This window comes from Culex quinquefasciatus, chromosome 1 (assembly GCF_015732765.1).
Source record: "Culex quinquefasciatus strain JHB chromosome 1, VPISU_Cqui_1.0_pri_paternal, whole genome shotgun sequence".
Taxonomy (NCBI): domain Eukaryota; kingdom Metazoa; phylum Arthropoda; class Insecta; order Diptera; family Culicidae; genus Culex; species Culex quinquefasciatus.
Genome location: NC_051861.1, coordinates 120,773,529 through 120,913,102, shown reverse-complemented (window position 1 = coordinate 120,913,102; position 139,574 = coordinate 120,773,529). Strand labels below are relative to the sequence as shown.

The window sequence follows — 139,574 nt, the reverse complement described above, 5'->3', positions numbered from 1 at the left end:
CGCTAAAGTGATTTACTATTTTTTTTAAATCCAAGATGGCGGCCAATATGGCGGTGACGAAATATTGAAAAAATGCAGTGTATTATTTAATAAGCAATCAACTATGGGTAATTCTCCGCCAACTCACACAGAAGTTGCCCCGACCCCTCTTCGATTTGCATAGAGTTTGTCCTTAGAGGTAACTTTTGTCCCTGATCACGAATCCGAGGTCCGTTTTTTGATATCTCGTGACGGAGGGGCGGTACGACCCCTTCCATTTTTGAACATGCGAAAAAAGAGGTGTTTTTCAATAATTTGCAGCCTGAAACGGTGATGAGATAGAAATTTGATGTCAAAGGGACTTTTATGTAAAATTAGACGCCCGATTTGATGGCGTACTCAGAATTCCGAAAAAAAACCTATTTTTCCTCGAAAATAGCACTAAAAAAGTTTTAAAAATTCTCCCATTTTCCGTTAAATGACTGTAAAAAATTTTGCAACATGTCATTTTATGGGAAATTTAATGTACTTTTCGAATCTACATTGACCCAGAAGAGTATTTTTTTCATTTAGAACAAAAATCACATAACTTAAAATCTAAAGATTTAAAATTACTGATTTTCACGCTCCATACAAACAATTTTTTTTTATGTCCACGAGGGGGGTTGAGATTTCCAAAAAACTGTCGACGTGGTTTATGGCTGGTCCCCATCAAAAAATCAAAAAATCTACGCAAAAATATTTTTAAAATCTAACAATTTAAAAAATCCAAAATCATAAAATCTAACATCTAAAATTAAATCATCTTATCATCTGAAAATCTTCAGAAAAAAATTAAATCAAAAGATCTAAAATTTTGGAATATTTAAAATCCAAAGATACAAAAATTCTAGGATTCTATATGGCTAAATAATGATATTTTAAAATTTAAAATCTAAGGATTTATTTAAAAACCTTTCAGGTTTATTTACAGGTTTTATTAACTAAAAAAAATAGACCAACATAAAAAAGCAACGTTTAACCTAAAATTAAAATATAAAAGTATTAACTACGCTTCGGCTATATGTACAGTTAACAAAATTTTCATTAAATCTGGAAAAAATATTTAAAAATCTAAATAGATTTTTAGACTACACTTTTAGAATAGACTTTTAGAAATACGTTCATCGCTTAATATAGAAACAGTAATGCAACAAATGATACACAAAAGACTAAAAAAACATTATTTATTCTAACATGTATTCACCCATACCGATAACACACTCACCACTGCTATAACAGTCCCAAGGGGGAACCAACTTTAAACTGAATTTTTGTATACAAATGATAACCCTACCAGGAGGGCATGCCCAGCAGTAGGGCCACGTGGCTGACCGTTTTACAAAAATGCAACGTTTGTGTCCTGCGCACACGCACGAAAACACACACACTTCAATTTCGTCCTTTGTCCAATACGGTCGTCTACCGTTGGAATGTATTCAACAAAGTAGGGAGAATTCGTGAACGACCGTATTATGCCGAAAAAAGACACGATATCGAAAATGTGTGTGAAGAAGTTTGAAATTGGGCCAGGATCGCAGAACTGTCAGAGTGACAGCTCTCACCAATACAGCCGTTCAACTCCCCGTCGTCGTCGGGCAACTCCTTCAGTTTCTTATCAATTTCGGTTAACAGACCAAAAAATAGGATTCTCCTTCCCCGTAGCATTGCGTGTGTCCTAGTGCAACCGAGCCTCCTTAAGAGGCCTGACCCCGTTCCTTAAGACGGTCCAAGAAGGCCTCGGAATCGTCTTACAATCGAAATTTTACCAGGGCACCAGGACCGAACCGCGCCGAAATCTATCGACAGTGTTTAATTTTTATTGGGAAAACGCGGAATCGCGCGTATCGTCACCTGGTCTCCCGATTTCCCCCCTCCCCTCCCGGTCCCAAGCGGGTCGCTTCCCTGCTTCAACGGTCCGCACAAAACTCAAATAATATTCTCCCCCGCTTAAAATATAGGACCAAAATAAGGGGCTGAAGGGAGTGGGTCGAAAATTGATTTCGCGAAGCCGCGTCCGAGTCCCATCAATATTATTTTATTCGATTTTCGGCGAAGCTGGATTTGAGTTCCGAAGGTCGGCGGCGGGGGTTTCCCCGGGAAAAACAGTGCGCAAACGCGTACGCACGCAGCAGGCCGTGGAAAAACAAACAGGACCGCGTTGCGATGCAACGACCGCGCGCGAAAATTGCGAACTGCGTTTCTTGAATGGTACAAGTACATGAATGGCCTACTCTGTTTTGGCTGGTGTGACACGTGGTTTGAACTAGAGATCCTAAATAGGGAGACTGGACGAAATGAATTTGACGTACCCAAACAGACGCGAGTTTGACGTATCCAAACGAGCATTTGCCTTTACGCCCAGCAAAACTTATCAGTGTTGCCAAGCTCAAAACATACGTTGCCAGATCGATTTAGCAAGCTTAGACCAGTCTCCCTATTTAGGGTCTCTAGTTTGAACGAATAAGGAATGTTTGGATATGTTTATTAACTATAATATAAATAACCATGGGTAGTCTCTCAAGCTCAAACTCCATTTATTTTTGGAGTTTGACACTTATCTTGATGGCAAAAAAAAACAATCATGCGGGAAACAAAGGTTACTTCTTTTTTCATTTTTATTAGGATAAATTCTCATATGTTTAGCATACTTTTCGGTCCTAATTCCATCCAATTCATAGATTTTTACCTATGGTCCTGATTACTCCAAGAAGACTCATTCATTCGCGAATACAAATTGACCGCGAAGTAAAACTGCTCAGATGTGTTCCTAGCCGTTTGTCATTCTCTCTCTCTCTTTTGCTCTCCCTCTCACTCCAATCGGGTAGTACAGCGAATGGCTCGGAGAGACCGATTGCGCTTTGTCGCTCAAAGTTGACACAAAAAGTTTGCGATCGGCTTTGTTTTGATCATTTTTTAAAGTGCTTAAAATCAATGCTAACGAAAATATTTAGCAATTCTGTGGTGTAAACACCATCAAAGGCATATATGACAGTAATATGAACCATGCCAAGTTCAAACTGACGGCAAACTGTGGTTGTGCAGGCCAAAAGAGCGCTACGCTGAAATTTTGTTAGGGGAAATATACCCATTTTAATCACACTAAGCGGTTCGACCAATTCTCATCACTTTTGCCGTTTCTGCTATTAAATCAACATTTTCAGATGTTTCAGCAATGGAGAGTTGCTTGCTAACTTTTATTTGAGATATTTATTACTTTGGAACAGTCAACAACACTTTATATAAGCTGTAATTCATGATCAAAGTGCTGATAGGCCGATAATAGAAATAGGCTGAGAAAGGGTATAGTTCCCCTAGTTAGGGACCAACAAAGCTTCAGTTTAAATTGGTGTCGAATCTGAAATCACATACGAGGGCACACAAAAGGCTTCAACCAGATAAAAAAATACAACTAGTGAGCAAAACATGTGACTAAAGTTTAATTTTTTAACATTTAAAATCAAGCCGGAGTTTCGGAGATATCATAAGGGGAAAAATGAGAGCTAGGAGACACTGAATTAAACTCATTTTTCACTCAATTTAAACATTAATAGGCTAAATCGCAACAACCGGCTGTCGGCCGATCAACACAGTTAGAAAATGAAAATTATGGGATATTTTCGGGTTGAAAAAATATCTGACTGTTTTTCTTCCTTATGGCCATCGTTAATAAGACAACGAAATAAACAATTATTTCTTAAATCATCAAAATATATTTGGCAACACTTCCAACAAAACTCCCCTCATTTACAGACCGTTCGTGGAGAATCCAATTTCAAAGGTGGTCCACATGGTGGTCTAGCCATCCTTTTGTGATAAACTAGAAAAAAAGCATTTTGCAATTACATTTTGAATTTTTTAAATTAACCTTTTCTTACTATAATCAGGAGGGCCCACATCCTGAAATTGTTCAAAACAAGTGTTAGTGTAGTTTCTTGCCCGACATTTTATCGCCTCGTTTCTACAACAATGTCTACTTACCGCCGAAAAAGCTCCAAAGTTTAGCACTACCAAGAGCATAAAAGAAACGACCATCAACAGCGGAAACTTCATTTTGAAATGATGAACTCAAGCGGGATTGGCGTCCTATTTAAGCAAATTTTTACTTTTACCAAAAAGCAGTGCAGCACAGATTTATTTATTACCATGAAAATTGATTGTTTCAATCTAACAAAACGTTATTGCTAAAATAAGTAAGACTAATTCAAAATTACCACACTTATTTTAGCGTTGAAGTTACCTTAATCTGAACAACAACAACAACAACATCACTAATCCACATTTTATCGACAATTTGAACAAGAAAAAGTCGTCGAAAGAGTTGCATCGCCTTATATACCCATTCCCATCAGTCTAAACAGTGGTGTCTGAATGATGCTCGATAATACGAGGATTTCCTGGAAATTTACTAGAACCAAATAAACCAACCAGTTGAGCAGCTTTTTGTGAACAATTCTGAGCATGTTGATTTTTCTAAAAGTTATTCCTATTACTTTTTCTAGCATTCTACAAAAATATTTCCAAAAGCCTATTTTCGTCTGGCTAACATGAGCAGTTCTCTCTGATTTCGGTCACTCGATTTTTTTTGTTGTATTTTTTAATCCGACTGAAACTTTTTTGGTGCCTTCGGTACGCCCAAAGAAGCCATTTTGCATCATTAGTTTGTCCATATAATTTTCCATACAAATTTGGCAGCTGGCCATACAAAAATCTGTACCTTTTGAAGGATTTTTTTGATCGATTTGGTGTCTTCGGCAAAGTTGTAGGTATGGATAAGGACTACACCGATAAAAATGATACACGGTAAAAAAAATTGGATATTTTTTATTTAGCTTATGTCACTTAAACTTGATTTACAAAAAAAAAACACTTTTTTTATTTTTTGATATGTTTTAGAGGACATCACAACCAACTTTTCAGAAATTTCCAGGTTCTTCAAAAACTGTTTGCCCGAGTTATCAATTTTTTAATCAAAACAGATTTTTTTTTTCCTAAAAATCGAAATATTGGTCGCAACAATTTTTCAACTTCATTTTTCGATGTAAAAACAAATTTGCAATCAAAAAGTACTTTTGTGAAATTTTGATAAAGTGCATCGTTTTCAAGTTAAATCCATTTTAGGTACTTTTTTGAAAATAGTCGCAGTTATTATTTTTTTTAAATTAGTACGCATGTTTGCCCACTTATAATTTTTTTTTTTGAAAAGCTGAGAAAATTATCCATATTTTGCTCCTTTGAACTTTGTTGATACGACCCTTAGTTGCTGAGATATTGCCATGCAAAGGTTTAAAAACAGGAAATTTGATGTTTTCTAAGTCTCACCCAAACAACCCACCATTTTCTAATGTCGATATGTCAGCAACTAATGGTCCGATTTACAATGTAAAAATATGAAACAATCGTGAAATATTCCGATCTTTTCGAAAAAAATATTTTCCAAATTTTTAAACCAAGACTAATATTTTAAAAGGGCGTAATATTGAATATAACGTTGGGTGAGACTTGAAAAACATCAATTTTCATGGCTTTAAACCTCTGCATGGCAATATCTCAGCAACTAAGGGTCGTATCAACAAAGTTAAAAAAAGCAATTTAAAAAAAATAAAAACTGCGACTATTTTGAAGAAAAACTTGAAAACGATGCGCTTTATCAAAATTTCACTAAAGTACTTTTTGATTGCAAATTTGTTTTTACATCGAAAAATAAAGTTGAAAAACTTTTGCGACCAATATTTCGATTTTTTGAAAAAATCTGCATTGATTCAAAAAAACATAACTCGGGCAAAGATTTTTTGCACAACCTGGAAATTTCGGAAAAGTTGGCATTTGATGTCTTCTAAAACATAGCAGAAAATGAAAAAAGTGTTTTTTAACAAATCAAGTTTTAGTGACAAAATCACCAGCATTTTTTGCCGTGTTTTTTTTTTCAGTGTAGTCCGTATCCATACCTACAACTTTGCCGAAGACACCAAATCGATCAAAAAATTCCTTCAAAAGATACAGATTTTTTAATTTTCATACCTCATTTTTGTATGGACGGCTGCCAAATTTATATGGAAAATTATATGGGCAAACTAATGATGCAAAATGGCTCCTTTAGGCATACCGAAGGCACCAAAAAAGTTTCAGTCGGATTAAAAAATACAAAAAAACGAATGACCAAAATCTGAGAGAACTGCTCAACTGTCAAATGATCTACTAACATTATTTTAAGATGAAACATTTCAGAAATATCAGGGTATTAAAATGGATTGCAAGTGTTTATGTATTTTTTTTTGTGAAAAACTTTATTCATCTAATTATGTTTACATCAAACCTCATTTGATAGATCGCTGGGATGAAAATGAATAACATTATGTTCGGAATTCATTTTCCACTTCATTTATTCATTTTCAGCATACGAAAACAAAGTGTACTTTATTGCTGTCGGCCACCGTTGCTAATACCGACTACTAGTGTCTTCCTTTTATCTACAGGGACTTCTAGCATACAATCTAATACTATTCATGCTGAACGGGGGGACATGCCCGGAGATTCCCGGGGATCCTTTGACACGTTTTAAAAAACCGTTTAGTGAACACTGAAAATAAACCATTACCTAATATTCATCCATTCATCAGCAACTCCAAGCAACACTTACCGACAGGGGGCCCAGCGATGTCTTCCTGGAATTTATGACAGAAACAGTTACCGTTTTCGAGGTTCTCGTCAAAATATATCAAAAATACTCACGGCCGAGCAAACATTCAAGTTTAGTGCCAAAAGCGCAATCGAAAAGATGAGCAGCAATGGGAACTTCATTCTGAAAACGTTTTTTCAGCGCAAATTAATTTTTGTTCGGAGGCACTATTTATACCAAAATAAATTTATTGAAATGCCCTTTTAATTTTCAATTCAAACTGAAACTAATGTGTGAGTCGGAATAAAAATCTGTAACCAATCAATTTGAAGCTTGCTATTTTAAATGATTTTTCATACATTTCAAAGCTTTCGTTTCACAATTTTCTGTAAATTCCACTCAATACATATCATAAATTGCGCTCCATCCTTTGAGCGAGTCCTGCGAAATGAAGTTGTTTTTTTTTATTATAATTTCATAATTGTCAATAAATAGCCAAATTCCTCACCCTGTAAACCCACTGTCCACCTTTGGGCAACTCGTACCGCTTCCGGCACCGGCAGTAACTTTCGAGCCGACATTTGGGGAATAGTTTGCGCGCCATTTTCGCGTTCCCCATGCGGTCGTCGGCCACCCCATAATTCCGGAAGCCCAACTTGACAGCTGTCAAATTCGGCATCAGTGTTGCCAGCTTTTCCCACTGTTTGCGACTGATGTCGCAACTGCTCGCCACGGTTCGAATGTTGGTCAACGCTGGGGTGATGTTTTCGAGATGAAATTTTTGAAAGTCGATGATCAGCTCGGAAAGAGCTGGAAGCGACTGGAGTCCGGACAGGAACTTGCAGTGGAGCGATCTCCAAGCTTGTTGAGGCGTGAGGTGCTGGTAGGCGTCCGAGCGGTCAATTAGATGAAGGGTTTGAAGGTTTTTGAGGTTAGGGAAGGGAACATTTTCGGGTGAAACGATCTCCGGACTGCTCATGATCTGTAGATGAGTCAGCGCTGGAAAGACGTGCTCCAGGAAGCGGTTTAGACTGGCAACATGGGAGACTTTGTATGATCTTAGCGCGAGATGGCGCAGAGAAGTCAGCTTTGGTAAGGTGTTAGTAATGGGTGGGATTGTTAGTACAACGTCCCCTAGTTGAAGGCCGAATTGTTCCAGGTGTTGCAGAGCCAGAACGTAGTGCCAGAAGTTTTCGCTGAGGGACTCCGGAAACTTGCAGCACGTCTCCAGTGTGAGTTCTTTGAGGTTAGGACAAATCAGGGCAAGATTCTGGATGAAGTTTGGAATTCCAGTGACGCGCTTCAGCGAAATTGTTTTCAAGTCTCCACATCGTGACAGGAAGTGTTCAACCTTGGAGCTTTCGGTACTCGCAGAGTCATAGAAATCTGCATGTAGTTTAAAGTGTTCCAACCTTGGGAACTCCATGTTCCAGATCGAATCATCATGCTTGAAAGAACAATCAACAACTTCCAATCGTGTCAAGTTCCGGCTGTAATATCCAAGATCCACTTCTCTAATCCCATGTCGAATCGTCAACTCTGTGAGGGTTGGGAAAAGTATTCGAAAATCATGATCAGACAAATTCCTAAAGCTGTAATTTGCACGCAGCTGTTGCAAATTGGTCAACGGACGAAGCGCGACCTTTTCGTGAAATTCCCAAATGAAAATACTGTTCGTAATATCCAGTGCTGCCAAATTCGGGCACAAATCCAACACTTCCCGGACGTGCTCCTTCTCGAAGCGACACTGCAGGCGAAGAAACTTGAGACAGTGCGAAAATTTCCGCAAAATGTCCACCACAAAGTCACGCTGGCAGACTATTAGGTCCAGATTACGGTACGGTCTGCGACTCGCAAGAAGCCGTCGTCTGAACGTTGCTTCCGGAACGATGTTCCGATGCGTGAAGGGATACAGATCGACCGTGAGGATGACCGTTTCCGGGTGGAATGCCAGCCGATTCCACCGGTGACACACCAGGGTGGCAGCTTTGCGACTCGCGAAGTCGAGGTTGAGGAAAATTGTTTGCAAAACCTGTAAAACTAACTGTTATTTCGGTTCAAGATTTTATTCTGAATAATACTCACTCCATCAGGAAGACTTTGTATATTAGGGATTGAATACCGATTAGAGCTGCCTTTTTTTGAAATACAATCCCAAAATTTTCGCATTTTCAAATGAAATTCGGAGAGTCACTGCAGAACAACTGATTTGTAACATCTGCTCGACTAGTGAATTTCATCCGAGGAAAGGTAAACAATGTTTTGAAAATGAAGTTCATGCGCATGCTCAAAACTAATTCACGCAAGCTCACGAATACATGTGAAACAACCTGTTGCACTCGAATGCACCAATTTTCGATGTATTTGCCAAAACAAATGAGTAGAGTGTTGCGGAATGAATTGTTTTTTTTTTACGCGAAGTTTTGTTATGTGAAAATGTTTCGGTCAAAATTTATTATATTAATCAAAGAGTTATTTGAACTTTTGTGAGCTTGTATCGTGTTAAAGAGTGAACAAACGTAAGAGCTCACCGGTCTTTTCGGGGGTTTTCGTAAATCCCGATTTCCTGTTGAAGATGAAACCGCAGGATCGTGTTCATGGCTGCTAAGGAAAATCTTCACAATACGCTCGCCAGGATATGTGTTGAATCGGCATGAGGAAGATCAAGCTGTCCGTGATTGAGGACCCGCAGCTGGACGTCCGGACCCCTGCGACTGAAAAACGTTCGGATGCTTTGAAGCAACCGATAAAAAGGGCTACCGGAAGTTCCAGAAACTTGGTGAGATCTATCCAAACTGAAACTGTGACTTTTTGCCTACTGATTAACCATTAAATACGCGCTGATCTCATGTTTGCCTTATGAGATTGGAAGTCTAAAGATAGGTTGAGGACTCTTCTGGTTCTTGGTCTATGTTTGAGCGGGGCCAGACAATGCCCAATGACCTCGGAATTGGACCGCAAGGAGCTCTGTCATTCTGAAACGGGTCATTGGAAGCAGCGCGAGGGCTAACACCACCTAATGTCCGAGACTGCGATAAGCTGTATCAGCATACTCAAGACTGATACAAATTATACTTTGTAACGACAGACTAGCTGGTACTTTGTAGAAAATAGAGTTTTTGGGGAAAATGGTTCTAATTATGAGCAACAGGAGCTAATTTGCACGGCTAGCTACTTCTCAGGGCAATTCTTGGGGAACGAACGATAATTTGGCACTTACCCGATCATTATCAACCTCACAATCGTCTTCTCTCTCGTGTGCAGCAAATATAAAAGGCAAAATTAACGATCGCACACGCACGGTTTATTCAACGCACTTTACTTTACTTTTAAGCAGAAACCTTAGTGATTTTTCGACGGTTTTGCACTTAAAACTAAAACTAATCTAAATTAAAGATTCAAAAAAGAGAATTTAACACGTTTGGGATGGGTTTTAGGGTTTATTTTAGCTGGAACAAAACGGAGCGCGAACAATCCCACGATGGCATGCACGTTGGGGCCGTCCCGCGGTTGGGGCCCTTCTGCAGGTCGCGATACACGACCGGATAGCTGAAGGCCGGGATGAGGGTATTGAGAGAGCAAGCAAGTCAAAGGGGAACAGACATACCTCGATCAGCGACTCGTCCGTCGCAAGATGGCGGATAACGGCGGCGTCCACGCCTGCCGGGCCTGGGTTTTCGTCGACGACCGTGGCTATGGTCGGCGGGGCATTCTCACTAGTGAGAACAAGGGTTTCAGGATTGTGGGACCATATGTTGATGGATGGTCTTAACGGCCTCGAACGGTGACACTAGATTTTCGGTATCACTCGCGCACTTTAGTTCTTCGGGGTGGATCCAAATGATCCAATTATTTGGTGTGGGAAAGCCGCTTAAACTTGTTTTAAATCAGGCATACGCGACAGGATCGTCCCTCTAACTCTCACCAGGTGATCATCCGGGTCGAAACGCGCGCTTTACGTGTACTCTCCCCGCTGACCTTCCCAACACACTATCCACTCGGGTGGATTTCGTGATTACCGTTCAACTTAACGCCTGATTTTAACTTTTTGTTAATTCAACTCGCACACGCGGCTAATTAACTCGTTCGAGGAACCACAATCTGGATCGTACTAGTGTCGGCTATTAGATAGCAAAAGAGGACGAGTCTAGGGCTTCGGGGCCCTTTTATATCCTCCGCTCTCCGAGGTAGTCTGTCCCAGCGGGTCCACTTCTCTCTCTCCCATAGTTTCTGCTGGTCATCTTATGCGTTGCGAAGTCCAAACGCAAAGTTTGAATTTCCCAATCTCGCCATACTGGAACGCCGCAACAACCTAACTCCCTACACCTAGTGGTTGTGCATGAGAGCGGCGCGTCTTTGTTAGTTATCCTAACCATTAGCTAAGAGGCCTTAATTCTAATGTTAGTTTAATACATGATTTTCTAGTCGAATCATGATTTACCAACCAATTAGTGATTATTGGTAATAATGAACTGCCCTTTTAAATCTAAGATCTGTTGCTCAACTCACTCTCATGCATTGGAAATGAACCTTTATCATAGTGAAGTGGGCTGCGATTTCGGTACGCAAGCAAATCAAATTTTATAGCGAAAAGAGATGTAATGTACTTAGTCTATAAAAAAAAAACAAAATATTTCATATTTGGGCAGATAATGATCGAATTGGAACCCATCGGTTACAATACTCCCTGGGTCAGGGGGAAAAATTAAAGAATTTATTTTTTTTGGGGTTAATATGCTCGTAAACTAAACTTATATCGGTTATATACTAAATCTTATGATTACTCCCAGAACGACTTAGTCAAGACCACATTTACTCTACTGTCTCAAACCTCTGCATTTCTGAGGGAAAAGTTCATATTCATTTATCCAATCCAATTTATACTACAAATAAAAAATCTTCTAATGCACTGGGGCAACAAAAAAATAATTCTCGCTCTCACAAGTGCTATATCAAATAATTAACACGGTCAAACGTATCATTTCCAAAACCAAACATTCTATCACTTTCATCCAAATTCGAATCCTAGGCTATTCAAATTTTGTCTCTTTCACACTCATCGCAATTATTCCAAATCCCTTTATCGTTCACACTGGACTCCTACCATCAATTTCTTAACTAATACCAATTCGGTCGCTTTATTATCAGTCGACCCTCAACACGATCGTAATCGTTCGCTATCAGCTCCGCGTCCGGAGGCTGAGGCGAAAACTATTGTTTCATATTGGAGAATACCACTACTGTGTATACTGTAACATTCTTATCAAAAGAACAAAAAAAAATACACCGTGAGGCTTCTCACACATATTAACATATCTGACTCGGACAATCATCGAGGCAGACATGTAGAGTACCAACATCGGGCATTTAACAGATGTAATGCAATTATTTTAAATAGTTTGCTCTTAACCATCGAAGTGCTCGCATTTAAGCAACATCAATTTATTTCTAATTTTTTTTTTTTAGCTTTTTTCAAGAAGCAGCAAAGTGTTATAATTAAATTATTCTAGTTGGGATTTCGATCGAAGGATCTGGGTCTCCAAAACCAAATTAATTCCAAAAAAGTTAACTTAAGTTATTGATGATAAACTAGATATTTTTACCCTGGCTTAAGATGTGCTGCGGGCCAAACGCCGAGTGCTTTTCCATCTAAACCTTCTAAATCATACGAAGATGTTCCAATCTTGGCCTTAACTTTACAAGGCAAATATTGAGGCCCGTATTTAGCATTATAATTGTCAACGGCACTCGAAAGACGCATGTTTTTACGGTAAACTAGTTGTCCTGGTGTGAACGAATTTGGAAAACGACGGTGTCTAAGATTGTATTGTTTCCGACAAACTTCATTCGCTTTCGTCAAATTTCCTTTCACCTGGTCATAGATTTCCCCAAACAGTTTCTTTCGATTCTTTTCCATTGTCTCTTCCGGCAGTGGTTCTTGATTAGCGACTAATTGATGATCTTCTCCTTTTATAAACATTTCATGTCCGTGGGTAACGAAATATGGAGTAAGTTTTGTGGAACTGTGGGTGCTAGTGTTCAAAATTGTCTCAAGTTCGGCCAAACGGGTGTCCCAAAGGCGTTGATCGTCCCTGACATAAGTCCTAATTGCTGCGTTTACGGTTCGGTTCACACGCTCTACTGGGTTCGCTTGCGAATGATAACGAGAGTTTAACCAATGGACTATCCCAAATCTGTCCAACAAATTCTTGAATTCACGCGATGTAAAACAACTGGCGTTATCAGAAATGATAACTTGTGGCACAGAGTTCTTATGGAACCACAAATCTTTTAAAACTATACATAAATTTGAACTATCAATTTTCCTAACAGCATGTAGTGAAACCCATTTACTGAAAAGGTCAACCACTACAAGAAGGTGTTGATTGCCTTTCTTGCTGCGGGGGAGGGGCCCGATGAAGTCGACGGCGATAATCTGCCACGGATGATCGGCCACCCTCATTTCTCCCATTTTTGGTACCACTGGAACGGTAACACCTTTAACTTCTTTACAAATTCCACAATTTTGTACATATTGACGAATATCTTTTGCCATTTTCGGCCAATAAAAGCGCTGCCGTACGCGCGAAAGAGTCTTCTCATAACCGAGATGCATGGTATCGTCGTGGTTGGTAGTTATAATAGATTCGCGATCTCCTAAAGGCACAACGATCTTCCATTCATAACGGTGGTCGTACGGAGAATCGTTGGTGGAAACAAACTTGAAAAGTTGCCCGTTGATCACCCGAAAATCTACAAAATCATCGGGATTTTCCAAAACACTCTGCTTCATTGACCCGTACCATTCATCTTCAGCACCCTGAGAGACCGCCGCGACGCTGCGTGACAGGGCGTCGGCTACTACATTATCCTTCCCTTTTCGGTGTATAATTGTCATATCGTATTGCTGGAGGTTTAAACTCCAGCGGCTGCAACGTGAACCCACTTTCCACGAGGTGGTTAAAATGTGAGTCAACGCTGACGAATCAGTAATTAATGTAAAGTGACAACATTCAATGTAACCTCTAAATGCCTGAATTGAAAGCAGGGCAGCTAGGGCCTCTTTCTCAGCCGGGTGGTAATTCCGTTGAGGTGTTGTAAGTTTATGTGAAAAATATGAAATTACTCTCTCCTGTCCCTCTTGAATCTGCGTTAACACCCCCGCTACCGCGACATCTGAAGCGTCTGTTTGAATGACAAACTCCTTCTCAAAATTCGGGCTACATAGCACTGGGGTACTAATCAGACACTCTTTGACAGCAATGAATGCCTGTTCAGCTTCATCCGTCCATTGAATAATTTTTGACTTGGTTTTGAGTAGTTCAGTTAATGGAGCTACTATCCCACTAAAGTCGGGTAGGAAACGGCGATAATAATTTGCCATTCCTAAAAATCGTCTTAATTTAGTTATCGTTGTTGGTCGTTCGTAATCTACGATCGGTCGAATTTTGTCCGGGTTGGGACGCAATCCTTCAGTGGATAATAGATATCCTAAAAATGGTAATTCAGAAACGCCAAAACGCGATTTATCCACATTGATAGCCAAGTTAGCCTCTCTTAGTCGCCGTGAGACCTCTGCTAGAAGTCGTACGTGTTCCTCAAACGTTTCGCTAACTACTACCACATCGTCCAAGTAAACGAAAACGTTTGGTTCCAGCTCACCAAAACCCAACACTCGGTCCATCAGTCTCGACAGCGTAGCTGGACTATTGATTAGACCGAATGGGAGTCTGGTGAACCGGAACAACCCTTTACCCTGGACACAGAAGGACGTGTACTTCCGGGAGTTCTCATCCAACGGGATTTGAAGGAAAGCTTCCGTCAAATCGATCGTTGAGAGATACCTCGCCTTTGGTAACTGTCCTAAGATTCGACCAGGGTGGGGTAAAGGGTAGGAATCACGCACAGTTCTTTCATTTATCTTTCGAGCATCTAAGCAGAGCCTAACCTTGCCCGTGGGTTTGATAACCGGCACTACATTCAAAGCCCAATCTGAATGAGTTCGCTCAATTATTCCCAGTTCGAGCATCCGATCTAATTCCTCCGCTACGAGTGCCTGAACCTTAGGTGACATAACGTATGGGAACTGACGAACGGCTGGTTTCCCTATCCATTCCTCTTTCAGTTCAATATTGTGTGAAATAAGTGGTGTTGTTGAAAGTTGTCCTGGCATGGCAGTTTTGAAAGTTCTTTTAATATTTTCGATCATTTCCTGTTCGGAGTGATTTAAAATTGTATCTTTCGGTGACGCAGGGGAGATTAACTCTTCTGCGAACGCGGTGTATTGAATAATTGGAGAAATTTGAAATTTATTCCAAAAATCCATTCCACACAAACAATCTACTGCTAGCCGTGGAACGACTAAAGTTGGTATTATTTTAATTTTTCCATCAAACGAGAAAGGAATCATGAATTGACCCGAAATCTCAAGTGAGTCGCCACCCGCTGTTTTCAGAATGATCTGGCGGTTGAGTGGCTTTAAATTTTTCGATTTTAATTTTGCAAATAAAGTATCATTAATCATGGTTGACTGACTTCCACTGTCTAACAACGCTTTGGTATGAACACCGTAAACCTTCACGTGAGCGTAGGGTCGATTATCATCTGAATTTAACAAGGAAATTTGATTCACTTCATCAGGAGCTGCATACATTTTTTCGGAGGCTAGTTCCCAAACTTGAGAAAACTCCGACTCCAAAAGCGAAACATTTAATTGCGCTGCTGATTGCTCGACGGAGCGCGACTTGCAACCGCCTGAATCCCGTTTTTTCGACAATACGGACAATTTAATGTTTCAAATCCCTTGAACCCACAAATTAAACAAAAAACCCTTTTGGGCTCGCGACACTCTTCGTGATAATGTTGAGTTCTACCACAGTTGTAGCAAACGTTCGGATTCGGAGGTCTCCACTCGTCCACCAAACGTGCTAAGACCGACGGAGTCGAAGCGGTCCTGTTCGAATTGTTCAGGCCTGAGCCACCTGGTTGAGCAAGATTTTGAGTAAAAGTATTTGTCGCGTTGGCTGCAGGGTTAGCCCTGTACTGATTTCCCTGGTTTGGATTACTACCACTCCCACGTGCTTGGTAATTATCCTGATTTCCACGAGGTTGATAGTTATTCTGATTCCCGGGTTGTTGATTCTGTCGAGAGTTGTTATTATTAGTATTAGCCGGTTGAATATGGGTTTGTTGGGGCGCCAGCTGAGGTGTCTTCTTGACCTCAGTCTTCTTTTCGGGGGGTTCTGAAACCATATTAACTGATTTTTCAGACCCAAACATTTTGTTGTATAATGAAAAATTTCCAGCATCGATCATCCTGCCAACGGCGTTAAGGGTTGGTAAATCAGGAATCGTAAGGAACGTCAATTGTTTGCGATAGTCTGATCGCATGTTCTGCTGAACCAGTTTCTTTTTTTCTATTTCGGGAATTTGAACCGTCATGGATCGAAACAATTTCTCCATGTCATGGTTATAAGATTGAAAAGATTCATTTCGTTGTTGTTTGCGAAGATAAACTTTAACCCTGACCATACTGTCGAGGTCGGGATGAACAAAAGCATTTCTAAGTTCCCACACAAGGTGATCCCAATTGTACAATCTTCCGGTGGAACGCATTGATTGATACCAGTTTAAGGCCGGTCCCGAAAAAAGGTGGAGCGCCGAATTAAATAGTTCATCATCTGCTACTTTTTCCGACATAGCATGACTTTTCACAATAAACAAAAATTCATTCAAGTTCAATCCTTGGTCGTCACCAGCATACTTTTCAATGCCCCACTTTGACACAGGTAAAGATTTGAGATAGCTTGTTTGTGGTACTTGATTTTGTTGATGTTCTTGGGGTTGTTGTTGAGGTTGTTGTTGGGGTTGTTGTTGAGGACGTGTTTTGCGAGGGGGTTGGGGATTGGGTGGTTGAGGTTGTTGTTGTGGGGGTGGTGGTGGAGGTAGGGGTAGAGGCAGGGGAAGTGGTTGGGTTTGTTGATAGTACGAATAATTAAAATTTTGGTTCTGAGGGTATGGTGGAAAATTTGATGGTGGTCTGTAAAACTGTTGAGGATTTCCAAAGGGTGGATGGGGTTGCTGGTATCTGGGTAGGGATGAATTTTGGTAACCAAATGGAGGTTGGGGGTATGGAGATGGGATAGGGTTGTTCAACAGTGTGTAGCTCGGATAACTAGAAAAACCACCCGAGTACGATGTCCCGAGTCCGTAAGTGGATGGCACATTAAAACTAACGCTTTTGGGGACTTGCTTAATTTTTGGGTGTCCTAAAAATCCTGGACTAGGAGAAAAGCTCGACGTTGTTGTTGGTGTACAGGTTGGAATAGTCAAACCTGCACTTGAAATTTGCCACTGTTGAAACAAAAGGTTTAAATCATCTGTCTGAACCCCTTGATCTCCCATATCAGACTGCTGGCGTCCCACTGAAATATCATTCTGTAAGGCCTGCAATTCATTTCTGAGACGACTTTCCTCTTCGTTTGCTTTTCGAAATTTTTCCAGCTCTCGAAGTAGTACTGCTTTGTCTACTTGAAGAGTCTCCGCAGCACCAGCTTGTTGAATAATTTGTTCCAAGGTTGGTTCTTCGTTTTCACTTTCTGTTCCTGATTCTGTTTCATTCCCTCGGGCCTCATCACTATAGTAAAAGTAATACAAATGATCCATGACGATTGAAAAAATCGTCGTCAGATCATCTTTTTCCATTTCAGCTGCACTTAAAAGTGCCAACCTAAGTCTAGCACCCAGGTGCAACAGTCTGCTTCTCATGTAGGCGATTTGCTCAGCACTACCATTTTTAATCTGAGTTTCAATTTCCTCAAGTTTCTGGCGGGCAATTTCGATTTCTTGTCTTACTGGATTCTTCAAAGTTCTGTCTGGTGGTATTTGACCAGCTTCTTGTTCACTTTTCAATTTAGACCGTAAGCATCCTCGCATTCGAGAACGATCACGATCAACCAAAATGTCTCGTACAATTAATTCGAAATTCAATTCATCTTCAGTTAACATATCAGCACGCAGGTCTGAATACCACGTGTCGATAGCTTCCTCTCGATTTCTTTCTTCTGGAAATGATCCGTAAGACTCCATTTTAAAATAATCTAATTAAACTACTAAGCGATGAAAACTAAAAGTTCCAAAATTTGACTGAATCAAGCAAAAAAATAAACAAATCTTAAAGTGAAATTAATTAAGGATTATGGATAAGAACTTTTTTCACCCAAAAATACCTTAAGGGAAACTTAAAACAAAAAAAGGGAGTCAAATCGACTTGTAATTCTGAATATAACCTATAAGAAAAAAGCATATGGTTGACATAACCTCCATTTACGAACACACATCCCAAAGCGTGGATAATAAATCCAAAAAAATCGCGATAAAAGTGCCAACTATCGTTCTTCCCCCACTCGAAAGGATAAAAATCTTTGATTTTTGATTTTACGCTGCGCGCCAATTGTAACGACAGACTAGCTGGTACTTTGTAGAAAATAGAGTTTTGGGGAAAATGGTTCTAATTATGAGCAACAGGAGCTAATTTGCACGGCTAGCTACTTCTCAGGGCAATTCTTGGGAACGAACGATAATTTGGCACTTACCCGATCATTATCAACCTCACAATCGTCTTCTCTCGTGTGCAGCAAATATAAAAGGCAAAATTAACGATCGCACACGCACGGTTTATTCAACGCACTTTACTTTACTTTTAAGCAGAAACCTTAGTGATTTTTCGACGGTTTTGCACTTAAAACTAAAACTAATCTAAATTAAAGATTCAAAAAAGAGAATTTAACACGTTTGGGATGGGTTTTAGGGGTTTATTTTAGCTGGAACAAAACGGAGCGCGAACAATCCCACGATGGCATGCACGTTGGGGCCGTCCCGCGGTTGGGGCCCTTCTGCAGGTCGCGATACACGACCGGATAGCTGAAGGCCGGGATGAGGGTATTGTAGAGAGAGCAAGCAAGTCAAGGGGGAACAGACATACCTCGATCAGCGACTCGTCCGTCGCAAGATGGCGGATAACGGCGGCGTCCACGCCTGCCGGGCCTGGGTTTTTCGTCGACGACCGTGGCTATGGTCGGCGGGGCATTCTCACTAGTGAGAACAAGGGTTTCCAGGATTGTGGGACCATATGTTGATGGATGGTCTTAACGGCCTCGAACGGTGACACTAGATTTTCGGTATCACTCGCGCACTTTAGTTCTTCGGGGTGGATCCAAATGATCCAATTATTTGGTGTGGGAAAGCCGCTTAAACTTGTTTTAAATCAGGCATACGCGACAGGATCGTCCCTCTAACTCTCACCAGGTGATCATCCGGGTCGAAACGCGCGCTTTACGTGTACTCTCCCCGCTGACCTTCCCAACACACTATCCACTCGGGTGGATTTCGTGATTACCGTTCAACTTAACGCCTGATTTTAACTTTTGTTAATTCAACTCGCACACGCGGCTAATTAACTCGTTCGAGGAACCACAATCTGGATCGTACTAGTGTCGGCTATTAGATAGCAAAGAGGACGAGTCTAGGGCTTCGGGGCCCTTTTATATCCTCCGCTCTCCGAGGTAGTCTGTCCCAGCGGGTCCACTTCTCTCTCCCATAGTTTCTGCTGGTCATCTTATGCGTTGCGAAGTCCAAACGCAAAGTTTGAATTTCCCAATCTCGCCATACTGGAACGCCGCAACAACCTAACTCCCTACACCTAGTGGTTGTGCATGAGAGCGGCGCGTCTTTGTTAGTTATCCTAACCATTAGCTAAGAGGCCTTAATTCTAATGTTAGTTTAATACATGATTTTCTAGTCGAATCATGATTTACCAACCAATTAGTGATTATTGGTAATAATGAACTGCCCTTTTAAATCTAAGATCTGTTGCTCAACTCACTCTCATGCATTGGAAATGAACCTTTATCATAGTGAAGTGGGCTGCGATTTCGGTACGCAAGCAAATCAAATTTTATAGCGAAAAGAGATGTAATGTACTTAGTCTATAAAAAAAAAACAAAATATTTCATATTTGGGCAGATAATGATCGAATTGGAACCCATCGGTTACAACTTTCCCATAATTTCGTAGCCGGCCTACGGATATTGGATTGGTTGAACACACACACACACACACACATTTGCCAAAACAAATGAGTTCTTTTCTTACTAGTTCTTACTAGTAGTTCATCACATAAGAAGGAAAAAAATACGTAAATTTCCTATCACAATGTTTCAAGAGCTTCCCTATCACGGACGTCAAAATCGAGGTACCTCAGAAGATTGCTGTACTGAATCATGGTTAAACAGGGGTAAGTACATTGTGAGCGGTAGGTGGTGACAAAAATGGTAAGTACAGTGTAGTATAAGATCTGTCAACTAACATCTGTCAACTGTCTACTGTCAAATTTTCTACTAACTTTATTTTAAGCTGAAAAATAAGTAATTAGAGAGCCAGGGATTTTATTAGCTAGCATGATAGAATCATAAATAAAAAGATAACATATACTTAAAAAACGGTTAATTATTAAACTTCATAAACTTCAGAATAGCAATCGGCAATTAATGATGCGTAAAAAAAGGTTGCGATTAAAGTTAGTTTGAGAATATCATTTAAATTCTTTTTTACGCTCCAAAAAGGGTAGATTCGAAAGGCAAAACTGTTCACGGGATCCATAATAGCTATCGGAAAGATTTAGAATTATTAGGGCAGGAAATGAAGCGCTGACAAAAGCGTTAAACTAGGAAAAACTAGGATATTCGTCAGCATTTAATTCCCTCAAACCAGCTACTTGGAAGTCCTTAGGAAAGACTATGTTGCGCACGACCAGTTGCTTAATTTGTTCCATCTGTACAGTTGATATAGCAAATCTTTATCAATCTGAGCTGAAAAACATTTCTGTTCCATCGGTGGCACACTAAAGACGCTTGCAAGCAATCCTTACGGTTGAGGAATCTGAAGATGTGCTGCAAAATCTACGAGGAAAAAATGTGTAAAACTTTCATTTGATAGATCGTCTATTGTAATTTTCTGAGAGGCAGTCTTTTCTGAATTCATTGGCTATGACGCATAAAATGGGGTTCCCAATCACGGACGTCAGAACCGAGGTACCCAAGTTGATTGCGAGGGAAAGACTCGCTTCAAACGGGGTAAGTACTGGTGATGATGTGTAATATTTCGAGGAGAAAAATGCATTTCAAGTGGTGATAAAAAATGGTAAGTATTGCTAGGAAATAAATTTTCGTTTAACATCTGTCAACTGTCAAGTTTGTCAGCAACTACTAAAAAGGTTGAGTTGAGGGTTGTAGTGCATACAGGTGCACCTTTTACGGTTCACTATTTCGGTTTACCCCGCAAAATGTCTTTCATGGTGCCAAATATCAGACATACCGAATTTTTTATCTTTATGCTCTCAAAAATACACCGTGAGCTAGTGTAATTGAAACAAGGGCGTCTGCAATCAGCAGCGTGAAGTAATTTAACTTCAAACTGACAGGCTGGCAGTAGCTTCCGAGCCGCTTCGAATCCGGTTGTCGTGCAGTACGTCTTTCCGTTGAAGCAGTACTTTGAAACAGTACTTTGAAAGCTGGGTGAATCAAGCCGGATGTCGAGCGCAACTGGCCTGATCTGAAATGCGTTGCAGTACCAGCGGTGACAAAACAGCGACGCCTCCAAGCAGTCGTCATGGTCGAGGAAGCTGAAAATGTGCTGGAGAATGTAAAGGAGCGATCTTTAGTGTAGAGATTAATCACTCGAATTGAACTTGCCTCGTACCTCATTTGGCAGATCATCAATCGTAACTTCTTGAGAAGCATTTTGGCCGAAATTCATTTTCAGTTAATTTCAAGCATCTAGGAATTACAAAAAAGTGTTGATGTATACACAAGTCAGTCACCGAACAATTCTAAAGAAGTGACTCACAAACTAGCTGCATCTGTAACCTTGATCAGGTCACTCTTGACTCAAATCATTTCTTTCAAACACACGCACACTGTCTTATTACGATCAACTAGTCGTATTCAAACCAGCTAAGTATGTTTTTTTTCGGTTGAGAAAGGGTTCCCAATCACGGACATCAGAATTGAGGTACCTAACTCGATTGCAAGGTGCAAACTCCCTTTGAACATGGTAAGTACCAGTGATGTTGTGTTAAATTATGTGAAGATAAGTGAAGCGGTGAACAAATTGGTAAGTACTACTTAGGATAAGTCTGTCATCTAACATCTGTCAACTGTCAAAGCTGTCACTTACTAACAAAAAGTTAAGTTTAGTTCAAGCATGCTCACTTTTCACGATGCATCCCAGCCCTGTGTGGATGAATTTGAGAGGAAAGCACGTGTCCAAAAACGTAAACAAATGCATTCACTCAAGCACACTCACACTAAGCTGGGAATGCAATTCGCGAAAAGATTTGCATCGGTTTGCGTGACACTCTTTAGTGAGAGAAATCAACTTGTTTTGATTGAATGTGCAAGGTATTGCGACGCGAATAGTTCTGTAATGATGCGTTCGACGAAAACTTCTCCAGCTCCAACCACAATCGACGCACTTCCCAACGAGGTAGGTTTGAAGTGACGGTTATTTCAGTAAACTTTTTACTTTTCTTCTAGCAGATATTGTGCAGGATTTTTCAAAATCTATTCTTTCGAGATCGCAAGAATGCATCGCGAGTTTGTCACCGATGGAACGAAATTGCAATGGATCCCAGTGATATCGTATTTCATGTGCGGCTTTACGATACCAAGAATACTTACACTATCAGTGAGATCATGAACTGCAAACGGCCTTACAAATTCCTTCGGGTTTCGTACAATATGTTTCCATCACGAATATTGAATAAATTCTCTATTTTCGCGGAAACTTTGAGGATTTCTTCCATGAACGCATACATGGCATCGGAAGAACCAAATTTCTTGGGACAACTGTATAGATTGAAAAATCTTAAGGTATGTACGGAAATCAACTGCAAAATATAACTTTTCTTTACATTTTCATGGTTTTAGCGCATAATCTTAGACTGCACCTTTGTTCCCGACAACTTACAAACTACTAAACACACATGCTGTAATTTGCGAGAGTTGGTTGCTTACGAAGTCTCATTTGCGAACTTCGTAAACTTCAACGAATTCATTGCTGCAGCACTCCCCAAACTCACCAAATTGGTTTTTACAGAGTGCGACTTCGATGTCCCGCTAAGTTTTTCGAACCTGCCAGCTTTAGAACAACTGGTGATTGAATGTGGGGTAAGATTAAAATTTCAAAAGTTTTAACTTAAGTTTAATTAACCCTTTTTTTCAGACCCCATTCGACTGCACCGTGCTGAAAGACCTCGGATCGCTTCGGAACCTTCGCGCTTTTAAACTTTGCTGCTCGCAGCTCGACGGGATCGAGCAGAACTTCCAGCTGCATCACATTACGAAACTTGATCTGACAGTTCGTGCGGATGACTGTCATCTGGTGCGATTGGCGGAGATATTTCCATCGCTGACCAGTTTGAATGTGGCGGCTCGGGAATAGAGCGTCCAATTTCCCGTCCCGGGAAAAAAATTCCCGGGAATTCCCGGGATTTCCCGAAAAAAAATATTTCCCGTTTCCCGGGAAATTTGTAAATTTCCCGGGAATTCCCGAAATTCAAGCGGAAGTATATATTTTCGTAAAGTTTTGGAACTATTTTTTTTAATTGCTCTGAAAAATAATAAATAAAAAAACTTAACATGATTTTGTGCAATTAAATGTATTGTTTGGTTTATATATAATTAGTCAGATTGTTAGAAATTATGATAACAGAATTATTTCTGATAATATTAATTTTGGACACAACTGGGAAAAGATCTTGCTTAATGAGTATTACATTATTACAATTATGTAAGCTTTTAACAGATTGATGTTATTTCATCAAAACAATATTAACTCCTTACCTCCAAATTAAAATTGAGATTTTTTACGTTTTTGTTTACCATGATCAAATGAGATAAAAATCGAATTTGTGCAAAATGAATTAATTCAATTGGTTGAATACCTAGTACTAAAGAAATTACAATTTGAAGTAATAGAATTATGGAGTACTGGTGCAACTACAGGTGTTAGAAGGTTAAATGTGAAAAAATAGAAGACTTTTTGTGGAATGATGTTATTTTATCGTATAATTTAAATCATGTTGCATAATAAAACAAAAAAAAATCCTTGAAAAATTACTTTCTATTGTTTGTTCTCAAAAAATGCAAAATATATTCAAAGCTTGCTTCAAATATTTGAAAACATTGGGTTGTTTAGAGTAAAACAAACACTAAAACGCTTCACCATTTGTTCAAGAGCTGAAACCAGTTTTTATCATGAAAAACATAATTTCTGCATGTTTTTTTCTCATTTCAATAAACTGGCCACATAGGCAAGTTAAAATTTCTCATAAAAAAAAATACCAAAAATACATTTTCTTGTAGTTGAATGGTTTTTTACATGTAGTCAAGCTGTTAATTGATCTTCACACTTATCTAAACACTTAATGTTGATGTCCTATGCAATTTTGTTGCATAATATTAATTGAAACCAAGATCATAACAATTTTCAAAAAAATTAAAATTTCCCGGGAATTCCCGGGATTTCCCGGGAAATTGACTGAAAATTTCCCGTTTCCCGGGAAATGTGTAACCCCGGGAAATTGGACGCTCTACTCGGGAAGAATATTTAAGCGCTGGCGTCGAAGAGCTGGTTGTAGAAAAGTTGCCACGAAGTTGTCAGTTGAAGGTGCAAAAGTTTGCTTTTGCTGTCACGGATGGCGATAGCAATAACGGTTGTGATTACTTAGAATGAGACTAATTAAAGTGTAGTAATGTTAAATACCTATATAGAATAAAACATCATTAAAAATAAATCGCGATTTCTTATGTTCCCAATCACGGACGTCAGAATTGAGATACCCAAGTCAATAGTAAAAGAATAATCGTACTGAATGGGGTAAGTACTATAGTGATAAAGTGTTTGTGAAAGTATAGTGAAGTGTATCTTTGAAGGGGTGCAATGGTAAGTACTGCTTTAAATAAGATCTGTCAACAAACATTTGTCAACTAACATCTGTCAATCATCGAATCTGTCTGCTACTAACAGATCATGGCCTATCTACAATCACTTAACATAGAAAATTGAACTTAGATAAGTAATTCGAATCAATGGAAAGGAATCTAATCTTCTACAATGCAAAAGTTAGTTAATTGGTGACGTTTCCATATCAAAGGTAAACAAGCAACTGCATAGCAACGTATACTTTTTCTTAGCAAAGTATTCTTGAAAACTATTATAAGTTAAGCGATTGTAGATGCGCCATCTCTCCAGCTGCATGTAAGTGAATTCGAGTAGAATAACAAAATGTAAACATTCACCCTATGACACGCATACAGACGAAATAATGCATTCTGTTGGATTTCTTGCACGACTGTCACTATGAGGTTTGTGAAAAATATTCGGTTGACCAGTACACTAAGCATTTGAAGTGCAAACAGTCGATTCAACGATGAGTTTAGCGCCAATTTCAACTCAACCAACAATAGCAGATCTGCCAAATGAGGTGATGCAGTTCTATTAACGATTATAATTCATATAACAAAAATCTTCGAGCCCCTTCCAGATGTTGGAGGAAATTTTCTCCTACCTCGAGTTCACAGAACGTCTGGTAGTTTCGCAGGTTTGTCGCCACTGGCACGGATCCGCCCTCCAATGGGGTGATGTCCGACTGAGCTTGTGTTCTTCTGATAAGTCAATTGGCGAGAGATTCCTGACCAGTGGAAGGCCCTATCGACATCTGGAAATGAACAGTGACCTTCTAGCCGAGAAGTTGATAACGAAGTTTGGTGCCAGTTTGGAAACCATTGTACTAACCAACGTTGAGTCGTGGGACTGGCTTGGTTCACTCGGTGGACTTCCGCATCTGCGGAGTCTGAGCATTAAATGCAACTATCGATACGATGCTTTGGAGGATGTGCCCCTAGTTCAACCCTGTCCAACGTTTCGTTGGCTGACGCTGGAGGAGATTGGCTCGAATGCGTTTCCCGCGCTGAATAGATTCATTAGTGCGACCTTCCCCGCACTTGTGTACTTGAAGGTGGAATATTATTCCGGAATTTTTCGTCTGTCCAATCTTCCGAAATTGCAACACTTGGAGATGACCGGATACGTAAGCGTAACCCCAAAATAAATGTCTTCAGCTAGACCATGTTCTATCCCACAGAACCAGATCGACGACGGGCTGCTGCAGGACTTCAAAACCCTGCCAGATCTCCGCACGATCATCCTCCACGGAAGGCGACTCGAGTGCGGCTACCCGGACCACGTTCTCCGCAGTGACCACATCCGGACGGTGCAGATCGGCACGGATGATCCGCTCGACGACGACGAGTTGCTCCAGCTGACGGAGGCGTTCCCGGGGATGACCAGCTTCAACTTTACCCGGTGGTCGCTGTGCACGGTCGCCGGAATCGACGCTGCGAGACGGAAGCTGCCGAACTGCGCATTCGATGTGGCGCCGACGGAGGATTCCATGGAGCTGGGGTCGGGATCGGATGGGGCGGACTCGAGCTCCGACACTGATGGGACTGATTCGAGTTGATTTAATTTTTTCTGTAAATGAACATGTTGTTTACAGTAATATATTCTTGTTTTTGAAAAGTTGTACTGAATCTTATCACGAATGTTCATGATTTGCTAAAACGTAAACAAACGAATTCACTGAAGCGCATGCGTTCGACGAAGTGCACAGAGCTGCACCAATACATACGGATGAACAAGCCAATTAGCTCTACGCAAATACAGTAGTTGCACCACCCTCAGTGCACTACTGAATGCCAAACAAGAATGTCTATTCTACCAGACGACAACATCAGCGCAGAGCTCCCAACGATTTTGGATCTTCCAACCGAGGTTTGACAGTTCTACGAAACACGCAACTTGCTTACACAATTCCTTCCAGATCCTGGAGATCATCTTCTCGCACCTGCAGTTCAAAGATCGCATGTCGGCGTCGCTGGTTTGTCGCCGCTGGAGCGGCACTGCGATCCCCTTGAGAAAGGTTCTGCTGAAGATCGCCGGCTGTTGGGACCGATCGGTCTACGAGACGTTCCTCGCCAGTGATCGTCCGTACAGACATCTGGAGGTGCACAACATAGTTAGTGAGATTCGCTACACTTCGAAGCTGATTTCCAAATTCCGCGACAGTCTGGAAACGTTAGATGTGGAAAGCGTATACGAACGGAACTGGATGAACGCACTTGGCGGACTTCCGAGGCTCCAGGAACTGTGCCTCAAGTGTCCGCTCGTTGTCAAAAGTCCGGCGGCTTTGCGAGCGAAAAGACCTTGCCACTCGATGCGATCGCTGACGATCGATGAGATTGACGGCAGCGACTTTGCTTTTTTGAATGCTTTCGTGAGTGAAACCTTTCCTGGCCTGACATCACTGAGATTGACGGATTTTGTTGGGGATTTACGCATTAACGGTTTACCAAATTTGGAGATGTTGGAAGTGGTTGGAACCGTAAGATCAACAGTTGTTTCTGTAATCCTGTCGTATGATTGAACAACAGTTTTTCAGGGCATCTTGGACGACAGACTACTTCAGGACTTGAAAGCACTGCCAAAGTTGCGAGACATTAAGTTCACCGGAAAGATGTTAGATTTGAACGACCACGCGGAGAGCGGGACCATCGATAAAATTCAGAAGGTGGAGCTACGTACTAGCGTGCGGATCGACGACGATCAGTTACTCCAGCTTACGAAGGTTTTCCCAGCGTTGGACAGCTTTTTAATCGGTTGCATCACTAATTGCACAGCAGCCGGTGTCGAAGCTGCCAAAAAGCAACTTCCAAAGTGTTCTTTTCAAATATATGGCCATAGGGCACCGGTTTACAGTGTCAAGACTTGGTCCGATTCAGAATCAACAGATCTGGATACGGATTCGGATTCTAGCTGAAAATCTGTCGATTTTTTAAATGTAATTTATCAGTGAACTTCCAGCTCAGAAACGTTTCAAACCAAAGCCATGAAACATTTCAAATTCATTCATTCATCCGTCGTGTAGTAACTCTTGCTGGAGCAGTGAATCAGTGCCAGTAGTTCTCGAGTAGTTTGACGCGCAACAGGTGTATTCTGGAAATATGGAACCGACTGAGGACGCCGTTTCGATCCAAAATCTACCGGATGAGGTAAATTTGCAAATGAGTTTCAAACCCCCACATGATGTCGTCACTTTGCAGATGCTGGAGAAAATCTTCTCCAAACTCAGCCTGGAGTATCGCAAATCCGCCTCACTAGTGTGTCACCGCTGGAACCCACTGGCAATCCGTCCAGCTGACGTTCTTCTGGTAGTCGATTGCCATCGTGACACTGTCGAAACTTATCGTCAATACCTGCTGACCTCGAGCCGGTCGTACAAACATCTCCTCATCGCTGCCTTCAATAACTCAGAGATGGAGAGCTTGGCACAATTGCTCGTCACTCGGTTTCGTCACGCGCTGTTATCTTTGCAACTAGATAGGTTGAGTGATTGGCGCTCGATCTGGAACCTTGGCTCGCACCTCCACTGTCTAAACATTGCGAAATGTTTCGGCGACCACTGCGACTTCCAAAACGACCAAGCGTTACACCCCTTACCCAATTTGCGCCACCTCAAGATCACCGCCGAGTTTCTGCACCTTCCCGGCGTCGACCTACCCTCGCTAACCCCCAACCTAACCTCACTCAGCGTGGAGTTCCAGAAGCGACCCGTAGACTACGACATCCCGGCAAACGTCCTTCAATTCCTCTCCCCCCGTCTAACACAGCTCTTCCTAAAAGTCGACTGGTCCCACGACAACCTGGACTTTATCCGTCCCATCTGGCAGCATCGCTTCCCGCTGCTAACCCGTTTCAAGTGCGACGTCCTACGGTCCAGCGCCGGCGGTTACGCCAACAGCTACGAGCTGGAACACTTCCTGAAGAGCTGCACAAGCCTGCGTGCCATCTCGCTGGATGGACTCACCCAGGAGGCGCGATTCTTCCGGAACCTCAGCCTGGCGTGCGTAAACCTCCGCGAGCTGTCCTTCCGGGCGGCGATTCTCGGGCAGGAACACTTTCTGCATCTCTGCCAGATGCCGCAGCTGCGGCGGTTGTACGTGTGTCAGGCAAAGCTGACGTTTCGAACGGCGAACTTCCAGTATCCGACTAGTGGCGTCCGAGATTTAGTACTTGAAAGGGCGGACATTTGGAACGTGGAGCGATTCAACCGCTTCATCGCGATGGCGTTTCCGGCGTTGGTCAGTCTACGGATGAACTACTTCAAAAGTTCGGCAGCGGGATCGCTACGGCTTGCAAACTTGCAACGGCTTGAAGAGCTGCACCTAGAGGAGCACGTAAGTAACCCAAGAAATCCGTTGAAAAAGAACTAAACATAACTCCACCCTACAGGGCGCCCTGGACCTGCACCTCCTGGAAGACTTTGCAACACTACCCAAACTTCACTCCGTCAAGCTCGGATCACCTCAATTTGACGTCCTGAGCTTCCAGCCCCGGCCCAGGCTGGACCACATTCGAGCGCTCGGCCTGCGGACCCAGTTCAACGATGAGTACCTGCTGCGGCTAGCCGAACTGTTCCCGCGGCTTGCTAGTCTGCAGCTCTGTGGAAGACCACTACATACGGAAGGAGGTCGCGAAGCGGTCCGGAAGTTGCTGCCGGGGTGCGATTTACGACTACCTGTCGAAGGGGAGATTGTCCCTCTGCGATACTTTACGCCATTTTCCATGATGGTGGAGAGGCGGTGCTGTGATGATGATTAATTTTCATCGACAAAATAAAAACAAGTTTTTCTTCAAAAATAAACAAAAACAAAGTTAAAGTTCATTTGCGATGAACGCAAGTTCATCTATTTGACAGATTGCACGCGCCAACGAGACATAACCACGCTTTCTTTTGTTGTCAACTTGCGTGAACACTGAAGATTCATGCTTGTTTTCGAATGTAGAAATTCATCAATCCGCGTAGAGCTACGTGTTGCAGTTTGTTTTGCCATGGAGTGGAAGACGTTTTTCCAATCCAAGAACGTAAGTTTGAATCACATAAAGAGCATTTCACAGCTCAACTCAACTCATTTCCAGATATTGGGACTGGTATTGTCCTTTCTCAGCTTGAAAGACCAGAAATCGGCCTCATCGGTTTGTCGCCGGTGGAGTCGACTCGCAGTTCGTCCGGCGAACATAGTTCTGGTACTAGATTCGAACCGGGACATGGTTGAAAACTACCTCAACTACTCGATCACCTCGGACAACGCCGAACTCGCAGCAGAGGGGGTGATCAACAGGTTTCGTCACAGTTTGCTCTAGTTGGAACTCCGCGATTTCCGGCACATTTGGAAACTTTGCTCGAACAGTGCTTCGGTGACGAATCTCACGACGCTCAACGTTGACTCGGAATCCTACGACATGCCTAAGAACGTTCTGGATTACTTCGCTCCTCGTTTGACACATTACACATAAAGTACACCTCCGAAGAACCTCTACGGCTGTCAAACTTCACCTGGAAAACACGGTAAGATACCAGCTAAGATTAATCTTCCTCTTTCATCGACACTAATTCCGTTCCAGAACTTTGGCTTAAATTCTGACCTGCATATCGGTAGGATCTCTGGAGTTCAACATCAACAAGCTGAAAGTCAAGCCTGACTTGAGTCACATCAAGCGGTTCAGCGTCTGGACCCAGCTGGACGACAATCGACTTAAGCTGCTGACAGGACTGTTTCCCGCGCTGACAATTCTGTAGCTCTGCGGACGCCTCAAGAGCACAGCGAAAGGACTCCGAACGGCGAAAAAGTTGCTTCCGGCAAGCTGCGAGGTTCATCTGTTTGCCGATGGGGAGCTACTTCCGCGACGTGACTTGAAGATGCGGAAGGATTGGTGCTGTGAGTGGAGAAATGAGCTTAACGACTACGACTAAGACTCCGACTCCCCCAAAAACCTGAATTCATCGACTACGACTCGACATCTCTTATCAGTATAACCGCGATGCCGCGATGAATCAAAACAACGCATTCACTGCCACCTGTTGCTTCAGGCAGAGAGTTCATCACAAGTTCATCGGTTTGACAGTTCGCCTAGCGGGGATTCACCATGCAATCGAGCGGTGATTCACAGCCTGTGAATGTTTTGCTGCCTATTTTAAGAAAGTTACTCAAAGTTATTAAATTGTGATAAATCGTAGTTTTATTTTTCAACAAAATGAACTGGAAGGAAACTGTGTCCCGTGTTTTACATGGCATGAAGAAGTCATCTCATGAAAAAAGTAATAATGTGTATCAACCAATTACAATGCAGGATCTTCCAGATGATGTGAGTTTAATACGGTATCTGCAATAAAATCAACTGAAAATTTTGAAACTTCTTCAGATACTACTGGAAATCTTTTCTTATTTGAGTAGTGACTATTACAAAGTAACATCTTTAGTGTGTCGTCGGTGGAACAGTGTGACCTTCGGAACCAACAAAGTTCAACTCAACGTAACCGTTCTCAACAGGGATCGTTCCTCTGAGAAATCATATCTGCGACTACTTTCAAAAAGCAAACGACGCTACAAAAATTTAAAGCTAGCTGACTGCCAACGCTCTTTAGTTTTAAAATTGTTGCCAAAGTTTTCCTCAAATTTGAACTCGCTGACGCTGAGCTGTAACTTCGAGCTGAGGCATTTAGCCAAAATCTTTCAACACTGCTCAAACCTCAGGACGCTGGACATCAAGTTCAGCAATTTCGATCGAACGTCCAAGAAATCGAACATCCTGCCATCGCTGCCCAATCTTCAAACCCTGAAAGTGGACATAACCTTCCTGCACCTCCCCAAAGTCAACCTCCACCAACACGTTCCAAACCTAACCTCGCTAACGCTTCTCTTCAGCGAAGATCTCCCAGTTCCGCAGCCCATCCTGGACTTCATCAGCCCTCGCTTACGTGAACTAGATCTCCAGGTCAACTTCCCCCATGAACCCGCAAGTCATTTCCACCAAATTTGGCACGCCAAGTTCCCCCTGCTGACGCATTTTACGTGCTACTTGGAGCGCATCGACAAGCCATCCCAGCCGTACGATCCGGCGTCAAAGCTGGAACGCTTCCTGGACCAAAGCTGGACGCACTTGGAATCCGCCAAGCTGTACCGAGTGCTGTACAACCGCTGGCAGTATCTGGACTTTTTGCCGGCTAGCGAAGAAGGTCCGCTTTTCTCGCAGCTGAGCCGAACCTGTTCCACGCTGAGGGAGCTATCGCTCGGAATGCTGAAGCTCCAGGAAGAACAGTTTGTTCAGCTCTGCGAGCTGCCGCACCTTAGGGTGCTGCACATTGAAGAATCCACCGTGCATACTCCAGGGTTGGATAGCTGTCGAAAAGTGGAGAGTTTGGTGGAACTGTCGCTTCAAAGTACGGAAATTGATGACACGACCGCGTTCAATGAGTTTATCGGACGAACCTTCCCCAACCTGGCAAGACTTTCGGCTCACAACTGTAAAAACTTGTTCGAGGTGGCGGAACTCAGCTTTTCCAGGCTGGAAGCGCTGGAGCATCTGTCGGTGCGACAGATTGTAAGTAGACTCGTGCCGTCTACGTCAATTACTACAAATTCTACGTTTCCACAGCTTCCTCTCAGTTGGGACTACCTGGCCAATCTGTCAACCTTCCCCGTGCTTCGCACCGTTACGATATTCTGTGACAGGTTTGCGGATAACAGCCCAGATCAGCGGCTAGCCGGAGTTGTTTCCGGAAGCATTCGAACGCTAACGGTTACGGCCGAACTCAACGACGAGATTCTACGACGATTGGTTGAGTTTTTCCCAAACTTGACCACCCTTAAATTGCGAAGAATCGGGAGATGTACTCCGAAGGGCATTTTGGAGACTCGGAAATTGGTTCCGAACTGTTGTTTTGAGCTTCCACGGAACTAAAATCAAATAAAAAATATGTTTTAATTGAAACTCTTTCATTTTAAACATCCTTGTTCAAATTTGAAATCAAAGTACGGAAACGTAAACAACAACAAATTCATGCCTCACAAAATATTCATCTGCAGTGAACACAACGCGTTCATCCGCTTTTTGACAGCTCTCGGCGGTGATTTAAAACCGGCAGTGTGTTCGATACCAGTTGAACGCGAAACACGTCGTCGGCGCTGCCGTAAATTCTGAGTCATTTAGGTTTATTAAATAACGAGGTAAATCAGTCTTGTTGGAACAAACTTGTAGTGACTAGTGATCAATAGGTAGCTCTTTGGTAAAATCAAATGAATTGGAAGAAAGGTGCAGCCCAGCTGCTGTGTGGTGTCAAGAAATCTACGGACGCGTTTGATAACGATGCTTATCATCGCACAACGATACATAATCTACCCGATGATGTAAACAGATGGATTTAACCAAGCTGAACCATCACTAAATTTCGAATTTCGCCCTCTAGATTCTACTGGAAATCTTCTCCTACCTGAGGGTCGACTATCGCCGATCAGCCTCACTGGTGTGCCGCCGCTGGAACATTCTAGCCTTCGGATCTGGCAGCGTCCAGCTGAACGTGACCATTCTCAACAGGAATCGTTCCATGGAGAAATCGTACCGTCGATCGCTGTCCAGAAGCAAACGAGCTTACCGACATTTGAAGCTTGTCGACTGTCGACACGCGTTGGCATTACAAGTTTTGAACAAATTTTCATCAAATTTGAACTCGTTAACGCTAAGCTGTGATGTCAAGCTGGAGCATCTGGCAGAAATTGTCCAACTCTGTTCAAATATCCGATCGCTGGATGTCAAGTTCAGCAACTTTGAGCAGATATCCTAGAAGTCAGTCTTGTTACGCCCGCTGGTCAACTTGGAGATCCTAAAAGTGGACATAGGCTTCCTAAACCTGCCCGGCATCAACCTGTCTCAACTAGCTCCAAACGTCACCTCCCTAACGATCGTGTACAGCGAAGATCTGGCCGTTCCAGCACCCGTACTCGATCATTACGGTCCCCGATTGAGACAACTGATACTGTTGGTAAACATTTGCCTCAAACGTGAAACCAAAATTCACAACGTTTGGCAGACCAAATTCCCTCTTCTCCAGCGATTCGAGTGCCACTTGGGACGCCACGACGGCTCGGATGACCCGTACGACCCGATTACGGACATGGACGGCATTCTTGAGCACTGCGAACATCTACAAGTGGCCAAGTTCTACAGAGTCACGTACCTGCCAAGACTTACGCTCAGATTGAGCCAACTGTGCACCAACTTGCGGGAGTTATCCCTCGGTATGATCCGGGTTACCGCGCAACACTTTGTCCACATCTGCCAGCTGCTGCAGCTCAAGTATCTCCACATCGAAGAATCTTCGGTGGAAACTCCCAACTTCCAGTGTTACCAAGTGCTGGACAGCTTGACGGAGCTATCGCTCCATGCCGCCTCCTTCGACAGCAGCGACCAGTTCAACGACTTTGTCCGGCATGCCTTTCCAGCACTGTCCAGCTTCCGGGTGCACAACTGTCGCGATTTGTACTACATTGCCGAGGTCAAGTTTTGGGGTCTGCAACTGCTCGAGCAGCTATCGGTGCGACAAATTGTAGGTCCAGCACTAAAATTTCACCGTTTCTTGTACTAATCAATCCTCCCCCTTCCCACAGGACCCAATCAGCTGGGAATTCATCGTGAACCTGTCCTACCTCCCGCTCCTAAAAACCGTCACCCTAATCTGCAGCAACTTCCCCGAGTACACTCTCGACCACGTCCCGCATGTCGTTTCCACCAGCATCCAAACGCTTTCCATCCTGGCGGAACTGACGGATGCCACCCTGAGCCGGCTGGTGTGCTTCTTCCCGAACCTTAGGCTGCTCAAACTACGCAACCCAACCGGATGTACGGCGGACGGCATCCGGAGCGCCCAAAAGCTCGTTCCGGAATGCCTCTTTGAAGTGCCGGCGCGGTTTTGATCACGTTGCCTGTTGAACGTAACCTTGATCGTGAAATGTTTCGTGTGGAGTTTAGTGAAATATTTCAAGCTAGTGTTCATGAGTGAATTTAAATTCACGCGCTTATCGACCGGCTTCGGATGAATGTAAACGGAAAACATCACCAATACATGCGCAATGTAAAAGCTCAAGAATAAAACAAAACAAATTTTGCTGCACGGGTTTTGAGCGGTAAGGAGTTCATCAGAGCACGTGGTCGGTTATTCGAACGTTGGAGAAGATGAATTTAGGTCGCTTTAATGACTTTTAAAAGAAGTAAAATTAACGCTAATATTTTTTCAATTATGGCTTGCATTTTTCGAAGAATTATTTTAAAATAAATAATAAGATTGTAAACTTATATTATTTATAAATCATCTTCTTTCTCCTACATCAATAAAAAGAGTTCGAATTTTGAAATTATTGAATATTGAAATTTTTGACGATTAAAAAAAATTAGAATCATTTTAGAATTTGAATATTTAATTTCTTTTGAATTTTGGATCATGGTATTTTGGAAATTTGGAATTTTGGAATGTCAGAAATTTAGAATTTTGGATTTTTGATTTTTTTTTTTAATTTATATTTTGTTATTTCGAAATTTTAAAATTTTGGAACTTTGAGATTATGGAATTTTGAAATTTTGATTCCAAAATTACAAAATTTCAAATTCTAAAATTCCATAATTCCATAAGATTAAAATAAAAAATACTTAATTCCAAAATTTCAAAATATTCAAATTTCAAAATTCAATAATTCAATAATTCCAAAATTTCAACATTCCAGAATTCCAAAATCTTAAAACTTCGAGATTCTAAAATCAAAAAAATAAAATACAAATAATCCAAAATACATAAATTACAAAATTTTAAGAATCCAAAATTAATAAATTTCAAAATTCCATAATTCCAAAACCCACACATTAAAAATAAATAAATTCCAAAATTTCTAAATATTAAAATTCCAAAATTCAATAATTCAATAATCCAAAAATTCTAAAAATCCAAAATATCAATCTGGGAAATAAAAAAAATAATTTTAAAATTTTCATTTTTTTTAAATTTTGGAATTTTAGTGCTTTGAAATTTTTGAATTTTCAATTTTACTGAGAAATTTTGGAATGTTGGAATATTGGAATATTAAAATTTTGGAATTTTACAATTCGGGATTTTTTTAGTTTTTGATTTTAAAATTTCTGAAATTTGGAATATTGGAAAATTGTAATATTTAAAAATTGGAATTTTGTTATTTCGGATTTTTAGAGTTACGGGATTTTTGTTTTTTTTTATTTTGGAATTTCAAATTTTGAAATTTAGTAGAAAATTAGAAAATTAGAAAATTAGAAAATTAGAAAATAACAAAATTACAAAATTACAAAATTAGAAAATTAGAAAATTAGGAAATTAGAAATTTAGAAAATTAGAAAATTAGAAAATTAAAAAATTAGAAAATTAGAAAATTAGAAAATTAGAAAATTAGAAAATTAGAAAATTAGAAAATTATAAAATTAGAAAATAAGAAAAATGGAAAATTAGAAAATTAGAAAATTAGAAAATAAGAAAATTAGAAAATTAGAAAATTAGAAAATTAGAAAATTAAAAAATTAGAAAATTTTAAAATTAGAAAATTAGCAAATTAGAAAATTAGAAAATTAGAAAATTAGAAAATTACAAAATTACAAAATTAGAAAATTAGAAAATTACAAAATTAGAAAATTACAAAATTAGAAAATTAGAAAATTAGAAAATTAAAAAATTAAAAAATTAGAAAATTAGAAAATTAGAAAATTAGAAAATTAAAAAATTAGAAAATTAGAAAATTAGAAAATTAGAAAATAAGAAAATTAGAAAATTAGAAATTAGAAAATTAGAAAATTAGAAAATTAGAAAATTAGAAAATTAGAAAATTAGAAAATTAGAAAATAAGAAAATTAGAAAATTAGAAAATTAGAAAATTAGAAAATAAGAAAATAAGAAAATTAGAAAATAAGAAAATTAGAAAATTAAAAAATTAGAAAATTAGAAAATTACAAAATTACAAAATTACAAAATTACAAAATTACAAAATTACAAAATTACAAAATAACAAAATTACAAAATTACAAAATTACAAAATTACAAAATTACAAAATTACAAAATTACAAAATTACAAAATTACAAAATTACAAAATTACAAAATTACAAAATTACAAAATTACAAAATTACAAAATTACAAAATTACAAAATTACAAAATTACAAAATTACAAAATTACAAAATTACAAAATTACAAAATTACAAAATTACAAAATTACAAAATTAGAAAATTACAAAATTAGAAAATTACAAAATTAGAAAATTAGAAAATTAGAAAATTAGAAAATTAGAAAATTAGAAAATAAGAAAATTAGAAAATTAGAAAATTAGAAATTTAGAAATTTAGAAAATTAGAAAATTAGAAAATTAGAAAATTAGAAAATTAGAAAATTAGAAAATTTGAAAATTTGAAAATTTGAAAATTTGAAAATTTGAAAATTAGAAAATTAGAAAATTAGAAAATTAGAAAATTAGAAAATTAGAAAATTAGAAAATTAGAAAATTAGAAAATTAGAAAATTAGAAAATTAGAAAATTAGAAAATTAGAAAATTAGAAAATTAGAAAATTAGAAAATTAGAAAATTAGAAAATTAGAAAATTAGAAAATTAGAAAATTAGAAAATTAGAAAATTAGAAAATTAGAAAATTAGAAAATTAGAAAATTAGAAAATTAGAAAATTAGAAAATTAGAAAATTAGAAAATTAGAAAATTAGAAAATTAGAAAATTAGAAAATAAGAAAATTAGAAAATTAGAAAATTAGAAAATAAGAAAATTGGAAAATTAGAAAATTAGAAAATTAGAAAATTAGAAAATTAGAAAATTAGAAAATTAGAAAATTACAAAATTACAAAATTACAAAATTACAAAATTAGAAAATTAGAAAATTAGAAAATTAGAAAATTAGAAAATTAGAAAATTAGAAAATTAGAAAATTAGAAAATTAGAAAATTAGGAAATTAGAAAATTAGAAAATTAGAAAATTAGAAAATTAGAAAATTAGAAAATTAGAAAATTAGAAAATTAGAAAATTAGAAAATTAGAAAATTAGAAAATTAGAAAATTAGAAAATTAGAAAATTAGAAAATTAGAAAATTAGAAAATTAGAAAATTAGAAAATTAGAGAAAATTAGAAAATTAGAAAATTAGAAAATTAGAAAATTAGAAAATTAGAAAATTAGAAAATTAGAAAATTAGAAAATTAGAAAATTAGAAAATTAGAAAATTAGAAAATTAGAAAATTAGAAAATTAGAAAATTAGAAAATTAGAAAATTAGAAAATTAGAAAATTAGAAAATTAGAAAATTAGAAAATTAGAAAATTAGAAAATTAGAAAATTAGAAAATTAGAAAATTAGAAAATTAGAAAATTAGAAAATTAGAAAATTAGAAAATTAGAAAATTAGAAAATTAGAAAATTAGAAAATTAGAAAATTAGAAAATTAGAAAATTAGAAAATTAGAAAATTAGAAAATTAGAAAATTAGAAAATTAGAAAATTAGAAAATTAGAAAATTAGAAAATTACAAAATTACAAAATTACAAAATTACAAAATTACAAAATAACAAAATTACAAAATTAGAAAATTAGAAAATTAGAAAATAAGAAAATTAGAAAATTTGAAGATTAAAAAATTAGAAAATTAAAAAATTAAAAAATTAAAAAAATAGAAAATAAGAAAATTAAAAAATTAGAAAATTAGAAAATTAGAAAATTAGAAAATTAGAAAATTAGAAAATAAGAAAATTAGAAAATTAGAAAATTAGAAAATTAGAAAATTAGAAAATTAGAAAATTAGAAAATTAGAAAATTAGAAAATTAGAAAATTAGAAAATTAGAAAATTAGAAAATTAGAAAATTAGAAAATTAGAAAATTAGAAAATTAGAAAATTAGAAAATTAGAAAATTAGAAAATTAGAAAATGAGAATGCTAGAAAATTAGAAAATTAGAAAATAAGAAAAAAATTAGAAAATCGCAATCGAGAACGCCAAGCAATGCTGTAGAGCGAATAATTTGATTTTGATTTTGATCAATTTATTTTGACGTTGTTTGAAAATGGTACAGATTTGCTTTTAGTAAAAAAACGAAGTTGACCTTATAGCTGTCGGCCACCATTGCTAGTACCAACCACAGCGCCCACCGCGGGATTCGAACCGGCGACCTCTGGATTGTTTGTCCAGTGCGCGGTCCGATTGATCCACACGGGCGGGACGTTTTTAATAAGGCTGTTTTTTATATAATATTGCTTTCATAAATTGTCTTTTTAACAAAATTATCCTTGTGTCATAAAAAGTGTAATAAGCGAACAATTTAAAATTCAAAAATCAACCTCACGAGCAATTTCATCCCGAAGGGATGCAATCCTATGAATGTATGCATTCTCTTCGTCAAATCTTTCACACTCTCATACGTTAACGCGTATGAGCGATGTCTGAAAAAGATATCGATTTTTTGGGCGAACTACTTTTTGGGGAGGGCAAGTCTTTGAACTAAATTTGAAGCCCATTACCTTTAATGACTAATTCATCACCAAACAGCACGCTTCGTGGGAACCATTACTTTACGAGGTGAAAAATTTATGCTTCTGAAGGTGAAACGAAATTTTAGCCTTTTTTGACGTCGTGTAATGAAGGTTTCGTACTTAGAAAAGGAGCGAGAAACACACGGGAATTCAGGAACCCGTAATGGCTCACTTAATAACCACCTCGTAAAAGGTGATTTATGGAAGGAGGTCGCTCCTTGAGTGTGTTTGGATTTGCGAAAATAGGAGAGTGGGAGCAAAATTTGCGAAAGGTGAATTCTGAGAAAAAATTCTTAATCGTCTATAGGAAGTTTAAGCACAAATTGCCCTAAGGTTCAAATGCAAACTAACCCTTAAACCTAATGACAGTTGACTGGTAACAGTTGACAGATGACAGATAAAAACTATTCACTGATTCTACTCTACATAGTACTTACCGATTGTAATTTCACTCACAACAATTCGTACTTACCTTGATAATGACGTTTTACACAGAATACTAAAGCAATATCTTAAAATTGAAGTCCGTAATCGAAGTTAAAGTAGAACACTTCAATTTAAAAACGCCTACTTTGCTCTTGATTGCCTCAAAGCTGACGTCCCTACTGGAAACGTCAATCCCCAAGTTCTAATCCCAAAAAGGGCCTAATTCGATTTGAGTCCGAAACCACAAAATGGTGGGTCTCGGTCGGGCTGACCCTTGCCCACAGCCGAACGCGAATTTCCCGATTTAATTAAGGGCCCCACACACAACAGCACTGTGACTGTTTACATTTGCATCGAAAATCAACCCCCTGAATGTATGCAAATAATAATTTACTGCCAGCATGTGGGATTGGCACCCTTCAGGGTACGCCCGTTATTAGCCTTCGAGATCTCGGGCTCCGGATTTGTAACCTGAATTTTAAGCTTGTTGTAGATTTTGAGAATTTTGTCTGTTTGTTACGAGAAGAATTTGCGAGACTTTAAATTTTCAATTTTAAAGCTTGAAATGGTACGAAAATTTCTCCCCCTTCAAATTCAAGTTTAAAATATGCCTCGCAGATAAACAATGTCCAAGCGATAGGGTTGGAGGACCCTTCGCAACAATGGCCAGCATCCTTCAAACCCCGGCCCGAAAAGAGGGAAAACCAGTAACTCTAAATCACCACGATAATGGCCTTTCACTACCCGTCCGTCTGTCCGTCACGTGTAGACAACAAACCTGGATGCAATCCGAGCGCTGCAGTCCTCCTCTGTAAAAGCAAAAGGGGTTCGGATCGAAATTAATTTGCATCCGACGCCGCCACCACCACCACACCACGTGGACACGACCCGAAAAAAGAGGACCAACACATGATGGACGCGACTTGGACGTGAAGTATGCAACCGGAGAGCAGCAGCATGTTCTGGCTCGATGTTGATTTGTACTGGAGTTTTTCGGGAATGTTAGAGATGCTCGAAATGAACTGTTGCCTACTTTTCGGCGTTTTCTGATTCAACTTGCATGCAAAGTTTGATGCAATTCTCGTAACTTGGAGTGCTTCCATCTGGTGACAAAAATGAAAAATTCTCCTAAATCAAGCTGAACATCCCTAGCGGTTCATCCTAATGCAAATTTACAAACCCTTCGGTCTCCGCATAACAAATTCCGGATACGACAGCATCCCCGGTACGACGATGCTTCTCGTCTGACCACGTTTTCGGCGTCGTCCAAAAAGCAGGGTGGTGAAAGTGCGTGCATGCATTTTTGCTATTTTTTTCCGGGAGAATTTTTGAAGGGGTTGAAATTTTCCCGATTCCAGACTACCTACACCAAAGGGGGAGAGATGATTCGAAAACGGGAAATTGAATAAATTTTTAAGGTTATTAAAATTGTACGAAGTTCGGCTGAGGCTTTTTCGAGCAACAAAAAAAGGGTTGTTATTTTAGTGGGACTCGCGATCTCGTTCCAAACTTCTCCTGAACGTGACATTTGAGAACGAAAGCTGGCCGAAAAATTAATCAAACCTCAATTACGAAGGAGCAACACCCCCACTCAGCTCCACCTCCAGGACGGTGGCGATATCGATTTGACCTGTGGGGCGCGGCGTAAAAATAACCTTCTTTTTTTTTACTCTCGCGCATATTGATCAATCAGATAACACGGCGAAACCGGGTGGGGGGTGGCACGCGTTAAGAAAAAGGGGTTTGGCTATACCTTTGGAGCTGGAAAAGGTGCTAGGGAAGTGCTTAATCTTAGAGCGAACTATTAAGGCGAGGAGGGAAGAAGTGACCTACAAACGAAAGGGTGAAGGAATCACGAACGCGAATGAGTATTGATCGGAGTTTGAGATTATTTCTTTTTGTTAGGAAAAGGAAATCTTTATGGTTACCTTAAAAAGATGAAACAACTAACCAGAATACAATTCCTAAATAGATCGCATGCAAAATATAACAACATTTTTTTCATGATAAAAAGATTTTAGTACTGATTTCCCGACAAATGTTCTTGTATTCATGAATAGAAAGATATTCACGTAATAAAGAAGCAGTTTTTAAATGTTTCTTATTTGTCAAAATTATTTTCTTTTCAGCAATTCAAGATTTCATGAACATTATTCATAATATTAAAAAAAATGTGAATTCAATTATTCACGACTTCATGAATAAAAATTCAAGATTTCTCGATTTTTATTTTCTGCATGAAGAAAGAATTCACAGCAAACAATAATATATCAAAGCTGTTTCAGAAATGGCATAGTCAAAACATTCACTATTTGTGACGATTACTCAATTCGACATTTTTGAAGTTTATGTCAGTAAACGCTTCAGTTTTATTAAGGATTGGTAGATTTGGGCGCATGCATGGAATTAAACCATTTACAAACATAATTTAAAATTTTATTTATTAACAGGAAATTCCATAAAATTTAATTCTGCCAAATGGCGCGTGTTCAGGAAGCTCAAATCAATCATACCTTGACGAAACTGAAGCGTTTACTGACATAAACTTGAAAAATGTCTAGTGGCATTATAAAAGCAGAGTCAAACTTATTTATGAAATTTTGAAAACAATAAATTCCGAACTTTCAATAATTAAAAAAGGCTATTTCATAAGTTTGAAACATCGTAGCTAACAGACTAAAACTACGCACAAGACTGAAGAAGAAAGATTTAATAATAATTCAAAATTTCTAACAACTCAACAACGCTTCTTGAAACTCAGTTAAACAAAAAAAAAATAAATATGATTGAAATTATTTTTTAAAATTCTTTAAATTTAAGCTTAAAAAAACAAAAAAAAATCATTCATATTTCCTCACAAAACACTAAAACCATTTTAAAAAGTAATTTCAGATTGTTGGCTCACAATTTCGATGTCAAGGAATGCAATTTAATTAAAATTTAGAGATTTATTTTATTTCTTCTTTAGTAGTAGCTCCATTGTAATTTAATTTAAAATGTAAATTTCAAATTTCAAATTTCAATTGGATTGGAGTTCGCACATTCTTAGAACACTTATTTTGGACATTTTGATTTTCCAAATTCCAAATTATTTTTGTTAAAAAGAACAGAAAAATTCACATAACTATTCACATAATTAAACCAATAGTTTCCGAAACTTTTAGAATTGAAAAATTAGGCTGATCAGGCCGATGCAAATATTCTTCAAAAAACATAAAAATTTGAATAACAAGCCATAGTCTCAACATTACAATTTATTTTACACTAGTTCAGTTGTTTTGCAATCATTAGTTTAAAAAATTTATATTTGACAAAACAAAAAAGCGAGAAAAATTCTGCGGCACTGTACACCGAAAATTTTCTTATTTTCACTTTAGAGCAATTCTCTGAGATTATGGTCATTCGATTTTTTTTGTATTTTCAAATCCGGCAGAAACTTTTTTGGTGCCTTCGGTTTGCCCAATGAAGCCAGTTTGCATCATTAGTTTGTCCATATAATTTTCCATACAAATTTAGCAGCTGTCCGTACAAAAATGATATGTAAAAATTCAAAAATCTGTATCTTTTGAAGGAATTTTTTGATCAACTTGGTGTCTCCGGCAAAGTTGTAGGTATGGATATGGACTACACTAAAAAAATGATACACGGTAAAATTTTTTTTAGTGATTTTTAATTTCACTTTTTGTCACTAAAACTTGATTTGCCAAAAAAACACTATTTTTATTTTTTTTATATGTTTTAGAGGACATCAAATGCCAACTTTTCAAAAATTTCCAGAAATAAATAAAAATTAAACAAAGAATAACATTTTAAAAGGGCCAAGTATTCAATAATGCTAGACCTGATTTATTTTTTTTTTTAAATATTGTTTTCAAAAAGATCGGAAAATTTTACGAATGTTCCATGTTTTAATATTGAAATTCGAACCATTAGTTGCTCACGTCATTGGAAAATGGTGGGTTGTTTAGGTGAGAGTGACCATTAGTTGCTGACATATCGACATTAGAAAATGGTGGGTTCTTTAGGTGAGACTTAACAAACATCAACTTTCCTGTTTTTAAACCTTTGCATGGCAATATCTCATTAACTAAGGGTCGTATCAACAAAGTTCAAAAAAGCATAATAAAGCTCTTCAAAAATATTTTTTACAGAGGTTGGCAAACATGGGCACTAATTTTGAAAAATAAATAACTTAGACTACTTTTAACAAAGTTACCTTAAAAATTTTACTAGAACACTTTTTGATTGCGAATTCGACTTTACATCGAAAAATGAGGTTGAAATTTTTTTCAGAAATATTTCGATTTTTTTTTATTTAAATCAGTGTTGGTTAAAAAATTCATAACATGGTCAATGATTTTTTGCACAACCTAGAAATTTCTGAAAAGTTGGCATTTTATGTCCCCTAAAACATATCAGAAAATGAAAAAAAAATAAAAATAGTGTCCATTTTGCAAATCAAGTTTTAGTGACATAAAGTGAAATTAAAAATCACCCAATTTTTCATACCGCGTATATTTTTTTTTCAGTGTAGTCCTCATCCATACCTATAACTTTGCCGAAGACACCAAATCGATCAAAAAATTCCTTCAAAAGATACAGATTTTTTTAATTTTCGTGTATCATTTTTGTATGGACAGCTGCCAAATTTGTATGAAAAATTATATGGACACTAATGATGCAAAATGGCTGTTTTGGGCATACCGAAGGCACCAAGAAAGTTTCAGCCATATTAAAAATTACAAAAATAAAAATTAATAAAGAAAAACAATTTCGTAGAGATCTGCTCTGTATTAAAAATGGTTTTAGTCATATTCGATTGCAAATATTATTTTGCACACAAAAATGAATTTTGAAAAATTTTGTATGAAATTATTTTAAATACTTTTCCTAACATTCCCACTTTCAAAAAATCATATCTCCGGTACCAAATTTAGCCACATCATTAACTGTAGTGCAAAAGATGGATTTTTTGTTCCCTAAAACATGTCAACAAATTTTGAAAATTAAAAATACATTATTCGGGAATTCAATTTTAGGTATTAAAAAGACAAACAATCGTGTTTATGAAGATTTAGCCAAACTCCAGTTTGGCCTGCCCCGGCCATTGTTTCATACACTTGGAACCCCTTGTAGATAAAAGAAAAACACTAATGGTTGGTACTAGTAATACTGGCCAACAGCTAGAAAATTAACTTCGTTTTTTTTTCTAACCAGTAAATAAAATCATGGTAATATAACATCTGGGAATGAGTACATCTTTTACGTCAGGAAAAATGAAAAAAAAAATCATCTAAAAATTCGTAAATTCATCGCTTTTCTGTTGTAATGCCACTTTTTCAGTCTAAATTGAGGTGAAATTACATCATAAAAGAGGTAATATTAAACCTTCCAATTTTACACCTTCCAAATTTTCAAAAAAGTAGGATAATAACAGTAATATTTAAAGTTTTTGTCTACCCTTTGTTAAATAAAGCTGAACATGCAATGAAAACTGTTTATTTATTTTAAAATTTATTTAAATTATTTTTTTTTTTCCTGAATGTTAATGATAAAAAACTAGATTCGTCTGAAAACAATGCTTTGTGATACATTCCACAGATAAATCAAACTTCAAATATTACCCTAAAGTATGAGTTGTTTACGATGTAGTTTTTCTACTGACCCAAAATTTGTAAAGAACATCTTTTTCTCCTTTGACACAATATCCATCCATTTCAAATCTACGTCAATAAATAATAAACCCTCATCGATTCCACAGGCCATCAAAATCCCCGAAAATTTGCATTTATGACAGCGCCGCGCACGCTTTCGCCTTCACACACACACACACAAACCATCAAACCCCGATGTTGGTTCTAAGGTTAAGGGTGCGGCCCTAATCCGGTTAAGAATATGTACGTTCCCTCTGTTGAATGGAGACGCAAAGATGTCGGTTCGGTAATTGTCAACCGCCCCACCTGATGGACAGGGACAGGGTTGCCGCTGCTACTCACCTGTCAGAGCCCGTCCGAAAGCAATAAATCCCGACCATTATCACGTACAAATCGAGAGAAAGCTCGAGAAAAGGCGAAAAAAAGGAAGAAGAAGGTTCTCACTCCAAGCTTACGCTCCAGCCACCACAAAACCGGCGAGCAAAACCCGGTCACATAGCGCGCTCCCGGGCCATCCGGCGAATTTAGGGTGGTCTTGTCAAGAAAAAAATTAATAAAAAAGACCCTGAAGAATTCCAACCATCAAAGCAAGCCGAAACGTCAAAACTCAAGATGCAATTATTATCTCGCTGTTTTTCATAAATTTCATCCAATTTCTCCCCCCTCGAAACCGCTCTAACTCGCAACAAAACCATTCTTTCACCTGCCACAGGCCGGGCGGATGAGGAGGTTTCCACCCTTCGCGGCCAACAACCCCCTCTGCCACACGTGCCATCCCGACAGGGCGCGGGGTCACCCCGGCAATTCTAAGCCGGGATAGCGCCAGCAAAACCAATACACTCACAAAGCCCGAACCGAACGGAAAGAGTAAAGCTGAAAGTGAGAGAGAGAATAACTTCGTGAGAGAGAGAAACTTGGTCTCACGCTTCAAAGTTCTCTCTCTCTTTCTTCAATAAAGGAAAACGACAAAAGAGGGTGGTTTTTCCGCCCTTTGCTTGGGAGAGCCACACCAAATTCGGAGGGTTGAAAGCCAGTGTCGTTGTATTTGTTGGTTGTCGCCGTCGTCGTCGTCCAGGACACTTCTGTTGTGGTGGTGACGTTGTCGCGTTTGACCACCGAGCTGGAATCATCTGGTGCAAATAGTTTTCGGGACCGGGACGGGATTGATTTAGGGGAGGCGAAATGTTAGTGCAAGATGGTCTCTTAATAAAAATGGAATATTTTGTTTTTTTTTTCAGTTGTTTTCAAGACATTAATTTCGAGGTGGTCAATGTGTAGTGGATGCCTTTATTTGAGTTTATTTCGCACATTAATGATTTTTCCCGAAGTTTGATATTATCTTCGTTTCTCAAGTATTAATTTAACTTAGTACTGATAGTACTAATAATAAATAAAAAATACACATTTTGAAAAAAAACATGTCAAACAAAAAAAGTAAAAATAACTTTTTCTTTTTTATTTACCTTTTTACCTGAAAGAAGCCATTTTGCACCATCAGTTTGTCAATGTCATTTTCCATATAAATTAGTCAGCTGAAATTCAAAAATCTGTATCTTTTGAAGAAATGTATGGATCGATTTGGTTAGATTCGGATGATGATTTCACCGATAAAAAAAAAACCCATAATACACGGAAAAATAAATTTGTTGATTTTATAAAATCACTTCTTGTCAATTAAAATTTATTTATCTTAAAAAAAACACTCTTTTATTATATTTTTGGGGACATAAAATACCGAAAAATTACAAAATTAGCAAAAATATTGTTTTGAAAAAAGTAGTATGAATGAAAACTGAAAAAAGACAAAACTAATTTCTTTTCTTGAAAGTAAAATCAAATTTGCAACCAAAAAGTACTAAAGTTAAATTTTGATAAAATTCTTATTTGAAAAGGTTTTAGAGCAATTCCATGCCAAATAGGGAACCGGTTGTACCGGACCCTCTCCGATTTCAATGAACCGTTGTAGACACGTTATCTTACGCTTATATAAGCCGTTTTTGTTTATATGGAGCCAGTTTCACTCGATAATGACATTTGAGAAGGGCATAAGCGTTTTAAATATTTTTGTGTTTCGTAATTGTGACAAACTTGTAGGAAATTTAACGGACTTTCCGAAATAAATACACTGAAAGATAAAAACACGCCACTTCGATGAGATTTTTGGATTTTTAAGTTTAAAAGTCAAATTTGAAAGTGAGCCCATTCGATCAAAATTTTTGCGAAAATAGCCTAAGACGATACAAAAAGACTCACGAAAAATGCAGGATCGAGAAACTCACCTAAAAAAATACAAAAATCAGTTACTTAAAAGTGCTCTAAACGTCTAAATTTTCAAAAACCGCGTATGGGAATCGATTCTCCAGACAATTTTACATAAAAGTCTCTATATTGGCCACTGTCCTAAGTCCAAACCTTTTGAAGTAACAGCGGTTTTAAAAATAAAAAATACCTGAGCAAAAAGTAAGTTTGATCCACGAGAAAAAAAATTACGAAATTCCATACATTTTTGGCAGGTTGCTCAAACGAAACCATAACAACGTTTTTGCCTAGGTATTCAAAAACGTGGGTTTTATAGAAAACCTAGATGTATGGGTATCAAAAGATCGGAAATTTTATACCCTTTCCGATGCAACATAGCTTGACCTGTGAATTGTGGACCGGTTCGGATGCCGGCGGATTTTCCGACGACGTAACTCCGGGTTGGTACAAAATTCCAACGAAAAATCTATTCTAGCGATACAAAGACCTCCAAACGGTGTTATAACAACACTAAAATGTTTATTTAGCAATTCTATGATTATAAATTGACATTCAGTTAAATTAAAAGTATGCAAAATTAAGTTTAGATAAGTTATATGTAGAATTTCCGGAGTTATATAAACTTTTATATTAAGTAGTTAGTCAACTTTATATTCAATCCAAATTATTTTTTTATCGGTCAAGGATGCCTATTTGGAGTTGGGAGACTGGATTCATGGTGATTTGTCAACAAATAATTTTTTTATGTTAATTTTTCGAAAGGTGTACAAACTTTTTTTGCACCTTTTTTTGATTTCTGTAATAGTATTTGTTATATATTTTTTATGGAAATCATCTTTTCATGAGCTTTTCTTAGCCAAATGTTCGGCACGAGTTTCTGAACAAAACGTAGTACTAGGTTTCTGTCAACATTAAATTGTTTAGATGTTTCATCACAAAATGCGCATAGTGCCCAAGGGGTGTAAATACTTTTTTTACATACTGTATAGAAATTTATCAAAAAAAAAATCTTCAGACGAGACCAAACATTTTTAATATGGTTAGGCTATTGCAATTTTTATTTCACATCTTCTTTAAAAAAATAGTGGAGAAAAAACAAAATTTTCTTTGAAAGAACTTATAAATCGAATGTAAAGTATTCAGAATATTGTTTTTAGTTATTTTTATAATAAAGTCTTATTAATCTGCATACTCATTTTGAATTTCGAGTCCACAAATCGGTTAAAGACGTAACAGTTTGAAAAAAATATTTTCATAGATTTAATGATATTTTTGAAAAAATGTGTTAGCAGCATAAGGTGAATTATGTGATAAAGCACTTGATTTTTTTTTATTTTAGTTTTGCTCTGTATCGGTATCTTGTGAAGGGATTTCCAGATTGCTTTGGTGACTTCGGCAAAGTTGTAGGTAAAGAAGGGACTTTTCAGAAAAAAATCTTTTTTTTTTTGTTGTTTTAGGGAAAAAAAATCTATTTCGATAGAATTTAGAATGTTGAAAAATCTGTTGCCAAAGATAATTTTTTTAAGACAAAAAAAATAGATTTTTGGGAAAAATTGAAAATATTGTCAAACGAGATTAGCAATCGAGAAAAAAAAACTATTTTTTTCTTGCCACATGGCAATGTTTTTACAATTTTAGTCCGTTCAGCAAAAGTACACTGGAAAAAATACCTTTGAACCTGATTTTGGAAATTTTCAAAACGTTGGGCAAAATTTTAAAATTTTGAATTAATTTGTATTAATATTTAATTAGTCTAATCTAATCTAATCTAATCTAATCTAATCTAATCTAATCTAATCTAATCTAATCTAATCTAATCTAATCTAATCTAATCTAATCTAATCTAATCTAATCTAATCTAATCTAATCTAATCTAATCTAATCTAATCTAATCTAATCTAATCTAATCTAATCTAATCTAATCTAATCTAATCTAATCTAATCTAATCTAATCTAATCTAATCTAATCTAATCTAATCTAATCTAATCTAATCTAATCTAATCTAATCTAATCTAATCTAATCTAATCTAATCTAATCTAATCTAATCTAATCTAATCTAATCTAATCTAATCTAATCTAATCTAATCTAATCTAATCTAATCTAATCTAATCTAATCTAATCTAATCTAATCTAATCTAATCTAATCTAATCTAATCTAATCTAATCTAATCTAATCTAATCTAATCTAATCTAATCTAATCTAATCTAATCTAATCTAATCTAATCTAATCTAATCTAATCTAATCTAATCTAATCTAATCTAATCTAATCTAATCTAATCTAATCTAATCTAATCTAATCTAATCTAATCTAATCTTATCTAAGCTAATCTTATCTAAGCTAATCTAATCTAATCTAATCTAACACAAACGCAGCCAGTCCAATGAAAGCATGCTGGAAAGTCTTGTGATTAGATTACGCCCCAAGCACCTTTCTTGTCAATATTAATAATTGCAGTACATCCGAGAACACCCGAAAATGAATTTCAAAAATTAAAGCGGCCAGCCCTACTGCGTTGTGTTTACCGCAGAGAGGACTCTGTGAAGGTATCACATTTCACAGAATCTACAGGGGAGGAAGGATGCGTGGACATACCGTACCAAACGCTCCGAATCAGTTGTGGTTGGGTGTGTTAGTGTAAATTTGGCAAATAATTATATTTAAAGGGGGGTTCGTGGAAATGGAGAAATGGAGAAGGGGTAGGAAGGATATTTCATTTAATCAATAGAATATAATTTATATTGGTGTGGAATGTATGTAAAAAAATTAGCAAAAAATTATGGAAAGATCTCACCAAAATCTTGATATCTTAAATAAGCAGCTTCAATCTTCATTTTCCTGCAACCGGAATTGGACACAGCCTGACGGCGTGACGATCGTCACCTCCTCTAGATTCTTGAAAGTTATCAGTCAACGAACCAAATCGAATAGAATCCATTTAGGGTCTGTTTAAGTGAAGGGTCAGGCTCCGCAGGTTGCAAACAGCGTTTGGCTTTGCCGGAAGGGAATCTTCACCGTTCCGCCATAAGAAAAAGTTCACGGAGAGCTTCACTTTTGTCTTCAGTCACATAAAGATTCTCTGCAGAATAAAGTCATCCAAAGAACAAATCCGAAACTGTCGTGGAATTTTGTAAAAATTCGGCAAATGATGTGAGAAATAACTTGAAACAAAAAAAAAACGGAGAAAACGTCAAATTAACGGCTCTGAAAAAAAATTACGTCCAAACTGGTCCATGTCGATTCCTAATTTGAATTAATAAATAATTAATATTTATTAATATTTTACTTTTACAATGAGATCTAACTTAACGTTTCCGAGATACTGCGAGTTGAAAAATTGAAGCTGATTAGATAACTCCGAGAAAAACTTATTTAAAAAAAATCAAGCATAAGAAGCTGCATCTCAGCAATCAGTAAACAGTAAAAAATAGGCATTTCAAAAAATACAAAAAAAAATGTATCGATTGCTGAGAAGATGAAAAGGAAAGAGAACACAAAAAAATCATCAATTCATAGATTTTGTCATCTTTTTAAAAGATTACAACAAATTTTAAATCAAAAAGTTTTTTATTCACCATTATTTTAAAGTTATACAAATTTGAAGACTATTGCAAATCAATTAATGTTTTTTAAAGCTTTAATACGTTTATTTTCATATATTCCAAGAAAGAAGACATTTAGCTCTTTCGGTTTTATTTGTATTTTTGAATCACAGGTAATAAATACGTGTTTTTTTTTTCAGCGACATAAGCAATACTATGGATTGTTACACATAACAATTTAATAAAATAATGAATAAATTCACATAATTAGAAAATCTTGCCAAGAAATTTCCATTTTTCAAAATACAGGCCAGACTCGATTATCAGGATACCTCGGCAGAATTTTACTTCGGATAATTGTACCACGAAAAAAAGTTTTTTTTTTTCATTTTCGATTGCTGAGCTTAACGCAAAAAAATTGTTCGTGATTTTTACATTCTGAAATGAATAACATTTTTTTTTAATGTTCAGTTAACCATTCAAAATACAAACAAAAGTAATTTTTGGTTTATAATTGCTCTGTAAAAATCCGAATATTTTACTATCAGAGGTCACCCAACAATTCCGTGGGCTAGTAAGGGGCACATTTCAACAAAATAATAACTTAACTTCTTTAGAAAATTCTTAAATGTTTGGGGTCAAAAGATATATAGCGTTTAAAATTTAAAAGAAAAACGATTCATTTCACCCAGCCTACTCCCATCCCGTCAGTCGAACCACCCTCCACACCACACACTACACCATCCCAACCCCAAACACACAAAGACTCCCCACCACCACCACAACCACCCAACCCTCCTTTTTTATCACTCAACAACCCAGCTGCCAAACGCAAAACTGCCGGGCAAGACACCGCGCACATGCGCTCGCCTACTAGGATAACTCTCTCCCTCTCTCTTTTTCTCGCTCTCTCACTCTCACACTTTCTTTCCCATCATCCCTTCAACCCTTCGGCAATCATCGCCTACTCGCACTTTGCTTGTGTACGTGCGTGTTGAGACGAAAAATCGATTTTCCACCCTTGCCGCGCGGCTTGCTGCGATTACACCAGCTGCTGTGATAAGAAACGGAGCGTTTCTGGCTGTATTGGTGCGCTTCGTGTCGCGAGCGTTCGGCCAGAGTTCGTGCCGGACTCGCTCTCTCGCGCGGAAAACCTGGGCCTGAGCCCTGTTCCTGATTTTCCAGCGCCGTCAATCCAGTGTATATTTTCCAGCGCTAGACAAGTTGATTTTTCGTCTGTTCGTGCATCATCTTAATTTTGTTATAATTTTTGCAATAGTAATATTTTCCAGTTTCGGGTTTTTCGGGAGTCAACTTTCGGCGTTTTCGAAGCATTTCGAAAGCGAGCGCGCGCGCGATTTACGGCGACTTGGCGACTTGGCGACTTGGCGACTGGTGAGGTGGTGCGAGACAAGTTCGGGGCGTCGTCTTCGTCGCGGAAAAAAAGTGAGTGAGAATTTTCTCGAGGGTGTAAGGGTCCTGTGCGAAAAAAAGAAGAAGGGAGAAGCGCCTAGTGTTTTCCATCAAAGGTGTGAATTTTCGGTTGAGTTTTGAGTTTTCGAGCAAAGAAAAAAACGGGGAAAAGTCGGGTTTGACTGGATCCTAAGTTCTTCGCGTCACCGGGCTCTTAAATCACCACCACCCATAATTACCCCCTAACTTTATCCGGTTTTGCGAATCGACCGCCAGAGCGTGCTAGCGTCGCGCATACATCCAGGCGTACAAGGCAGTACAAGAATCGAGCCCCAACTCCACCTTTCTACCAGTTCTTCTACTTCTTCTTCGGACGTGAGTCGTGTTCGTCGTCTTCTTCACCAAAAAAATAGGAAAAATCGAAAGGGATCCCAGAAACTCCCGATATCGAAAACCGCCGACAGGAATATATTACAAAACAAAAGTATAGCAAAAGTTATAAAATTTAAGCAAAGTTAAGCGAAAACACCAACTAAATCTTAGAGCAAAGATCGCGCGGCCGGAAGATTTTCCACACTCTCTTCGAACGGGAACGCGCCCCACCCCTGTCACACCGGAAGCAGCAGGCTCGGGAGCCAGCTCGGAAAATTTTAGAGAAGCAAAAAAAAACGGGCGAACAACGCAGAGAATAAGAGGAAAACGGGATCATAGGTGATAAGGAAATTTTACATCTTGTAATCTTTTGGATGCACTTTCATGAATATAATAAGCTACTAGGGAAGACAACAGCAACAACAACAACATAAGACAAACAAACGAGGAAACATTTTTGGTGAGTAGCGCCCCCTCTCCGGAAACGCCCCTTTTTGACGTTTTGTTAAATTTTAAGGTCGATTCGCACCGTTCCGTAAGGGTGGATTCCGATCCTGTTATGGAAAGGTGTAAACGAGCCTTAACGTCATTTTTTTTTTTTGCTCAAAAACATTTTTAAACAGCCTAATTTACACATTTTTGTGTAAATTGACACAAAAAATCCCAACTTTTTACCAAAACTAACGCATCGCATCCCGGTTACCCGGGGCTCGTCGAGAACATTCGGCCCACTTGCACTCACACAGGCTCCCCAACTCTCGCTCTCTCTCTCTCTCTCTCCCACCCAATCTCGCTCCCTCTCGCACACGCCAAACTGTCAGACCCCACCCAAACCCAAAAAGTTTTCCGTTCAGCGGCGCCTGTCAAAGAAGCAGAAAACCCGTGTGTGCGAAAAAAAATAACAACTTAGAAGAAAACGAAATACTTTTTTGCACACAACGCGCACGCAAGAGCTGTCAGCTGTCAATCAGGGGCAGGCTGTGAGTGACGCGCGGGTAGTCTACCTCGTAGGCGCACAGCCTACTACTAAAATGGTTGCTAATGTGCGTTTTGCACCTTGCGAAGCGTGTGCGAGTGTGTGACAGGCTTGCGCTGTCAGATTTCACACATACTGGCGCAACTTTGGGAGGGGTGGGTGGAATGAAGGGAAAATCAGATCTCTCAGATATCGCGTGTGTGTGTGTGTGTGGGTGCAATTGTTGTGGGTTGCAAGAAGGGACGAGGAAAGGTGGGTGGAATTTTCCCCGGGGATCTTTTTTGCATTTCGCAGGAGAACGACTTCTCATTCATGATTTTTTTGTGTGTGTTTGTGTGTAATGGTTGAAGTGTATCAATCAAAGGAGGATGAAATTTGATATTTGGTAGCAAATGGGCTGGGATCGTGCGTCTAAATTGATACAAAGACCGGTTTTGATTTTGAGTGGGTTGAGGGGGATGAGATTTCTCGAGCTTGGATGTAAATGTATGACAGGCAAATGAAGCCAAGAATTATAAAAGGAGAATTGAATTGAAATTGATAATTAAATTCGGTATTTTTTAATTAATTTCTAATCTTCAAATTCAAAAACTATATAATAAATTTATTCGGAAAGATCAAAAATAATCAAACAAATCGTAAAAATAATACCAATTTTTCATCTTAAAAAAGTCTTGGAAAAAAAGAACTCTAAACTGTGAACTGTGTTTCTCACCTCACCATTTGCTCAAAATGACCTCCTGAACACGGGAAAAATAAAAATTATCGAAAAACAAAATTGACCTTAGAGAATTTAACCATCAATTAACATCAATGTTTTAATTAACTTGTTCTTTGAAAAACGGTGTTAGTTTTAATAAAATTTGTGAGGCATAAAATGATAACGTATTTGGGCTTAAAATTCTTATTTTTATATTTATACATTTAAAGGTAGAAAAGAATGAGAAAAAGTAAAAGTTTTCAAATTAAATCGATTTTTTAATATTAATATTCCAATTTCAAATTGATATCAAACCAAGCGAAATTTTAAGGTCGTTGCTAATAATTGTCAAAGTTTAAGTTATCTTTGTTAAATCATAAATAACTCATGGTTTCAACATTTCAATTAAGAAATAATGTAAAATGCATTATAATTCAGAAAAGTGTTTGACAATCATTAGTTTTCAAAAATTTAAGTTTTGACGAAAAAAAACATTACTTTTCTGTACATCGAAATTTTACGAAAATAAAAAAAAAAAGTTTCTATGATGCTCAATATTATAGGAAAATAATTTATAAATTACTTTTAGTCGAAAAGATAGTTATCCATTTAATTTCGATAAAATTTTAAAATGAAAAAAAATATTGTTATGTCCCTTGATGTTTCAAATTATAATTGAAGGGGGAGGGGGAACATAAACTTTCGCCCTTTTAAGTGTTAAATAATATTTTTAAACAAAATACTGTGTTTTTTTATTTATTTTTTTAAATATTGTTATTTATTAATTTTTAAACTTCATGGAAACTGTTTTTTACGAAATTATATAATTTGCAATATTAAAAGCACGATTTTTTGTTCAAGTAATCACATAGGAGTACACAAATTAAAACTATTAATCAGATTTATGGTAACATTGAAGTACCGTAAACCGGGGTGACTTTGATAGGATTTCAATTTGTTTTTAGAATGTTTTCCAACAGGTAAGGTCTTACTCAAGATTATTATTTTTTTAAATATGTACTGGGGTAGGCCACACAAAGTCCATGCACTATTTCGGAAAAAAGTTTTTTCAATAATGTTTAGAAAAAATAGTTACGTTAAAAATTCTTAGCTTCAATTTCGGGGTGACTTTGATAGTCATTTTTTTTTTTTTTTGTTTAACCTAATTTAAGATGTTCAAACTTTATTTGTACGCTAAATGTACCATCACTAAGGTAGCTGATATGGTTTTTAAGAAAAAAATCAATGTTTATATTTATTTAACTGAGTGTATAAGCTTTTTAGCAAAATACATATAAATTTTAGATAAAATTGTTAAATTGGAATTTTGCCTGAAATTTGTTTAAAACTAGTTTTGTTTATAAAATTATCGATTTAAATCGCATTTTATACTGAATTCGAAGCACGAATCACAAGTTTTCACATTTTACATGACATTTGTTCAACTGAAATTGCCTATAAATTTGGAGGTTTTTTTGAATTGTGTTTCAAAAGCACATATTATTTTTATTTAAAAACTTTTTTAACCTTCTCCTAGTGGAAAATTGTCCAAAGAATCCGAAAATGCATTCCGTTTTCCGACTAAAAATCATTTTCATTGAGAAAATCATGACACTTTGAGAAGTTTAAAATAATGACTTTCATCAACATTTTCTTAACTATGGTTAACTAACTTTTTAAACTTGTCAAAATTTTATGATTTTTTTTCTTGTGGTACAGTGTGTTTCTAAACAATTCCTTACGTATTTTAATTGTACTCTACATTTTGCGGAAAAATCGCAAACCTATCAAAGTCACCCCGGCTATCAAAGTCACCCCGTTTTATGGTAAAATGTGTAAATTATTTATTTTTGAATGTATTTAAATTTTTACAAAATACCATTTTTTATTTTGCAAGCTGTTATACAATTTTTTTTTAAATTAAAATTTTCACAAAACTACGTATTTTTGAAAAGAAAAGAACTCAAAATTTCAGTTTTTACAACATGGGCATCAAATGATCGGTATTTTTTCATACACTTCGAAAATAATATCAACAATTTTTGAAAATAGTCCAATGTTTCATATAACTATGTATTTTCGATAAAAATACTCAAAATTTCAGTATTTTACAATACATCAAATGATCGGGATTTTTTCATAAACCTTGAAAGTTATAACACAAACTTTTGAAAATTCTAAAAAATTTCACAAAAATACGTATTTTTGAACAAAATAATCAAAATATCAGTTTTACACATAAGGGACCATCCACAAACCACGTGGACACTTTTTCGGGAATCTCAACCCCCTCGTGGACAATTATCCATACAAAAAAACTTTTTATATGGAGCGTGGACAATTGCCATACCCCCTAAAGTGTCCACGTGGTTTATGGATGGTCCCTAAGGTAAATAAAGAGTATTTTCAAAAAAATGTGTTGTAACTATCGAAATGTATGGAAAAATCTTGATCATTTGATACCCATATTGTAAAAAACTCAAATTTAGTGTTTTTTAAATACGTAGTTTTGTGAAAATTTTGAGTATTTTCAAAAATTTGTGTTCTTATTTTAGAAATGTATGAAAAAATCTCGATCATCTGATACCCATACTGTAAAAAATAAAAATAAATGTATTTTTTCGAAAATAAGTAGTTTTGTGAAAATTTTAGTGTATTCAAAAAAAAAGTTATTTGTTCAAAAATTTATTTAAAAATCCCAATCATTTGAAAAAAACAATGATCTTGAGATTTTTTTTTTGAGAAAAAAAAGCATATTTAATGTACATTGAAAATACGTATTTTTGTGAAATTATTTATGCAATTATAATTGCAATGGATAGCTGACATCATCCCGATTCTAAAACACTATAATTTTTTAAAAGCTTGGATGATTTTTCATAAGATTATAGCCAAAATCCCATAAGCTCTATACCTCAGTTATGCACGCCCCGGTTTTTCATCCCCCATATGCGGTGCTAAACCGAGGCATGACTGTAGTATTAACAAAATTATCACACACAAAACTTTTTTTAATATCACAATTTGCAGTTTGGCCATAAAATGACACGAATTTTGCATGAATTTTCACTAAATTACAGTTTTTGGAGTAAAATACTCGTTTTTTTTAATAATTTTGCAATTGTTTGTAAAAATATTGAAATTACTTACAATATTTTGTAAAGATTTTGATTATATTTAATACATTTTATTTAAAAAGAAACTAAATCTATGAAAAAATGTGAATTCGCAAATCGCAAATTAATTTAAAAAAAAAAGTTAAGCTTAACATTATAATTGCATCAGAATAATAATTCTGAGATCTTTCCAGAAGTTGTTTTATTTAAACTATAAAAATAAATAAAACCAATCCAATCGTTGTATTTCCCAAATTTAAAAAAAAAACAATGCTTTGATTATTTTAATGCATTAATTCCTCAAATTTATTAACTTTTTTACAATTCGATATTTATAATATTATATTGATAACTCAGAACAACAAACATACAGAATTCTATAAAAATCATTGAAAATTTCGTTTTCTTTATCTGATAAGATTTAATGCAAAATGACGACTAATGTGTCGGAAAATATTAGTTGCATTTTTAACAAGGCAATTATATATTAAAAGTCTACCAAAACCACCACAAACATCTTATTTTCTTTAAATCATGCCAGTGTTGCCAGATAAAATGTATGTTCCTAAATAAAACATTTAAAATTTGGCAATCGGTTCCTAAATTAGGCTTAAATTTGTAAAATTACTGTACACAACGATAAAGCATATTTTTCTGAGTACAATGACCCTTTGTACGACCGCCAAAGGATTTAAAATGGATTTTTAAATCAATTTAAAAAAATACTTCGCGGCCCTCCATGACAAAAAAGGTCTACTTGACAGCTCGTTCCAAGGCGACCATAGTTTATCCATCGAAAAAAAATTGTCTTATCATTTTTTTTTTTTGCATTAAAATAAAAAAAAAGTGATCAGAAATGGTTTTTAATCGTGTACGTTTTTACCGTTGTGCATAAAAATTACCCTAGGGCTTTAGGACTCTATTTCTTCCAGTGTTCCCAGATTTCCTCTCCTCATAACACATTGCAAAAGTATCTCAAATACCTTTCAACTTGAATAATTTCATAAGACTTTAATTTTAAATGTGCTTAAACCAACTGTTAAATTTTCCATCAACATCACTCATGTTTCGATATCTCATATCAGAGCTGCCAGATTTTCAATTCCATCAACAAACTATAAAATTTGAAAAGATATCCAACAACCACTCTTCAAAAAACTACTTTCAAAAGCAATCACTCCTCAAATCACGTAACACCCAACGCGCCCAAGACAAATCCTGTCCTCGTCTTAAGGGGAAACGCCCCATTTTCCGGCTGCGCCGGCACGGCAAATTGCCTCAAATAATGCATTTATCGTCCGTTTTTCCTTCGACTTACTTCCGGCAACCAGAGGAGAAGAAGAAGAACCCTCACGTTCTCGTCAGTCTATGTGTGTTATCTTGGCAGTATCTTTCTGTGTGTGGGTGTGTGTTGGTGTTTTCGCCCTATTCTGCACTGTCATGTCATTAAACTCTCCTCTTTTATTGCCGCCGCCGCCGCCGATTCTGGGGCCCAGCGCAGATTCCGAGGGGCCCAAAGTGACCTATTTTCAGCCACTCCCCGGTGCGCACCCACTTGGAAGGCTACTACGTGCAGTAGTGATAGTAGCGACGCGCGACTAGTGTTGTAGTACTACCTGATACTAACACCACGTTACGGAGACGGGATGACATTTTCTAGAATGAGAGCAAGTGCAAAGATGCTGCTCCCACACACACACACTCGAGTGAGAGAGTTTCGCTCGCTCTCTATTTTTTTTGCGATTCTGCGGATGCTGTAATTTATTCTAAAAAGGAAAAAGGAAAATCGTAAAAAAGTTGACAATGATGCCAAATCTAATGCTACTTTATTACCGAACGAACAATAAAACTTCGAATCGCCTTATTGAACCAAGCTCGATAAGAACGCGATTTCGCCATTTAAAAAAGCAGTAAAAAAAATCTCAAAATTTATTCACTTTCCCAGGGCGCGCTTTCACCACCCCCTCTCTCAATCGGGTGTGATTTTCATTCACTTTTTTTTTTTCATCGTCACCTCCTCACACTCACACAAAATCATACGCTACGACCGTAAAAAAAACGCACACACACACTCGGCACTCTACAAGGTGCGGTGCGCGCGTGACCCGGCGAGAGAACAAACAGGAGTTCGAACCAAAAAAAAAAAATCGATAACGAAAGTCGTCGAGTTACGATAAAATTATCGCGCGCTCTCTCGCCGCGACGCCCTTTCGCGGTGAAAGGTGTCTTATTTAGTGGTTAATTTCATTGAGTTAGGTTTTAAGCAATTTTTATATTAAATTTAGAAATAAACAAATTATATTTAAAACTTGATCAAAACTTTACATGTTCAGTACTTGTGAATTTGTTTCATAATTTCTAATGACTCATTTACTTTGTTCTCTTGGAAAATAGTGAACAAAAATAGCGAAAATATTGTTAAAGCTGTTGCAAATATTTTTTGAAGTTTAAGTGACTCGACTCCAAAGTCAAGCGAGGTGGAGGGAGCAAAAAAACAAAAAAAAATACAAAAAAAATAAATTACAAGCCATAGTTTTAACATTTGAATGAAAAAAAGAGTTTTAAAATGCATTTTATACCCACCCAGATGTTTTGCAATCATGAGTTTTCAAAATATCGAAGCATTGACGAAATATTTTTTTGTCGAAAAAAAAACCTTTTTGCAGTAGGGTAGAGTAGTCATCAATGAGACACGGGGAACAATGATAAAATGGCTCTCACAAGTCGTAGTTTCAACCAATCAGCCTCATATTTGGGGGAAAGGTGTGTCTACTGGATACACGTCTGCCATATTAGTGGCTTTGGTTATAGACGCTCCCTTGAAAAGTTATTCATAAATGTTTGATTCTGGGGTGTAAAAGTAAATCATGGACAAAAAATACTCTTTCGCTCGTAGGCTGCCATTTACACCAAAACTAATATTTCTTCAAATGTCTTTCGACGTTCCATAGGGATTAAGTTGGGCTAAAATTTCCTTTCATTAGATTTGGCCAAAATTTAGAATACACCCAGAATTCAGGACTGTCTCATTGTTCCCCACTCATTTCAGCCCATGGGTAACAATGAGACACTTTGATTTTTCTTCAATAAACTTTTCAAAATCGATGGAAATCTTTCAAAACATGAATTGAAAGTGATTTTTGGCATATTTATAGAGTTTAAACTTCATTTAACCAAAAATACAAAGTTATTTGGTATTAATATATGGATTTTAAATAATTTAAATACTTTTTAGTGTAACTTTTGTTATTAAAAGTTTCATGTTGGCAAAATTGCTCTAAAATGTTCAAGGCAAGTCACCTGCAATGGAACAATACAAAAACATGATGTTTTGCTAGAAAAATGTTGATTTTCGTAGAGTGTCTCATTGTTCCCCAGCTGTCTCAGTGTTCCTGCCAAGTGCGTCTACAATGAGACAGTTGAATAACTCTGGCTGTAGATGTCGGATCGATCTCATATTTTGGTCAATGATAGAACACATTAAAAGAAAGATAATGCAACTCAAAGCTCATTAAGACATGCTGATGAAAAAAATAGAAAAATCGTTGAAAGTTGAAAACCAAAAGTGTCTCATTGATGACTACCCTACCCTACTGTACAACGGATTTTCACAAAAAATAAATAAAATATTGTTGATCGATCTCAAATATGCTAAATATGATTTTAAACACAGAAAAAATTATTTAAATTTATTTTCAGTTCATTAGACTTATTTTTTCCATTAACATTTTGAAGTTAATTTGGATATTTTCAAAAAATTTGAATCAAGTCTAACATTTCAAAAGGGCCAAATATTCAATGTTACACCCTTTTAGAATGTAAGTCTTGTAAAAAAAACAAAACAGTTACCTAAAATGGCCTTAACTTGAAAACGGTGCACTTTATCAAGATTTCACTGAAGTACTTTTTGATTGCAAATTCGATTTTACATCGAAACTCAAGTTGAAAAATTTTTGCGACCAATATTTCGATTTTTTGAAAAAAAAACAGTATTGATTCAAGAAATCATAACTCGGTCCAAGTTTTTTTGCACAACCTGGAAATTTCTGAAAAGTTGGCATTTGATGTCCATAATTTTTTTTCAGTTTGGACAATATCTATACCTACAACTTTGCCGAAGACACCAAATCGATCAAAAAATTCCTTCAAAAGATACAGATTTTTGAATTTTCATACATTGTTTTTGTATGGACAGCTGCCAAATTTATATAGAAAATTATATGGACAAACTAATGATGCAAAATGGCTTCTTTGGGCATACCAAAGGCACCAAAAAAGTTTCAGTCGGATTGAAAAATAATAAAATTAAAATCAAATATAAATTATCTATTATTAACTTTTTTAGGCAAAAATAAATTATAATGAAAGAAATAAATAATTTAAAATTATATATTCACCATCTAAAGAAATGACGATTATTATTCTTTCAAAGATTACGACATGCAGTTTGATCAATCTGAAAAATTTTCCGTGGCTTTCTAAAATAAAATTAAAATTTTTGCAGAGTTCGTTAAAGATTTACCATTTATTAAAACGTTTAATTTTTAACAACATTTATTTTTGATTCTTAGAATCCTCACTAAACTGTGGGACATGCTATTCTCTTATTGAATATTGCTTTTTAGTTGTTTAACTCTGTTTTAATAAAAAAAATCCAAATAAAAGCTAAAACCCCAAAATTTAAAATGGCTAATTGGTCAGGAGGTTTTTTGGCCCTAGACAAGTGTTATGAAAATTGAAATTTTAGAGAAAAAAAATCCAAACTATTTTTGTTTTTCAAAAAATCCCAAGTCCAATTTGTTTTAACTAATTTTAGCTTTCTTGGACTAAACTCTATTGTTATTAGTTGGGTTTTTAATTCTTAAAGGGGCTTATTTTTGAGATTAAATTATAGCCTTTAATTGACCAATTCTGAGTCTTTGTCAAATTTTGAGTTTTAAATTTAATATTTTTCATATTTTTTCACATTTACTGATTTAATTTTTAGTTTTTAAATAATTCAATTGAAATAAATCAAATTCTTAAAATTTTTCAGATAAATTTTCATATGGTTTATAAAATATCTCATGATATTTTCTGACTCTATTTTAGATGATCATTGCATAAATTTATCATTCGTTAAAAAGCTACAAATAACTAAAATTTAAAAATATTTCTTCTGAAAAAATACATCTATTCAGAATTTTTAAGATTATTTTTTTAAGAATCTGACAAAATTCTCCGAAATTCGATGGACTTAACAAAGGAAGAAAAACCGCAAAATTCAAGTTTCGAACCTTTTTTTTTGTATACAAATATTTCAAAATGTAAACATAAGAACAATTCATACAAAAGCAGTGTAAGCTCTAATTATATTTATTTATTTTCTAAGATTTCATTTGAAAATAAAATAAGTAGTACGCAAAAAAAATGCATTTCAATAAAATTACTTTTCTTAACAAAAAAATTATCAAATTCTTTACTAACCTTAGAAATTCGCCGATTTCCACTTTTTAAACTAATTATTTTGCGACATATTTAACAGAAGCTTACTTGATCACTTTCTACTATTTATTCCTTTTTCGATTTTGTTCCATTTCAATATTCAAATCAACTTAATTTCATAAAATTGCTTAGTTTTTAATATCTGGCAAAAATATCAATTTTGCAATTCGCTTGAAGTTTGATTTTGATTTTTTTTTTACTTTGAAGTTCATGGTTTGTTTGATTTTACTAGTTTTTGCCAATGTTTTGAAAAAAAAATTCTGAGGTTAACTTTGGCCATGTTTCTAACTTATATCCTCTACAACATAGATATGCATTAATTAATGTTTTTTTCCGGGATTATGTTTTGATAAACATTTTTGTGATTCAAAAGCTAATGGTGTAAGTTTATATAAAAAAGTGAAAAAACAATCTAAAAAAAAACCTTAAAGTGACTGGGAAATAGTGAAAAACAACGAATAAGGCAAAAGACAAAATAGGCCTTAAATCTAAAATAGAAAATTCAAAATTGCAAACAAAGAACAAAAATAAAAAAAAAATGTTGTAAAACGAATTTTTGTTCTATATTTTGACGGAAAAATGAGTGTATTTGACGTCAATTTACATTGAAATTCAGATAATTTTAGACAAAAATTAATTTGCCCTCTGATTTTTCGAGTCAATTTCGAGGGATAAAGTTTAAAAAATATTTGCAACGACCTAAATGACTTCTTATCTAAGGGAAAGGAGTATGGGGTCACCCTAACGAAAACCAAATGTTTTTTTTTTCATGTAAATTTTTCTCGCTTTAGCTTAGATTTTGCCCCAGTTGTCAAAATATAGATTTTTGTTCATATTTTATTATTCTACATGGATGGAAATCATGTAAGCTAATCCGTTTTTTCTAAGACTGGACCCTGAATTGCTTTAAAGACGGATTTTCGAGGGCTTGCTTGCTTTTGATACAATTAGACATAGAAGGCATAGAATGCGAAAAGATGTCTATTTAAATTTAAATTTGCTCCAACTCCAGAGTTGTTTTCAATCATTCGTTTTTAACAAAAACCTAATTTTGATCAAATATTTTTTTTTCGGAAAATAACTTTTTACGGTACTGTACATTGCAATTTTACAATAATAATCAAAATATTTGTACAATAGTTAAAACATGCCAGAAGTTACTATTAACGCGGAAAAAGGCATTTTAAACAGTTTTTATTGGATTGCACTTTTTTAGTCATTCAAATTTAGATGTTTTCTGAAAAAATATTTTTGTTGCTTCCTGATTTTTAATGTCGATTTTGGGACATAAACATTAACAAATAATTGCAACGACTGTATTGGAGTGTATCTAAAAATTAAGACTAAAGCAACATTTTTGACAAAAAAAAACTCGATGTTAGCTCGAATATAATTTCTGAATAAATTTGTTTAATTTAAGATACTTTCCAAACGTTACTATTTAAAAACAGATGGAAACGAGTATCAAATCACACTTAAAAAAATGTACCAGCATACACGGAGAAAAATAAGTTTAAAAAAATCATAAAAAATGGAACCACGAATAGTACGTTTTTAATAATTTTGGGAACGAATTTTTCTCCGTGTAAGCTCCAAATCAACCGAAGATTCCAAGTTATCTGAAAAATTTTCCAAAAATATCATGTAAAATGGCTTAGGCCGTTGCAAATATTATTCGAATGTCTTCTTCTCTTTTATAAATAAAGAGCAAAATTGGCATTAAACAAGATCCTTCTCCTAGGAATCCAATTTTATTCTCGACACCACAATTGCATTGCTCAAATTCCCCTTCAAAAGTTCAAAGGAGTTTCCTCCAGGCATACTAACATATACTAACAGTGTTGCCAGATTGTCAAACTACGTGATTTATCGGGAAGGTTTATAAATTGTTAACTTTGCACAGAAAGTTGGTAATGGTGGATAACATTCAATAAATCAAATTCAAAACATCTTACCTAGAAACGTCAGAAAAAATCCAATTAAGTGCACAACACATAAGACAGTGCTGTCAGATTCTAATTTTTTTATTCGGATAAACTTTTAAATACCTCTCTTGAAATGTGAAACATTTCTGGAGTATTTTTTTAAAAGGTCCAATAAACCAAATTTTCAGTTTTTGCTTTTTGGGTGTTTTTTAGAACCCCTGACTCAAGGCGGTTTCAAAAACACATAACAAGCAAGAACTAGAAATTTGGTTTATTGGACCTTTCAAAAAAAAATCCCGATTTCTTGAATTTTCTTGGTTTAAAAAAAGAAATGTTTTCAAGTGATTTTACAACTTTTTCTAAGCAAGGAAGATAACACTCCTTACTCCTCTCGACGCCCAAGGGGAAAATCCCGAGGGCTGATAAAGTGCCTTTCACACGCCAACAAAGACGGAATGGATGGCCCTTTCCTAAACAAAAACGAAAAAAAGTGTTGATTGTGGGTTCGCGTGTGCCGGATCGTTCGAGCAATAACTACCTCGAAGCTGCTGGCAACGCTGCTTTGGTTTGTGTACCCATTTTAACACGATTGTACTTTTTGCACAGACGCAGGTCAATAGTTGGTGCCTTCACCCTAAACAGAATAAATGATTAGAAAATGGAAATAAAACATCGCAATCTTGGCAGGTGCAATCGAAACCTGTCCGAACCTGGAGGGGGAACCGTTTTTATCTTGATTTTGGTTCGGAGCAAAATAAAATGGTCGTAGAAACGGAGAGCAAGAAAATCTATGGCGTGGATAAATTAATTATCGCATGAGAATGATGAATTTGGTACTCTTTGTTACGTGATATCAAGGATAAGGACAAAACCGACTGTTGATCCAAGTGGTGTGTACTTTGAGTTTTTTTTTATTGGAAAGATACTGTTCAATATAATTATTAACATTACTAACAGTCGTATCAAATCGTAATGATTTTTGGAAGTACCGTAAACTGGGGTGACTTTGATAGCCCGGACTTTGATAGAAATTTGATTTGGCCACTATTTTTGATACATCCAATGTAACAGTCACATTTTTGCATATATGTTCGATAATAAGCTTTCCCTTAATGCTTACATACTCAAAATTCTCAAAAATGTTTAAATATTTATTTGACGGGCATTTGAAAAACCTATCAAAGTCACCCCGGGCTATCAAAGTTACCCCAGTTTACGGTAATTAAAAACAAGCTCTATTCACTGTTAGAATTATGTTTAGCATTATTAGAGATTAATAAGGCTAATCAGGGGCTTATTATAATCCAAATCCAATAACTTCAAACGACGCAGGGTTATCAAAAGCTACAAAGCCGCAATCGCCAGTCTAATTACAACCTACTTCCTGAAGAACAACCCCTCCTGGTATAGCATCAGAACTCCGAGCCTGGAACTGCTCTCGACGACGACGCCCCAGCAGACAAAAGGGGCCAAAAATCGATAGCTGGCTGGCTGGGCTGACTGGCTGGCTATTCTGTGTGCACCACCAGAGGCAGAGTTGAATGCACTGCCGTTGTCTGCCCCTTTTCTGGCTTTGGTTCCGCAACACAGGCACACACATTCCCCGGGAAACGCAACGCGAAGAGGATCTCTGCCTGCAGGACGACGACCGTCGAGTTGTGTTGTACGAGAGTGAAAGTGAAGTTTCGGGTTAGGAGCAGCAGCAAGAAAGAGGGGATGACGTCTCTGTTGTGATGAAGTGAGGAAGATGTGTCTGGTTCCTTTGAGTTTGTCAAGGGGCGAGGGTTGCAGATGAACCTCGACGGGATGGGACAGGGGTTAGGGACGAAGAAAGCTCCCGGCGGGTAAAGGTAGAACATGTGATTTCTAGGGGTAGATTTGACGTGGGATTGCGTCCTTCATTTTTTAAGAATATCTTAAAAACGAGTTTTCAAAAAAATCAAAAACTTGTTGTACTGCAGTTGCTGCAACCACTGTTTAACCTTTTTTATGTTAGACAACAGTTATTAGAAGCAACTGTGCAACATAAATGCCACTAGCTTTCAATTTTGCTTATCGAGGAAAACCAAAATGGAGTCACAGCCGTTCGAGCAAATTCCACCCCCAAAACCCGCTCGGAAAACCGACAATCCGGCTTATAACACAGCGTAACAAAATATTTTTTTTATTTTTTGGCAGCACGAAAAAAAATGCTCCTCTAGGGATCGGCTTCCCGAACAAAATGCAACCTGGCGCATATTTTTATTGTTATCCTAACTCGAGATATTCAATGCAGAAGTTTTGTATATGAATCACCCCCCGTCGGAAAATATTTTTTATTTTGTTTTCTCTGTAACTTTTGATCAATTAGGTCTTTTGGACGCTTCCGGTGTCATTCGACGGTAAATTGTTAGAAAAACTCAAGATTTGGTCCCATTGGCCGGTTCCGTAACCGGTTCCGGAGGAAATCCGGAATATTGGCCAAAACTGTGCAAAAACTTCAAAATTTTGAAGTTTTTTGCTCTTAATGCGAAGTGAACGCACTATAGCATGAAACAATCCATACAAACTAAAAAATGTTGGTCCCAGCATGTTTGAAGGTGTTTAATTGAAAAGGTGGCCATTGAGAACCGGTTCCGGTGAATCCGGATCCGGAAACTCCGGAAAAATTAAGCAATATTTTCACAATTCCAATGTGTCAGACAGATATAAATAAAAGTGTTGTTGAAGCATTCTTTGCTACTTCATATTCATATTACCACAAAAACATGGCCAAGTGGCCAACGGGAACCTGCTCTAAATGTTCCGGATCAGGGAACCTGTGGAAATTATATATTTTTTATTAATGTTATGAAGCAGTTTTTATTAAGACATTTTCAATGTATCTGGAAAAATCTGAATTGATTCAAAATCAAAATCAGAAATGTGGCCAAGTGGCCAACGGGAACCCGTTCTGAATATTCCGGATCAGGGAACCAGTGGTCACTTGAAATGTGTATTAATTTAAAATAGCATAATTTAATTAGGAAATTTTCTAGTTTTCTACAAAAATCAGAATTAATTAAAATCAGAATCAGAAATATGCCCAGGTTACCAACAGGAACCCGTTTTAAATGTTCTGGATTAGGGAACCAGTGAACATTTGAAGTTTTTATCAAGTTTTCAAAAAACATATTTAGATTAATGAAATTTAAAAATTCCTGTAAAAATTAGGAACATATTCGATATCAGAATTAGAAATATTGCCAAGTGGCCTACGGGAACTCGTTCTGAATGTTTCGGATCATGTTACCAGAGGAAATTTGAATTTTTAATTAATTTTAAAAATGCTTATTTTAATTAATGAAATTTTAAATCCCTGGAAAATCTGAATGTATTTAGAATAAGAAATAAAAATGATGCCAAGTGGCCGACTGTTCCGGATCAGCGAGCCAGTGGTCACTTGGCATATTTTAATTTAGAAATTTTCTAGATTTCTAGAAAAATCTGAATTTATTTGAAATCAGAATTGAAAATGTTGTCAAGTGGCCAACGAGAATCTGTTCTGACTGATCCAGATCAGGGAACCAGAAATCACATAAAAAGTTTATTAATTAAATAAAAAACATTTTTTTAATTAAGAATATTTCTAGATTTCTAGAAAAATCTAAATTTATTTTAAATCATACTTAAAAATTTTGCCAAGTGGCCAACGTGAACCTGTTCTGACTGGTCACAATTTTTATTAATTTAAAAATATATATTTATTTTACTGATTTGTTTTAAAGTTTTGGAAAAATCACAGTTTATTTAAAATCAGATTTAGTAATATTGCCAAGTGGCCAACGGAAACCCATTCTGAATGTTCCGGTTCAGGGAACCAGTGGTTACAATTTTTATTATTTCAGTAGTCACAATTTTTATTATTTTAAAATAAATATATTTATTTTACAGATTTTTTAAAAATTTTGGAAAAATCACAATTTATTTGAAAACAGAATTAGAAATGTTTCCAAGTGGCCAATGGAAACCCATTTTGAATGTTCCGGATCAGGGAACCAGTAGTCACTTGAAATGTTTATAGATTTAAAAAAAGCATAATTTAATTAGGAAATTTTCTAGTTTTCTAGAAATAGCAGAATTAATACAAAATTAGAATCAGAAATGTGGCCAGGTGACTAACAAAACCCGTATTAAATGTTCTGGATTAGGGAACCAGTGAATATTTGAAATTTTTATCATGTTTTCAAAAACATATTTTGATAAATGAAATTTTAAAATTCCTGTAAAAATTCAGAATTTACTTGAAATCAGAATTAGATGTTGCCAAGTGGCCAACGGGAATCCGTTCTGACTGTTCCGGATCAAGAAACCAGTGGACATGCAGGGTTGTTACGGGAAAGTCGAAAGAAAATCCGCGCCAAATCCGCGCTGACCGAAACCTCAATCCGTGCGAAATTCACGCCATATAAAAAATCGCGACAAACATTCAAGAAACATTATTTCCAAACAAAAACTAATACAGAAAGTATTTGATAAAAAAACTCGTTTTATGTTTGAAGGAATGATAGCAAAAATCCTTTTAAAAATACCTAAAGAGACGTCAAGAAAAGTGTCACCAAAAATTTTTTTGCGAATCAGAGGACACTACAATAATTTTGACGAATATAAACGAAATAGAAAATTATAAACCAATATAAACAAAATTTAAAAATCTAATAAATGAAATTTAACTTTAAAAATATAAGCTCAAAAAACCAAAATCTAAAATTTGAATATGATTGAATTTTAGATTTCGAAATTCTAAAAATTCAAAATCTATGAATTTTAATACAGATTGTTTTCCATATTCCACACTTAATTTCGAATAATTCCGAAACAAATTTCATTTCCAATATTTGAAATATTTTCTTCCAAAAATTAAAGAATTTAAAAATTTAAGAATTTAAGAATTTAAGAATTTAAGAATTTAAGAATTTAAGAATTTAAGAATTTAAGAATTTAAGAATTTAAGAATTTAAGAATTTAAGAATTTAAGAATTTAAGAATTTAAGAATTTAAGAATTTAAGAATTTAAGAATTTAAGAATTTAAGAATTTAAGAATTTAAGAATTTAAGAATTTAAGAATTTAAGAATTTAAGAATTTAAGAATTTAAGAATTTAAGAATTTAAGAATTTAAGAATTTAAGAATTTAAGAATTTAAGAATTTAAGAATTTAAGAATTTAAGAATTTAAGAATTTAAGAATTTAAGAATTTAAGAATTTAAGAATTTAAGAATTTAAGAATTTAAGAATTTAAGAATTTAGAATTTAAATTTAAGAATTTAAGAATTTAAGAATTTAAATTTAAGAATTTAAGAATTTAAGAATTTAAGAATTTAAGAATTTAAGAATTTAAGAATTTAAGAATTTAAGAATTTAAGAATTTAAGAATTTAAGAATTTAAGAATTTAAGAATTTAAGAATTTAAGAATTTAAGAATTTAAGAATTTAAGAATTTAAGAATTTAAGAATTTAAGAATTTAAGAATTTAAGAATTTAAGAATTTAAGAATTTAAGAATTTAAGAATTTAAGAATTTAAGAATTTAAGAATTTAAGAATTTAAGAATTTAAGAATTTAAGAATTTAAGAATTTAAGAATTTAAGAATTTAAGAATTTAAGAATTTAAGAATTTAAGAATTTAAGAATTTAAGAATTTAAGAATTTAAGAATTTAAGAATTTAAGAATTTAAGAATTTAAGAATTTAAGAATTTAAGAATTTAAATTTAAGAATTTAAGAATTTAAGAATTTAAGAATTTAAGAATTTAAGAATTTAAGAATTTAAGAATTTAAGAATTTAAGAATTTAAGAATTTAAGAATTTAAGAATTTAAGAATTTAAGAATTTAAGAATTTAAGAATTTAAGAATTTAAGAATTTAAGAATTTAAGAATTTAAGAATTTAAGAATTTAAAATTTAAGAATTTAAGAATTTAAGAATTTAAGAATTTAAGAATTTAAGAATTTAAGAATTTAAGAATTTAAGAATTTAAGAATTTAAGAATTTAATTTAAGAATTTAAGAATTTAAGAATTTAAATTTAAGAATTTAAGAATTTAAGAATTTAAGAATTTAAGAATTTAAGAATTTAAGAATTTAAGAATTTAAGAATTTAAGAATTTAAGAATTTAAGAATTTAAGAATTTAAGAATTTAAGAATTTAAAATTTAAGAATTTAAGAATTTAAGAATTTAAGAATTTAAGAATTTAAGAATTTAAGAATTTAAGAATTTAAGAATTTAAAATTTAAGAATTTAAGAATTTAAGAATTTAAGAATTTAAGAATTTAAGAATTTAAGAATTTAAGAATTTAAGAATTTAAGAATTTAAGAATTTAAGAATTTAAGAATTTAAGAATTTAAGAATTTAAGAATTTAAGAATTTAAGAATTTAAGAATTTAAGAATTTAAGAATTTAAGAATTTAAGAATTTAAGAATTTAAGAATTTAAGAATTTAAGAATTTAAGAATTTAAGAATTTAAGAATTTAAGAATTTAAGAATTTAAGAATTTAAGAATTTAAGAATTTAAGAATTTAAGAATTTAAGAATTTAAGAATTTAAGAATTTAAGAATTTAAGAATTTAAGAATTTAAGAATTTAAGAATTTAAGAATTTAAGAATTTAAGAATTTAAGAATTTAAGAATTTAAGAATTTAAGAATTTAAGAATTTAAGAATTTAAGAATTTAAGAATTTAAGAATTTAAGAATTTAAGAATTTAAGAATTTAAGAATTTAAGAATTTAAGAATTTAAGAATTTAAGAATTTAAGAATTTAAGAATTTAAGAATTTAAGAATTTAAGAATTTAAGAATTTAAGAATTTAAGAATTTAAGAATTTAAGAATTTAAGAATTTAAAATTTAAGAATTTAAGAATTTAAGAATTTAAGAATTTAAGAATTTAAGAATTTAAGAATTTAAGAATTTAAGAATTTAAGAATTTAAGAATTTAAGAATTTAAGAATTTAAGAATTTAAGAATTTAAGAATTTAAGAATTTAAGAATTTAAGAATTTAAGAATTTAAGAATTTAAGAATTTAAGAATTTAAGAATTTAAGAATTTAAGAATTTAAGAATTTAAGAATTTAAGAATTTAAGAATTTAAGAATTTAAGAATTTAAGAATTTAAGAATTTAAGAATTTAAGAATTTAAGAATTTAAGAATTTAAGAATTTAAGAATTTAAGAATTTAAGAATTTAAGAATTTAAGAATTTAAGAATTTAAGAATTTAAGAATTTAAGAATTTAAGAATTTAAGAATTTAAGAATTTAAGAATTTAAGAATTTAAGAATTTTAGAATTTAAGAATTTAAGAATTTAAGAATTTAAGAATTTAAGAATTTAAGAATTTAAGAATTTAAGAATTTAAGAATTTAAGAATTTAAGAATTTAAGAATTTAAGAATTCAAGAATTTAAGAATTTTTTTGCGAATTTTGAGATTTTTGTTTTTTTTTGTTTGCAAAATTGTTTTAAATTTTATATTTTTAGTTTTCAAATATTGTTTTTTAATTTTGATTTTTTTAAATTTGATTTTTTCTATAAATTTTGAATTTTTGATTTTTAAGTTTTTTGGAGATTTTTAAAATTCTGAATTTAGAAATTTTGGATTATTTTAATTACGATTTTGGAAATAATCTGAATTTTAATAATATGAATGAAATAATCTGAATTTTAAAAAATTGTTTAGAAAAACTATTAAAATATAAAAAAAAGTTTCGAATTGATGAAATTTGAATTTTGAATAATGAAGCATTAATTTTTGAATGTTCTGATCTTTTTATTTTTCGCCAAAAATGTTTAAATTTTGAAAAAAACATTACTCAAAACTCAAAAGAAATTACATATTCAGAGGCGGACATATTAAGAAATGAGTTAAGTGTAGTAATAATTTTATTTGAGAAATTCTCAACCATACATTTAAAAAATAATCTCTACATAATCTTCATCGAAATTTTTCGACGGTTCGTATTAAGAAAATACAAACATTTTCAGAAAAAAAATCTATTAATGAGAAATTTTCATTGCAATCAATGAAAAAAAAAAACAAATTTGCGTAATTCTTGAAAATATTTTTCTTAATAACTTGAAAGTAATTCTTTATAATAAATTAATAAACATTGTGACCAGTCAGAACAGGATCTTGTTGGCTACTTGGCAACATTTTTAATTCTCATTTCGAAGATGTTCTGATATTTAACAGGAATTTTAAAATTTCATTAATCAAAATATGTTTTTTGAAAACTTGATAGTAATTTCAGATGTTCACTGGTTCCCTGATCCAGAAGATTTAAAACGGGTTCCTGTTGGTCACCTGGCCACATTTCTGATTCTGATTTCAAATAAATTGTGATTTTTTCCAAAAATCAGTATTTTTTTAAATTAATAAAAATTGTGACCAGTCAGAACAGGTTCTCGATGGCCACTTGACAACATTTATATTTCTAATTTTAAATAAATTCAGATTTTCCAGCAATTTAAATAAAAATTAAATATGCTTTATTAAAATTAATTAAAAAATCAAATGTTCTGGGACTGGTTCCTAATCCAGAACATTTAATACGGGTTTTTGTTAGTCACCTGGCCACATTTCTGATTCTTATTTTGAATAAATTCTGCTATTTCTAGAAAACTAGAAAATTTCCTAATTAAATTATGCTTTTTTTTTTAAATCAATAAACATTTCAAGTGACTACTGGTTCCCTGATCCGGAACATTGAAAATGGGTTTTCATTGGCCACTTGGAAACATTTCTGATTCTGTTTTCAAATAAATTGTGATTTTTCCAAAATTTTTAAAAAAATCTGTAAAATAAATATATTTTTTTTAAAAATAATAAAAATTGTGACTAGTCAGAATAGGTTCTCGTTGGCCACTTGACAACATTTTCAATTCTGATTTCAAATAAATTTAGATTTTCCAAGAAATCTAGAAAATTTCATAATTGAAATATGCTTTATAAAATAAACAAAACAAAAAGTCAAGTAAACACTGGTTCCCTGATCCGGAACAGTTGGCCACTTGGCAACATTTTGATTTCTAATTTTAAATATATTCTAACTTTTACAGGAATTTTAAAATTTCATTAATCAAAATATGTTTTTGAAAACATGATAAAAATTTCAAATGTTCACTGGTTCTCTAATCCGGATTATTTAAAGCGGGTTCACCTGGCCACATTTCTGATTCTGATTTTGAATAAATTCAGATTTTTCTAGAAAACTAGAAAATTTCCTTATTAAAATATGCTTTTTTTAATTAATAAACATTTCAAATGACCACTGGTTCCCTGAACCGGAACATTCAGAATGGGTTTCCGTTGGCCACTTGGCAATTTTACTAAATCTGATTTTAAATAAACTGTGATTTTTTCCAAAACTTTAAAACAAATCAGTAAAATAAATATATATTTTTTAAATTAATAAAAATTGTGACCAGTCAGAACAGGTTCACGTTGGCCACTTGGCAAAATTTTTAAGTATGATTTAAAATAAATTTAGATTTTTCTAGAAATCTAGAAATATTCTTAATTAAAAAATGTTTTTATTTAATTAATAAACTTTTATGTGATTTCTGGTTCCCTGATCCGGATCAGTCAGAACAGATTCTCGTTGGCCACTTGACAACATTTTCAATTCTGATTTCAAATAAATTCAGATTTTTCTAGAAATCTAGAAAATTTCTAAATTAAAATATGCCAAGTGACCACTGGCTCGCTGATCCGGAACAGTCGGCCACTTGGCATCATTTTTATTTCTTATTCTAAATACATTCAGATTTTCCAGGGATTTAAAAATTTCATTAATTAAAATATGCATTTTTAAAATTAATTAAAAATTCAAATTTCCTCTGGTAACATGATCCGAAACATTCAGAACGAGTTCCCGTAGGCCACTTGGCAATATTTCTAATTCTGATATCGAATATGTTCCTAATTTTTACAGGAATTTTTAAATTTCATTAATCTAAACATGTTTTTTGAAAACTTGATAAAAACTTCAAATGTTCACTGGTTCCCTAATCCAGAACATTTAAAACGGGTTCCTGTTGGTTACCTGGGCATATTTCTGATTCTGATTTTAAATAATTCTGATTTTTGTAGAAAACTAGAAAATTTCCTGATTAAATTATGCTATTTTAAATTAATACACATTTCAAGTGACCACTGGTTCCCTGATCCGGAATATTCAGAACGGGTTCCCGTTGGCCACTTGGCCACATTTCTGATTTTGATTTTGAATCAATTCAGATTTTTTCCAGATACATTGAAAATGTCTTAATAAAAACTGCTTCATAACATTAATAAAAAATATATAATTTCCACAGGTTCCCTGATCCGGAACATTCAGAGCAGGTTCCCGTTGGCCACTTGGCCATGTTTTTGTGGTAATATGAATATGAAGTAGCAAAGAATGCTTCAACAACACTTTTATTTATATCTGTCTGACACATTGGAATTGTGAAAATATTGCTTAATTTTTCCGGAGTTTCCGGATCCGGATTCACCGGAACCGGTTCTCAATGGCCACCTTTTCAATTAAACACCTTCAAACATGCTGAGACCAACATTTTTTTAGTTTGTATGGATTGTTTCATGCTATAGTGCGTTCACTTCGCATTAAGAGCAAAAAACTTCAAAATTTTGAAGTTTTTGCATAGTTTTGGCCAATATTCCGGATTTCCTCCGGAACCGGTTACGGGAACCGGCCAATGGGACCAAATCTTGAGTTTTTCTAACAATTTACCGTCGAATGACACCGGAAGCGTCCAAAAAGACCTAATTGATCAAAAGTTACAGAGAAAACAAAATAAAAAATATTTTCCGACGGGGGGTGATTCATATACAAAACTTCTGCATTGAATATCTCGAGTTAGGATAACAATAAAAATATGCGCCAGGTTGCATTTTGTTCGGGAAGCCGATCCCTAGAGGAGCATTTTTTTTCGTGCTGCCAAAAAATAAAAAAAATATTTTGTTACGCTGTGTAATTAATTCACGTGACCTCCCCGGCAAATGGAAGGTTAACCAACGGGGTAATGGAACGAAACCACCTGTGTGTACCACCAGAACAAGGACCTGTCCCCCACCACCCCCAAAATAGAGTGGCGAGAGCAATCGATCGATTTCGGAGTTGGTTGTTAAGGGGAAAGTCACACGCACCCCTCGAAAACCGTGCTCGGTTTTGGTTTTGGGCATAAATCATCATCGTCATCATCCGGACTTCGTTTCGACGACCACCCCCACCCCAGCAGGAAGTCAGGGAACGGCGATATCGATTCCGATACAGTTCGATGGATTTGACTGCGCACTGCGTTTCAGACCGAATGTTCTGTACACGCAAAAACTTTCACTGGTGGCTGTGGAGGGCTTCCGGTTGGCATTAGGGTAGTTAGTCGATTGTTGGGAACTGACTGAAATTGTGTCATTCAAGTAAAAAGTTCTAATTAGTTTCACAAAAGTTTTATAAAGCTTATAATCACTGTTGGAAGCTTGTGTGACATTTATAAAACAAATAAGCTAAAAAAAATCTTGTCACAAGAATTGAACTACTACCATTCTAGAAGAACAAGACTGTAAATGGCAGAACATCCCAGAAATAACGGAGAGGACATTTTATCCGATTTTTATCAGTGACGATGTCACCAAAAATTTCGCTGGGTGAAATGCTAGCCAAAATCACCATGTCACGGAGTGTAAACAAATTCAGAAAATGTCACACAAATTCTTCCAAAAGCCAAGTCCGGTGGATGAGTGATTATTAGGGTGCCCAGAAAAAATTACCCCCTGCTCCACAAGCGGAAAACAGTTTATTGGGTTATTTTAAGCACCTGTGAAAATTTTGAGCGAAATTGGTTGAGATTAACCCATTGATACCCGAGCCTAAACTTGGCGAAAAAAATGTTTTTCATGCAAAAAGGACTTTTTTAAATCGCTAATAACTTTTCAGGATTAAGTTTTACACCTTTGGTATGATCTACAAAGTTGTAGAGCATTAAATTTCCAATGAGAATCTCAGAGAAAATTGGGTTTTCCATACATTTTTTCGATTTTTCCCATTGAAACTTCACCCCCGAGTATCAATGGGTAAATGTTAACCGATTTTGCTCATATTTTGCCCAGAGTCCTAAAATAGTTCAGCTTGTGGAGCGAGTTTTTGAGAAAAAGTCCCGTATTCTGGGCACCCTAGTGATTATTTATATAAATTGAAATATTTTGAAATGTACCATTTGGCAATGGGAAAATTTTATAGATGCCAAATTATGTTATGCAATTATTTATTATTTATTGTTGTTTTTTTCCTATTTGTTTCATTTTTGCATTCTTTTATACTCTCTTTATATTGCTCCATTATTCATCTATAATTTTTATTCCATTTGTTTTTTGTCGAAAATATTTTTCTTGGTTTTTTCCTTATATTTTAAGTTTTGTTTTCATTTATGATTTCAATTTTTTCATTTGATTTTGTTTTGTTCAAATTTCAGTTATTTGGATTTTATTTTATTTTTATGTTGTTTCATAAATATATCTTTTTCTTTCCTTTGAATATTTTTGCTATACTTTTTTTTCTTTACTTTTTTCTCTTTAGTTTTTTATATATTTTTCTGATTTTTTTCAAATTATCGTTTAGTAACTTTGACAAATTTCGCTTGAAATTGATTTATTTACACTTATATCTTTTTTATTCTTATTTTATTTTTTAATTTTTAAATAATATTTTCTAATTATTTTTATTTATTAGGGGAAATCTACCCATTTTAATCCTAATAAGCGGTCGTGTATGAATGATGCTGGATAATCTAGAGTCTCCCTTGAATTTTACTAAAACCAAGTACACCAACGAGTAGAGCAAGTTTTTGTGAACATTTCTGTTTATTTTCACTTTCACTAAAAGTTATTCTATTTCTTTACCAAGCATTTAACAAAAAAATTCCCAAGGGTATTCTAATCGAGGCGAATGCATTGGGCCACGCCCATTTTTCTAATATCGGCTTAGTTCTTTTTCTTCCAACACTCTGTCGAGTGTTGCCATTTGCGCTGACAGTTCAAACGAACACTCACGAAAAGTGGCATTTATAGGGAAAGTTTCCTGGCATCGCTGGCTGTGCTGCTGGTGGTGTTGACGGCCAGCCTTTGTTCTTTTTTTGCCTTCGTCTCTCGCTCGGTTTTCTTCAGCCTTCGAGTGGAATGCAAAGTGAAAATTGAAACGTCAAACGACTTGGCGCGTTTGTTTTTTTTTGATGGCGCTTGCTAATTTATTACATTTTTCGGGATTATTCTTCAAGTGAGTGCCTTACTAATGATCGAAAGAACATGTTGCCGGTAGTTGGAAGCAATTTCATATCTTAAGCGCCGTGAAAAAGTAAGCGAAAGTGAAAAGTTAATTTTGGCGATATTCATTAAGCGTTTGAGGGATTCTCGTGTGTGTCACTGTGTGTGCCAACAAAATGATGAGAAGTGGTCTCGCAAAATACAAATTATGATCAAAAGTGCATTAAATGTGATCTTTTTGGCCAGTAAGTGGCATACATTTGCGTGCTTACTCGAGGCGGTGCTGTTGCTGGTAAGTTTATAGCCCAAATAGTATTTTTGGAGCTTTAATCTAGCATCAAACTCTCCATATGACGAAGATAGGTGTTTGATTGGAAAGGGTAGATTTCCCCTACATTTCGAAATTTCAATATTTATTTTTATTTGTAATTAATTTATGTTTTTTCTTCTTCAACCTATCTATTATTTTCAACTTTGTTTTTTTATTTGTCTTACACGTTCCTTTAAATTTTGCTTTTAAATTGCTTTAATTTACCTTAAAGTTTTTATGCATTGTTAAAGTTTTCTTCAATTTTTCTGCATTTTTTTTTTTCATTTTTAATTTTAATTTTTTTTTTTTTAATTTACTTAATTTTTTCCATCTGAGCAATTCTCTACGAAATCGGTCTTTTTTCTTCAATTTTAATTTTTGTATTTTTAAGGTGAAATTTTAGTACATCAGAAAATGGCCGAAAAAGGCTGCCGTTGATTGACCTTAACTTTCTTCAATGATTTGGTGTCTAACCCTAACCTTGACTGTAGCAAAAACATCTCATCCAACGAAATCGTTCTTGAATCAATATTATGTGACTTACCTTCACGAAAGTTTAATCCCCAGCAAGATATGATCGTCAACTACTGATTACAACACATTTTTTGGCTTTTAATCACACAAAATCACCAAAAACTCTAAAATTATCGGCCACCTTACATTTTCATTCGCTGGCTGCTTCTTCTTAGCCTGATTCTCAGCACATTATTTTTATTTTTCACATGGTTTTCCCCACTGCATTTCACTCATTTATATTAAAAAATGCACTTACGGGATGGGCTCCATACTGGATCACTAGAAGTGTTTTGTTGAAAACTTCCCGAAAAACTTATTCGCAATGTTTTAAAAACACACTTTTCTCCGCAAATTGCCTAATTTCACGCACTTCGAGCCACCGAAAAAATACTGTTGTTGTGTTTGCCTTTGTTCGTACACACCATGGCTTTCATGGTGTGCAAAAAATTATTTCTTTACAAACCTTTGGAAATGTCATACCAGTATTCTCGTATTTTGTTTGGATTTATGTCTGATAATCCATTTTCAAACGCTCATAAACAGCGCGCTGCAGCGGAAAAAAATGTTTCCACTGTTGCCAACATCATGTTCTTGTTCTTATAATAATAAAAGATTGAATGAAATTTTATTCAACCAATAATTGATAAGATATAACTTTTTAAGTATAGAGAGTATATTCAGAATATATAATAACATTTTTAGTAGTTTGCATGAATGCTAAGTCTAAGTCTTGGGATAGTTATCGAAACAAACTTATTTGTTTAGATTTCATTCACCCTAGAACTAGCATCACTGCTATCCCAGCAAACCATCTGTCTGTCAAGTACAACTGGTAGTAAACAAAGGAAAAGAAATTCTCGGAACCAGCGCACAATATTCCGGTTCGGCAGCGGCATCCGTATCCCGCTGGCCCCAAGGTCCAGCATGGAATTGATCGAGTGGCTGGAGTCGATTCCACCGGTAGTTGTGGCCGTGTGGTGATTCCGGCAATTTAGTTTAAAATCGATTCCGTCGGATTGTTGCCCAGGTTCGGCTCGAGCGGTGGCAGTCATTTTCGCAGAAGTGATAGCGCCGCAGCGGCCTAAAGGGACCGTCGACGAAAAGTGGTCAAAGACACCGTTTTGGCGTGAATCTGACCAGATCCAGCGGAATGAAATCAGACGCGGGGGCAAGCGCGACCACCGCGATACGTATCGTAAATAAAGTTGAATCGGAAAGAACCGAGAAGCGTGAACATCGGATGAGTTGAACCCGTTGGCCACGGGGAGGGGACCACAGTAAGAAACGGCTGACGGAAGGAGATCGAGAAAAATCTTCCCGGGAAAGCCGGCCTCGAGAACCCCAGCGAAACGATCTACAGGGTAAAAAAAATAGACATGAAGGTGTTTTGCTCGAGAACTTGGCGTAGGTCTGCCGGAAAGTTTCGGTGAGTTAGTACAGTTTTAGCAGGTTATTTTAAACTTAATTATTGTTCTTGTGATTCCAGCTCAATGAACGGCGCGAGTAAAACGATGTCTAGTGCGATAAATACGATGCTAATAACCACTCGGAGTGTCCGTTGGGAGTTTGTCGATTCCAGATGATATTGAGGTTGCTAAATACTGGAACAGGAAGGATCTGGAAAGCGGAAATTGCCTCACTGCGCTGTGTGGTGTATATGGTGGCCGAATTACGTGATAGGGACGGGACATGTTTGAAATGATTTCGCTGTTTGAAAATTCTGATGATGTAAATAAATCAAATCAAATTAAATAAACATAATGTTAAAAACAACATCACAGTTATATATGAACGTTAAAATATTTGAAAGAACTTCTTAAACCTAACCTTAAACTTAGTTTTCTTAACATTTCTGGAAGTTGCTCGAGTAGCGCCACCGAAATTGGTGGTTGAATTGGAAATACTTTAAGTTAGTCTTAGTTATTATCTATGCATTATGCATTGGAAAAATTAAAATACTTTTGGTTTCAATCCTTCCTGTTTGTTAGTAAGTTAACATTGAACTAACAAACTATCCAAGAAAAAATATGTTTGTTTTGTGTATGCAAACAAGCATGCTCAGTATAAAACAAGTTTAGAGTTATCTACGTGCGCATGAACATAAACAAGTGAGGTTAAAATTTGTACCGGTCAGGAAAACAAATGGTGTACAAGTGTGCGTGAGATAGGGATATGATAACTCTGTTGGTGTGAGAGATGATCTCACCAATACAACTCTTCTGAAAATGATCAATGATTTCAATGACTGTTATCAAGAACAAGAAGAAAAAGAAGAAGCCAAAAACGTTTTGCTCCGATTTCACCTTAATCCGGCTGAAACTTTTTTGGTGCCTTCGGTATGCCCAAAGAAGCCATTTTGCATCATTAGTTTGTCCATATAATTTTCCATACAAATTCGGCAGCTGTCCATACAAAAATGATGTATGAAAATTCAAAAATCTGTATCTTTTGAAGGAATTTTTGATCGATTTGGTGTCTTCGGCAAAGTTGTAGGTATGGATACGGACTACACTGGAAAAATAATACACGGTAAAAAAATTTGGTGATTTTTATTTAACTTTTATCACTAAAACTTGATTTACAAAAAACACTATTTTTAATTTTTTATTTTTGATATGTTTTAGAAGACATAAAATGCCAACTTTTCAGAAATTTCAGGTTGTGCAAAAATCACTGACCGAGTTATGAATTTTTAATCAATACTGATTTTTCAAAAATCGAAATTTTGGTCGTAAAATTTTTCAACTTCATTTTCGATGTAAAATCAAATTTGCAATCAAAAGTACTTCACTAAAATTTTGATAAAGTGCACCGTTTTCCAGTGCAAAAATAGTTTTTGAAAAGCTGAGAAAATTCTCTATATTTTGCTTATTTGGACTATGTTGATACGACCTTTAGTTGCTGAGATATTGCAATGCAAAGGTTTAAAAACAGGAAAATTGATGTTTTCTAAGTTTCACCCAAACAACCCACCATTTTCTATCGTCAATATCTTAGCAACTAATGGTCCGATTTTCAATGTTAATATATGAAACAATTGTGAAATTTTCCGATCTTTTCGAAAAAATATTTTGGAATTTTCAAATCAAGACAAACATTTTAAAAGGGCGTAATATTGAATGTTTGGCCTTTGTGAAATGTTAGTCTTGATTTGAAAATTCCAAAAATATTTTTTCGAAGAGATCGGAAAATTTCACAAATGTTTCATATATTAACATTGAAAATCGGACCATTAGTTGCTGAGATATTGACGATAGAAAATGGTGGGTTGTTTGGGTGAAACTTAGAAAACATCAATTTTCCTGTTTTTAAACCTTTGCATTGCAATATCTCAGCAACTAAAGGTCGTATCAACAAAGTCCAAATAAGCAAAATATAGAGAATTTTCTCAGCTTTTCAAAAATATTTTTTCAAAACTGGGCAAACATGTGCACTAATTTAAAAATGAAAACTGCGACTATTTTCAAAAAGTCACTTAAATATGGCTATAACTTGAAAACGGTGCACTTTATCAAAATTTCAGTAAAGTACTTTTGATTGCAAATTTGATTTTACATCGAAAAAAGTTGAAAAACGACCAAAATTTCGATTTTTGAAAAATCAGTATTGATTAAAAATTCATAACTCGGTCAGTGATTTTTGCACAACCTGAAATTTCTGAAAAGTTGGCATTTTATGCCTTCTAAAACATATCAAAAATAAAAAAATTAAAAATAGTGTTTTTTGTAAATCAAGTTTTAGTGATAAAGTTAAATAAAAAATCACCAAATTTTTTTACCGTGTATTATTTTTTCGAGTGTAGTCCGTATCCATACCTACAACTTTGCCGAAGACACCAAATCGATCAAAAATTCCTTCAAAAGATACAGATTTTTGAATTTTCATACATCATTTTTGTATGGACAGCTGCCGAATTTGTATGGAAAATTATATGGACAAACTAATGATGCAAAATGGCTTCTTTGGGCATACCGAAGGCACCAAAAAAGTTTCAGTCGGATTAAAAAATACAAAAAAAATCGAATGACCGAAATCCTAGAGAACTGCTCATCTTTTATGAATATTTCGGTTTTTTATCCTTGATTTATCGGTAGGTTTATTTAAAAGTTTCTTATTTTTAAAACTAAAATATTTGTATGATTTTGCTTAAGGTTGAATTTAAATGTTGCTTAATTTGTCTTTTTTTTTCTTTCAGCTTTCTTATATTTTTCTTCAAAAAATTTTTTTTTTTCTTTCAATTTTCTTCAATATTTCGTGAACTTTTTATTTATTCCTGGAGCAAAATTTTAGAAGGACGCGTAAGCATTTTAACAACAATTTTTTTTTCTTTAAATTCTTTTAAAAAAATCTTCCATTTTTCCTTTATTTTTCTTGAATTTTTCCTTATGCTTTCTTTAATTTTTCTTTAATTTTTGCTTTATTTTTCTTTAATTTCTCTTTTTTAAAATTTTTGTTTAATTTTTCTTTAATTTTTCTTCAATTTTTCTTCCAATTTTCTTCAAATTTTCTTTGATTTTTCTTTAACTTTTCTTTAATTTTCTTTAATTTTCTTTAATTTTTTTTAATTTTCTTTGATTTTCTTTAATTTTCTTTAATTTTCTTTAATTTTCTTTAATTTTCTTTAATTTTCTTTAATTTTCTTTAATTTTCTTTAATTTTCTTTAATTTTCTTTAATTTTCTTTAATTTTCTTTAATTTTCTTTAATTTTCTTTAATTTTCTTTAATTTTCTTTAATTTTCTTTAATTTTCTTTAATTTTCTTTAATTTTCTTTAATTTTCTTTAATTTTCTTTAATTTTCTTTAATTTTCTTTATTTTTTTTTAATTTTCTTCAATTTTCTTTAATTTTTGCCTTTCTTACTAAAGAAAGGTATAGGGTTTGCTTTTGGCTCCGACGCCAAATCCAGCTTCGTTCCCAAATCATTAAAAAATATTCATTCGAAATATTCATTCGAAAAATCTGCAAAAAAACATGGACGATCGATTTTTTAATTTTCTTTAATTTTATTTAATTTTTTCTTTTATTTTTCTTTAATTTTTCTTTAAGTTTTCTTTAATTTTTCATTAATTTTTCTTTAATTTTTTTTAATTTTTTCTTTAATTTCTCTTTAAAATATCCATTAATTCTTTTTCAATTTTTCTTTATTAAAAAAAAATCTTTAATTTTTCTATATATTTTTTTTTGTTTTTATTTATATTATTTTTTGATTTTTTTTTTTGTTGGTTTATTCACTTTTTATGTCTTCTATTCTCTTTAGGATTGGTCTTAAAAGTTTCTATAAAGTTTTCTTTAATTTTGCTTTATTTTTTCTTTAATTTTTCTTTAATTTCTCTTAAAAAATTTCATTAATTCTTCTTTTATTTTTCTTTATTTAAAAAAAAACTATAATTTTTCTCTAATTTGTATTTTTTTGCTTTTATTTATATTATTTTTTGTTTTTTTTTTTTTTTTGTTGATTTATTCACTTATTTTATCTTCTTTTCTCTTTAAGATCGGTTTAAAATGTTTCGATAAAATTTTCTATAACTTTTTCTATAACTTTTCTTTATTTTTTGCTAATTTGATTATTCTTTAATTTTTCTTTATCTTTTCTATAATTTTTTTTTCAATTCTCTATCACTTTTTTTTTATTTTCTGTGGGCTTTCTTGAATGTTTCTTAAATTCTCCTTCTCTCATTTACTTTTATGTTTCTTTAATTTTCAACAATTCTTTTTATTTTCATTAATTTCCTATAATTTCTTTAATTTTTATTTAATTTTTGTCTAATTTTCCATTTTTTAAATTTTCTAAAATTTTCTTTAATTTCAAATTTATTTTAGTATGATTTGGCTTAAACAATAATTATGCATATTTAAGATTTTTTTTATTTTCTTAATATTCCTTATTTCTTGTTTATGCCATTGGGTATTAAATTTATTTTAAGTTCTCTTCAAAATTTTCCCAAAACATGAGAGGGGAAATTACTTCTAACTAAATTAGAAACATTCATTGAAAAACATATAGAATCCATTGTAAACTATTCAGAACATTTATGAAGATTTCGTTACACCTTAAATTAATTAATTTTGATTTAAATTAACAAATTTTGAATTTATTTTACAAATTTGAACTTTTAATCCACATATCGGTACAAACTGCAAACGTATTTAAAAAACATGTTTATATATTAAAATAACTATAATGAATTTCAAAGCATTTTGTGTTACTTTTTTGTTACGAACTTTCGAAAGTTTCCTTTGCTTTTATTGTTCTTTTGGCTTTGCTTTTGTTTTCATTCTATTTTTCTTCTTTTATTTAGCTTTTTGTATTTAATTAAATTTTGTATTGCTTCTTTTTTGTCTTTGATTTTTCTTTTTTATTTCTATTACTTTCCTGTGTTTTTCAGATTTTGGTTTCTTTTTTGATTTTACATATTTTGCAATTTTTTTCTTCTATAGTTCTTTTATTTTCTTCTTCTTTTTCAAAATAATTATAAATATACAAAAGGTTAAACAATATGCCAAAGTTTTAACATTTAAACGGAACCCACCAGTGAAGTTGTTTCATAGTCGTTATTTAAACAAAAGTTTCAAGCAAAATTCAAAGTTTATATGAAAACTAATGGTTGTAAAAAAAACAGTTCATGTGTTTACAGCATCTTACAACCCGTTTTTATTGTTTGGCCCCTTTTTATTTTGGTTTTGGTTATTTTGGCCCCTTAACTTTGTTTCCAAACTTTAAAAAAATATTTGCATCAGCCTAGGCTGCAGAAAATAGCAATAAATGTGTTCATCAAAACTCAACCTAATTTATTCAAATTTGAATTTAATCACAAGCAAACTAACCAAAATTTTATCCCTTTCTTTCTTTATACAGATATTCGGATTTGGATCTCTTTCCTTGGCAAACAACGCGAGATATATACAAGAGAAATAAGAAAATTCAAGAAAACAATATACAATATTTATAGCGAAAAAACAACCGAGATAAGAAAAGGATCAATTGCTTCCTATTTACAATATAAAGAAAAAAAAACAACCAAACTTAGCAAATAAATTAGCGAAAAACAAAAGTGACAACAACAACAGTAAAGAAGGAAACCCACAAGAGTCGAGGACGCATTCCAGCGAGTTGCGAGCAAACACGACAGTCACCAGAACTTCTCCCAGGTCCTGCCGCTGGCCGATCTCTCTTCGCGTTACCAAAAAAAAAAACACCCAACCAACCCCACCATCAAAGAGATTTTTGAAAAACGAATTAAAAAAAAAAGCGCAAAATTTTACCCCCCAACTCAAAGCCATTTGAGCACGCCATTCGTGTGACCTGCAAAGCAAAGTCGAGCAAAACTCAAGAGTCAGATCTACGACAATCAACACGAGACAAAGACGACAACCTGCGCCGCCGCCTCCCCCCTCGGAAACCAGGAGTGAAATTTTGTGAAATCACCTCAGCGCCCCCGCAACTAGCAGAGCACTCCAGAGTGTGCGTTTTCCAAGAGAATTTATAGCGCAAGCAAATCCCCCTGCGAGACACCACACCAGTTCGGAAGAACAAAACTAGCTAGAGACAGAGCAAAGACACCGTGCATAGCACAACAGTCGAATAAGAAAAAAAAACAAAAAATAAAACCAGTTGATAGTGATTTAATCGTTAGCGAAAAAAAAAGAATAAACTACTAGTCCTAGTACTAAACCTACTGACTACTGATAGCAAAAGCAGCAAGCTAATTCCATCCAACAAAAAACTTCACACTTAATTAGAAAAAAAAAACAAAAACAACACAACAGAAAAAAAGATGGCCAACGGACTCGAAACGGTGCAGCAGAACGGCCGGTCCGGCTCGATTGGCAGCGGCGGCCAGGAGGACAGCAAGACGAACCTGATCGTCAACTATCTGCCCCAGACGATGACCCAGGAGGAGGTCAAGTCGCTGTTCTCCAGCATCGGCGACGTCGAGAGCTGCAAGCTCATTAGGGATAAGGTGACCGGTAAGTTTGGTTCCGGCGGCGCTTCTTCGGCTAGGGGGCCATCCATAAACTACGTGGATACTTTTTTTACAATCCTCTCTATCTCCCCACAAAAATTGGTTTATGGATGATCTCGCAAATTGTATCACTATTTAATTTTTTAATTTATTATATTTATGTTTAAATTTCCACTTTGTTATGCAAAACCGTTTTCGATTTAAATCATTGAGCTAATCAAAAATGCAAAACCTCAATAATTTTAAGAAAAAAAAATATTGAAACTTATTTTGTAACGATTATTTTTCAAACTAAATAAAACCTTTCACCTTTCACCACACAAATCAAGAAAATAAAATTAGAAAAGAATTTCATTTTTTCAATTCAATAACCGGTTTTGGACTGCAAAATTGAATGTACGCCAGAAAATGATTAAACAATGTGGCGTCCTGTACACCGACAATTAAATAAGCAGTTAAAAGCCTTATTCTTCCACTTTAATTTTTGATCGCGTTTTCGGTTTACACCTGAACAATCTTGAAATAATTTGTACGGGTTTGTGATTCCTCTCTTTCCATCATTCCCTTGGTGTTTGACAGTAGCATAACTTAATAACACAGCATGCAAAAGCATGCACATCACCTTTGTGAGCAAAAGTATGTAATATTGTATGAGAAAACATGTACACAAAAAGGATGTACAAAAGAAAAATAAATAAATTTTGCACACTCCAAAAATAACATCAATATTACATGCTTTTGCTCACAAAGGTGATGTGCATGCTTTTGCATGCGATTTTACCATCGGATTTTTTGCTGTGAATGATCTAAGGTGAAACGGGAAGGTACCGCCATCTTTAAACCACTACTCGAGTGTTAAAAAGTAGTTTGAGGGGAAATTGTGTAATTTAACCATGTTTTGTGTGTTGCAGACAATAAATATAACGGTAGGAAGCAAACTGTCGAGTTTAGAAATTGATTTAAGTTGAACAGAATTTGTCTAAGAACTGGCGTCCCTTTTCACCTTAAGCATTCTGTGATACATTTTTTCGAAATTTTGGAAATCATGAATGAAATTTAAAAGTAAGTTTTTTTGTTATATTTTTCGTGTACGATTGATATTTTCCGAAATGAAAAACGTTATTATTTTTTGAATATTGGTTTCGAAAACATGTGAATTTTCATTTCTAACATCACTTTGAGTAAATAAATTAGCTGATTTTGAATTGAAAAAAAAAATCTAAAATTAGAAGAAAAAATATCACACAATGTTCAATCTATTTTACATCCTGTACTGTCAAGAGAATTCAAAATTTCTTAAAATTTATTTAGTTTCATGACTGAATTAATGCATTTATTAAACAGTTATCTACAGTAAACTTTTTGAAGAAACATTTTTTAAATCAAATCTGTGTAATAATTTTTATTTGCTTCCTGATGTTTCTTTATTTCTCAGAGTCTTCTACACATTTTTAATTTGAATTTTCAACTCATAGATTTTTGAAACTTTAAATTTAAAAAAAAACCCTTCTATTTATCTGGATCAAATTGATTAATTTATTTGAAGCAATTCACAAAATACTATTTTTAGCCGGATTTCAATTTTTGTTTCAGTTTTTTTTTGTATGTTTTCCATTATTCGTTTTTTAATTATTTCCTTAACCTTTCCTTATTTTTTTCTTGTTTTTTTTTATACCTTTTATTTTTTTTTCATAATCTTTCTATGTTTTTATGTCATCTATCTATCGTTTTTCTTTACTTATTCTTTTGTATTTTTTTATAATTTTCGGTGATGTTTAGGATTTTTTCTACAGTTTATCAGTGATCAAAACTTAATTTTCTACAATTTTTGTTGACTTTCAAATATTACATTTTTTTTTTTTCATTTTTTAAATTTTTATTGTTTTTTTTTCTTTTTTTTTATTTTGATTTATTAAAATAAAATTTTATTGTGGTCTAAAAATTTTCCAAATTTGATGACATTTTTCTTGAATTACACATTAATTTATTTCATGTTTTCTATAAGTTTTCTCTATATTTATTTCTCTTTGTTTAAATCCGCTATTTTCAGTCTTTTCACAAAATTTTCATCAATGTTTATTATTTTTTCTTGAATAAAGATAGCAAAACCTTTATTTTATTTTTTTATATATTTGTTCTTCTTTTTTTAATTTTTCTTTTTTTTTATTTGGTATTCTGTTACTTTTATTCTTTGTTATTCTTTAGTTTTTTTCTATTTCATATACATTTTATTCTTATTGTTATTACATTTTATTCTCATTTTTGTTTTTTTAGTTTCCTTTAAATTTATGTTTCTTTGATCTTGTTGTTTTTTTTTTTTCGCTTGTCTTTTCTATATCTTTTAATTTAATGCATTTGTTATGATCGTTTTTATTTCTATATTCTTTATTTCTTTACTTTTATAAATTTATTTTAGCTTTTTCTTTCTTTCAACATTTACATGAATGCAAAACTCTGATAGAATAATATTATTTTTTGTGTGAAAAATAAAAAAAGGTACGTTTCAAATTTCAAGCCTAATTTGCAATGTTTTGAAAAAGAAAGAATTACAACATTCATTACACACAGCTACAGTTATGCTGTTGTAAAAATTGCAAAGTATCAAATCGTCGCTCGTGCACTATCTTGTGACACGTCCTATCTTTTTACAGCAGACGTGTCACAAGATAGCACACAAGCGACGAAATATCAATTTGTATAAAGATCAAAATAGTAGTTTATGCAACAAGTTGCAAAAAGAGGATTTTTTCAGCACGAGTCGTACATTTATCCAACGAGGTTCACCGAGTTGGATAAATACGAAGAGAGCTGAAAAAATCAAGTTTTGCAACGAGCTCCATACAACATTTTTTGCTATTCCGAAAAACACCCATTGAGTGAAATTTTAAGTAAAATTTTCATGTATTTTGTCAATAAATCGATTAAATCTAATTTTTTTTTAAAAGTGTTGCTTTTCGAAACAAGTGCTGAAAGGTTCAACTTTTCAGCACCCATTTCAGTGCTGAAAAGTAGGACTTTTCAGCATTCATTGTGAAAAGTGCTGCTATTCGATTCTGTTATTTTTGGTACAGAAAAGTAGGCTTTTTTGTCGTTCAAGAATGACAGGAAAAGTAAGTAGTTTCACGACGGAATTGCAAAAATGGTTTATTTGATTTCAAATGCAAGAATAAGTGTTTAATTTATTATCGATTTACAACGAAAATTTAAATATCAATCATTTTTTTGCTCTCGTTGGAAGAAACTTCATCGAAAGAAAATCTTTTGATGCTCATCAAGAGCAAAAAAAAGAAAGGTGGGTTAAATGAAACCGAAAAAATCATCATCTGGATTATTTTCACTACTACCCTACTACACTTGCAGGTGTAACGTCATACGTCGAAAAATGACTTTTCACTTTTCGTAAACGAACAGTGTTTGTAAACGAAACGATACAAAATTGATTTAAGCGGTACTAACATTGCAATGAAAACCACAAAAAATCTTCAACTGCTCGTTTTTTTCGAAAAGTTCGAGAGCGATTTTCATTCGCGTGTTTCGCCGATGACCAATATTCGCGAGCGATTTTTTTTGCGAAAATTCGTTTCCTGCTCTCAATTTTATTTCATTTTTTATTTTTAGAGAAAATTTTACCAAAATATAAATTAAAATTTTAAGAATATTCATTCATCTATTTTTAATATTTTTGAGCAATTTCTTTTGAATGCAACAGTAATTTATCTCACTGCTTTAATTTTCCAAAAAAAAATAACATATATATCTTATCATATATCCAGTTTTAAACCGAATTTCACCAAATTTAAAATAAAAATGCCATATAAAACATAGTTTTTCACAAAATTATCGACGTTTCGGCTATGGTTTAGGTCTTCTTAATGAGAGTTTTATGTACGACAAAGCAGTTGCCCTAAAAACAATTTAATTATTATGCGTTTACTTCCCTAGTATCATTTTTAAACATAGAGGTGTTATCATGGTTCTGAAAACCCTCATACGGCCTAAATAGGCTTTTATGGCCTACTTAAAACCTAAAATGTGACTAGGGTTGATGCCTTGGTTTCATGGGATAGGGCGATGAGTTCGAAAATGATTTGACAAAATGTCATTGAATGACATTTGCTGAAATTTTTGATCTTAAATAACTTTCAAAAATAAGGAATAATTTTTTGCATTTTCGTGCAAAACAATTATTATATCTTTTAAGGTTAATTTTTCACCGTAAGACACCTTTTGTTAGGCTCGATGCCGCAATCATGCAACCATGTGCTCCGTTTGTTAGTAAACAAAGCTGCAATTGCATAAGACCCTTTGCCTATTTCAATGCAACGAACGAATCCAGCTTTTTTAAGTATCGAGATTTTGAAGGATTTCTTATTTTTTATTGTTGAATTAGTTGTAATCATTTTTATTTATTTTTTCCTTGAAATTTTTTTTTTATTTTTGGTGTAAAAGCAATTTAAGATAATTCTAATTCTATCTTTCTCCCTCACTCTCTTCAAGCAGGACAAAGTCTCGGTTACGGCTTCGTCAACTACCACCGTCCAGAGGACGCAGAAAAAGCAATAAATACTTTTAACGGGCTGCGGCTCCAGAACAAGACGATCAAGGTGTCGTTCGCGCGACCCAGCTCCGATGCCATCAAGGGCGCCAACCTGTACGTTTCGGGCCTGTCCAAGAGCATGACCCAGCAGGACCTGGAGGCGCTGTTCCAGCCGTACGGCCAGATCATCACGTCGCGCATCCTGTGCGACAACATCACCGGCCTGTCCAAGGGCGTCGGCTTCATCCGGTTCGACCAGCGCTCGGAGGCCGAACGGGCCATCCAGCAGCTTAACGGGACGACGCCGAAGGGCGCTTCGGAGCCGATCACGGTCAAGTTCGCCAACAACCCGAGCAATAACATCAACAAGGCGATCCCGCCGCTGGCGGCGTACCTGACGCCGACGCCGAACCTGCGGCGCTTCCCACCGGGGCCGATCCATCCGCTGGGCGGACGGTTTAGGTGAGTTGCTGGAAGAAGTTACAGCTTGAAACTGGATCCCACTGCTGGAAACTTTGTCGAAGTTCGACCTTAGGTCATTCGATCTTTGTAGCTGTAACTTCCCCGGGTTAAGTCCAATCGGATCGCGGTCTTCGACAAAGTTGTTCAGCGCTTCAATCCCCCTCTATCACAAGCTCGAAAGCAGCCCACTCACGCGCACGTAACTTTTCAGCCTTCCCTCTAATTTCAGCCGTTACTCGCCGCTGACCGGTGACCTCGGAACGTCGGTCCTGTCCGCCAACGCGATCAACGGATCTGGCTGGTGCATCTTCGTGTACAACCTGGCCCCGGAAACCGAGGAGAACGTGCTGTGGCAGCTGTTTGGCCCGTTCGGTGCCGTCCAGAGCGTCAAGGTGATCAAGGACCTGCAGACGAACAAGTGCAAGGGCTTCGGCTTCGTCACGATGACCAACTACGACGAGGCGGTCGTGGCGGTGCAGTCCCTGAACGGGTACACCCTCGGCAACCGGGTGCTCCAGGTCAGCTTCAAGACGAACAACACCAAGTCGAAAACCAATTAAAAATGGGAAAAATTTTAAGTTTTATAAACTGCGTGTGTAATCTCTTCCCGTTTGAACGACCGACGTAAAACCGCGAACCGTGAATGAACCCCACCACACCACACCCAGCTCTCCCCTATTCCACAAAAAAACACATACAAACACAACACCTGTTCCTTATTCAAAAAGCAAAGCAAGAAACAATTCCTAGAAGCAACCAACGAGAAGACACGAAGAGTATGGAAGAGTTCTAGATTAAATTTTCAAAACAACCTATCCCTCATGGGTTTCCTATGCAGATAGGACCTTTTGAAAATTTAATCTAGAGTTTATCGACAGAGAAAAAAATCACCTTGGTTGAGCATTAAGAAAAAAACACCCGACGATCCCGACCGAACGGAAATATCAGTCTTGAATGGCAACACTGCACACGTACCGCGCAGATAGACGTTATATCAAGTGAATCAATGGGATATTATAATAAAAGAAAAATGTATTAAAGAAAATATACGAAGACGAAGTAAAAAAAACAACAGAAAGGTGCAATAATATTTCAAAAATATTGTAAATAGAAGCAAAACACAAACACATAATTTGATATTTCCTAAACTAGCGAAAGAAAAAAAAGTCAAACAAAAAAATCAGCAGATATCTCTATAGCTCGAGAGTCGACTCTTAACTGGTACAGCAGCAAACAACATAGCAAAAAGAAAGAAAAAAATCATTTAAAACGACAGCTCTTAAGAAATTAATTGTTATTAGCTCCCGCCCTAGCGCGCGATGGTTGCGCGCAGCGCACGACCGGCACCACTGACTTTCCAAAACAAAACAAAACGCGCGCGCGCTCACCCGGTTTTGACACTTCACCTCAACGACGCGCGCGCGCGCACACTCAAAGCGGCCACCACTCGAACCGTCGACCCCAGGTCAACCCCTTTAAAGAAAATTAGCGAATTTTACGGAACGCTCAATGTTTACTTACAAAAAGAAGAAAAACTCCTAATAAAACAAATATAAATGTGCAATAATGTATTAGAATGGTACTCTATATTAAATAAATATTAGCCAAATTGAGAGAGACAAACGAAAACAAAACAAAAACGTACGCGACGCGACAAACCGACCCGACCTGGGCACGTTCGAGTTTGGGTGGCCAAACCACGTGGGTGTTGTTTTGACATTTGGGCATCCAAGATGGCGCCGGCGCGCAATCGCAGCAGGCCAACCCGTTGCCGCGCAGCAGCGCGGAAGCTGAATGATCTCGTAACCTTAAAATTGATGCTAATCTAAATGAAATGAAATGAAAAACCTATTTATTTATATATATACTAATTTATTCTTAAATGTTTCAATACGGCATGAAGCGAAAAACTGACAGAACCGGAACGGGATGAAGAAGAATCATAAACAACGCGTAACTTGTAAGAGAAGGAAAAGAAAAGAAAGGACAGTGTAATAAGTTCATTCAATTAATCTTATAATTAAACGTATATTTATTAACAATAATTTATTTAATCGATATATACACACACTTAACGCAAATACGGTAACATAAATGCTAATTATCTATGGATTCTTGAATTTAAAGCAAACAAAAAACAACTCACACAAACCTAACCAGCAAACAATTTTGAGTATTCTCTATTATTAATCACATCGCGAGCGCACGTTTGTGCGCGAGCCGCGCAGCCGTATAATCTTACTTCTTTAACTCTGTGTACTTTTTAATCAAACTCTATCGCAAACGAAAGAAAAAATCACACAAGCATACATGTAATTGTTCCTCTTTTTCCTCAAAAAAAACAAAACCAAAACAAACGCGCGCGTGTGACGTTTGTGCACGCACGCACCAAAAAGGTGGGAATCCAAAATGGCCGACCGACGACGAATTTAATTTCTTGTTCGGTTTGACAGCGCACACACATTCCGGGAGCGCGCTTTGTTTTGAAACTCTGACGCAAACAAAACAAAACATAACCGAAACAAAATGGAAAATGTACCGTACTGCAGATTGATTTAGTGTTATGGTTTTAGTGGTTAAGCAAAACTAAACTTTTTCGTGCTCTCGTACTTGTTTGAAACGGATGGAAGAAACTTAAGCGAATTTGACGTCTACAAAAATATTTAAGCAAAAAAAAAGAAACTAAAAAAAATGTTGGTAGTGAAATTTTACTTCTGTGGGTTTTTTCTCTCCTCTTATATCAATGTTTATATTCGTGATTAATTTCTTAAACTAAATTTATATTAGTGGAACTAAGTTTAAGGGAAATAAAAACAAAACAAAAAAAAAGCATACAGAACGCTGACATTACCATAAACCAAAACAAAACAAAAAGATCTCGTTGCGCTTAAGAACAACAAAATCGGGCATGAAAAGAAAGAAGAAGGTGACGGAAATCAAGAGAAACGCACAGAAGGGGGCAGCAGCAGCAGATGGAAACAACTCATTGTTTACAAAATTCCTGTTTTTGGGTCCTAGTCTTGCTTCAGTAAAGGCAACTCAGTTTAGAACTTGTCACCGCAAGGGCATAAGTAAAGTAAAGTAAAAACACTAAATTAAAGTATTAGCGAACGAAAGCAAACGCACTACGCGCTAAATTTACGCGGATTTTTATTCGATAAACAAAAATATTTTCTCCATTTTAGTCGAAATTTTATTGATTAGATATATATTCATATAATTATTCAAAGGAAAATGTATGTGTTAAGGCAACAAAAAAAAAACAACTAAATAAAACTAATTTATCAATGCATTTATGTCATTATAATTATTGCACAAGCAAGGCGGCGACGGAGTCCAGTAGAAGAATCAGTATCAGTGTACTTGCCGTTTGACAGCTACCCGTTTGTTTACCTTTTTGGCTACCACCACCACACTCTCTCTCTCCCCCCCACTCAACTCAATGTTCCGCGAGAGAACAATCGCAAATGCGCGTTGCATGACGTCATACAATCAACAATCACGGTTCCACTGGTGGTGTGACGGAGAGGTGACGTGCGGTGTTCCCACCCCTGTTTTGACAACCTTGGCGTCACACCCACGCACAGTTCATCCGCCTACTTTTGAATCGAATCAATTTTACGCGTTTTTATAACAAAACAACACAAATTCACACGTCAAAAAAAAATGGCAAGGTAGTTAAACAAAGGTGTAACCACGCGCAAACGTAAACAAAGAGGTGACGGTTCGTTCGGTATGATCACGTTCGGTGTATGTGTAATTATTTCAATATATATATAGCCTCCTGTTCGGGCAATGCAAACAAGATAATTTAACCTTTCTTTTCTAACTTATCGTACGCACACAACCACACTCAACACACAAAAGAAAATGAAAACAATGCGACACAATCCCGGCAAAACAAACCACACACAAACACAGACTCACGCTAAAGGCAAGCAAAACAACAAGACGAGCGAGCTCGTCATTAGTATTGATATTGAATTTTATGTATTCGAAAAGGCAAGAAAAAAAATAAACAAATTTATGAAAATTATAAAATACATGTTATATTTGCATATTATTATAAAACTATTCTATTATCATTCATAAACAAAAAGAAAACAAGAGAAAGAGAGACACACAAATACAGCAAACAAAACACACGAACACGCCAAGAGCGGTACACCGAAAGGTTGGAACGAACCATTCCATCGCAGACTTTTTCCACAGACACTCTCATTTCCCGCTCCGAAACAATAGAGAAAACCCCCCTTTTTGCTATAATCAAACTTGTTCCATTTACAGGAAAACAAAAATTTACCCACAACGCGCGTAACGCAAAAGTAACTGTTATTTTTACCCTAGAAAAACAAGAAAACAAAATTCGCGAAGAATCCAAACGAAGAATGGTAAAGTAATAATCCCGATCAGCAAAAAAAAACAGCAACAACAACAAAAAAAAGTTGGTAAACAATGAGACTGGATGTAAAAGTTTTTAAAACTCAGTGTAAGCAAAGCAAATTTGTATTCAACAGAGGAAGAAAAGCGGTGCGGAAAAGAAAGGTTAAGTCCCATGTGAGCAAAAAAAAAGACGAGAGTAAAACACAAACACACACAATACGTAGAAACTTCCAAAGGTAAACAAAAATAAATAGAAGACAAAAAAAAACATAATCTAGCAAAACAAAAGGGGGAGCGAAAAACGTTCGAGAGCACACAGTTGCGCGCGCAAGTTGGGAGCAAGCAAGCCGAAACGTCAACGAATACAACGAGCAAAACAAAACATTTAAGAAAAACAAAAACAAAACAAGCATAGTGTTTAAAACTGTCATTTACACTTCAGTCCATTGCGTGCGGCGCATGTCTGAGATTGAGAGAGAACAAAAAATAACATAAACAAAGAGAAACACCAAGATGACGCTATTAAAAGGCACCCCCAAGCAAACAAAACAAAAACAACAACAAAAAGAGCATTCCAGACATTCCAAAACACGTGTTTTCGGTTCCTGCCAATCCAAGATGGCGCTAGGTTTTTACGCATTCCACAAAACATTCCAAGCCGAGCTGTTCTCCACCCACCAGGACACCTACATTTTGACACTTCGACTAGGGTGACACAATTCGAGCGCGACAGCGAACCAAAAAGCAAAAAACAACAGTAATCAATACAAAACTAATCTCCATCCATGTTAGCTGACAGCAGATGACATTTAGTAAACAAAAAAAAAACAATAGGGAAAGCATAGCAAAGCCGATAACCTTCAGACGCGAACCGTTTGTTGACCATTCCAACAAAAACAAAAACAAACAAGATGGCGGCGTCGGCTTCCGGCGGACTGACAGATGCGCACTCCGGGAAACGGGCACTCGCTCTGAAAAATATACGCTTATTTAGATCCGAACTAAACAAACAAACTAACTAAATCAACGCCCCCCCAGCAGCAGTGTGTTTGAGGAAAGGTACCCTTAATACTCTTAGGAAATGAGACCCGTTTTACGCCCACGGTGCGCGCGTCAAATCCGGCGAAAGCCGAAACGTCACAGCGGAACACACACACAAAAACACAATAACACTCTCACACTCACATACACACATGCAATATACTGCAGAGCGAGAGAAAGGGAGAGAATAAAACGTAGAACGAACAGAAAATTCTCACTTAAAAAATAGCAAGTGTCAGAAAAAAAAAACAAAACAAAAAACTATAATTGTTTCCGTACTCTTTGAAATACAAACAAATCTATATTAATGGCAATTGTATAGAGAAAAATTGAAATTTTATAACAGAAATAAACCATGTGAAACCGCATGTATCAACTTTTTTTTTTATTTTTACTAATTCAATGGACGGAGGAAAAAAAGAACAAACAAAACCATTCGAACGGACAACAGTCAGACAGCAGCAAGAAATATGTAAAACTTAATAATTAACAAAAAAATAAATATTATCAGTATTCAAAATCCCCAAATTAATGGAAAAATAAGCTACAAAACCTATTTAATTGATTTTTATGTCATTTTAGAAAAAGAGGAAAAACGGTAATAAAAGCAAATAAAACCAGTTTAAAAACAAAAAACTCCTTTGTTTTCATCAATGAACTCCAGAAAAAAATCCCTAAAGTAATTAAACTCACACCAGTAACGCACCCCTCTCTTGAAGCGAAGAAAACGAGGTCAACGTCCGTTTTGGCCGGACGACACGTGGCAAAGCCCCGAAAAAAAACTCAACGCTATCTTTGATCTTCGTCTCGTGTCGCGCACCCCCCGCAGACTTCCTTGCACGAAGTTTGCCCGAAGTCATGACATCCTTTTCGGAAGGGGGGGTTTACGCACACGCGTGTTTGGTAAGGTGGTATTCGTGAAAAGAAACAAGACAATTAATCCTGGGTGAATTTCTGTGTTTATGTTTATTGGTAATTTTTTTAAAGAAGATTTCAAAAATTAAATTGTTAAATTGTTAAATTGTTAAATTGTTAAATTGTTAAATTGTTAAATTGTTAAATTGTTAAATTGTTAAATTGTTAAATTGTTAAATTGTTAAATTGTTAAATTGTTAAATTGTTAAATTGTTAAATTGTTAAATTGTTAAATTGTTAAATTGTTAAATTGTTAAATTGTTAAATTGTTAAATTGTTAAATTGTTAAATTGTTAAATTGTTAAATTGTTAAATTGTTAAACTGTTAAATTGTTAAACTGTTAAACTGTTAAACTGTTAAACTGTTAAACTGTTAAATTGTTAAATTGTTAAACTGTTAAATTGTTAAACTGTTAAACTGTTAAATTGTTAAATTGTTAAACTGTTAAACTGTTAAACTGTTAAACTGTTAAACTGTTAAATTGTTAAACTGTTAAATTGTTAAATTGTTAAATTGTTAAATTGTTAAATTGTTAAACTGTTAAATTGTTAAATTGTTAAATTGTTAAATTGTTAAATTGTTAAATTGTTAAATTGTTAAATTGTTAAATTGTTAAATTGTTAAATTGTTAAATTGTTAAATTGTTAAATTGTTAAATTGTTAAATGTTAAATTGTTAAATTGTTAAATTGTTAAATTGTTAAACTGTTAAACTGTTAAACTGTTAAACTGTTAAACTGTTAAATTGTTAAACTGTTAAATTGTTAAATTGTTAAACTGTTAAATTGTTAAATTGTTAAATTGTTAAACTGTTAAACTGTTAAATTGTTAAACTGTTAAATTGTTAAACTGTTAAACTGTTAAATTGTTAAACTGTTAAACTGTTAAATTGTTAAACTTGTTAAATTGTTAAACTGTTAAATTGTTAAATTGTTAAATTGTTAAACTGTTAAACTGTTAAACTGTTAAACTGTTAAACTGTTAAACTGTTAAACTGTTAAATTGTTAAATTGTTAAATTGTTAAATTGTTAAATTGTTAAATTGTTAAATTGTTAAATTGTTAAATTGTTAAATTGTTAAATTGTTAAATTGTTAAATTGTTAAATTGTTAAATTGTTAAATTGTTAAATTGTTAAACTGTTAAATTGTTGAATTGTTAAATTGAAATTGTGAAATTGTTAAATTGTTAAACTGTTAAATTGTTAAATTGTTAAATTGTTAAATTGTTAAACTGTTAAATTGTTAAATTGTTAAATTGTTAAATTGTTAAATTGTTAAATTGTTAAATTGTTAAATTGTTAAATTGTTAAATTGTTAAATTGTTAAATTGTTAAACTGTTAAATTGTTAAATTGTTAAATTGTTAAATTGTTAAATTGTTAAATTGTTAAATTGTTAAATTGTTAAATTGTTAAATTGTTAAATTGTTAAACTGTTAAATTGTTAAATTGTTAAATTGTTAAATTGTTAAACTGTTAAACTGTTAAACTGTTAAACTGTTAAACTGTTAAATTGTTAAACTGTTAAACTGTTAAACTGTTAAATTGTTAAATTGTTAAATTGTTAAATTGTTAAATTGTTAAATTTAAATTGTTAAATTGTTAAATTGTTAAATTGTTAAATGTTAAATTGTTAAATTGTTAAATTGTTAAATTGTTAAATTGTTAAATTGTTAAATTGTTAAATTGTTAAATTGTTAAATTGTTAAATTGTTAAATTGTTAAACTGTTAAATTGTTAAATTGTTAAATTGTTAAACTGTTAAATTGTTAAACTGTTAAACTGTTAAATTGTTAAACTGTTAAACTGTTAAATTGTTAAATTGTTAAATTGTTAAATTGTTAAATTGTTAAATTGTTAAATTGTTAAATTGTTAAATTGTTAAATTGTTAAATTGTTAAATTTAAATTGTAAATTGTTAAATTGTTAAATTGTTAAATTGTTAAATTGTTAAATTGTTAAATTGTTAAATTGTTAAATTGTTAAATTGTTAAATTGTTAAATTGTTAAATTGTTAAATTGTTAAATTGTTAAATTGTTAAATTGTTAAATTGTTAAATTGTTAAATTGTTAAATTGTTAAATTGTTAAATTGTTAAATTGTTAAATTGTTAAATTGTTAAATTGTAAAATTGTAAAATTGTAAAATTGTAAAATTGTTAAATTGTTAAATTGTTAAATTGTTAAATTGTTAAATTGTTAAATTGTTAAATTGTTAAATTGTTAAATTGTTAAATTGTTAAATTGTTAAATTGTTAAATTGTTAAATTGTTAAATTGTTAAATTGTTAAATTGTTAAATTGTTAAATTGTTAAATTGTTAAATTGTTAAATTGTTAAATTGTTAAATTGTTAAATTGTTAAATTGTTAAATTGTTAAATTGTTAAATTGTTAAATTGTTAAATTGTTAAATTGTTAAATGTTAAATTGTTAAATTGTTAAATTGTTAAATTGTTAAATTGTTAAATTGTTAAATTGTTAAATTGTTAAATTGTTAAATTGTTAAATTGTTAAATGTTAAATTGTTAAATTGTTAAATGTTAAATTGTTAAACTGTTAAATTGTTAAATTGTTAAATTGTTAAATTGTTAAATTGTTAAATTGTTAAACTGTTAAATTGTTAAATTGTTAAATTGTTAAATTGTTAAATTGTTAAATTGTTAAATTGTTAAATTGTTAAATTGTTAAATTGTTAAATTGTTAAATTGTTAAATTGTTAAATTGTTAAATTGTTAAATTGTTAAATTGTTAAATTGTTAAATTGTTAAATTGTTAAATTGTTAAATTGTTAAATTGTTAAATTGTTAAATTGTTAAATTGTTAAATTGTTAAATTGTTAAATTGTTAAATTGTTAAATTGTTAAATTGTTAAATTGTTAAATTGTTAAATTGTTAAATTGTTAAATTGTTAAATTGTTAAATTGTTAAATTGTTAAATTGTTAAATTGTTAAATTGTTAAATTGTTAAATTGTTAAATTGTTAAATTGTTAAATTGTTAAATTGTTAAATTGTTAAATTGTTAAATTGTTAAATTGTTAAATTGTTAAATTGTTAAATTGTTAAATTGTTAAATTGTTAAATTGTTAAATTGTTAAATTGTTAAATTGTTAAATTGTTAAATTGTTAAATTGTTAAATTGTTAAATTGTTAAATTGTTAAATTGTTAAATTGTTAAATTGTTAAATTGTTAAATTGTTAAATTGTTAAATTTTAACTATTTGAGAGTTTTTGAGTAAAATACTCAAAATTCATCAAAATACTGTTGTTTTGAAAATATTCCGATTTTCAATGCGAAAAATTGGAATCTCTGTGAAATGTTCAAAATCTATGGTTTTTTAATGATTCCAAATGGGTCGATCATAATCTACTCTAAAACCGTCACCAAAACCATCACATAAGAGTAAATCGACTTGAGGACACTCATGTAACCTTCCAGGTTGAGCAGTGCATACTTCCCGATCGTAACGCTGGTAGGATTCTGCGCTTGATGCAGCATAAAACGAAGATCCTTGGCCTGGTCCGGTGCCAGCTGGTACCACTCGATGTTGTACAGATGACCCACCAGTTGATCATTCTGCAAGAAGACGGTTAAGTTTTCTAGGTGTCCGTTGTTCACCAGCCACCCTACCTTCACCGTGATGATCGTTCCCATCAGACAGATCCGGAAAAGTATCTCGAACATAAGTGCAAAGAAAATGTACGCCATGCGATCGTTCGACTTCAGGATCACGACGATCGTACTGATAATGCCCAGATAGTTTAGTCCGATTGTGCTCAGGATCAAAACGTTGTACAGCTCCTCCAGCATGGCTTTGTACTCGTTCATCAGCTGATGCAGCTTCACGATCCGGTTCAGACGAGCACGGATCGCGGGATCGTTACGTTCCTTAAGACTCAACACGGAGTTCAACTCTTGCACCTCGTTGCCAAATGCATCAACGTACGCTCCAACCGGCATGATCAACCCCAGAAACAAACATTCGTAGCCTGTGTAGGCATGGAATGCTGCCAGGAGTATGACGGCATGCAGGATCGTATTCACCAAAAATCCTTCGGTAGAATATTGGTCAAAGCCCGGAACAAAAAACAAAAACATGAAGCTCTTTTTGTCGATCACTAGCCATAGCATGGTCGGAACCAGGATGGTGAGAACCACCGAAGCCAGATAGAACACGAAGATCAACGTCTGCAGAAGTCGAGAAATGTTCAAGGTTCTGCAGATAACCGGACCGCTGCTTTTCGTTTCCAGCAGCAGGGCTTGAATCTCCGTCAGCTTGCAGCGCAAAGCAAAGATCTTCGAGGATCGCCTGGTGCACAAGATGAACTTGTGAAAACCTTGAGCCGTAAACAGAAAATGCGGCAGAATCAACAGGAATTGCAGCAAATCCGCCCGTTCGGTCCCCAGCAGGTACAGGAGCTGGACCAGGGCGAACACGTTCACCGTTCCCGGGTAGACGGTTCGCCAGTTAGGACGGTAGTTGCGATCGAGAGCGTTGAGGCCGATCTTCTCGCACAGACGGTAGCTGATTTCAAAGTTCCGGACGAGACTCTGCTCGGGTGTGGACGTTTTGACGGACATTTCGGGCAGCAAGTCGCTTCCACGTTCGTACGAGACTACTTGGCAAATGAATTTGCTGACCTAGATGGATAATTCTAGACTTGCGAGGCATGCAAAATTAATCAGACTATCAATGGCATTTAATTAAAGTTTCATAACAAGATGATTAAAATATAATGAGTATTCATTATGCGGAAAGAGTCAATGTCTTTCCGGAAATAGATTCCAAGACCATTGCATGAATAAGGCTTTCTAGTCAAAAATTTACCAACACATTCAAAGCTGAGGGTTTGTTTGCATCAGATTAGCTATCTCTTTCTAGCAAACGTTTTTTTGTCAGGCGACTTCTAGCTGCTTTTTTTGACTGACCACCCGATAAGTCACTGGGCCATGAATTTTGTACTGTCATTAATTAAATTATTAAATTTAAATTAAGCTAACAGTTTCTGAAAATTACAAATTAATTGTTAAATAGTTAAGTTGTTGAATTGCTTAAAAAATGTTGAATTGCTTAAAAATGGTTAAAAATGCTAAAATGGCTTAAAATTGCTAAAATTGCTAAATTTGCAAAAAAAAATGCTGATATTGTTAAAGTTACTAAAATCATTAAAATTGCTAAAAAAATTAAAATTGCTCAAGTTACTAAAATTACTAAAATTGCTGAAATTGCTAAAAAATGGCTAAAATTGCTAAGATTGCTGAAATTGCTGAAATTGCTAAAATTGCTGAAATGGCTTAAGGCTTAAATTGCCAAAAAATGCTAAAACGGCTGAAATTGGTAAAAAAAAATAAAAAAAATGCTTAAATTACAAAAATTACAAAAATCGCTAAAATTGCTAAAATTGATAAAGTTGCTTAAAATGCTAGAATTGCCAAAAACTGATAAAATTTCTATAACTTCTAAAATTGCTAAAATAGATAAAGTTGCTTGCATTGCTAAAATTGCCAAAAAGTGCTAAAGGTGCTAAAATTGCTAAACTGCTAAAATTGCTGAAATTGTTAAAATTGATTGAATTGCAAAAATAGCTACAGTTGCTGAAAATACTAAAATTGCTAAAAATAGCTAAAATTACTGACAATACTAAAATTTCTAATACTGCTCAAATTGCAAAAATTGCTAAAATTGTTGAAATTTTTGAAATTGCTAAAACTGTTTAAATTGCTTAAAATGCAAAAAATGCTAAAATTGCAAAAAATGCTAAAATTGCAAAAAATGCTAGAATTTCTAAAATTGCTGAAATGGTTAAAATCGGCAAAATTGCTAAAATTGCTGCAATTGCTTAAATTCTGCAATTGCTAAAATTGCTAAAATTTCTAAAATTGCTGCAATTGCTAAAATGACTAAAATTGATAAAAATGCTGAAATTTCTGAATTTGCTGAAATTGCTAAATATGCTAAAATTGCTGAATTTGCCAAAGTTACTAAAATTACTAAAATTGCTATAATTGCTAGAATTGCCTAAATTACTGAAATTGCTAAAATAGTTTAAATTGTTAAAATTGCTAAAATTGCTAAAATGACTAAAATTGCTAAAATTGCTGAAATTGCTAAAATTGCTAAAACTGCTAAAATTGCTGAAATTGTTAAATTTGGTTAAATTGCTAAAATAGCTACAGTTGCTGAAAATACTAAAATTGCTAAAATAGCTAAGGGACCATCCATAAACCACGTGGACACTTTTTTGGGAATCTGCTACCCCCCCCCCCCCTCGTGGACAATTGTCCATACAAAAAAAAACTTTTTTGTATGGATCGTGGACAATCGCCACACCCCCCCCCCCCTTAAAGTGTCCACGTGGTTTATGGATGGTCCCTAAAATTACTGACAATGCTAAATTTCTAAAACTACTCAAATTGCATGAATTGCTAAAATTGCTAAAATTGTTGAAATTTCTGAAATTGCTAAAATTGATAAAACTGTTTCAATTGCTTAAGTTGCTAAAATTGCTTAAGTTGCTAAATTTGCTTAAGTTGCTAAAATTGCTGCAATTGCTAAAATTACTAAAATTGCTGAAATTTCTGAATTTGCTGAAATTGCTAAATTTGCTAAAATTACCTAAATTACTAAAATTACTAAAATTACTAAAATTACTAAAATTACTAAAATTACTAAAATTACTAAAATTACTAAAATTACTAAAATTACTAAAATTACTAAAATTACTAAAATTACTAAAATTACTAAAATTACTAAAATTACTAAGATTGATAAAATTGTTAAAATTTCTCAAATTGCTAAAATTACTAAAGTTGCTAAACTTGCTGAAATTGCTAAAATTGCTAAAATTGCTAAAAATGTTAAAATTGCTAAAATTGCTAATATTGCTAAAAATGTTATAATTGCAAAAATTTCTACAATTGCTAAAATTGCCAAAATAATAAAAAATACTAAATTAGCTAAAATGGCTAAGTTAAAATTGCTGAAATTGCCAATAATGCCAAAATTGCTAAAATTGCCAAAATTGCTAAAAATGCCAAAAACTGATAAAATTTCTATAACTTCTAAAATTGCTAAAATGGATAAAGTTGCTTGCATTGCTGAAATTGCCAAAAAGTGCTAAAGGTGCTAAAATTGCTAAACTGCTAAAATTGCTGAAATTGTTAAAATTGATTGAATTGCAAAAATAGCTACAGTTGCTGAAAATACTAAAATTGCTAAAAATAGCTAAAATTACTGACAATACTAAAATTTCTAATACTGCTCAAATTGCATAAATTGCTAAAATTATTGAAATTTTTGAAATTGCTAAAACTGTTTAAATTGCTTAAAATGCAAAAATTGCTAAAATTGCAAAAAAATGCTAGCATTTCTAAAATTGCTAAAATTACTAAAATTACTAAAATTACTAAGATTGATAAAATTGCTAAAATTTCTCAAATTGCTAAAATTACTAAAGTTGCTAAACTTGCTGAAATTGCTAAAATTGCTAAAATTGCTGAAAATGTTAAAATTGCTAAAATTGCTAATATTGCTAAAAATGTTAAAATTGCTAAAATTGCTAAAATTGCTAAAACTGCTAAAATTGCTGAAATTGTTAAATTTGTTTAAATTGTTAAAATAGCTACAGTTGCTGAAAATACTAAAATTGCTGAAATTGCTAAAATTACTGACAATGCTAAATTTCTAAAACTGCTCAAATTGCATAAATTGCTAAAATTGCAAAAAATGTTGAAATTTCTGAAATTGCTAAAATTGACAAAACTGTTTAAATTGCTTAAGTTGCTAAAATTGCTTAAGTTGCTAAATTTGATTAAGTTGCTAAAATTGCTGCAATTGCTAAAATTACTAAAATTGCTGAAATTTCTGAATTTGCTGAAATTGCTAAATTTGCTAAAATTACCTAAATTACTAAAATTACTAAAATTACTAAAATTACTAAAATTACTAAAACTACTAAAATTACTAAGATTGATAAAATTGCTAAAATTTCTCAAATTGCTAAAATTACTAAAGTTGCTAAACTTGCTGAAATTGCTAAAATTGCTAATATTGCTAAAAATGTTAAAATTGCTAAAATTGCTAATATTGCTAAAAATGTTAAAATTGCTAAAATTGCTAATATTGCTAAAAATGTTAAAATTGCTAAAATTGCTAATATTGCTAAAAATGTTAAAATTGCAAAAAATGCAAAAATTTCTACAATTGCTAAAATTGCTAAAATAGTAAAAAATACTAAATTAGCTAAAATGGCTAAGTTAAAATTGCTAAAATTGCCAATAATGCCAAAATTGCTAAAAATGCAAACGAATTGACAAAAGTTAATAGTCAGAATTGCTAAAATTGGCAAAATTGGCAAAATTTCTAATAATGCAAACAATACTAAAATATCTAAAAAAGCTAAAATTGTTTAAATTTCAAAATTTTTAATTTTGGAAATTTTAGCATGTTTAGATATTTTAGTATTTTTTGCATTTTTGCTAAAATTGCTAAAATGACTAAAATTGCTAAAATGGCTAGAAATGCTAAAAAAGAAAAAATGCTAAAATTGCTAAGAAAATCAACCGTCATTTTAAACCACTTTATCTCCATCTACCGACCATTCCGTGAAATTAATGAATCCCTTCAAAACGTCTAGCCACCCCCTTCGTACCGCACATGCGCCCAAAGGTATGCAACTCAAACAACATACACTCGCCGCGCCCTTCCTTCGCATTGTTTATATCCCGCATCCTCCAAACTCTCAAAATATCGTAAAAATCTTACTACGCTGATGACAGCTCAGGACCAGATGATGCTGTCAATCTTGCGCGCGTGAGAGTTTCTCACATTTCTCGCGGAGAGAAAGAACGACCTCTCACCGTTACGCGGAGATTTCACGGGAAAAATCGATATCGCAAAGTCGTGCACCACACAAAAGTTAAAACACACGAATCCGTTTTCCGAGGAACAATTCGAACCGTCTTCCGTCGCGAAGCAACCCCAAATCAGTTGTAGAAGATCGCGTGGAGTGCGCCCACAGCTAGGCAATCGAAGGTTTCCCCGCCTGAGGTCACTATGCGAAGATAATCGCGCGCCCGAAGGTAGACTTGTGTGAAGTGACTTGCTTCAAAGGCGTTTCCCTCTTTGTTCGACACAACTTTGCTGCGGATCTGCTGCGAAATGTGTTAGTGGGAAGGCAGGAATCGTGTTCGTGGCGCAGAGTTGGCGTAGAGTCCGGAACGGTCCGGCAGGATGAGGCTCAAACCGTGGCTGCTGTCGCTGGCAGTGGCGATCCAGTATTGCTTTGGAATTGGTAAGACCTGCTTTTTTTTGGGGTGGTGGTGTAGAGAAAATCGATAACGCTCAACCTCTCTCTCGGGATTTTCAGTAAATGGCTCCGAGGATGAGGAACGACTGGTGCGGGATCTGTTCCGCGGGTACAACAAGCTGATCCGGCCCGTGCAGAACATGACCCAGAAGGTGGACGTCCGGTTCGGGTTGGCGTTCGTGCAGCTGATCAACGTGGTGAGTAGAGGAAGTCTTGAACTTCCAACGTTCCGTTGAACTAACCCTTCTATCTGATCAATCCGACAGAACGAGAAGAATCAGATCATGAAGTCGAACGTGTGGTTACGACTCGTCTGGAGCGACTACCAGCTGCAGTGGGACGAGGCCGATTACGGCGGTATCGGCGTGCTGCGGTTACCCCCGGACAAGGTCTGGAAGCCGGATATCGTGCTGTTCAACAAGTAAGTTGATCTTTATTTGTGCTCTACTCTAGCAAGGTGACCAGCATCATCACGTACGTGTAAATCGACTTTACGATGCGCTTGAAGCTTGCGAGATTGAGCGGTGCATACTTCCCGATCGTAACGCTGGTAGGACTCTGCGCGCGGTGTAGCATGAAGCGTAGATCCATTGCCTGGTCCGGAGTCAGCTGGTACCAGTTGATGTCGTACAGATGAATCAAAAACTGATCGTTCTACAAGAATCGTCCTAATCATTTGAAGCTCATCCAAGAGTCACAAGAACCCACCTTCACCGTAACGATCGGGTCAGCTTTTCGAATTGAAGGGCGAAGAATATGTACGCCATGCGATCATTCGACTTCAAAATCACGACGATCGCACTGATGATCCCGAGATAGATGAGCTCGACCTTGTTCAGGAACATCAAGCTGTACAGCTTCTCCAGCATGGCCTCGTACTCGTTCAGCAGTTGATGCAGCTTCACGATCAGGTTCAGCTGATCGCGGATCGACTCGAAAGATCACCAAGCAGTTGCCTCTGGTTTCCTTCAGTATATGTAGAATCTCCGTGAGTTTGCTACGCAAAGCAAGGATCTCATCGGTTCGCCGTGTACACTGGATAAAAATCTGCACTCCTTGGGCCGCAAACAGCAAGTTCGGTAGAATCACCAGAAAATCCAACGTGTTCGATCGTGCCGACCACAGCAGATACAGCAGCTGAACTATGGCGAACAGGTTCATCGAGGCCGGGTAGACGGTACGCCAGCTGGGTCGGAAGTCGGGATCGAGAGCGTTTTCACCGACCAAGCCGAACAGCCGAGAGGTGATTTCAAAGTTCCGGTCGAGGCAGCGCTCGGATATCGCTGGATTTGCGCGAAGATCAAAAAGAGCTTCCGGATCATTGTGGCGATAACTTGAAGAATGGCTCGACGTTTGCACTAGCTTTGCTTTATAGGTTACTGCTTCATTAACTATTAAAAACATGTCATTTTTAATTCAACGATGCCTCAATAACTGATGAACAATAATTAATGCGCAACATTGTATGCCTCGATTCTAATCAATCTCTCATTCCACAGTGCCGACGGTAACTACGAGGTGCGCTACAAGTCCAACGTGTTGATCTACCCGAACGGCGAGGTCCTGTGGGTTCCGCCGGCCATCTACCAGAGCTCGTGCACGATCGACGTGACGTACTTCCCGTTCGATCAGCAGACGTGCATCATGAAGTTCGGCTCGTGGACGTTCAACGGCGACCAGGTCTCGCTGGCGCTGTACAACAACAAGAACTTTGTCGATCTTTCCGACTACTGGAAGTCCGGTACGTGGGACATCATCGAGGTGCCGGCCTACCTGAACGTGTACGAAGGCAACCCGACCGAGACGGACATCACGTTCTACATCATCATCCGGCGCAAGACCCTGTTCTACACGGTCAACTTGATCCTGCCGACGGTACTGATTTCGTTCCTTTGCGTGCTTGTGTTCTACCTGCCTGCCGAAGCCGGCGAAAAGGTGACGCTCGGTATCAGTATTCTGCTGTCACTGGTTGTGTTCCTGTTGCTGGTGTCGAAGATTCTGCCGCCGACCTCGCTCGTACTGCCACTGATTGCCAAGTATTTGCTGTTCACCTTCATCATGAACACCGTCTCCATCCTGGTCACCGTCATCATCATCAACTGGAACTTCCGCGGGCCGCGCACGCACCGCATGCCCATGTGGATCCGGTCCGTGTTCCTGCACTACCTGCCGGCCATGCTGCTCATGAAGCGTCCCCGGAAGACGCGGCTCCGCTGGATGATGGAGATGCCCGGCATGAGCATGCCCCCGCAGCCGCACACCCACCCCTCGTACGGATCGCCGGCCGAAGTGCCCAAACACATTAGCGCGCTCGGCGGCAAGCAGTCCAAGATGGACGTGATGGAGCTGTCCGACCTGCACCACCCGAACTGCAAGATGAACCGCAAGATGAACAGCGGCGACATCGGACTGGGCGCGGACTCGTGCCGCCGGGAGAGCGAAAGCTCCGACTCGATTCTGCTGTCGCCGGAGGCGAGCAAGGCCACCGAGGCGGTCGAGTTCATCGCGGAACATCTGCGCAACGAGGATCTGTACATTCAGGTGAGTCACCAAAAAGTGAAGTTAAATCACTACGTGATAACCGTACTGCAACTTTCTGAAATGCTTTACATCTTTGTTTCTGGGCCAAGTTTTTTTTTCACTACGGGTCCTGCCATACCCAAGCAAAACACACACGATTGATTTATTTCTCATTCCCTCACGCCACAACTGTCATCGCCGCACAGAGCTGTCATCTCCCCCCTCAAGATGATGCACGTAGTAGGCCTTTCTTGACGTTTGCGCTCCGTCTGCTCCGCTGTCCGTATCGTACACATTCTGCGCGAGATGTTGTTTTTGTTTTCGCTAGCTGTCAAACGAGCTGTCCTTTACACTTTAAAGTGTGTTCAGTCAAACAATACTTTACATCTTTGTTTCTGGGGTCAAGATTTGTTTACACCGACTTGCGCCATATTTTTCGCAGTGGTTTCACCTGGAATCATCGTTACTAACCTTCGAATCCGGGAAAATCTGAAACGAAACAAAAGAAACCAATCAAAACAGGTGTTTTCTTCAAAGCCAGATTAATTCTAGAACATTTTTCCCACCCCCCTCTCATATTAGACCCGCGAGGACTGGAAGTACGTGGCGATGGTGATCGATCGGCTGCAGCTGTACATCTTCTTCATCGTGACCACGGCCGGCACGGTCGGCATCCTGATGGACGCGCCGCACATCTTCGAGTACGTCGACCAGGACCGCATCATCGAAATCTACCGGGGCAAGTAAGGAGGAAAACGAAGACGGAGAGGAAGAAGATCGTTGTTGGAATGTTAGGTTAACATTTGCTCAAATATGGGTCACTTTTTTACGTACGAATAGATTTGAAGTAAAACAAAACAAGCAAAGTAATCAAGCAAAAGGACATAACTTTTAATAAATGATGCGCAAAACCTAAGCTGGTACGAACGGCGGGCCGGTTCCGGACTAGCCGGAGTTGTTATCACCTTGACGCTGCCAGCTGTCCAGAACGAGAGTAGTTAAATGACTTATTAAACGGCGTAGTCCTACGTCTATAGTGGAATATGTTTTCCGTTGATCTGTGTCGTTCTTCCAGTCAGTGTTGAGTTTTTTGTTACGATGTTTTAGGCTCAAATTTAGACAATGAAATAGTGAATCTAACGAAATACTTTACACAAATGATGCCAAATTTTGTTCCCAAAAAGTTTTACCACGAGTTGAGTTTTGACTGTCATTTAAACCTAGGACAAACTACTATTAAAAAAAAGGAAAATTATATACTACACACGTAACGAAAAGAAAAAAAACAAAGCGATTCGCGATCTAACCCATTTTAAGCGTTACCCAAGATTAAGCCCATTTTTTGAAACCCTACGAAAAGAAAGTAAACAAAACACTACCACAATTTCTTGCGATTGCGTAGCATTACAGACGATCAATCGACAGAAACTGCAACTTAAAAATAGAAAAAAAAAAAACAAATCATACTGCAACGAGTAAAGGAAACTTTTTTTGTGAAAACAACAACTATTGAAAGAAGAAAAATCGTTTTTTCGAGCATAGTATTTAAAAACAAAAACAAAACAAACACTCGTAACTGTTGGACAACATACTATCACACAATCACACACGCAAGCAAGCAAAATACACAAAAACACACACTCACAACAAAGGCATAAAATGATAAACTTTAACAATAATTAGGCTACTACTACAAACTACTCAAAAGAAAAAAAAGAATTAAAAAGGTAAACAAAACACTAGCGTCGATTTGAAGCGAAAAACACTAACCGAACCCTAAATTTAAACCCAATTATAGCAAACTAAACAAAGAAGAAACACTTTCCAGTACACACACACTCAATCACACACAAGCGAAAACAAACTCGCAACTGATAGGGATAAAACAAAAACCGACATAGCAAGCTGTGCGCGTCACTCAAAAAGTAAACAAACAAACTCACACACGCGCGCAAGCAAATATTAACAATTAACTAAAACTGTAAACGATTTTTGTGCACAAAACAAAAGCAAAACGCTAACAAAGATACCAGTATGGCATTAGTGTGTGCGTGTAACAACAACCACAACAACAACAACACATTGAAGTTAAGATTAAACGTTGTATTGGTAAGCATTTTTAAGAAAAAAACAACACAAAAGGGTAATAAAATAATAATAAACTTACAGGATAGTTCGTATTACCAGGGGTGTTTTCGTTTTTGAAGGACTTTGCTTATTGAAAGAAATTTATTTATTAAAGTGACAGCTCTTTGTTTACAAAAATTGAAAATTAATGAATTTGTCCAATCAAATATTTTTGAATGGTTCCACCGTTCGATTTTAAATTAGGAAGCCACTGGAAAACAAATATCTTAAATTAAAAAAAAAATTATCAAACTGCTGAAATTAGGCACTCACTTAGCCTTGCTGATGTTTTTGGGTTTTTTGTCCTCCTCCGGCATCTCTCTTAAAATATGTTTTCTGGAAATGTTTTATTGCAAATTTAAAAAAAAATCAAACCAGCTCTCACTAACTCATCTTACCTCTGCCATTGCACCGACTGGCCCGTTTAGAACTGCCAGCAGCACAAATACTAGGATTGCAAAAATGTTGAACTTCATTGTGGAAATTAACTGCGATTGCAGTTGATTTGAGGAGGTTATTTATAGGGCAAAATCTGTTATCGACGCTACTAATTGATTTGTTAAATTAGGTTTTGTGTGTTAAAATGTTTTGTGCATATTTTATTTACAAAACTAAGTACTTTGACGAATCAAATCCGATATGGTTGAATGCTATTTTAAGAATTATTGCATTATTTTAAAACTAAAAAACTCAAAATTTAGGAAATTTTAAAAATTTTTAAAACCTAAAAATCAATTTCTAATCTTCTAAAATTCTAAAATCCAAAAATTCTAAAATACTGAAATTCTTAAATTCAAATTCTAAAATTCTAAATATTTTGAAAATTTGGATTTTTTTTAATCCTGAAAATTATAAAAATCCTCAAAATTTTAAAATTCAAATATTTTTAAAAAATTTGAATTTTTTTTAAATTCTGATTTTTTAATTTTGAATAATCTGAAAAATCTGTAAATTTTAAAAACAGTTCTGAAAATTCAGAAAAATCTAAAAATTCATATATTTCGCAAAATTTAAAAAAAAAAAACAAAATTCAAAAACTTCGAACATTCGAACACTTCTGAAAATTCTGAAAATTTTAATTTTTTTTTAAGATTCTGAAAATTTAGAAAATTAGGAAAATTCTAAAATTTCCGATTTTTTAATTTTGAATAATCTGAAAATTCTGTAAATTTTAAAAACAGATCTGAAAATTCTGAAAATTTAGAAAATTCTAAAAATTCATAAATTTCGCAAAATTAAAAAAGAAGAGAAAATTCTGAAAATTTTGAAAATTTGAAAACTTCTGAATATTTAAAACAAAATAAAAAATTCTGAAAATTCCAAAAATTCTGAAAATTTTGAAAATTTTGAAAATTTTGAAAATTTTGAAAATTTGGAAAATTCAGAAAATTCAGGAAATTCAGAAAATTCTGCAAATAATGAAAATTCTAAAAATTCTAAAAATTCTAAAAATTCTAAAAATTCTAAAAATTCTAAAAATTCTAAAAATTCTTAAAAATTTCAAAAATTCTAAAATGTTAAAAATTCTAAAAATTCTAAAAATTCTAAAAATTCTAAAAATTTTAAAAATTCTAAAAATTCTAAAAATTCTAAAAATTCTAAAAATTCTAAAAATTCTGAAAATTCTAAAAATTCTAAAAATTCTAAAAATTCTAAAATTTTTAAAATTCTAAAAATTCTAAAAATTTTAAAAATTCTAAAAATTCTAAAAATTCTAAAAATTCTAAAAATTCTAAAAATTCTAAAAATTCTAAAAATTCTAAAAATTCTAAAAATTCTAAAAATTCTAAAAATTCTAAAAATTCTAAAAATTCTAAAAATTCTAAAAATTCTAAAAATTCTAAAATTCTAAAATTCTAAAATTCTAAAATTCTAAAATTCTAAAATTCTAAAATTCTAAAATTCTAAAAATTCTAAAAATTCTAAAAATTCTAAAAATTTTAAAAATTTTAAAAATTCTAAAAATTCTAAAAATTCTAAAAATTCTAAAAATTCTAAAAATTCTAAAAATTCTAAAAATTCTAAAAATTCTAAAAATTCTAAAAATTCTAAAAATTCTAAAAATTCTAAAAATTCTAAAAATTCTAAAAATTCTAAAAATTCTAAAAATTCTAAAAATTCTAAAAATTCTAAAAATTCTAAAAATTCTAAAAATTCTAAAAATTCTAAAAATTCTAAAAATTCTAAAAATTCTAAAAATTCTAAAAATTATAAAAACTCTAAAAATTCTAAAAATTATAAAATTTCTATAAATTCTAAATTTTCTAAATTTTTTTTCTAAATTCTAAAAATTCTACAAATTCTAAAAAATCTAAAAATTCAAAAAAATCTAAAAATTCTAAAAATTCTTAAAAATTCTAAAAATTCTAAAAATTCTTAAAAATTTTAAAAATTCTAAAATTTTAAAAATTCTAAAATTTTTAAAAATTATAAAAATTATAAAAATTATAAAAATTATAAAAATTATAAAAATTATAAAAATTATAAAAATTATAAAAATTATAAAAATTATAAAAATTATAAAAATTATAAAAATTATAAAAATTATAAAAATTATAAAAATTATAAAAATTATAAAAATTATAAAAATTTTAAAAATTATAAAAATTATAAAATTATAAAAATTATAAAAATTATAAAAATTATAAAAATGATAAAAATTATAAAAATTATAAAAATTATAAAAATTCTACAAATTTTAAAAATTCGAAAATTTCTGAAATTTAAAAAAAAAATTGCAGATTTGATAAATTCTAAAAAAATTACAATTTCTAAAAATTCTAAAAAAAATCAAAAATTTTGAAAATTCAGAAAATTTTGGGAATTCTAAAATTTTTTAAAATTCAGAAAATTCTAAAAATTTAGAAAATTTTGAAATTTTTTAAATTTCTGTGAATTTTAAAAATTTTATAAATTCTAAAAATTTTTATTTTTTTAAAAAATTTTAAAAATTCTAAAATTTTAAAAACTCTAAAAATTTTAAAAAATTTAAAAATTATAAGAATTATAAAAATTATAAAAATTATAAAAATTATAAAAATTATAAAAATTATAAAAATTATAAAAATTATAAAAATTATAAAAATTCTAAAAATTCTAAAAATTCTAAAAATTCTAAAAATTCTAAAAATTCTAAAAATTCTAAAAATTCTAAAAATTCTTAAAAATTTCAAAAATTCTAAAATGTTAAAAATTCTAAAAATTTTAAAAATTATAAAAATTATAAAAATTATAAAAATTATAAAAATTATAAAAATTATAAAAATTATAAAAATTATAAAAATTATAAAAATTATAAAAATTATAAAAATATAAAAATTATAAAAATTATAAAAATTATAAAAATTATAAAAATTATAAAAATTATAAAAATTATAAAAATTATAAAATTATAAAAATTATAAAAATTATAAAAATTATAAAAATTATAAAAATTATAAAAATTCTACAAATTTTAAAAATTCGAAAATTTCTGAAATTTAAAAAAAAATGCAGATTTGATAAATTCTAAAAAAATTACAATTTCTAAAAATTCTAACAATCAAAAATTTTGAAAATTCAAAAAATTTTGGGAATTCTAAAATTTTTTAAAATTCAAAAAGTTCTAAAAATTCAGAAAATTTTGAAATTTTTTAAATTTCTGTGAATATTAAAAATTCTAAAAATTAAAAAAAATAAAATTTTAAAAATTCTAAAAATTTTAAAAATTTTAAAAATTCTGAAAGATTTGAAAATTCAGAAAATTTTAAAAAAATTTAAAGAGTTTAAAAAAAAATCTAAAAATTCTGTAAATTTAGAAAATTTTGAAATTTCTGTAAATTTTGTAAATTCTAAAAATTCTAAAAATTCTAAAAAAAATAAAAATTCTAAAAATTTGAAGAGTAACAAAAATCTGAAAATTTTAATAAAATTTTAAATTCTGAAAATTCTCAAAAAATCGGCAAATTCTGAAAATTTAAAAACAAATATAATTATGAAAAAAAAATAAAAATCAAAATTTAGTAGATACTGAAAATTCGAAAAAATGGGAAAGATCTTAATTAAAATTTTAAAATTATTGAAAATGTTCTAAAAATTCGAAAAATTCGAAAATTTCTGAAATTTTGAAAAATTTTGCAAATTTTGATAGTTTTTAAAAAAATTACAATTTCTAAAAATTTTAAAAAAAATCTAAAATTTAGAAAATTCCGAAAATTTTTAAAATTTTCAGAATTTTAATTTTTTTTGAAAATTCAAACTTTTTTGAAAATTCAAATTTTTTTGAAAATTCAAATTTTTTTGAAAATTCAAAAAAATCTTTAAAATTTAAAAATTTTCAAAATTCGAAAATTTTAATAAAATTAAAAATTCTCAAAGTTCTGCAAATTCTAATAATTCTGATTTTTTTTTTAAATCAGCAAATACGGAAAATAAAAAAATATAATTATGATTTTTTTTTAAATTGAAAATTTAGTAGATTGTTCTATTAGTTGAAAATGTTCTAAAAATTCGGAAATGTGACAATTTCTGATTTTTTTTAATTTGCAAATTTTTATAATTCTAAAAAAATCACAATTTCTAAAAATTCTAAAAATTTTGAAAACTTTGAAAATTTTAGAATTCTAAACATCTAAAATTCTTTAGTTCTAACATTTAAAAAAAATTAACATTCTAAAATTCTACAATTTTAAAATTCTAAAACCTCAACCAAATTTATTTATATTTTTGTATTGGGAAGATTTTTTCGGATCAATAAAATCATCATCTAAATTTTCAACACTATTTATTCCATTTTTTTTACGCCAACCACTTAACGATGTAATAGTTCCGCTTGCCAACCCGCAGCAACGAGATGCCATTCTTCAGGATGTGAACGCCCGGCGCCAGCACTTCCGCCACGTTCTTGGCCTTGTTCAGGTTGATCGAGAAACCTCCGGCGGCTATGATCCTGGTGGCATCCTCTGCGAAAATATAGGTTAGAAAAAAACAATTTGAAGTTTTTTACAAGATTCCACTAAGAATCGGATCCTCACGCTCATTCCGGAAGCACTTGGCCTTCATGGCCACGTCCAGCACGGACAGGCCCGGCTCGGGCAGAATCTCCACCAGCGGAGCGCCGCCGAAGGTCTGCTTGATGTCGCGCACTTCCAGCTCGCCCAGCGCCTGGACGTTCCCGCTGAACAGCGCATCGCTAATGTCCTCCGCCTTGCGGAGACCTTCCTCGCCGTGAACGAGCAGGGTCAGTTCCTGGGCGAGTCGCTTCTGGGCTTCCCACAGTTCCGGAGTTCGCTGGTGTCGCGCCATGAGGCTTCGGATTTCGTCCAGGGGAAGGAAGGTCAGCAGGCGGAGTAGTTTCTCCACTTCCGAGTCCGGCGTTCGCCGGAAGAACTGGTAGAGGCCGTACGGGGAAGTTTTTTCTGCGCCGAGCCAGACGGCATTTCCGGCCGATTTCCCGAATTTGTCCCCTTCTTCGTTGGTTATGAGTGGCAGGGTTATTCCGTAGACGTCTTTGCCGGGTTCCACGCGTGAGATCAGCTCGTGTCCGGACATGATGTTGCCCATCTGGTCACTTCCGCCCAGCTGGAACCGGCAGTTGTGTTTCTGTAACAGATGGCACCAGTCGTACGCCTGGAAGATCTGATACGTAAACTCGGTGAAGCTCATTCCCGCGTCCTGCTGGAGTCGACTTTGCACGGACGCCCTCGACAGCATCGATCCCATCCGGAAGTGGCGACCAACGCGCGACACAAACTCCACAAAGTTCAACTCCCGGTACCAGTCCGCATTGTTGACCACCAGAACCGGCTTCAACGCCCCTCCAAGACCTCGCTTTTCCCACATCAACCCGCGATGGTTCTCGAATATCCGCTCGATCTGTTCCCCGATGCAGCGCAGGTTCCGGTTCACCGAGTCCAGCAGCATGGCCTGACGTTCCGTCTTGCGGCCGCTGGGGTCTCCGATCTGGCCGGTGGCGCCACCGAGCAGCGCAATCGGCTGATGGCCGGCCCGTTGGCTGTGCAGAAGGCCGATGATGACCAGCAGATTGCCCACGTGCAAGCTGTCCGCCGTCGGATCGAACCCGGCGTAAACGGTTTGTGGGGAGGCGCCCAGCGTGGTGCGGGCTTTATCGCTTTTGGGACGGAAATTTTGAGGTTTGTCAAATAAAGTTCGTTTCTTTTTAAAACGCATGCTTACAAAACAAAATCAGTGCATTTTTTATAGGGAAGCTGTCAAAATTTGGTCGATTTGATCGAACGATCTACAGTCGATTTTAATCGCTCGATGTAGTTCGACGCAACGTCGGTGAATTTTTTATTGGGTCATGCAAGTTTTAGAAATTTAAAAAAATATAATTTTGAAGTCAGAAAATTTCAATAAAAAAATCAAAAAAAATTGAATAACAAAATATTGAAACAACATTTTTACAAAAAAGAAATTTTCTTCCCAAGTTCAACCCTGTCCACCAAAAACAACACAAACAAAAACCAAAACAAAGAAACGTCACTCACATCGCCTCGGCCGGAAAGACGTCCTGGAAGAATCCGCGGTCCTGCAGCTTCAGAATGTTTCCCTCGGTGTAGTGGCGCGCGGCCACGGGCAGTGGCCACCGGAGGAGCCGACTCCGCAGCAGAACCGACCGCACAATCATTTCCTAATTAATACACAATAAATTCACGCGAGACGAAAATCGACCGAACTTGCACCGAAAGAAAAACGCGTAACCAAATTTGACAAATTGGAAGGTTTTTTTACGTCGCGGCCTGTCGGAAAGTGAGACTGCGGCGAATGCTGCAGATGCCAGATTCTACAGACTTTTGGGGTTTTACAAAAATGAAAGTGAATCAAATTTTAAAACAACCCTATTTCATCAAAAATGACAGCAAAATTCTATGCAAAATTAATCTTTTTCATGAAAAAATCAATTTAAAAGAAATCTACGATTAACTCAGTTCATTTATTTTAAAGCATTGAATTTTTGCTAAAAAATCTGCAAATCTTGAAAATCTGCAGCAAATGAACAACAACACGATCAAGGGAAGTTGATAAAATTTTGGGTTAAAACGCGCTGCACTTGAATGTCAAACGTTTGTTTTGATTGCACGATACTCTTTGCGGGGGCTCAAATTAATTTCGGTCAAGTGGATCAAATTTTAGGCTGCTTATGTTTTATCAATTTTTTCGCCTTTTTCTAGTTTAATTTGCTTTAAATTGTTTCTATTTTTGTAACTGCAGTATGTTTCAAGTAAAATTTACGTTATTTTAGTAAAATTTCACGTTTAGCTTCGTTTAATCACCCCCTTTCGCGAACCGGAAATGATTAGGCCTGAGGGCACTTAAGCCAGTGACAGTCCAGCGAGCGTAGCGTTATACCAAACTCCGTTTGAACTAGTATTGACCCGTTGGTTCGTAAAGCAGGCGTTTCGCCATGTGGAAGCTGTGCAACGTCAGCCGGAACCAGTACTTCCTGGTGGGGCTGCTGGTCGGCTTCCTGTACAGCTACTACATGCCCCAGGACCTGACGGAGATCGTAACGGAGTGCCCGGAGGCGACGGAGCGGGAACACCTGCTGGCGGAGGACGCCAAGTACGGGAGCGAGTTTGAGCCGCAGTTGAACCTGGAACAGAAGCCGATGACGGCGCGGAAGCAGGTGAAGAACATTGTGAGGCCTCGGTACTACTACACGGAGCTGGGGATCCGGGAGAAGTTGTTCGTGGGGGTGATGACCACCCAGGAGAACATCGACTCGCTGGCGACGGCCATTAATAGGACGTCGGCCCATCTGGTGAACAAGATCAAGTTCTTCATCAATGCTGATAATGTAAAGGCAAATTTCAAACTGAAGAACATTGTTGGTTTTACCGACACGAGGGAGAATCTGAGACCGTTTCACGTGCTGAAGTATATTGCGGACAACTATCTGGATGATTACGACTACTTCCTGCTGGTATCGGACACTGGATATGTGAATGCACGCCAGCTTCGGGAAACCCTGTCTCACATCAGCATCAGCTTTGACGTTTACATGGGAACTCCACATGGGACGACTTTCGACGAGGAAGAGCCGGATCGGCCATCGGATGCGCAGTACTGTGACCTGCATGCCGGAATCGTGCTCAGTAGCAGCGTCATCCGCAAGATCCGCGCAAATTTGGACTGGTGCGTCCGGAATTCGGTGTCTAACCAGCACAACCTCAACATCGGACGTTGTGTCAAGTACTCGAGCAAGATCGACAGCTGCCAAAGCTCGTGGCAGGGCATCAACGTGACAAGCTACAAGCTCAACAGCTACAAAATCTACCGCGATCTTCACATGATCAAGCACGAGGCGGCCTTCAACCGAGCATCGGTGATCTACCCGATCACGACCGCCGATGACTTCTACCTTTTGCACGCGTATTTCTCCCGCGTCCACCTAGAACAAATCAACGGGGCCAAAGAGCAAATCCACCAGGAAGCATCAGCCATCTCGAACGGCACCCTCTCCAACGACATCCTGGAAGTGCGCTGGCCACTTGGCGTGCCCAAACCGAACCCCTCCGAGTCCCGGCACGACATCATCCCGTGGACCCATCTCAACCTGACGCACTCCTTCATGTACACCTCGGAGATCAACGTGCGGCCGCTCTCGTCTGTTGACGCCGAAGACATGCAGAACATCCTCAACAAAACCATCCTCGAGGCTCACCGCTCCAACCCACAGCTCGAATACCGTGGCCTGCACTCCGCGTACCGCAAGTTCGACGCCGTCCGCGGCATGGACTACCGGATGCACCTGAGCTTCTACGATCGTGGCCGGCGCGAGCACGTCCTCAAGAGCTTCGAAGTGGTCAAACCGATCGGTCTCATCGAGATCGTCCCATCGCCCTACGTAACCGAAAGCACGCGAATCGCCATTCTCCTCCCGACGCTCGAGCACCAGGTCCACGACGCGGAGCAGTTCGTGCAGCACTACGAAAAGACCTGCATGGACAACCAGGACAACACCTTCCTCATGCTGATCTTCTACTACCGCGCGGAAACACCCAGCAAAGGCGACGAGGACGTGTTCTTACCGCTGAAGAACCTAGCCCTGTCCCTAACCGATCGTCACAAGCAGGACGGCTCCCGAATCGCGTGGGTCTCGATCCGCCTCCCACCGGAACTGACCACCCCCTTCAACCCAAACAACCTGCTCTCCACCTCGATGTACGGTCCGGCCCCGCAACAACTGCTCAGCTTTGCCGCCGCCGATCTGGCCCTGCGCAAGATCGGCCTCGACAGCCTGGTCATGATCTGCTCGGCCGAGGCCACCTTCCGGTCGGACTTTTTGAACCGCGTCCGCATGAACACGATCGCCGGCTTCCAGGTGTTCAGCCCGATCGCGTTCCGGCAGTACCCGTGCGGCTGGACCAAACTGTGCAAAGAGTGCGACGGCTGCGACGTGGGCCAAAGCACCGGCTACTTTGACCGGGCCAACTACGACGTGGTCGCGTTCTACAGCCGCGATTACGTGGACGCGCGCAAGCTGCTCGAGCAGCAAAGTGGCCGGTTACCGATCGTGCGCAGCGATCGCGACATCGTTAACCTGCTCAACTACACGCAGGACGCGATCGGGTCACCGCTGGAGCGGATCGAAAACGTGGCGGAAATGTTTGTGCGGGCGAGCGGGAAGATCCACGTGCTGCGCGGGATCGAGCCGAATCTACGCCTGGGACGGGCCATAGAGAACTTCCTGGCGGAGGTGGATCCCAAGGGGGAGCAGCTGCAACGGCTGCGCTGTGAGGAGCAGCCGGATCAGCGCGATCGGTGCGTGAGGATCGCATCGAAGAAGCAGATCGGGGACGTGCTGGTGCAGCACGATGGCGCCGATGGCCGGGAGAATGAGGTGAAGAAGTGAACGATTGCTGGCGCACATAAGAAGCATTTAGCGTTTAGGACATTATTTTTTTTTACTTTTCAATGGGAAACTCTTGCCAAATAACCGATTCTTCATCAGTGTGGGTGTCTGCCAAACTAGTGTTGTAAGAGTATTAGTGCTAAACAATCTACACGATTCATGACCTATTTTTCCGTAACATTTTCTGCAGGAAGATATTTTAAATAGATAGAATAATAAAAATCAAGTGCCTTTCTACTAGTGTATTTAGTAAAACGAGACCGGCTTTATTTCTTGACGAAAGAATTTCCTGGGTCATTTGGGTAACCTCAACTTATTTTAGGGTAATCAATGAAGCTGAACAAAATAGTTAAAATTTTACCAATCTTGAATGACCGTGTAAGATCAACCTCTTTTCTTTCACAACCTTGGGCAAATCAACGGGAAAAGCGCGCCAAAATTCGCGGAACCTGCTTTATTCTCCTTCGCGACCGTCGCCCAACAAACTTCGCGATGACCTCCCCCGTTGGAACACCTAACCCGGTGATCCTGCTACCAAATTCTACATAGAAACCCACTGAAAAGAACATGATCGATGTTGTTTTAACTCAAATTGAGTTTATTTTCGTTAGAGTGCAGATACACAAGACAAGGTTTATCGATTAGATATATCTAATCTTACCTTATAAGGTAAGGCGGGTTTGTTACTGTCAAAAAATTGAATAAAAACGAGATTTTATGCGGAGATTTTCAGAAAAGTGAAAATTTAACCGTTTTCCGGGCAAATTTCTCCGGATTTTTTTTTTTTGTTTTTAGATCAACAAACGCTTTTAGCTTTTCTTTAAAAAAAAAACAAGTTTTTTAGAGCGTTTTTAAGTTCAATTTGGCATGCTGAAAACCAGAAAAAAAAGTCTGACGAAATTTGCCCGGAAAGTTGTAAAATTTTCACTTTTCTGAAAATTTCTGTGTAAGGCTTAAGAAATTTCTACACGCAGAAAAATATTTTGTAGAATCAGCCTGTACGAGGTTTGATTCAACAGAATTTTTGTTGAATATAATCAACGCCGATTTTGCGTTGAAACAAACCGTGATTTTCTCAATTCCACAAAAATCTTTTGATGTTTTGAAAAAGTTGCTTTGACGGTTAGCGTTGATTAAAAAAAAATCTAAACGAAACGAAACTATTGGCACTACGCCCCCCGGGGCATGGCCTTCCTCTAACGTGGGATTTCTGCTCCAGCGCCTCTGACGAGACAGGAGAATCATGATTTTCAAATCAACAAAACGTTTTGTTGATTCAAATATGCCTTATTTTTCTGCGTGTAGGTCCAGTGAAAAAAAATAACTCAAAAATGACGAACTCCTCATCACAGTGTCCTGATGTAAACAAAGATCAAGCTCGACCTGGTCACAGTCCCAGCGAAATATGTTGGCTGAATATCGGGCGGTCGCTAGAAGTCGCATGACAAAAAAAACTTATGGTAGAAAGAGATAGCAGATCTGATGCAAACAAACCCGCAGCTGGCATGAAAACATACTTTGAATGTTTTGGTAAATTTCTGACAAGAAAGGCTTATACACTCTAATGGAAATAACTTTAATCTGAGTTAAAAGAACATCGAACAATCGAACATTTTCTTTTCATCGGGTTTCTACACGCAGAAAAATATTTTGTAGAATCAGCCTGTACAAGGTTTGATTCAACAAAAATTTTGTTGAATATAATCAACGCCGATTTTGCGTTCAAACAAACCTTGATTTTCCCAATTCCACAAATATATTTTGTTGTTTTGAAAAAGTTGCTTTGACGTTTAGCGTTGATTCAACAAAAATCTTGATTTTCAAATCAACAAAACGTTTTGTTGATTCAAATATGCCTTATTTTTCTGCATGTAGGTAGATTTAGGTGGTTTCAAAGCATTTGTTTGTTTATTTAATTTTGAGTTATTTAAAAACGGTTTCTTGTTTGGAAATAAAATAACAAACCCTTTGAATGTTTTATTTAAATCATGCAATATTTTGCATTTGTTTTATTATGCTCAAAATTACTTTAAAAAAAAATCACATAAAATATAATATTAATAATTAGCAAAACTATTCGCTCTCCAACTGATGAATCGCGCGCTTAATACTTAACATACCAAAACAATAGAAACTAAAAACGATGAAAATTTGTTTTTAATCTTAGAGCTCCTCACTTCTGGTAGTGCTGATGATGCCCGCGGGCCTGCTGCTGCCGCTGGTGGCGCAACTCCTTGCGCGTCTCCCTGATCAACTGTTTGGTGGTATTCTCGTCGGCATCGTCCCATCCGGCACCCCGCCCACCTCCTCCCTCCTCATCCTCCCAGTCGTCCAACCCGTCCCCGATCGGAATGTCCACGTTGCTGGCCGTCAGCCGCGCAAACTGACTCTGGCCGCCGCCGCCCTCGCTGGCAATGCAAATCTTCGTCTGCGTAACAATCTTCGGCGCCATGTCCTGGAAAAAGTCAATCTGCTCCTCCGGGGGCGGTTCCGGCGGGGACACCGGCGCCACCAGCTTCTCTCGGTAGCGCTCGATGTGCTCCTCCACGGTGGCCGGCGTGTCGTCCCACGAGTTCCAGTCCTTTTCCACGACGTTCTACGAAGAGAAAAGAAATGCTTTAACCCATGCAGCAAAAGTAGCTTAAACTCAAAAACCGTCTAAACTTATCGAAGCGTGCAACATCAAACCCACCTTGTACCGGGCGGAATCCCGGACCACGTTGACCGAGCTGAGGGCGTCTCCGGGACCAGTTCCGGCGGATGAGGGTCGACGCCGCCGGGAGAAGCAGCACAGCAACTTTTTGAACAGGGCGACGATGGTCAGCAGCAGGTGGCGGACTCGGGTCATGACGAGCTGGCTGAGCATCCTTTTTTGCTGGATTTGGTTTTTGCTTGTTGGCTAGTGGGTCGTCAAGGCAGGAGAATGGCCATCGGAGGGGGTGCTGCTGCTGCTGCTGGGTTCCGGTACCGTACCTCTTTGGTTCACAATCTCTTATCAATCGGAGTCGGGAGTATTTTTTTCCTTCTTTCTGATTTTGCACTCCGTTTGACAGGTAGCTGTGTTTACGTTGACAACCAGCAGGATTTTTTCGCTGTGTTTACTGTTTTTTTTTTCGCGCTGACGTTTGTTACAAACTTAAAATTGCATTGATTTTGAATGACCCCTTCAAAGGGGTTACACGCGTTATGATTTTTCGTAACACCTCGACATTATTACACGCTCATCCAAGATTGCAAAATTTGCAAAAAAAAAACTATTTTTTTATTAATTTCTTTAATCAAGTTTTTTTTCAATTTCCAGAGTTTTTTTTGATTAGGTCCTATCCAGGTTTTTATGCGAAGATGGCGTTCGAATGTTGAACGTCCGAAATGTCAAAATCGCGCAAGAGCACCAACATCAGAAAAAAATGCGGCTGTCATGCCATGGCACACTTTTTTCGTAATGTTGGTACCACTGCGTGATTTTGACATTTCGGGCGTTCACCATTCGAACGCCATTTTCGCTTAAAAAGCTGGATAAACATATGAAAGACAATAGCTTTTAGGTCCTTTTCAAAAAAAACTCTGGATTTGTTCTAAGTTTACGTCAAAATTTAAATTTTGACCAAAACATCAGAAGGGGTTTTCCGAAAACTCATGAATACGTACACGGAGAAAAATATTTTCTGCGAGGTATGAGGATTGGTTCAACAAAATTTTGCGTTGAAACAATCCTTGATATGTATTCTCAGTTCTACAAAATTCATTTGTTGTTTTGAAAAAGCTGCTTTGGCGTTTAGCGTTGATTCAACAAAAATATTGATTTGTTTAGTTGATTCAAATATGCTTATTTTTTCATGTGTGTTCAAAAAATAGCTTATGATATCAATATTATTTTTTATGAAACATTATAATAAAATTTAAGTAATTCTAAAATTCAAAATTTTGAAAATTAGAAATTTAAAAAAGCCAAGATATCTTATATTCGGAACTCCTAAATTTGATTAGAATTCTGACATCTTTTAAATTTGTAATTCCTAATCAAAAAATCAAAGGTATGCAAATATTTTAAAAATTTATTGAATGATTTTTTCATATTCCAAAATTTATTCTAAAATTCAAAGCGAAGAAATAAAAAAAATAAATCATTGACGAAAATTTTCAAACATTCAGAAAATTAATAATTAAAAAACGATTTTTTAACTTTAATATTCCAGATTTCTAAAATTTTCAATTCTAAAGTTTAAAAATTAACTGAGGGTTAACACGAAAAATATAATAAAGAATCTAAAAAAAAACAATTTCAAGAATTGAAAAAAAAAATTAAAGGATCCAAAAAATTTAGAATTCAAAACGTTAAATTTTGCAGATAAAAAATATTAAATTTGAAAAATTCCAAGATTCAAAAAAAAATCTGAGATTTTAAAATTATAAAATTCTGAACATCTAAAACTTTAAAATTGTAAAACCCAAAACTCTTTAATTTTTCAATTCCAAAATTTAAAAAAGAATAGCTAGTTCAAAAATTCAATAACATTAAAATTCTACACTGTCGTGAGCGCAGACAATAACGCGGAATTTTCAAATTCTGAAATTCTAAAGTTTTTGATGTTAAAATACAGAAATTTGGAAGTTCATCTGAAATCTTAAAATTCTGAAATTTTAAAATTTTAAATTTTCTAGACTAAAATATGCAAACTAACCCGCAGCCGCTTTGTAAACATACTTATTCAAATTTGGTAAATTTCTGACTATGGAATGGAGGCTTCGGATAATCGAGTCTGGACCTAGGTCTGGACTGTATAATATGTTTTGAATTCTGTAATAATTCTACAATTTTAATACCATAAAACCGAGCATAAAACTATAAAATTCGTATTCTATAAAATTCTGAAATTAAATTAAAGATTTAAAATTCAAAGACGTACAAAATACTTAAATCAAAATCAGAATCAAGTCAAATTTAAAATCTCCGAAAATTCTTAGATTAAGAAATTTTAAAAGTCAGAAAATTTCATAAAGGGGAATTAAAAATAATTTACTTAAATAAATCAGAAAATCTAAATCTTTTTTTTTCAGAAAATCAAAAATCTAAAGAATTCTCCAATTTTAAAATAAAAAAATAAGCTGAAAGCCACATAAAAAAAATATAGTTCAAAAATTCAAAATTTCTGAACTCTTCTAAAATTTTGAAATTCATTCATTTCTAGAAGAAATTCAGAAATTCCAAAATTCTTATCGTCTGAGATTCTTCAGAGATTTAAACGAGGATTTCAAGAATTCAAAAATTCCAAAATTCCAGAATGCAAAAATATTTAATTTTCTAAATTCGTAATTTGAAAAAAAAAATTAATTTTTCAAATATTCTTAAATTTTGCATTTCAAAAATCATAACATTTAAAATTATCCAAATCTGAAAGTCTAATGTTCCATCGAAAATTCGAAAATTCTGAAATTCAAAAGTTCTAAAACTTTAATTAGGATACTCGAAATTTCATGAAAGAATAAACCAATTTCAAAGACACAAAAAACTATATTCTTCAATTGTCAATTTTAAAATTTAGTATTTCAAATATAGGGGAACTATACCCTTTTTCAGCCTATTTCTATTATCGGCCTATCAGCACTTTGATCGTGAATTACAGCTTTCATAAAGTGTTTTTGAATGTTCCAAAGTAATAAATAGCTCAAATTAAAGTGAGCAAGCAACTTTCCATTGTTGATACATCTGAAAATGTTGATTCAATAGCGGAAAACGGCAAAAGTGATGAGAATTGGTCAAACGGCTTAGGGTGATTAAAATGGGTTTATTTCCCCTATATGAAATTTAAAATAAAAGAAATCTGAGATTCAAATGCTCAAAAATTATGCGATTTAAAAATTTTAAAGCATTTAACTTTTTTAATCCAATGTTCTATATTGTAAAAATAGACAGTAGACAAAAATCAAAATATGAACCCAACCTGTCCTGTTGTTGCGCCCCAGGCTGATGTACACGCTAACGACAAACGATTACATTTTTGTTCGGCGCAACAGATTTTTCCGCCCGACAGAAGTGAATGCTCACTTCGGTTTGGTGCTGTGCGGATAATAATTGAGAAATTCTATAGACTCTTCTTATAAGACTTTTAAATTTAAATATTCTTAAATTTTGAAGTTGTAAAATATTTTCAAAAGACACATAAAAATAAAAAAAAATTCTGGAATTTTAATATTCCTAAATTCAAATATTCCAAATAAGGCTTTCTAGTCAGAAATTTACCAACACATTCAAAGTATGTTTACATTACAGCTGGACGTTTGTTTGCATCAGATTTCGTATCTCTTTCTAGCAAAAGTTTTTTGTCAGGCGACTTCTAGCTGGTTTTTTTTTGACTCACCGCCCGATATGTCAGCAAACATATTTCGCAGGGCTGTGACAGCTCCAGCTCAATCATTGTTTGCATCAGGACACTGTGACGAGGGGTTCATCATTTTTGGGTTAAACTATATTTTTTTCACTGGGGCTAGAAAGCCTTATTCATGAAATACCAAAATAATTTTAAAAAATCTCAGAACCTAACACTCTGAAATTCTACAATTCATAAATTTCTAAACTTAAAATTCCAAAATTCTGAAATTCGTGAATTGAAAAATTCATTATGTAGCAATTAGTCCTAAATTTTGAAATTCTCAAAATGTTAAAAAAAAATCACTAAAGCAAGGTAGAAAAAATTTAATCATAGTCGTCGGATTTTCAACACTGCACTAAAGAATGAATAATTTCTACTCTTTTTCTTTATCGCGAAGCTGCAATCGATTTCCTGACTTGACTCCTAAATCCACCCCTGCATCACCCAATTTGACAGCGCGATCTCCAAATTCAAACCAAAACATAACGCCTGGTAACGCCACTTCGCTCAACGCTCGCTCGCAGCAGGCAAACTGCCATTTTTAAAAACGAGAGCAGGAAAAATTCGTTTGACTTGGCGGCTTCGCGCGCGGATTAAATTTTCGTTTTTTTCGTTTCTGTTAAATGGTTAAAATTGTTGTTACGGGAGTGTTTTAACACGTTGCGTTATGGCGGATTCGGTCAAGGTTGCGGTCCGGATTCGTCCGCTGAATGGGAGGGAGCGGGAGCGGGGCTGCCGGATGGTGGTGGACCAGCCCAGTTTGACGGAGCCGCAGATTGTGATCGGGAACGGGATCAGCGGAAAGCCGGAGGCGTTTACGTTTAACTATGTGTTCGGGGCGTCGGACGGGCAGGAGCTGCTGTACGAGAGCGCGGTGCGGCCACTGTTGGGGAAGCTGTACGCGGGGTACAATGTGACGATCTTGGCGTACGGGCAGACCGGGTCGGGGAAGACGTTTACGATGGGGACGAATTATGACGGGAGTGAGGATTTGGGGGGGATGGGGGTGATTCCGCGGGCGATAATTGATATCTTTGAACGGATTGAGGAGACGCGGGGGGAGTCGGAGACGAAGGTGGCCTGTTCGTTTATGGAGCTGTACCAGGAGAATCTGTACGATTTGCTGTCGGAGAAGGGAAGTGGCAGGGAGGATCGGGTGGTGGACATTAGGGAGGCGAACAATCAGATTGTGATTCCGGGGTTGACGGAGATTCCGATGCGGTCGGCGGAGGAGACGTTTGGGGTGTTGATGCGGGGCTCGCAGGAACGGGCCGTGGCGTCGACGGCGATGAACGCGGTGTCGAGCAGGAGTCACGCGATATTCACGTTGAGTATGACGAACCGGACGCTGGGCGGGGACAAGCCGACGGTGACGACGAGCAAGTTCCATTTGGTGGATTTGGCCGGGTCGGAGCGACCGAAGAAGACACAGGCCACCGGGGAGCGGTTCAAGGAAGGGGTGAAGATCAACCAGGGACTGCTGGTGCTGGGGAATGTGATTTCGGCGCTGGGGTCGGTTGGGGGGCCGCAGGGACACGTGCCCTATCGGGAGTCCAAGTTGACCCGGCTGCTGCAGGATTCGCTGGGTGGGAACTCGCTCACGTTGATGGTGGCTTGCGTTTCGCCGGCGGATTACAACTGCGAGGAGACGATTAATACGCTGCGGTACGCGAACCGCGCCAAGAACATCCGGAACAAGGCCGTCGTCAATCAGGACCCGAACCAGGCCGAGATTCGTCGGTTGAACGCGATCATTCAGGAGCTGCGGCTGGAGCTGTTGACGGCGACCGCGGGGAAGGAGAATGTTGGGGATTCCGCGAATCGTCCTTCGAGCGTGCCGGGCAAGCCCGGAATCATCCGGTCCAGCACGGAGAGTCACATCTCGGTGGATTCGGCAAGGCGCGAGCGCGAGTTGCAGGACAAAATTCGCACGCTTCAGCAGCAGCTGCAGTCGGCCCTGCAGGACATGGCCACGGACCAGCTGCAGACGCTGACGGCGGAGAAGATTGTCGAGGAGATTGAAGCGTTGCTCACGGAGAGCCCGGAGTCTGAGCTGAAGCAGGGCGTGCGGGCTATTTTGGACGGGTACAAGGCGGAAACGGCTTCGATTCGGAGCGAGTCGGCCATCTCGGACAACCTGCTCAAGTCGGATGACTTCCAGGATCGGTCGGATTTGCACACCAAGAAGCAGATGGACATCCGGGAGGAGTTGCGCAAGCTGACGAAGGAGTTGGAGATCAAGGAGGAACTGCACCGTCGCTGCATGGGCAACATGAGCAACATGACGTTTACGGTGGAGGACACGAGCGACGGGAGTGGCGCCGGCGCCGGAGGCAACGAAAAGCTCGTCGAGTACCAGAACAAGATCGCCGAGCTGGAGAAGCAACTGCAAGAGCTCAACGGACAGCTCAACTCGAAGATCCTGGACAAGAAGAGCAAACTCGCCGAAGATCGGCGCAAAAAGGTTCAACACCTGGAGCAGGAACTCGCCGAAGTGCGCAAAAAGAGCGTCCAACAGGCCAAGATGCTTCAGCTCAAGGAAAAGGACACCCAACGGATCGACAACCTGTCGAGGGAAATCCAAGCAATGAAGGCGATGCGCGTCAAACTGGTCAAGAACATGCGCACCGAAAGCGAAAACTTCCGCCAGTGGAAGATCAACCGCGAGAAGGAGATCTGCCAGCTGCGCGAGAAGGACCGCAAGCTCAAAAACGAAATGGTCCGCATGAAGTCCACCCACGACAAGCAGCAGAACGTCCTCAAACGCAAGGTGGACGAAGCCGTGGCCGTCAACCGTCGCCTCAAGGAAGCCCTCGAGCGCCAAAAGAGCGTCCAAGCGCAACGCGCCGCCAAGGCCACCGGCAAGCTCGTCCGCGGCGCCGACGTCACCTCCTGGGTCGACCACGAGCTCGAACTCATCCGCTCCGTCAAGGAAGCCTCCGTCACGCTCAAACTCCTCATGGACGACCGCGCCCTCCTCAACTCCAAACTCCTCGACATGAAGAAACACCCCGACGAACACGACGAAGACACCATCAAACAGCAGGAGCACGACCTCGAACTCCGCAACGCCCAAATCGCCGACCTCCAGCAAAAAATCCTCTCCACCGACGTCGACTCCAAGCAGAAAGCCATCCTCGAAGGCATCCCCACCCTCTCCGAGGCCAAACAAGCCATCAAAAAAATCCTCCAAGTATTCTCCGACGGCCAGGAAGAAACCGCAAAAATCCGCCACCAGCTCGTCGACACCCGCCTCTCCGTCGAGTGCCTCGAAGAATCCGTCCGCACGCTCCAGTCCGACCTCGCCGACACCCGCCAACGCTTCACCGACGAAACCAACGACCTCGCCAAAATGTACGAGGAAAAACTGTCCCTTCTCCTGCGCTCCAAGCAAAAGTACGCCCGCCAATCGAAGGAATCGGCCACGACCTGCGACACCGTGCTCCAGGAAGCCTCCGACCGGATGGAGAAGCTGCGCGAGGAGCTCGACTCGATGAAGGAGGCGAACCGGCTGCTGACGAAGCAGCTGGCGGAGGCGCAGGCCAACGCGTTTGGAAGGAGGCGCACGCGGAACAGCAGCAAGCAGGTTCAGCAGGTGGAGTACGAGGAGGATGACGAGGAGGACGAGGCGGAGGATGAGCGCGAGAGTGTGGATGACGATTCGGATTTGGAGCGCGATCCGGACTTCCGCGGGACGCCGCTGAGCAAGCGGAAGAAGGTGAGTGTTGGGAGTGGTGACAGGGTGGCCACTCGGGTTGGAAAATTACTAAATTTAAAAAGTTTAAGAAAAAAACTCCAAATTTTAAGCATACCTTTAAAAAATGCCAATGGTTTAATTTCAGCTAAAAAACTATTTTGGAAATATTTGTTTCAATCGTGAAAAATGTTTCACGACTTTTAAAAATTTTCCGAAGTAAAAAAAACTCTGACCCGTGACTCTAGGCGGTTTCAAAAACACCCAAAAAGCAAAAACTGGAAATTTGGTTTATTCGACCTTTTCAAAAAGAAAAACAAACTCCAGATTTGTCCCATTTATCCAAATTCCAAACAAAAGAGTAATGAAAAAAAAACAAAATTGAATACCAAGTCAAAGAAGTAGTATTTTTATTTAACAAGAGTGTTTTAAATTCAGGGAAGACATAAACTTTGAAAAATATTTGCAACGGCCTAAATATGTGGAAATTTTGAATTTTTGGACAACATATCGGAAAAGGACATTAGACTAGCGTAAGGCTACCAACTCTTGCTGAGCAAAAATCCGTACACTTTGTCGATATGTCACCATGGTGTAACAAAAACTGTCAATGAAATATTAATATAAATTAAAATAAAAAAACATGAGAATAAAAAATAAAAAACTGTGTCGTTTTTACAGCTAACAAATTTCACAAAATGCTATCAGAGTGCTTATAAGTCATAAGCATAAGCTCGTTTAAAAGTATTCATAAAATAAACCGTGATTTGAATCAAATCATTATGTTCTTCAATTTTTTTGTTAAACGTTTAATAGTTTACGAAATGTCAAGTTTGCTTTTACGAATAATATCCTGCTTAGTTTTTTCACGAACACTTTTGCAGAGTTTTTTTTTTTGTATTGAAGAGGTCCTATAACATGTGAAACACAACAGTTTATAGAACCTTTAAAAAACTCTAGATTTGTTAATTCAAATGTTCGAATGTTTTCACAAGTTTTAGAAAGCCTTTAGAAATGGATAAATAAGGAATTTCGAAAAGAACAATTCTAGAGTTTTTTAAAAAGGTCCTATCAACATATGAAAGACAATAGTTTAAAAACTCTAGAATTATTGATAATCAAGTTTGAATTGAGGAAACCCCGGAAAACTCTCCCTTTTTAAATCAAACTCACAGAAAAATAAAAAATTCTAGTTAACAAAAGCTTCAACCAAATCAAAAAGCAATTCAATGATTAAATAGTTGTTAAAATTCTGTACAAATCCGTATTATGCGTAAAATTCCCTACAAAAATTCCGGCCTGTTAAAAATCCGCGAAGAGGTTCGAAAATCCGTATGGTAAGGAAAAATTCCGTACAGTTGGTAGCCTTATGACTAGCGTAACATTTGTAATCTATGATAATTTTTGCTTTAAAATTTTTAAAATTGAGCTTGGATATAAAAATTTGGTTAAACCACATTTTCGAAAAGTTCCATATTAAAAACTCGGAAATTCTACAAAACTGGAAAAAAAAACTTTACAATTGAATGTACAATTTTCAGAAATTCAAAATCTCAAAATTACGAGATTGCAAAACTCTGAAATTCAAAATTAAAAAAACAATGGAAATTAAAAATTTAGATTTTGAGAGTTTTGGAATCTTAAAATGTTTAGCATTTGAAAGATTCGTTATGGAGATTTGATGACTTTTTTTTTCATTTAATTTTGAATTCTAAAACTTTTTTATTATTTTCTTAAATTTAGTTTTTGAAATTCTGCAATTCCACATTAATATAAAAAAATCTAAGTTTAAAACCAGAAAATATAAAATTGAGGAATTTTAAGATTGTACAATTGTAAAAATTTAAATTCTAGATTTTTCAACTTCAGTAAACTTTGAAATTTTTGAGTTCAAAAATCCCGGCATAAAAAATTAGAATTTTCAGGTTTGGGAGTTTTAAAGTTTTAGAATTTAAGAATCTTGAAAAATAAGAAGTTCAGATTGCTATACTATGCTATGCTTTGAATTTTGTTATTTTTAAACTCTGAAATTCAAGCGTTCAATTTTTTGAAATTAAACAAAAATCAAATTTTAGTTTTTTGGAAATTTATAATGTGAGTTCTACAATTTTAAAATTTAGAAGCTCAGAATTGAAAACTGATAAAAATTATATCATATAATGCAGATAAAGTATTTTCCAATGTATGAAATCATTAGTTTTGTTGTTTTAGAACTTTTGGCTTTTTTTAGTTTCAGATTTAAAAACTATTTATTTTAAAACATTTAAAGTTCATTTTCAAATTTCTAAAATTGTGGATATTCATACATGCTGTTGATAAGGGAAACACCACTAGATCGTCGAAGCCTATAATCAGTAGTGCTGAAAGGATATTACGGTTCTGTTCAGCAACGGAGGGGCAACCATGGGTGATCTCTCATGCTCATGCTCATGCTCATTTTCAAATTTCTAAAATTGTGGAATTTTTAAATTCTTAGATTCTAAATTTATAAAATCCTGAAATTCTGGATTCTGAAACTTTAAAAATTCAAGAGTACAAAAATTCAGAAATTCAAAAATACAAAAAACAGGTAAATTTTAAATTTTCTATTTGTGGAATTTAGGAGTTCAGAAGTCTTAGCGATCATTGAATTTCTAAAATTTGTATTTTTGAATTTTGATTTTTTTTAATTTCAGTTTTTTCAAACACTTTGAAATGCAAGATTAAAAAAATCGAAAATTGGATACAAAAAAAAAAAATACAACAATAAAGAAATTTTAAAATTTGGAAATTTTAAATTTTGGTATTTAAGAAGATTGGAATCTCCGAAATAAAAAGCTTGGAATTTGATTTTTTCCGTTTGCAGGTTTAATCATTTTTTGAGTTTTTATTTTTTTGTATTTTCTAAATACAGTCCAGACTCGATTATCCGAAGGCCTCAGGAAAACTTCACTTCGGATAATCGAATCACGAAAAAAATTGTTTGGCTGTCTAATTTGATTAGAATTTTTTATATCCAAGATGGCGACCAATATGGCGGTGACGAAATATTGAAAAAATGCATTTTATAATTTAATAGGCAATCAAAAATTCAAATTTGACTAAAATGGGGTTGCAGAACTCGAATTTGATGTTTAAAACAAGAAAAAGAAAAAAACGAAAAAAAAATTTTTGTGCGTAATTCGATTATCTGAACCTTCGGATAATCGAACTTCGGATAATCGAAACTTCGGATAATCGAGGCTTCGGATAATCGAGTCTGGACTGTATAGATTTTTTCATATTTTTAAGAAATTTGAGATTTGATAATTCATAACATCCAGTTTTTAAAAGTCAGTAATTTACCTCCTTAACCTGATAAAAAGTTGTTAACTAAAAGGCTCTCGTCACAAATAAACAATCAATTACAATTACAAAGAAATAAATAAAACAGAAGTTCAAAATTGATGAGTTGTTAAAATTTTAGACCATATAATTGTAAAATTATGAAATTTTAGATCCTGACACTCTAAAATTCATAAATTCTAAACTTCTGGAATCAAAATATTAAAAACATGTTTTTTTTTTTTGTTTTCTGGTCATATAATTTTGAAGTTTTATTGTAGAAATTAAGAATTTGAAAATTTTATAGAATTTTAAATTTGTAAATATATTTTTTTTTGAAGTTTAGTTTTTGTAAACTCTGAAATTTCTAAATTCAAAAGTGTAAAAATTCAAAAAAATATTTTTTTGGTTTTGTAGTTTAACAATTTTTCAATTTCAGTATATTGAAATTTGGAATTTGAAAATTTTGAAATTTCCTAACTTTGGAATTCCGGAAGTTTGGAAGCTCACTTGGAAGCTCAGGAGTTTTAGAATTTTTGAGAAGAATTTTGGGTTCTTGGACATTACAAACGTTTTGAATTTAAAAAAAATCATTGAGCAAAATTTTTTAGTTTCAAATAGTCAATATTTAAATATTTTGTATTTTTATAATTTTAGTATTTAATTTTTATTCTTTTTTCGGAAATTCCAAATTTATTAAATCTAGAATTCCAGATTTTTAACACTAAAAATCAAAAGTTCAAGTTAAGAAATTCTAAAATTGAGGAATTCTAAACTTCTAAGATTCTGAAACTATTTAAAAAAAGTTCAACATTTTAAAAAATTCCAATATCTAAAAATAAAATTAGATATTTTTAGTTTTAGAATTTTGAGTTTAAGAATTCTAGAATTTTGGAATCTTGAATTTTAAAATCTTGGAATGATAAAGCTGTTTTTTTATTTTCATTCATTTAAATTGTATTTTTTGTGTTTTTAAATTGATTGCATTTGCTTTTTTCGGAAATTCCAGATTCTTTGATTTTGAAATTCCAGGATTTGAAACTCTAAAATTCTAAAATCTATATCAAATAATTTCTATTATTATTATCAGATATTATGAATTTCAGTGACTTTTTATTCATTTTGGAGCTTTAGAGTTTTTGAATTGAGGATTTCTAGAATTTTTGATTTTTAGTTTTTATTTTTAATCTTGAAAATTAGAATGTTTAAAGTTTAGAAATTCCAGATTGTAGAATTTTTGAACATGGACATTTTATGTATAAAAAATCAAAAAAAAATTCTGTTGTTTTTTGAATAATGAAAAAATCTTGGTTTATGAAACTTAATTTTTGATCATTTGAGTCGCCACCATGTCTTCAAAATTCTGACCCACATAATAAATATTAATCCTTCGTTTCCCTCTCTCCCTCTCTTCCACAGTCGACCAGCGTGCGCGAATCGATGCTCGCCGCCAAGAAAAAGAAGAGCACCGGAACAACGGACGACCCGGCGACGACGACAACTGGAAGCAGCAGCAGCGACGCCGCGGACCGTTCCGGCAGCGCCCCGCACTGCACCTGCACGACCGGCTGCTCGACAAAGCGGTGCGGCTGCAAAAAGCTCGGCGAGTTCTGCGGCGAAAGTTGCCGCTGCTCGGACACGTGCCGCAACCGCCGGCTGGACGTCCTGCTGGATGACGAAGACGATGACCGTGAGGGTGAAGACGTGGAGATGAACAAGGAGAACGAGGTCCAGAACGGAACACCGCCGACGCCGTCGGAGAAGCGCAAATCGCAGGACGATGGCGAAGACGGCGACGCGGCCGAGGCCCTGGACCAGTCGCCGAAGCGGGCCAAGTGGGTGACCTTGAGCAATTCTCCGCTGCTGAAGCGTTTGTCCAACGGTGTCTCTTTCGTTGTTTCCTCGTTTCAGAATTGACCTGCTGACGCCGACGTACGTGTACTCGGTCAAGAAGCGCAAGCCCCTGCTGGACGACATGTGAGGTGGAGGACGGTCGAGCCGGAATTGACAAGATATTAATTTTACATTTGACACAATTTTTTAGTTTCTCACTTAAATCGATGATATTTATAAATTCACAAAAGCCTGATCATGAACAAACCTCCCAACGTCTTTTCTTTTTTTTACTAAATCGAAATTCCCTGAGAGATCATTCAAATCCTTGAAATTCTTGAGCTGGAGGAAAAATGCCCAGCAGCACAAAGCGCGCGTCATGTGCGCGAACTGTGGTGGAAACCACACGGCGAATTTCCGCGAAAAAAAAAGTACCTCGAGGAGCAGGGCAAGAAGAAGAAAACGAGCTCGACCGCTACAACAGCCGTACTCTACCAAGACAAACAGACGTTACCGGAGATGATCTCTTCACGCTTCCCGCGGTTGTTCGCTCATGCCGGAGAGATGCCGGCGCGCTTTCGTACCTGCCGAAACAGGACAGAACAATTCCAAGCTCTGAGTAAGCTGACGATGAAGTACATCTACAACGGTTAAGCTGTCTTGTGCAGCGAAGTTTTCCGATACTGTGCTCTAGTTTAAAGCTTTTCTATTTACATTTATGAACTATAGTACAAATCATAGCTGAAAGGAATACCAAAGTTCTTTTAGGTTATAAGAAAAATAAGAAATTGTGAATTAATTATTTACTACAGTTCAGACTCGACTATCCGAAGGCCTCGGAAAATTTTCACTTTAGATAATCGAATCATAAACCATAAACTACTGTTAAAATAATTTAGAATGTTCAAATCCAAGATGGCGGCCAAAATGGCGGAGATGAAAATATCCAGATTTTTAAGCGAAGATGGCGTTCAAATGGTGAACGTCCGAAATGTCAAAATCGCGCAGTAGCACCAACATTAGAAAACAAAATGTGGCTGTCATGGCATGGCACACTTTTTTCGTAATGTTGGTACCACTGCGTGATTTTGACATTTCGGGCGTTCACCATTCGAACGCCATTTTCGCTTAAAAACCTGGAAAAACCTGGACATCTCGCATCGACCTCACCAATCTGCCTGAAATTTTCAGGGATTGTTTGTACATATAAAGCTAGCATCTGACCAAAATATGAGCACTCTGGGTCAACGGCAAGTGGGGCAAATCGGGACACAAAGATTGCAGGTACCAAAAACGCCGCAAATCTTAAAAAGGCTGTAGCTTGGGCAAACCTCAATTAAATTTCAAAATTCAAAATGCATCTGAAAGGGCTTAAAAAAATCCTTAAATCTGGTGTTTTATTAGCACTTTAGTGAAAAACAAAAATAGCACAATTTTCAAACTCAAATAAAAAACTGTTCCATCCAGATATCAACTCGATTCGACTTGGAGCTTGTAGGGGACTTAAAGACTACCATCTGAGACTGATAACGCTTTGGGTAAGGCAGTTTGATTATAATTGCGTCGCAGAATTCGAATTTGATGTTAAAGGTAAAAAAATACGAGAAAAATGGTTTGTTTGTTGAAAAATGGCATCTGGACTGTAATAAAAACTTATTGAACTGAATTGGAAAATGTTAAATTTTAAAAATGCCTTGATTTTTTTTAATTATAACATTTTGGAAAATTAAAATCTTTTTTTTTTTTAAATTCAGAATTCTGGAATTAAAAAAAATGGAACTAGAATTTTAAAAATCTACAATTAAAGAAATAATCCGAATTCTTGAATTTTAATTATTTTTTGGATGATGGCATTTTTACGTATTTTTTTTTTTTAATCTTAAAGTATACAAATTTCGGAATTATAGCATTTTGTAAGTTTCGTGTTTAGAAAAATTTATGTTTGAAAAAATGTTTAAATTTTAAATTTTTTAGAAATTTGAAATTTTTGAGTTTAAAATTTTAGAATTTTAGATCAGAATTAAATTTGGTTAAATTATTGATTTTTTATTTGTATTCCTTACATTTTTATATTTCTTGAATTTTACAGTTGTAGAATTTTCAAATGTTTGAATCA

General features: G+C 35.2%; 16 protein-coding genes across 24 annotated transcripts; 11 read left to right on the top strand and 5 right to left on the bottom strand.

Annotated features, from left to right (window-relative positions):
• Nucleotides 1-6,278: 6,278 nt before the first annotated feature.
• On the bottom strand, nt 6,279-9,010 carry LOC119765542. The gene is made up of 5 exons (XM_038249624.1): nt 8,723-9,010; nt 7,146-8,669; nt 6,751-7,078; nt 6,659-6,683; nt 6,279-6,598 (listed from the first exon to the last, which is right to left on the bottom strand). The coding sequence occupies exons 1-3, from the start codon at nt 8,804-8,806 to the stop codon at nt 7,037-7,039; spliced, it is 1,650 nt and encodes a 549-aa protein (XP_038105552.1). The 5' UTR covers nt 8,807-9,010; the 3' UTR covers nt 6,279-6,598; nt 6,659-6,683; nt 6,751-7,036.
• Nucleotides 9,011-20,793: 11,783 nt separating this feature from the next.
• On the bottom strand, nt 20,794-21,513 carry LOC119765627. Its single transcript, XM_038249892.1, has 2 exons — nt 21,395-21,513; nt 20,794-21,328 (listed from the first exon to the last, which is right to left on the bottom strand). The coding sequence occupies exons 1-2, from the start codon at nt 21,449-21,451 to the stop codon at nt 20,957-20,959; spliced, it is 429 nt and encodes a 142-aa protein (XP_038105820.1). The 5' UTR covers nt 21,452-21,513; the 3' UTR covers nt 20,794-20,956.
• A 555-nt stretch (nt 21,514-22,068) lies between these two features.
• Nucleotides 22,069-23,179, top strand: LOC119768776. Of its 3 annotated transcripts, none has more exons than XR_005278220.1 (4): nt 22,069-22,180; nt 22,234-22,566; nt 22,793-22,863; nt 22,919-23,179. XR_005278220.1 is itself a non-coding variant. In XM_038259906.1 (4 exons), the coding sequence occupies exons 1-4, from the start codon at nt 22,121-22,123 to the stop codon at nt 23,135-23,137; spliced, it is 852 nt and encodes a 283-aa protein (XP_038115834.1). In that variant the 5' UTR covers nt 22,069-22,120; the 3' UTR covers nt 23,138-23,179. The 3 variants fall into 3 exon arrangements, 2 of the variants coding, with proteins under 2 accessions (XP_038115834.1, XP_038115828.1); XM_038259906.1 differs by having other exon boundaries at nt 22,624-22,863; XM_038259900.1 differs by having other exon boundaries at nt 22,231-22,566; nt 22,624-22,863.
• A 1,829-nt stretch (nt 23,180-25,008) lies between these two features.
• LOC6049753 lies at nt 25,009-26,245 on the top strand. The gene is made up of 3 exons (XM_001866432.2): nt 25,009-25,181; nt 25,242-25,787; nt 25,842-26,245. Exons 1-3 carry the CDS (start codon nt 25,128-25,130, stop codon nt 26,217-26,219), a joined length of 978 nt encoding a protein of 325 aa, XP_001866467.2. The 5' UTR covers nt 25,009-25,127; the 3' UTR covers nt 26,220-26,245.
• Nucleotides 26,246-26,411: 166 nt separating this feature from the next.
• Nucleotides 26,412-27,599, top strand: LOC6049752. 2 transcript variants are annotated; one of them, XM_038259868.1, is made up of 3 exons: nt 26,412-26,530; nt 26,580-27,140; nt 27,198-27,599. In XM_038259868.1, exons 1-3 carry the CDS (start codon nt 26,465-26,467, stop codon nt 27,573-27,575), a joined length of 1,005 nt encoding a protein of 334 aa, XP_038115796.1. In that variant the 5' UTR covers nt 26,412-26,464; the 3' UTR covers nt 27,576-27,599. The 2 variants fall into 2 exon arrangements, with proteins under 2 accessions (XP_038115796.1, XP_038115805.1); XM_038259877.1 differs by having other exon boundaries at nt 27,190-27,360.
• A 79-nt stretch (nt 27,600-27,678) lies between these two features.
• LOC6049754 lies at nt 27,679-30,832 on the top strand. The gene is made up of 5 exons (XM_038259859.1): nt 27,679-27,807; nt 27,859-28,992; nt 29,048-29,680; nt 29,735-30,164; nt 30,221-30,832. Exons 1-3 carry the CDS (start codon nt 27,760-27,762, stop codon nt 29,414-29,416), a joined length of 1,551 nt encoding a protein of 516 aa, XP_038115787.1. The 5' UTR covers nt 27,679-27,759; the 3' UTR covers nt 29,417-29,680; nt 29,735-30,164; nt 30,221-30,832.
• LOC119768767 lies at nt 30,594-32,587 on the top strand. Of its 2 annotated transcripts, none has more exons than XM_038259850.1 (3): nt 30,594-30,961; nt 31,051-32,197; nt 32,252-32,587. In XM_038259850.1, the coding sequence occupies exons 1-3, from the start codon at nt 30,906-30,908 to the stop codon at nt 32,555-32,557; spliced, it is 1,509 nt and encodes a 502-aa protein (XP_038115778.1). In that variant the 5' UTR covers nt 30,594-30,905; the 3' UTR covers nt 32,558-32,587. The 2 variants fall into 2 exon arrangements, with proteins under 2 accessions (XP_038115778.1, XP_038115769.1); XM_038259841.1 differs by having other exon boundaries at nt 31,019-32,197.
• Nucleotides 32,588-32,757: 170 nt separating this feature from the next.
• Nucleotides 32,758-33,461, top strand: LOC119768779. The gene is made up of 2 exons (XM_038259927.1): nt 32,758-33,003; nt 33,063-33,461. The coding sequence occupies exons 1-2, from the start codon at nt 32,893-32,895 to the stop codon at nt 33,435-33,437; spliced, it is 486 nt and encodes a 161-aa protein (XP_038115855.1). The 5' UTR covers nt 32,758-32,892; the 3' UTR covers nt 33,438-33,461.
• Nucleotides 33,442-34,876, top strand: LOC6049756. The gene is made up of 3 exons (XM_001866429.2): nt 33,442-33,635; nt 33,705-34,199; nt 34,261-34,876. Exons 2-3 carry the CDS (start codon nt 33,768-33,770, stop codon nt 34,564-34,566), a joined length of 738 nt encoding a protein of 245 aa, XP_001866464.2. The 5' UTR covers nt 33,442-33,635; nt 33,705-33,767; the 3' UTR covers nt 34,567-34,876.
• A 17,358-nt stretch (nt 34,877-52,234) lies between these two features.
• On the top strand, nt 52,235-98,032 carry LOC6049755 (ELAV-like protein 2). 5 transcript variants are annotated; one of them, XM_038248262.1, is made up of 4 exons: nt 52,235-52,510; nt 86,004-87,115; nt 91,609-92,110; nt 92,322-98,032. In XM_038248262.1, exons 2-4 carry the CDS (start codon nt 86,923-86,925, stop codon nt 92,668-92,670), a joined length of 1,044 nt encoding a protein of 347 aa, XP_038104190.1. In that variant the 5' UTR covers nt 52,235-52,510; nt 86,004-86,922; the 3' UTR covers nt 92,671-98,032. The 5 variants fall into 5 exon arrangements, with proteins under 5 accessions (XP_038104190.1, XP_038104209.1, XP_038104196.1 ...); XM_038248281.1 differs by having other exon boundaries at nt 52,235-53,309; nt 91,612-92,110; nt 92,340-98,032; XM_038248268.1 differs by having other exon boundaries at nt 52,235-53,309; nt 91,612-92,110.
• Nucleotides 98,033-101,759: 3,727 nt separating this feature from the next.
• LOC6049751 (putative odorant receptor 83c) lies at nt 101,760-103,203 on the bottom strand. The gene is made up of 2 exons (XM_038248616.1): nt 102,077-103,203; nt 101,760-102,022 (listed from the first exon to the last, which is right to left on the bottom strand). The coding sequence occupies exons 1-2, from the start codon at nt 103,025-103,027 to the stop codon at nt 101,813-101,815; spliced, it is 1,161 nt and encodes a 386-aa protein (XP_038104544.1). The 5' UTR covers nt 103,028-103,203; the 3' UTR covers nt 101,760-101,812.
• Nucleotides 103,204-107,307: 4,104 nt separating this feature from the next.
• LOC6049761 (acetylcholine receptor subunit beta-like 1) lies at nt 107,308-112,457 on the top strand. The gene is made up of 5 exons (XM_001866426.2): nt 107,308-107,739; nt 107,815-107,951; nt 108,021-108,175; nt 109,254-110,295; nt 110,857-112,457. Exons 1-5 carry the CDS (start codon nt 107,679-107,681, stop codon nt 111,019-111,021), a joined length of 1,560 nt encoding a protein of 519 aa, XP_001866461.2. The 5' UTR covers nt 107,308-107,678; the 3' UTR covers nt 111,022-112,457.
• A 4,689-nt stretch (nt 112,458-117,146) lies between these two features.
• LOC6049760 (tyrosine--tRNA ligase, mitochondrial) lies at nt 117,147-119,108 on the bottom strand. The gene is made up of 3 exons (XM_038249264.1): nt 118,890-119,108; nt 117,414-118,510; nt 117,147-117,341 (listed from the first exon to the last, which is right to left on the bottom strand). Exons 1-3 carry the CDS (start codon nt 119,027-119,029, stop codon nt 117,178-117,180), a joined length of 1,401 nt encoding a protein of 466 aa, XP_038105192.1. The 5' UTR covers nt 119,030-119,108; the 3' UTR covers nt 117,147-117,177.
• Nucleotides 119,109-119,481: 373 nt separating this feature from the next.
• Nucleotides 119,482-122,512, top strand: LOC6052316 (chondroitin sulfate synthase 2). Its single transcript, XM_038248363.1, has one exon. The coding sequence runs from the start codon at nt 119,807-119,809 to the stop codon at nt 122,255-122,257; it is 2,451 nt and encodes an 816-aa protein (XP_038104291.1). The 5' UTR covers nt 119,482-119,806; the 3' UTR covers nt 122,258-122,512.
• Nucleotides 122,513-124,253: 1,741 nt separating this feature from the next.
• LOC6052315 lies at nt 124,254-125,366 on the bottom strand. The gene is made up of 2 exons (XM_001868574.2): nt 124,950-125,366; nt 124,254-124,853 (listed from the first exon to the last, which is right to left on the bottom strand). The coding sequence occupies exons 1-2, from the start codon at nt 125,121-125,123 to the stop codon at nt 124,431-124,433; spliced, it is 597 nt and encodes a 198-aa protein (XP_001868609.2). The 5' UTR covers nt 125,124-125,366; the 3' UTR covers nt 124,254-124,430.
• Nucleotides 125,367-129,202: 3,836 nt separating this feature from the next.
• On the top strand, nt 129,203-137,725 carry LOC6052314 (chromosome-associated kinesin KIF4). The gene is made up of 3 exons (XM_001868573.2): nt 129,203-132,346; nt 137,045-137,460; nt 137,537-137,725. The coding sequence occupies exons 1-3, from the start codon at nt 129,296-129,298 to the stop codon at nt 137,604-137,606; spliced, it is 3,537 nt and encodes a 1,178-aa protein (XP_001868608.2). The 5' UTR covers nt 129,203-129,295; the 3' UTR covers nt 137,607-137,725.
• The last annotated feature ends 1,849 nt before the right edge of the window (nt 137,726-139,574 follow it).

Bases quoted from the DNA above. Each gene is read 5' to 3' on its own strand.
- LOC119765542 (XM_038249624.1), bottom strand. From the start codon at position 8,806: ATGCGAAAATTTTGGGATTGTATTTCAAAAAAAGGCAGCTCTAATCGG. The intron at 8,670-8,722 runs GTGAGTATTATT...TTAGTTTTACAG, and splicing joins TACAAAGTCTTCCTGATGGA to GTTTTGCAAACAATTTTCCT. The intron at 7,079-7,145 runs GTGAGGAATTTG...TTCATTTCGCAG, and splicing joins GTGGACAGTGGGTTTACAGG to GACTCGCTCAAAGGATGGAG.
- LOC119765627 (XM_038249892.1), bottom strand. From the start codon at position 21,451: ATGAATTTCGGCCAAAATGCTTCTCAAGAAGTTACGATTGATGATCTG. The intron at 21,329-21,394 runs GTACGAGGCAAG...TACATTCTCCAG, and splicing joins TTGATGATCTGCCAAATGAG to CACATTTTCAGCTTCCTCGA.
- LOC119768776 (XM_038259900.1), top strand. From the start codon at position 22,121: ATGATGCGTTCGACGAAAACTTCTCCAGCTCCAACCACAATCGACGCA. The intron at 22,567-22,623 runs GTATGTACGGAA...TCATGGTTTTAG, and splicing joins ATAGATTGAAAAATCTTAAG to CGCATAATCTTAGACTGCAC. The intron at 22,864-22,918 runs GTAAGATTAAAA...CCTTTTTTTCAG, and splicing joins AACTGGTGATTGAATGTGGG to ACCCCATTCGACTGCACCGT.
- LOC6049753 (XM_001866432.2), top strand. From the start codon at position 25,128: ATGAGTTTAGCGCCAATTTCAACTCAACCAACAATAGCAGATCTGCCA. The intron at 25,182-25,241 runs GTGATGCAGTTC...AGCCCCTTCCAG, and splicing joins TAGCAGATCTGCCAAATGAG to ATGTTGGAGGAAATTTTCTC. The intron at 25,788-25,841 runs GTAAGCGTAACC...TCTATCCCACAG, and splicing joins ACTTGGAGATGACCGGATAC to AACCAGATCGACGACGGGCT.
- LOC6049752 (XM_038259868.1), top strand. From the start codon at position 26,465: ATGTCTATTCTACCAGACGACAACATCAGCGCAGAGCTCCCAACGATT. The intron at 26,531-26,579 runs GTTTGACAGTTC...AATTCCTTCCAG, and splicing joins TTTTGGATCTTCCAACCGAG to ATCCTGGAGATCATCTTCTC. The intron at 27,141-27,197 runs GTAAGATCAACA...ACAGTTTTTCAG, and splicing joins TGTTGGAAGTGGTTGGAACC to GGCATCTTGGACGACAGACT.
- LOC6049754 (XM_038259859.1), top strand. From the start codon at position 27,760: ATGGAACCGACTGAGGACGCCGTTTCGATCCAAAATCTACCGGATGAG. The intron at 27,808-27,858 runs GTAAATTTGCAA...GTCACTTTGCAG, and splicing joins TCCAAAATCTACCGGATGAG to ATGCTGGAGAAAATCTTCTC. The intron at 28,993-29,047 runs GTAAGTAACCCA...TCCACCCTACAG, and splicing joins AGCTGCACCTAGAGGAGCAC to GGCGCCCTGGACCTGCACCT.
- LOC119768767 (XM_038259841.1), top strand. From the start codon at position 30,851: ATGAACTGGAAGGAAACTGTGTCCCGTGTTTTACATGGCATGAAGAAG. The intron at 30,962-31,018 runs GTGAGTTTAATA...AAACTTCTTCAG, and splicing joins TGCAGGATCTTCCAGATGAT to ATACTACTGGAAATCTTTTC. The intron at 32,198-32,251 runs GTAAGTAGACTC...ACGTTTCCACAG, and splicing joins ATCTGTCGGTGCGACAGATT to CTTCCTCTCAGTTGGGACTA.
- LOC119768779 (XM_038259927.1), top strand. From the start codon at position 32,893: ATGAATTGGAAGAAAGGTGCAGCCCAGCTGCTGTGTGGTGTCAAGAAA. The intron at 33,004-33,062 runs GTAAACAGATGG...TTCGCCCTCTAG, and splicing joins TACATAATCTACCCGATGAT to ATTCTACTGGAAATCTTCTC.
- LOC6049756 (XM_001866429.2), top strand. From the start codon at position 33,768: ATGGACGGCATTCTTGAGCACTGCGAACATCTACAAGTGGCCAAGTTC. The intron at 34,200-34,260 runs GTAGGTCCAGCA...CCCTTCCCACAG, and splicing joins AGCTATCGGTGCGACAAATT to GACCCAATCAGCTGGGAATT.
- LOC6049755 (XM_038248262.1), top strand. From the start codon at position 86,923: ATGGCCAACGGACTCGAAACGGTGCAGCAGAACGGCCGGTCCGGCTCG. The intron at 87,116-91,608 runs GTAAGTTTGGTT...ACTCTCTTCAAG, and splicing joins CATTAGGGATAAGGTGACCG to CAGGACAAAGTCTCGGTTAC. The intron at 92,111-92,321 runs GTGAGTTGCTGG...GTAACTTTTCAG, and splicing joins CCGCTGGGCGGACGGTTTAG to CCTTCCCTCTAATTTCAGCC.
- LOC6049751 (XM_038248616.1), bottom strand. From the start codon at position 103,027: ATGTCCGTCAAAACGTCCACACCCGAGCAGAGTCTCGTCCGGAACTTT. The intron at 102,023-102,076 runs GTAGGGTGGCTG...GTCTTCTTGCAG, and splicing joins GAACGATCATCACGGTGAAG to AATGATCAACTGGTGGGTCA.
- LOC6049761 (XM_001866426.2), top strand. From the start codon at position 107,679: ATGAGGCTCAAACCGTGGCTGCTGTCGCTGGCAGTGGCGATCCAGTAT. The intron at 107,740-107,814 runs GTAAGACCTGCT...CGGGATTTTCAG, and splicing joins CCAGTATTGCTTTGGAATTG to TAAATGGCTCCGAGGATGAG. The intron at 107,952-108,020 runs GTGAGTAGAGGA...TCAATCCGACAG, and splicing joins TCGTGCAGCTGATCAACGTG to AACGAGAAGAATCAGATCAT.
- LOC6049760 (XM_038249264.1), bottom strand. From the start codon at position 119,029: ATGATTGTGCGGTCGGTTCTGCTGCGGAGTCGGCTCCTCCGGTGGCCA. The intron at 118,511-118,889 runs GTGAGTGACGTT...CCGTCCCAAAAG, and splicing joins GTCTTTCCGGCCGAGGCGAT to CGATAAAGCCCGCACCACGC. The intron at 117,342-117,413 runs GTGAGGATCCGA...ATATTTTCGCAG, and splicing joins CAAGTGCTTCCGGAATGAGC to AGGATGCCACCAGGATCATA.
- LOC6052316 (XM_038248363.1), top strand. From the start codon at position 119,807: ATGTGGAAGCTGTGCAACGTCAGCCGGAACCAGTACTTCCTGGTGGGG.
- LOC6052315 (XM_001868574.2), bottom strand. From the start codon at position 125,123: ATGCTCAGCCAGCTCGTCATGACCCGAGTCCGCCACCTGCTGCTGACC. The intron at 124,854-124,949 runs GTGGGTTTGATG...TTCTCTTCGTAG, and splicing joins GGGATTCCGCCCGGTACAAG to AACGTCGTGGAAAAGGACTG.
- LOC6052314 (XM_001868573.2), top strand. From the start codon at position 129,296: ATGGCGGATTCGGTCAAGGTTGCGGTCCGGATTCGTCCGCTGAATGGG. The intron at 132,347-137,044 runs GTGAGTGTTGGG...TCTCTTCCACAG, and splicing joins CGCTGAGCAAGCGGAAGAAG to TCGACCAGCGTGCGCGAATC. The intron at 137,461-137,536 runs GTGGGTGACCTT...TCCTCGTTTCAG, and splicing joins CAGTCGCCGAAGCGGGCCAA to AATTGACCTGCTGACGCCGA.